The sequence below is a fragment of the Toxotes jaculatrix genome, chromosome 15, assembly GCF_017976425.1.
Source record: "Toxotes jaculatrix isolate fToxJac2 chromosome 15, fToxJac2.pri, whole genome shotgun sequence".
Taxonomy (NCBI): domain Eukaryota; kingdom Metazoa; phylum Chordata; class Actinopteri; family Toxotidae; genus Toxotes; species Toxotes jaculatrix.
The window spans coordinates 10205880-10350058 of NC_054408.1; the positions used below are offsets into that span (position 1 = coordinate 10205880).

General features: G+C 40.3%; 5 protein-coding genes and 2 long non-coding RNA genes across 10 annotated transcripts; 4 read left to right on the forward strand and 3 right to left on the reverse strand.

Moving 5' to 3' along the window:
• Positions 1 to 19005: 19005 nt before the first annotated feature.
• Positions 19006 to 84639, reverse strand: LOC121194763 (immunoglobulin superfamily member 3-like). The gene is made up of 9 exons (XM_041057777.1): positions 83612 to 84639; positions 66590 to 66970; positions 46322 to 46741; positions 42684 to 43070; positions 39667 to 40074; positions 36609 to 37034; positions 25909 to 26319; positions 23858 to 24304; positions 19006 to 23168 (listed from the first exon to the last, which is right to left on the reverse strand). The coding sequence occupies exons 1-9, from the start codon at positions 83649 to 83651 to the stop codon at positions 22918 to 22920; spliced, it is 3171 nt and encodes a 1056-aa protein (XP_040913711.1). The 5' UTR covers positions 83652 to 84639; the 3' UTR covers positions 19006 to 22917.
• An 18306-nt stretch (positions 84640 to 102945) lies between these two features.
• On the reverse strand, positions 102946 to 109051 carry LOC121194870 (immunoglobulin superfamily member 3-like). Of its 2 annotated transcripts, XM_041057991.1 has the most exons (9): positions 109033 to 109051; positions 108851 to 108927; positions 107806 to 108180; positions 107261 to 107677; positions 106731 to 107135; positions 106189 to 106554; positions 105406 to 105777; positions 104897 to 105280; positions 102946 to 103255 (listed from the first exon to the last, which is right to left on the reverse strand). In XM_041057991.1, the coding sequence occupies exons 2-9, from the start codon at positions 108918 to 108920 to the stop codon at positions 103056 to 103058; spliced, it is 2589 nt and encodes an 862-aa protein (XP_040913925.1). In that variant the 5' UTR covers positions 108921 to 108927; positions 109033 to 109051; the 3' UTR covers positions 102946 to 103055. The 2 variants fall into 2 exon arrangements, with proteins under 2 accessions (XP_040913925.1, XP_040913926.1); XM_041057992.1 differs by lacking the exon at positions 109033 to 109051 and having other exon boundaries at positions 107806 to 108177; positions 108851 to 109001.
• A 1385-nt stretch (positions 109052 to 110436) lies between these two features.
• On the forward strand, positions 110437 to 123293 carry LOC121194090. The gene is made up of 3 exons (XR_005895355.1): positions 110437 to 110556; positions 122791 to 123080; positions 123162 to 123293. It is a non-coding gene; the product is annotated as an uncharacterized LOC121194090 (long non-coding RNA).
• Positions 110546 to 116678, forward strand: klhl6 (kelch-like family member 6). Its single transcript, XM_041056682.1, has 7 exons — positions 110546 to 110843; positions 110931 to 111096; positions 112215 to 112664; positions 112924 to 113161; positions 113737 to 113939; positions 114415 to 114628; positions 116096 to 116678. Exons 1-7 carry the CDS (start codon positions 110587 to 110589, stop codon positions 116392 to 116394), a joined length of 1827 nt encoding a protein of 608 aa, XP_040912616.1. The 5' UTR covers positions 110546 to 110586; the 3' UTR covers positions 116395 to 116678.
• LOC121194089 (CD48 antigen-like) lies at positions 117057 to 120555 on the forward strand. The gene is made up of 4 exons (XM_041056684.1): positions 117057 to 117261; positions 118478 to 118768; positions 120013 to 120276; positions 120460 to 120555. Exons 1-4 carry the CDS (start codon positions 117147 to 117149, stop codon positions 120543 to 120545), a joined length of 756 nt encoding a protein of 251 aa, XP_040912618.1. The 5' UTR covers positions 117057 to 117146; the 3' UTR covers positions 120546 to 120555.
• On the reverse strand, positions 120864 to 124031 carry LOC121194091. The gene is made up of 2 exons (XR_005895356.1): positions 123784 to 124031; positions 120864 to 123504 (listed from the first exon to the last, which is right to left on the reverse strand). It is a non-coding gene; the product is annotated as an uncharacterized LOC121194091 (long non-coding RNA).
• A 256-nt stretch (positions 124032 to 124287) lies between these two features.
• Positions 124288 to 134767, forward strand: cd58 (CD58 molecule). Of its 3 annotated transcripts, none has more exons than XM_041056681.1 (11): positions 124288 to 124307; positions 124871 to 124977; positions 125458 to 125636; positions 127874 to 128164; positions 129766 to 130029; positions 130472 to 130576; positions 130782 to 130844; positions 131189 to 131359; positions 131867 to 131941; positions 132182 to 132787; positions 133400 to 134767. In XM_041056681.1, the coding sequence occupies exons 1-11, from the start codon at positions 124290 to 124292 to the stop codon at positions 134086 to 134088; spliced, it is 2568 nt and encodes an 855-aa protein (XP_040912615.1). In that variant the 5' UTR covers positions 124288 to 124289; the 3' UTR covers positions 134089 to 134767. The 3 variants fall into 3 exon arrangements, with proteins under 3 accessions (XP_040912615.1, XP_040912613.1, XP_040912614.1); XM_041056679.1 differs by lacking the exon at positions 124288 to 124307 and having other exon boundaries at positions 133400 to 133907; positions 133992 to 134767; XM_041056680.1 differs by lacking the exons at positions 124288 to 124307; positions 124871 to 124977; positions 125458 to 125636 and adding an exon at positions 126930 to 127182.
• The last annotated feature ends 9412 nt before the right edge of the window (positions 134768 to 144179 follow it).

Here is a 144179-nt window from a genome sequence, read left to right on the forward strand (position 1 = left end):
ACCTCAAAATGTCATAAAAAACGTCATACGGCCGTAAGGCGTCAAAAAATGACAAAAAAAGTCAAATTTTTGTAAGACCTCAAAATGTCATAAAAAACGTCATACTATAGTAAGGCGTCAAAAAATGACAAAAAAAGTCAAATTTTTGTAAGACCTCAAAATGTCATAAAAAACGTCATACTATAGTAAGGCGTCAAAAAATGACAAAAAAAGTCAAATTTTTGTAAGACCTCAAAATGTCATAAAAAACGTCATACTATAGTAAGGCGTCAAAAAATGACAAAAAATGACAAAAAAAGTCAAATTTTTGTAAGACCTCAAAATGTCATAAAAAACGTCATACTATAGTAAGGCGTCAAAAAATGACAAAAAAAGTCAAATTTTTGTAAGACCTCAAAATGTCATAAAAAACGTCATACTATAGTAAGGCGTCAAAAAATGACAAAAAAAGTCAAATTTTTGTAAGACCTCAAAATGTCATAAAAAACGTCATACTAAAGTAAGGCGTCAAAAAATGACAAAAAAAGTCAAATTTTTGTAAGACCTCAAAATGTCATAAAAAACGTCATACTATAGTAAGGCGTCAAAAAATGACAAAAAAAGTCGAATTTTTGTAAGACCTCAAAATGTCATAAAAAACGTCATACTATAGTAAGACGTCAAAAAATGACAAAAAAAGTCAAATTTTTGTAAGACCTCAAAATGTCATAAAAAACGTCATACTATAGTAAGGCGTCAAAAAATGACAAAAAAAGTCAAATTTTTGTAAGACCTCAAAATGTCATAAAAAACGTCATACTATAGTAAGGCGTCAAAAAATGACAAAAAATGACAAAAAAAGTCAAATTTTTGTAAGACCTCAAAATGTCATAAAAAACGTCATACTATAGTAAGGCGTCAAAAAATGACAAAAAAAGTCGAATTATTGTAAGACCTCAATATGTCATAAAAAACGTCATACTATAGTAAGGCGTCAAAAAATGACAAAAAAAGTCAAATTTTTTTAAGACCTCAAAATGTCATAAAAAACTTCATACTATAGTAAGGCGTCAAAAAATGACAAAAAAAGTCAAATTTTTGTAAGACCTCAAAATGTCATAAAAATCGTCATACTATAGTAAGGCGTCAAAAAATGACAAAAAAAGTCAAATTTTTGTAAGACCTCAAAATGTCACAAAAAACGTCATACTATAGTAAGGCGTCAAAAAATGACAAAAAAAGTCAAATTTTTGTAAGACCTCAAAATGTCATAAAAAACGTCATACTATAGTAAGGCGTCAAAAAATGACAAAAAAAGTCAAATTTTTGTAAGACCTCAAAATGTCATAAAAAAAACGTCATACGGCCATAAGGCGTCAAAAAATGACAAAAAAAGTCGAATTTTTGTAAGACCTCAAAATGTCACAAAAAACGTCATACTATAGTAAGGCGTCAAAAAATGACAAAAAAAGTCAAATTTTTGTAAGACCTCAAAATGTCACAAAAAATGTCATACGGCCGTAAGGCGTCAAAAAATGACAAAAAAAGTCAAATTTTTGTAAGACCTCAAAATGTCATAAAAAACGTCATACTATAGTAAGGCGTCAAAAAATGACAAAAAAAGTCAAAGTTTTGTAAGACCTCAAAATGTCATAAAAAACGTCATACTATAGTAAGGCGTCAAAAAATGACAAAAAATGACAAAAAAAGTCAAATTTTTGTAAGACCTCAAAATGTCATAAAAAACGTCATACTATAGTAAGGCGTCAAAAAATGACAAAAAAAGTCGAATTATTGTAAGACCTCAATATGTCATAAAAAACGTCATACTATAGTAAGGCGTCAAAAAATGACAAAAAAAGTCAAATTTTTTTAAGACCTCAAAATGTCATAAAAAACGTCATACTATAGTAAGGCGTCAAAAAATGACAAAAAAAGTCAAATTTTTGTAAGACCTCAAAATGTCACAAAAAACGTCATACTATAGTAAGGCGTCAAAAAATGACAAAAAAAGTCAAATTTTTGTAAGACCTCAAAATGTCACAAAAAACGTCATACTATAGTAAGGCGTCAAAAAATGACAAAAAAAGTCAAATTTTTTTAAGACCTCAAAATGTCATAAAAAACGTCATACTATAGTAAGGCGTCAAAAAATGACAAAAAAAGTCAAATTTTTGTTAGACCTCAAAATGTCATAAAAAACGTCATACGGCCGTAAGGCGTCAAAAAATGACAAAAAAAGTCAAATTTTTGTAAGACCTCAAAATGTCATAAAAAACGTCATACTATAGTAAGGCGTCAAAAAATGACAAAAAAAGTCTAATTTTTGTAAGACCTCAAAATGTCATAAAAAACGTCATACTATAGTAAGGCGTCAAAAAATGACAAAAAAAGTCAAATTTTTGTAAGACCTCAAAATGTCATAAAAAACGTCATACTATAGTAAGGCGTCAAAAAATGACAAAAAAAGTCAAATTTTTGTAAGACCTCAAAATGTCATAAAAAAGGTCATACTATAGTAAGGGGTCAAAAAATGAAAAAAAAGTTAAATTTTTGTAAGACCTCAAAATGTCATAAAAAACGTCATACGGCCGTAAGGCGTCAAAAAATGACAAAAAATGACAAAAAAAGTCAAATTTTTGTAAGACCTCAAAATGTCATAAAAAACGTCATACGGCCGTAAGGCGTCAAAAAATGACAAAAAAAGTCAAATTTTTGTAAGACCTCAAAATGTCATAAAAAACGTCATACTATAGTAAGGCGTCAAAAAATGACAAAAAAAGTCGAATTATTGTAAGACCTCAAAATGTCATAAAAAACGTCATACTAAGTAAGGCGTCAAAAAATGACAAAAAAAGTCACATTTTTGTAAGACCTCAAAATGTCATAAAAAAACGTCATACGGCCGTAAGGCGTCAAAAAATGACAAAAAAAGTCAAATTTTTGTAAGACCTCAAAATGTCATAAAAAACGTCATACTATAGTAAGGTGTCAAAAAATGACAAAAAAAGTCAAATTTTTGTAAGACCTCAAAATGTCATAAAAAACGTCATACGGCCGTAAGGCGTCAAAAAATGACAAAAAAAGTCAAATTTTTGTAAGACCTCAAAATGTCATAAAAAATGTCATACGGCCGTAAGGCGTCAAAAAATGACAAAAAAAAGTCAAATTTTTGTAAGACCTCAAAATGTCATAAAAAACGTCATACTATAGTAAGGCGTCAAAAAATGACAAAAAAAGTCGAATTTTTATAAGACCTCAAAATGTTATAAAAAAATGTCATACGGCCGTAAGGCGTCAAAAAATGACAAAAAAAGTCAAATTTTTGTAAGACCTCAAAATGTCATAAAAAACGTCATACGGCCGTAAGGCGTCAAAAAATGACAAAAAAAGTCAAATTTTTTTAAGACCTCAAAATGTCATAAAAAACATCATACTATAGTAAGGCGTCAAAAAATGACAAAAAAAGTCAAATTTTTGTAAGACCTCAAAATGTCATAAAAAACGTCATACTATAGTCAGGCATCAAAAAATGACAAAAAAAGTCAAATTTTTGTAAGACCTCAAAATGTCATAAAAAACGTCATACGGCCGTAAGGCGTCAAAAAATGACAAAAAAAGTCAAATTTTTGTAAGACCTCAAAATGTCATAAAAAACGTCATACTATAGTAAGGCGTCAAAAAATGACAAAAAATGACAAAAAAAGTCAAATTTTTGTAAGACCTCAAAATGTCATAAAAAACATCATACTATAGTAAGGCGTCAAAAAATGACAAAAAAAAGTCAAATTTTTGTAAGACCTCAAAATGTCATAAAAAACGTCATACTATAGTAAGGCGTCAAAAAATGACAAAAAAGTCGAATTATTGTAAGACCTCAAAATGTCATAAAAAACGTCATACTATAGTAAGGCGTCAAAAAATGACAAAAAAAGTCAAATTTTTGTAAGACCTCAAAATGTCATAAAAAACGTCATACTATAGTAAGGCGTCAAAAAATGACATAAAAAAGTCAAAATTTTGTAAGACCTCAAAATGTCATAAAAAACGTCATACTATAGTAAGGCGTCAAAAAATGACAAAAAAAGTCGAATTTTTGTAAGACCTCAAAATGTCATAAAAAAATGGCATACGGCCGTAAGGCGTCAAAAAATGACAAAAAAAGTCAAATTTTTGTAAGACCTCAAAATGTCACAAAAAACGTCATACTATAGTAAGGCGTCAAAAAATGACAAAAAAGTCGAATTTTTGTAAGACCTCAAAATGTCATAAAAAGTCAAATTTTTGTAAGACCTCAAAATGTCACAAAAAACGTCATACTATAGTAAGGCGTCAAAAAATGACAAAAAAAGTCAAATTTTTGTAAGACCTCAAAATGTCATAAAAAACGTCATACTATAGTAAGGGGTCAAAAAATGAAAAAGAAGTTAAATTTTTGTAAGACCTCAAAATGTCATAAAAAACGTCATACTATAGTAAGGCGTCAAAAAATGACAAAAAAAGTCAAATTTTTGTAAGACCTCAAAATGTCATAAAAAACGTCATACTATAGTAAGACGTCAAAAAATGACAAAAAAAGTCGAATTTTTGTAAGACCTCAAAATGTCATAAAAAACGTCATACTATAGTAAGGCGTCAAAAAATGACAAAAAAAGTCGAATTTTTGTAAGACCTCAAAATGTCATAAAAAAATGTCATACGGCCGTAAGGCGTCAAAAAATGACAAAAAAAGTCAAATTTTTGTAAGACCTCAAAATGTCACAAAAAACGTCATACTATAGTAAGGCGTCAAAAAATGACAAAAAAAGTCAAATTTTTGTAAGACCTCAAAATGTCATAAAAAACGTCATACTATAGTAAGGCGTCAAAAAATGAAAAAAAAAGTCAAATTTTTGTAAGACCTCAAAATGTCATAAAAAACGTCATACTATAGTAAGGCGTCAAAAAATGACAAAAAATGACAAAAAAAGTCAAATTTTTGTAAGACCTCAAAATGTCATAAAAAACGTCATACTATAGTAAGACGTCAAAAAATGACAAAAAAAGTCAAATTTTTTTAAGACCTCAAAATGTCATAAAAAACGTCATACTATAGTAAGGCGTCAAAAAATGACAAAAAAAGTCAAATTTTTGTAAGACCTCAAAATGTCATAAAAAACGTCATACTATAGTAAGGCGTCAAAAAATGACAAAAAAAGTCAAATTTTTGTAAGACCTCAAAATGTCATAAAAAACGTCATACTATAGTAAGGCGTCAAAAAATGACAAAAAAAGTCGAATTATTGTAAGACCTCAAAATGTCATAAAAAACGTCATACTATAGTAAGGCGTCAAAAAATGACAAAAAAAGTCAAATTTTTGTAAGACCTCAAAATGTCACAAAAAACGTCATACGGCCGTAAGGCGTCAAAAAATGACAAAAAAAGTCAAATTTTTGTAAGACCTCAAAATGTCATAAAAAACGTCATACGGCCGTAAGGCGTCAAAAAATGACAAAAAAAGTCAAATTTTTGTAAGACCTCAAAATGTCATAAAAAACGTCATACGGCCGTAAGGCGTCAAAAAATGACAAAAAAAGTCAAATTTTTGTAAGACCTCAAAATGTCACAAAAAACGTCATACTATAGTAAGGCGTCAAAAAATGACAAAAAAAGTCAAATTTTTGTAAGACCTCAAAATGTCATAAAAAACGTCATACTATAGTAAGGCGTCAAAAAATGACAAAAAAAGTCAAATTTTTGTAAGACCTCAAAATGTCACAAAAAACGTCATACGGCCGTAAGGCGTCAAAAAATGACAAAAAAAGTCAAATTTTTGTAAGACCTCAAAATGTCATAAAAAACGTCATACTATAGTAAGGCGTCAAAAAATGACAAAAAAAAGTCAAATTTTTGTAAGACCTCAAAATGTCATAAAAAACGTCATACTATAGTAAGGCGTCAAAAAATGACAAAAAAAGTCGAATTTTTGTAAGACCTCAAAATGTCATAAAAAAATGGCATACGGCCGTAAGGCGTCAAAAAATGACAAAAAAAGTCAAATTTTTGTAAGACCTCAAAATGTCATAAAAAACGTCATACTATAGTAAGGCGTCAAAAAATGACAAAAAAAGTCAAATTTTTGTAAGACCTCAAAATGTCATAAAAAACGTCATACTATAGTAAGACGTCAAAAAATGACAAAAAAAGTCAAATTTTTGTAAGACCTCAAAATGTCATAAAAAACCTCATACTATAGTAAGGCGTCAAAAAATGACAAAAAAAGTCAAATTTTTGTAAGACCTCAAAATGTCATAAAAAAGACATACGGCCGTAAGGCGTCAAAAAATGACAAAAAAAGTCGAATTATTGTAAGACCTCAAAATGTCATAAAAAACGTCATACTATAGTAAGGCGTCAAAAAATGACAAAAAAAGTCGAATTATTGTAAGACCTCAAAATGTCATAAAAAACGTCATACGGCCGTAAGGCGTCAAAAAATGACAAAAAAAGTCAAATTTTTGTAAGACCTCAAAATGTCATAAAAAACGTCATACTATAGTAAGGCGTCAAAAAATGAAAAAGAAGTTAAATTTTTGTAAGACCTCAAAATGTCATAAAAAACGTCATACTATAGTAAGGCGTCAAAAAATGACAAAAAAAGTCAAATTTTTGTAAGACCTCAAAATGTCATAAAAAACGTCATACTATAGTAAGGCGTCAAAAAATGACAAAAAAAGTCAAATTTTTGTAAGACCTCAAAATGTCATAAAAAACGTCATACTATAGTAAGGGGTCAAAAAATGAAAAAGAAGTTAAATTTTTGTAAGACCTCAAAATGTCATAAAAAACGTCATACTATAGTAAGGCGTCAAAAAATGACAAAAAAAGTCAAATTTTTGTAAGACCTCAAAATGTCATAAAAAACGTCATACTATAGTAAGGCGTCAAAAAATGACAAAAAATGACAAAAAAAGTCAAATTTTTGTAAGACCTCAAAATGTCATAAAAAACATCATACTATAGTAAGGCGTCAAAAAATGACAAAAAAAAGTCAAATTTTTGTAAGACCTCAAAATGTCATAAAAAACGTCATACTATAGTAAGGCGTCAAAAAATGACAAAAAAAGTCGAATTATTGTAAGACCTCAAAATGTCATAAAAAACGTCATACTATAGTAAGGCGTCAAAAAATGACAAAAAAAGTCAAATTTTTGTAAGACCTCAAAATGTCACAAAAAACATCATACGGCCGTAAGGCGTCAAAAAATGACAAAAAAAGTCAAATTTTTGTAAGACCTCAAAATGTCATAAAAAACGTCATACTATAGTAAGGGGTCAAAAAATGAAAAAGAAGTTAAATTTTTGTAAGACCTCAAAATGTCATAAAAAACGTCATACTATAGTAAGGCGTCAAAAAATGACAAAAAAAGTCAAATTTTTGTAAGACCTCAAAATGTCATAAAAAACGTCATACTATAGTAAGACGTCAAAAAATGACAAAAAAAGTCGAATTTTTGTAAGACCTCAAAATGTCATAAAAAACGTCATACTATAGTAAGGCGTCAAAAAATGACAAAAAAAGTCGAATTTTTGTAAGACCTCAAAATGTCATAAAAAAATGTCATACGGCCGTAAGGCGTCAAAAAATGACAAAAAAAGTCAAATTTTTGTAAGACCTCAAAATGTCACAAAAAACGTCATACTATAGTAAGGCGTCAAAAAATGACAAAAAAAGTCAAATTTTTGTAAGACCTCAAAATGTCATAAAAAACGTCATACTATAGTAAGGCGTCAAAAAATGAAAAAAAAAGTCAAATTTTTGTAAGACCTCAAAATGTCATAAAAAACGTCATACTATAGTAAGGCGTCAAAAAATGACAAAAAATGACAAAAAAAGTCAAATTTTTGTAAGACCTCAAAATGTCATAAAAAACGTCATACTATAGTAAGGCGTCAAAAAATGACAAAAAAAGTCAAATTTTTTTAAGACCTCAAAATGTCATAAAAAACGTCATACTATAGTAAGGCGTCAAAAAATGACAAAAAAAGTCAAATTTTTGTAAGACCTCAAAATGTCATAAAAAACGTCATACTATAGTAAGGCGTCAAAAAATGACAAAAAAAGTCAAATTTTTGTAAGACCTCAAAATGTCATAAAAAACGTCATACTATAGTAAGGCGTCAAAAAATGACAAAAAAAGTCGAATTATTGTAAGACCTCAAAATGTCATAAAAAACGTCATACTATAGTAAGGCGTCAAAAAATGACAAAAAAAGTCAAATTTTTGTAAGACCTCAAAATGTCACAAAAAACGTCATACGGCCGTAAGGCGTCAAAAAATGACAAAAAAAGTCAAATTTTTGTAAGACCTCAAAATGTCATAAAAAACGTCATACGGCCGTAAGGCGTCAAAAAATGACAAAAAAAGTCAAATTTTTGTAAGACCTCAAAATGTCATAAAAAACGTCATACGGCCGTAAGGCGTCAAAAAATGACAAAAAAAGTCAAATTTTTGTAAGACCTCAAAATGTCACAAAAAACGTCATACTATAGTAAGGCGTCAAAAAATGACAAAAAAAGTCAAATTTTTGTAAGACCTCAAAATGTCATAAAAAACGTCATACTATAGTAAGGCGTCAAAAAATGACAAAAAAAGTCAAATTTTTGTAAGACCTCAAAATGTCACAAAAAACGTCATACGGCCGTAAGGCGTCAAAAAATGACAAAAAAAGTCAAATTTTTGTAAGACCTCAAAATGTCATAAAAAACGTCATACTATAGTAAGGCGTCAAAAAATGACAAAAAAAAGTCAAATTTTTGTAAGACCTCAAAATGTCATAAAAAACGTCATACTATAGTAAGGCGTCAAAAAATGACAAAAAAAGTCGAATTTTTGTAAGACCTCAAAATGTCATAAAAAAATGGCATACGGCCGTAAGGCGTCAAAAAATGACAAAAAAAGTCAAATTTTTGTAAGACCTCAAAATGTCATAAAAAACGTCATACTATAGTAAGGCGTCAAAAAATGACAAAAAAAGTCAAATTTTTGTAAGACCTCAAAATGTCATAAAAAACGTCATACTATAGTAAGACGTCAAAAAATGACAAAAAAAGTCAAATTTTTGTAAGACCTCAAAATGTCATAAAAAACCTCATACTATAGTAAGGCGTCAAAAAATGACAAAAAAAGTCAAATTTTTGTAAGACCTCAAAATGTCATAAAAAAGACATACGGCCGTAAGGCGTCAAAAAATGACAAAAAAAGTCGAATTATTGTAAGACCTCAAAATGTCATAAAAAACGTCATACTATAGTAAGGCGTCAAAAAATGACAAAAAAAGTCGAATTATTGTAAGACCTCAAAATGTCATAAAAAACGTCATACGGCCGTAAGGCGTCAAAAAATGACAAAAAAAGTCAAATTTTTGTAAGACCTCAAAATGTCATAAAAAACGTCATACTATAGTAAGGCGTCAAAAAATGAAAAAGAAGTTAAATTTTTGTAAGACCTCAAAATGTCATAAAAAACGTCATACTATAGTAAGGCGTCAAAAAATGACAAAAAAAGTCAAATTTTTGTAAGACCTCAAAATGTCATAAAAAACGTCATACTATAGTAAGGGGTCAAAAAATGAAAAAGAAGTTAAATTTTTGTAAGACCTCAAAATGTCATAAAAAACGTCATACTATAGTAAGGCGTCAAAAAATGACAAAAAAAGTCAAATTTTTGTAAGACCTCAAAATGTCATAAAAAACGTCATACTATAGTAAGGCGTCAAAAAATGACAAAAAATGACAAAAAAAGTCAAATTTTTGTAAGACCTCAAAATGTCATAAAAAACATCATACTATAGTAAGGCGTCAAAAAATGACAAAAAAAAGTCAAATTTTTGTAAGACCTCAAAATGTCATAAAAAACGTCATACTATAGTAAGGCGTCAAAAAATGACAAAAAAAGTCGAATTATTGTAAGACCTCAAAATGTCATAAAAAACGTCATACTATAGTAAGGCGTCAAAAAATGACAAAAAAAGTCAAATTTTTGTAAGACCTCAAAATGTCACAAAAAACATCATACGGCCGTAAGGCGTCAAAAAATGACAAAAAAAGTCAAATTTTTGTAAGACCTCAAAATGTCATAAAAAACGTCATACTATAGTAAGGCGTCAAAAAATGACAAAAAAAGTCAAATTTTTGTAAGACCTCAAAATGTCATAAAAAACGTCATACTATAGTAAGGCGTCAAAAAATGACAAAAAAAGTCGAATTATTGTAAGACCTCAAAATGTCATAAAAAACGTCATACTATAGTAAGGCGTCAAAAAATGACAAAAAAAGTCAAATTTTTGTAAGACCTCAAAATGTCACAAAAAACGTCATACGGCCGTAAGGCGTCAAAAAATGACAAAAAAAGTCAAATTTTTGTAAGACCTCAAAATGTCATAAAAAACGTCATACGGCCGTAAGGCGTCAAAAAATGACAAAAAAAGTCAAATTTTTGTAAGACCTCAAAATGTCATAAAAAACGTCATACGGCCGTAAGGCGTCAAAAAATGACAAAAAAAGTCAAATTTTTGTAAGACCTCAAAATGTCACAAAAAACGTCATACTATAGTAAGGCGTCAAAAAATGACAAAAAAAGTCAAATTTTTGTAAGACCTCAAAATGTCATAAAAAACGTCATACTATAGTAAGGCGTCAAAAAATGACAAAAAAAGTCAAATTTTTGTAAGACCTCAAAATGTCACAAAAAACGTCATACGGCCGTAAGGCGTCAAAAAATGACAAAAAAAGTCAAATTTTTGTAAGACCTCAAAATGTCATAAAAAACGTCATACTATAGTAAGGCGTCAAAAAATGACAAAAAAAAGTCAAATTTTTGTAAGACCTCAAAATGTCATAAAAAACGTCATACTATAGTAAGGCGTCAAAAAATGACAAAAAAAGTCAAATTTTTGTAAGACCTCAAAATGTCATAAAAAACGTCATACTATAGTAAGGGGTCAAAAAATGAAAAAGAAGTTAAATTTTTGTAAGACCTCAAAATGTCATAAAAAACGTCATACTATAGTAAGGCGTCAAAAAATGACAAAAAAAGTCAAATTTTTGTAAGACCTCAAAATGTCATAAAAAACGTCATACTATAGTAAGGCGTCAAAAAATGACAAAAAATGACAAAAAAAGTCAAATTTTTGTAAGACCTCAAAATGTCATAAAAAACATCATACTATAGTAAGGCGTCAAAAAATGACAAAAAAAAGTCAAATTTTTGTAAGACCTCAAAATGTCATAAAAAACGTCATACTATAGTAAGGCGTCAAAAAATGACAAAAAAAGTCGAATTATTGTAAGACCTCAAAATGTCATAAAAAACGTCATACTATAGTAAGGCGTCAAAAAATGACAAAAAAAGTCAAATTTTTGTAAGACCTCAAAATGTCACAAAAAACATCATACGGCCGTAAGGCGTCAAAAAATGACAAAAAAAGTCAAATTTTTGTAAGACCTCAAAATGTCATAAAAAACGTCATACTATAGTAAGGCGTCAAAAAATGACAAAAAAAGTCAAATTTTTGTAAGACCTCAAAATGTCATAAAAAACGTCATACTATAGTAAGGCGTCAAAAAATGACAAAAAAAGTCGAATTATTGTAAGACCTCAAAATGTCATAAAAAACGTCATACTATAGTAAGGCGTCAAAAAATGACAAAAAAAGTCAAATTTTTGTAAGACCTCAAAATGTCACAAAAAACGTCATACGGCCGTAAGGCGTCAAAAAATGACAAAAAAAGTCAAATTTTTGTAAGACCTCAAAATGTCATAAAAAACGTCATACGGCCGTAAGGCGTCAAAAAATGACAAAAAAAGTCAAATTTTTGTAAGACCTCAAAATGTCATAAAAAACGTCATACGGCCGTAAGGCGTCAAAAAATGACAAAAAAAGTCAAATTTTTGTAAGACCTCAAAATGTCACAAAAAACGTCATACTATAGTAAGGCGTCAAAAAATGACAAAAAAAGTCAAATTTTTGTAAGACCTCAAAATGTCATAAAAAACGTCATACTATAGTAAGGCGTCAAAAAATGACAAAAAAAGTCAAATTTTTGTAAGACCTCAAAATGTCACAAAAAACGTCATACGGCCGTAAGGCGTCAAAAAATGACAAAAAAAGTCAAATTTTTGTAAGACCTCAAAATGTCATAAAAAACGTCATACTATAGTAAGGCGTCAAAAAATGACAAAAAAAAGTCAAATTTTTGTAAGACCTCAAAATGTCATAAAAAACGTCATACTATAGTAAGGCGTCAAAAAATGACAAAAAAAGTCGAATTTTTGTAAGACCTCAAAATGTCATAAAAAAATGGCATACGGCCGTAAGGCGTCAAAAAATGACAAAAAAAGTCAAATTTTTGTAAGACCTCAAAATGTCATAAAAAACGTCATACTATAGTAAGGCGTCAAAAAATGACAAAAAAAGTCAAATTATTGTAAGACCTCAAAATGTCATAAAAAACGTCATACTATAGTAAGGCGTCAAAAAATGACAAAAAAAGTCGAATTATTGTAAGACCTCAAAATGTCATAAAAAACATCATACTATAGTAAGGCGTCAAAAAATGACAAAAAAAGTCAAATTTTTGTAAGACCTCAAAATGTCATAAAAAACGTCATACTATAGTAAGGCGTCAAAAAATGAAAAAGAAGTTAAATTTTTGTAAGACCTCAAAATGTCATAAAAAACGTCATACTATAGTAAGGCGTCAAAAAATGACAAAAAAAGTCAAATTTTTGTAAGACCTCAAAATGTCATAAAAAACGTCATACTATAGTAAGGCGTCAAAAAATGACAAAAAAAGTCAAATTTTTGTAAGACCTCAAAATGTCACAAAAAACGTCATACGGCCGTAAGGCGTCAAAAAATGACAAAAAAAGTCAAATTTTTGTAAGACCTCAAAATGTCATAAAAAACGTCATACTATAGTAAGGCGTCAAAAAATGACAAAAAAAAGTCAAATTTTTGTAAGACCTCAAAATGTCATAAAAAACGTCATACTATAGTAAGGCGTCAAAAAATGACAAAAAAAGTCGAATTTTTGTAAGACCTCAAAATGTCATAAAAAAATGGCATACGGCCGTAAGGCGTCAAAAAATGACAAAAAAAGTCAAATTTTTGTAAGACCTCAAAATGTCATAAAAAACGTCATACTATAGTAAGGCGTCAAAAAATGACAAAAAAAGTCAAATTATTGTAAGACCTCAAAATGTCATAAAAAACGTCATACTATAGTAAGGCGTCAAAAAATGACAAAAAAAGTCGAATTATTGTAAGACCTCAAAATGTCATAAAAAACATCATACTATAGTAAGGCGTCAAAAAATGACAAAAAAAGTCAAATTTTTGTAAGACCTCAAAATGTCATAAAAAACGTCATACTATAGTAAGGCGTCAAAAAATGAAAAAGAAGTTAAATTTTTGTAAGACCTCAAAATGTCATAAAAAACGTCATACTATAGTAAGGCGTCAAAAAATGACAAAAAAAGTCAAATTTTTGTAAGACCTCAAAATGTCACAAAAAACGTCATACTATAGTAAGGCGTCAAAAAATGAAAAAGAAGTTAAATTTTTGTAAGACCTCAAAATGTCATAAAAAACGTCATACTATAGTAAGGCGTCAAAAAATGACAAAAAAAGTCAAATTTTTGTAAGACCTCAAAATGTCATAAAAAACGTCATACTATAGTAAGGCGTCAAAAAATGACAAAAAAAAGTCAAATTTTTGTAAGACCTCAAAATGTCATAAAAAACGTCATACTATAGTAAGGCGTCAGAAAATGACAAAAAAAGTCAAATTTTTGTAAGACCTCAATATGTCATAAAAAACGTCATACTATAGTAAGACGTCAAAAAATGACAAAAAAAGTCAAATTTTTGTAAGACCTCAAAATGATATAAAAAATGTCATATGGCCGTAAGGCGTCAAAAAATGACAAAAAAAGTCGAATTTTTGTAAGACCTCAAAATGTCATAAAAAACGTCATACTAAAGTAAGGCGTCAAAAAATGACAAAAAAAGTCAAATTTTTGTAAGACCTCAAAATGTCATAAAAAATGTCATACGGCCGTAAGGCGTCAAAAAATGACAAAAAAAGTCAAATTTTTGTAAGACCTCAAAATGTCATAAAAAACGTCATACTATAGTAAGGCGTCAAAAAATGACAAAAAAAGTCAAATTATTGTAAGACCTCAAAATGTCATAAAAAACGTCATACTAAAGTAAGGCGGCAAAAAATGACAAAAAAAGTCAAATTTTTGTAAGACCTCAAAATGTCATAAAAAACGTCATACTATAGTAAGGCGTCAAAAAATGACAAAAAAAGTCATATTTTTGTAAGACCTCAAAATGTCATAAAAAACGTCATACTATAGTAAGGCGTCAAAAAATGACAAAAAAAGTCAAATTTTTGTAAGACCTCAAAATGTCATAAAAAACGTCATACGGCCGTAAGGCATCAAAAAATGACAAAAAAAGTCAAATTTTTGTAAGACCTCAGAATGTCATAAAAAACATCATACTATAGTAAGGCGTCAAAAAATGACAAAAAAGTCAAATTTTTGTAAGACCTCGAAATGTCATAAAAAACGTCATAGTATAGTATGACGTAAAATATGCCCAAAAAAGTGACACTTTAGTAAGGCCTCTAAATGTCATAAAAAACGTCATAGTATATTATGACGTCAAAAAATGCCAAAAAAAAAGCCATACTTTAGTAAGGCATCAAAATGTCATAAAAAACGTCATAGTATAGTATGACGTAAAATATGCCCAAAAAAGTGATACTTTAGTAAGGCCTCAAAATGTCATAAAAAACGTCATAGTATAGTATGACGTCAAAATATGCTAAAAAAAATCATACTTTAGTAAGGCCTCAAAATGTCATAAAAAACGTCATAGTATAGTGTGACGTCAAAATATGCCAAAAAAAGTCATACTTTAGTAAGGCCTCAAAATGTCAAAAAAAAAAACAAAACGTCATAGTATAGTAAGGCTTCAAAATATGTCAAAAAAATCTTTCTTTAGTAAGGCATAAAAATGTCCTAAAAAAACGTCATACCGCGGTATGACGTTTTATCTTACGTTTTTATGAGAGAGCTAAGTGAGGCAGAGAGGATTTTGCTAATAATTGTGGAGGGAGATTGTGTTGAAAGGGAATTGAAAGCAGCTTTCACAGTGTGAACAGTTCACTGTTCACACTGTTGATAAAACACACAAACACACACACAGAGGCACAGTACACAATCCTTTAAAAGCTTGATTTGGCAAGCCTGTGACTGAGGGGCATCGTGCCTTTGTTGAATTATTATATTGGTGTATAAAGCAAGCCCATGACCGAGGGGCATCTTGCCTTTGTTGAAGCTTCGACACCTGATTTAAAAAAATGGTTCATTACCCAAGGCTTCAATGACACAATGCTTGAGTAGGATATCTAGTGGTCAATAAAATGAACTGAACCAATCAGGCGATTCATATGACATTTGAAGCACTCACCTGCTTTGAACGTCACTCAAGTGCTTCAAATGTCAGTATTCAGTAACCAAACCACACCTTGGCACAGTGGTTCGAGACAACTGCTTCATGAGCTACCGCGCATGTGTCGGAGCTTCGGGTGTCAGAGGACCATCACTACCGATGTCCACTGCAAGGGACAGTTGAAAAATCACAAAGGCAAAACCTTTTTTTCCTCTGGGTCTCAGGAGAATCTTCACAATCATAACAGATGAATCACTGGATAAGGAACCCTCATATATGCTGTCAAATATTCAACAGGCTCATTCAAAGATATTGTTTGAAGTAGCTGTTCTAGGGGAACATGGTTTTTAACGTTTTCTCTCCTTTTTTTCTTCTTTTGCACTTTCTGCTGCCATTTATTTTGTTCCACCTATTCCCTGCTGCATTCTTTTTGCCGCTATGATTCACCCTTCCCCCTCTCTGGAATCATTATATAGTAGAATTATATCTTTCTGTTTCTCTCCTCATCTTCAGCACTGAAGACACATTAGTGAACTCGCTTTGCCTGCTCTTGCTCATTCATAATTACTTGGCATCCCACAGGAGGACAACATGCACATCGCTGATTAGCTCACTGTTGTTACCACTTTTACTTATGCATAAAGGCCTCATCTGACTGAGTGTGTATAGTCTTATTAACAATTAAAAACAACTTACTTAGAATAACATTACAAAAGGTCTCGTTGCTCTTCCCTGCAGCAAGGTGGTTGACTGTACAGTGTATAGATTGGCAGGAAATTTTGCACATATGTCCACAATGTCCAAAGAATGAATCCCAGAGACTTGAGTGTAGCCCCTGCTATGGGATTCACATTTGGGGCTTTAAATCAATCTACTGATTTGAACTGGCAAGTTTCAATACTTAGATACACAGTAAACATACCGTACCTGCTAAACATCAGCATATCATTGAGCGTGAGCGTGTTAGCTTGCTCACATTAGCACAAAAGCAACACTGTGCCTAAATAAAACCTTACAGAGCTGCTAACTTGGCGTCAGACTAGTTATTGTACTTTAAAAATACCTCAGGACTAGTGTGTTCCCTTCATCTGCTCTTTTTCATAGAAGCTACATGTTAAAATGCCTCTACTGCCATTGAGAGTTAAAAGTCCTATGTACTTTGACCAAACTTGAAATGAGCTTTAATAGGAAAGGTCAAGAAGAAATGGCCTTGGCAAAACATATCCAAGGACTGATAAATCTTGCAAGGTCAATCCACCTATCAGGTACTAAATGCTCATTTAAATTCTCAATAAAACAAATAAAACCACAAATGCCTGGAACAGTTAATTAGCTCTAAATCGGAATCTTCAGGCTTTCCCAGGGCCCCAGAGACTAGAGAGACTAAATGCAAAGCTCCCCGGGGGAATGCTGCCTTTGTAGCAACCTTAACATCAGTTTATTCCATCTTAGACAGAGCCAGTGGAAGTATACCCACGATTTTAGTGTTAATCAATTATGGATGAGATGAGAATATTCCAGTGTGTGTGTTTGTAAATTTGTGCATGTTTTTAATTCATAATGAATGATGTGGGACCATCAGTGTTTTTGTTGTTTGGATGTCAGTATGTGTCTTGTGTGTTTTGAGCTTGATGCGAATCATGTGATTTGCCTGGAGTTTTCATGATAATCATCAGCAAACTCTTGTCTTTTTTTTCTTTCTTTGCAGTAAACAGCTTTAACTAACAGGCCCTTAATACAACTATTGATTCTTTTTTTCCAGCAGAATTTTCACAGATAACACTGTCCAAGAGATTACTGACTGCTTCTGATCCATCAATAGTAAATTGTAGTGCAGCGAATGTGCAGCGAACATCTGCTCTCCTCCTACTTTTATTGCTCACTTACATTGCCCCTATACTTAGACCATCGAGAGGAAAACAAGCACATCACTTTGAGACGTGAATGTCTGTATTAGCAGGATTGTTCACTGTTCATATTGACTCTGACTCACACTTAGATCACTAAGAGAGTTGAACCACACAAAGGTGAGTACAACAAGCTGTGCACAGGCCTCAGCAGACCAGTCACACTCTACAAGCTGTTCATTTTGTAGCTCTGCCTCCCTCACGTCTTCACTTCTAAGAACACAACAACCTGTCTGTCCAGCTTATATATAGTGTTTGCTGAGCATTGTGTGTTAAGTCAACATGTGCTTGTAAGCGAGCAAATATTTCCTTTTGCTATTCACACTCGTATTCTGTTTATCTGTACTGGGTTTCATGGATTTTTCTCTCTGTCCTTGTTTACAATTCATCCAAGCTCACCACAGTGAAAGCTGGAGGAGACATGTCCTGTCTTTGCATTCTCTTCACTGCTACCTCTCTCACTGGTAATAAATCATAATATATTTGCCTCACTGCTGCCCCTGCTGCTCCGGATCGTTAAGTACTGTCTGCCCATGTGTGCCCTCTGGTGTCTGCATCCTCAGCGAGGACTATGGACTTGTGAGTGTTGCTTACTTTTATGCAAAACAGATCTTTCCTCATCGGGTGTGTGCTTGACAAAATGGAGACAGAACAAAAATCAGGGAGAAAGTGGGACAGGGAGATAGTGCTTAAAGGGGGAGGATATGGTGTCTTTGCATCCTGTGAAGTTGTGACGCGCTGGCTGACAATAACACCAGCAGTATCAGGGTGCCTGCTATCAGTGCTTGCAGCATCAATAGATCTTTGAGTGTGGGGGCGCTTTCAGTCAAGGCAGATTGTTTTGTCAAGAGTTGACCAAAAGGTCTTGCAGGGGAACCTGAATGCATCACAGAATCCAGAAAAGGATCTAGTAACTCTGCATGCAAACACCAAACTATGATTTTTCTTGTAGTGAATGCTGTTTTCCCTTACTGTCAGCATGATTTATGGAATGGATGGAAGCATTCATTCTTGGTTTCATTGGGTATGTGTGCATCAATATGAGTTAATATGAATTCATGGGAAAAGGAGTCAGAGAGAAGTTTATGAATGGCATGGACTGGTGGAGGACTGCAGTTTACTGCTTTGGAGGTATGTGTGTAGGTGAGAGGGAGAGGGGGAGGAAGAGTGAGAGAGTCCATCTGCATTGGTTATGAGTTATGAATGGTGAGACGTGATTTGCTGAGGCTGTCAAAAAAGTGCCTGGTTAACTTGCAGGAGGCCCTCTAAGCATCATTTATCCTCTGACTTGCTGACCCAATCCTTCTCTCTCCTCTACTCAAAAAGACACATACACACAGAGACCGAACGGAACCTGCAGTGTAAGTAAACCCTCACGTTGTTGAGGGGCTCAGAGGTTAAAATCCCACGCCGACTCGACAAGACCCCGCAGCCTGCAGGGCATTAACCTTGTGTTTATGGTTAAAGCCGAACTAGATTGCTGGGAAGGGTGCTGGTAGTATTTTAGTGCATCACGGTTGTTGTGAGAAAACTCAGTTAATATGTTGTTTTAACAACCCGTCTTCAAATACTGCAACCTTCATGTGGTTGAAAAGAAAACAGGAAGATACACTGAATGTATTTTATTGCAATAAACTGACAATAGCAAAGTGCCTTTTTCATGGTCACGATGGCAACTATTAGACAGAATAATAAAAGAAAAAAACAAACCATGGTCATATAAAAATACATCACTGAAAATAAAGCATCACTGGCTGAAATGAAAACATCACCACAAACTATTTTACACCTAAATCTGGAGCCAGCACACAGCCAATACATGCAGCCCTCAAAATGCAGCTACAACACTGTCAGAACGTCTGGAGGAATCTTGGGAGGCAGCAATGGATGGTATTAATATTATTACTACTACAAAAAAAAAAAAATTACAAAAAAAATAAAAATCACTCACCACTCAGAGTTTGTGTACAGCTCCAATGATGGCAGCAGCACTGTGACATCACACACCACGACCATACCCTACACACTTCCTGGCTCAAGTCTAGAAAGATGAGTTGAATTAAATATAGGATTATGCGATATACACAGTGAAGCTGAAGCAGCTCAGCTGTTCAGTGGCACCATTTACCCAACCTGCAACTCTATGAATGTTCCAAGATTTATAAATACAATTATTCAACCAAAAAACAAACTCCTCTAGTTTTTATTACTTATGAAAAACCAAAATCAGCTTCATGTTAGCATTTACTGCCAATGCAAATGCAAGTCAGTAAGATATGCAACCACTGCTGTCAAATCACACAAGAACACAAGACCTTTCCAACAGCTCCATCAGTTATTCCTGGTGATACGGCCTGAAAATGCACAGAATGGCTTCCCTGATGTTTTGATATATATACACACCTTTGACTTGCACTAGCATTGCATCAAATAGCAGCAGGAGGCTAAAGACTGTGTGTGATGGAAAGAGAGAGGTAGTTCCCATGCTGAATATTGCAACTTAATGAGGCAACATTTTGACCACCAAGGTCTTTACTAACTTCCTGTGAGAGAAAAACTGGATATACATGCACAGAAAATCAGGAGGTCACATGATGCAAAAAACCCCAAACTTGACTATTTACAAATGTTTTTCATGCACAATCACAACATTGTACATATTTTTATCATTGTGCCTTTTCAGAAATGTGTATGAATATAGACGGTAATGTTTTTGCATATATGATTTTGTTTCATGTGCTCTCCTAATTGTAATTACACAATTTTTTTCTTCTCACACGGGTGTGAGTAAGACCTTTATAAAAATGAAATGTTGCCTCATTAATTACTTGAGAACTTGGAATATTCAGAGCGAGGACTACTTATCTTTATTCACTGTGTGGCGCTTTTGTCTGGCACCTAACTGTGGTTGAGTGTGCACTCTAACCATTTTCTTAGCTAAAGATTATTAATTCACATCAATATCTATTTTATAAAAACACTTGCAAACACATAATGAGCAGACAGGCAGCTAATCGATGGGCCTTTTCCTTGAAGACATCGATCAGTTTAGTTGTAGCTGAATTTGCTGCACATGCATTACATTTCTAATAGCACCAGCTCTTCTCCACCTGAAATGGTGTGGTCTACTTGAAATGGATTGATTAACTTGAAAAACAGTGAAGGAAGCTGAAATCTCAGAACTCTGTGCCTTGTGTCAGTATCAGCTACGTACGTTTTTGCTTTTTATGACATAAATCTGTTTAACGAAGTGCTGCATAAAAGCAAAGCATTAAAAGGACAAATATGAGCAATAATATCAAACACAATCTCCACAACACCCATTCTTGAAATAGATTACTTCACAGGTTCAAAGGGTATCATTGGCAGTCAAATATTGTAAATGACAAGGGGCTGGGCTTTGTGTTGACTCTTGGCTCAGGAAGTCGGGAGGGGTTGGGCACTGCTCTGTCACACAAACACAATGCTCAAAGAGTTCAAAGTTTACAAAACATCAAAATTCCTCCTGCAATATTGTCATGCAATATACATGTTGACACGATTGAGACAACAATGTCAAGTTTTTCAAGAGTTTTCATGTCCAGTCTGGCAGTGAAAGGGTTAGGCCCAGGTCGGGTAAAGGATTTCTCACCTCTCCTGGCTGTTGCATTCCAGGGAAGGCGACACAGATTTTCAACCCTTCTGCCTTGCGTCAGGGGAGCTGAGGAGATACGCCTTCAGCTAGAATCCATGATTAGAAGACGTTTTAGCAGTTCAGTTTCAGTTGTTTTTAATCAAACGTCCTACCTAGGTGTTACATCACATTTCACTAAATAAATGCGACTCAAGCAAAAAAGCAGTAAGTGAATCCATTTTTGTGACTTGTCTGTTCAACTACTGTACATGTAAAGCCACAGTAAATTCCATTATAGATATAGATATACAGTGTTTTGACACTGACCAAACTTGACAATCTGGTATGAAATGCTACAGACTGCAATGCGCAGGACAAATCTAGCATTTCTACATCTACCACATTGCCAACACACAGGCTATTGACATAATCTGCTTGGTGCAGTTGCCTGGCAACACAAGCAGCACAGTTTTTAGAGAATTTCAAAGCAAAAAAAAAAACTTACAAAGCTATGCAAAGTAGTATAAAACAATAAATAGAAAAATCTTTAAAATAAACACAAAAGTCAAACATTTGCCCCCACCCATCAATTTGTTTTCTTATAATGTGCAGATTACATTTTAGAGTGTTAAACTACACATCTACACATTAGCAATCTTCCGTGTTGCTCTTAAGAAATCAAAAGTCTTTTTTAAACTACTATGCATCTTTTAAGCTTCTGATATCTTTTAAAGACAGGACGACAAAGTGGTCACACTGGGCAACTTAAAGAAATGTGCAAGAATTTAATTTCAGTCTGTGACCCCCACTGTGCGATCTAAGAAGGATAATTCATCAGATTTAACATGAGTGTAAAAATGACCCTTTTGCCCATGAGGCCCATAAACCCACAGCAGGAAGTAAGCAGACATATTTACAATCTGCCTCAGAATCAATCAGCACCCCCCCCCCCCCCCCCCCCCCCCCCACCCAAAAACTTCAGATATTGGCTGATGTCAGCATGGAAATTAGGAGGACTTGGCACTGAAAAAAATTCCTTGTGTTAAAGTACGTATATCCTCGGCAGGAGAAAGCTGTTCATTTATTCTCCATCATTTATGACCTCCCTCCCTCCCACTTTTTCTCTCTTTTCAGAGAGGAAGAGGATAGAAGAGAAGAGCGGAGCAGTCTCTCACTAAGGCCAGAGTGTCTGGCAGTGTTTAAGTGGCGCACCAGGACCTGTTTCTGTCTGCCAAGGCAAATTCATTGTGGAGGCAGGTGGGCCAACACACATACACACATCCTCACTCAGGACACAGACTTGTGTGTCCTTGCCTTTGTCTCTATGCAGGCTGGAAACCAAGTCATCAGCTACGGAGTCAGTGGGCGCAGAGCATCACTATGGCAACCAACATAGTGGGCCAGGCTGTGGCTGCTCTTGGATCAGTGCGGAGACTTTTTTTTGGCATCCGCTCAGTGCCAGAGTCGATTATAGAGTTCCTTCTCTTAAATGTTCTTCCCGGATTGGCCAATGATCTCATGTGCGCAGTTTTTTTTTCTCTTTTGAAAAATAGACAAATATTCAGAGTAATAAAAATCAAAATGCAGCTATGAGATTAAGTTTCACAGAAAACAAAAAAATGAGAGAGGCTCATGATAGTCTCTTGCCCTTCATTTTACACTCACACAATTGTTAACATCGCACGCTCATTCTAGTCCACACACCCACACACACCCAAACACACACAGCTGTTAACATGAAACAGGCAGCCACCAGGGTAGGAATTTTTAAACTGATCAACTGATTGACTAAATCGACACAGCAGTGAACGACAGTAAGGTCTGAAGGTGGAGTCCAGATCTGCTCCCTGGCATCGTGTTGGCTGGATCCACAATGCGTGCGAGACAGGAGGAGAAGGACCCTTGCTTAGTCAACCGAGCCTGGGTGCAGGCTGAGCGCAGGTGGGTCCAAACAGGTGGGAGAGTAACTAAGGTGAGGTTCTTTAATCCACAGGAGGGGGGCGCCGTTCTTGCCTTCTTGGCTCTTGCTGTTGTTGCGGCTCTTGTAGCGCACTAGCAGCACGGCGATGAGGAGGATGCCGAAGATGGGGAAGGGGTAAAAGAAGACAAAGTAGAAGAGGGAGTCATTGGAGCACACCACTGACTGGAGGGTGGACACTGTGGAGAGAGAATTAACAAATCAAAAGCTTTTCACAGATACAGAAACATTTGTTTTGTAAAAGCCATCCCTGGTATGGTCCCGAAGAAAATGGTCACTGACAAGTTGATTATGACAGAAGTGAAATGGGCTTTTTGATTTAATTCAGATTTGGATTTTATGCCTCTTCTAGCATGTAAAATGCACTGCTTAAAGCTATAAATGACCTTCATCTAGTTGTTGACATTGGTGAATGAATCTAGTTGAATTCTTTAGATCCCAAAACTACTTTTGACACTATTAATTTACTCTAATGCTAAACAGTGGGTGGCCATCTTTAACTGGGGTTGCTCCCGTCTTAAAAATAAATGTTGTGACTGGTGGAGCCAGATCATCCAAAGCAAGGATGACATACAGAATTTCTGAGAGCCCCTTAACTGGACTAATAATATTCTCTTGTTACATATTCTATTCTTACAAGAGGACATGTTAGGATTGGGCAATATAATAGAACATAGTGTGAGACAAAACATTCAAAGGAGAAGCAGTAAAATTAAATCCTATTCTGCTATCTGAAGAACCTCTACGGTCTTAAATTGCCAGTATAATGTAAGAGGACAGCCATTGATACAAGTGTTGCTTTGTCACAGTGTTCATTTTCATCTACATTCAGGGAAGCTCAAAGGATTTAGTTTAATTAAGGACTAACCTTGCTGCAGTACATTGACGATAGTGAACCCAGAGTTGTTGGTGGCCAGGCGGTACCATGCATTGCGGGGGTTAAGAAGCCACTCCTCTACATGGCAGTAGTACCGGCCTGCGTCTGTGGGGCGGGCTCCTTGAATGGTCAGGCTGTACTGGTCAGAGGCCATCCTCTCAAACTGCAGACGGGAATTAGGCCCCGCCTCCTCTCTGGGGCTGCAGTTTCCATTTCCAAAAACAGCATCATGGCCGATGGAGAACACACACTCCCGCTCCCTGTCTTCCTCACCTGGCTGGTCTTCATTGTCCTCGTCATCGGTGTGCTCCACATACCAGGACACAGAGAAGCGGGAGTCTCTGGACGACTGGGAAGGAATGCTACAGCCCAGTCGGATTGAACTGGACTCTTCAACTGTCACATTTGACTCCATCTCCTCTACCTGCAGTCGCACCTCTGCAGAGGCCCAAGAAGATAATAGAGAGAGAAAAAAGATGGGGGAAAAAATGTGGATAAGTATTGAAAGACATTTCACAGATAAAACAATTAGTCAAGAAAATAATCACTTGATTAATTGATAATTCAAATAACTGTTAGTTGCTGTTGTAATGAACTCAAAATAACACCATAAAAACAGTGTGCGATTATGCATACCCGGGACACAAAACTTCTAAACTGTGCAAACAAAAGACAAAAATGAATAAATCCCACAGTGGTCCCCATGGCTATCACCAGACTTCGAGCTTTTCATCAAGGTTAGATCCTAGCCCAAGGCTAGTGTGTCTGTCTGTACAGGTATGTGACAGCCCTTCACGGGTGGTACAATGACCCAGTTCCACTGCAGTTAAAAAAAAAAATGGAAGTAAAAGTCCTGGCTTGCATGGGCTCCTCTCACACAGTTTGGAACAGGCTTCTTGTTAAGGCAAAACGAGAAGCAGAAAGGACAGCAGGAGAGCAGGAAAAAAAAAATGTGCTGGCACACATCTCCCCTCATCTTTCCTCTCGACAAGCAGATTTCTGGATGACTTTCTAGGTGAATGCAATTTTTAGCACCTTTATGAATATCCATAATATTTACACCGCATTTTCTATTTATCTTATGGACTTTTTCCATATATCATTAGAAGTTAAAATCTACATGGTTATGAAAAATATACTTTACCTTCCTGATTGCTTAATAATAACCCAGGCCCCTGGTAAGCTTGCACAACCATGTCTTGACTTTTCGAATCAAAGTTGAAACTAAATCACAGAATGACAGGTAAGTCTCATACAAAAAAGCATGCTATAAATCTCCATATTTGTATGCGTGCTGTAGCTTCATTAATTGTAGGGCAGTGCCAGCTTCACTATCTACATAAAATACAGGCGTTTTCCTTGCCTTTCTGGCCTATGACCAGACATTTTAGGTCCTCACGTTTTAGTTGGACAGGTGCCATATCAAGGATTTCAGTCTGGATTATAAAAAGGACACCTGGCAGAAGAGCACGGCTCTTGGAGATGTCTGAAAAAAAAGTCACCTTCAGCTGGCGTGTGGAATAGAGTCATTATTTATTTATTATTACTAATATTATTTATTTGCATTTGGGGGTATGGAGTTTCATTGTACAGGAATGGAGGGAAAGTCGTGGTTAGAGTAATGAAAAATTCAGTCAGGGAGAGAAGAAGATATGTGGAGTGTATTCGAGATAACAGTCATAAGGTGGGATGTCAGGGTCTGGGCGGCAGTAACTACATCATGGCTTTGAGCACTCTGGAAGTTTTTGAGTACTGGACATGAGGATTAGGTTCTTCGTCTGAGCCAGGCTTTGCCCTCTGGCTTTTTTTTTGCCACCTGAGCTCTGGCCCAGGGCAGGTGTAAGGTCATCAGAGCGAGACGGCCTTGAGCAGACCACAGTGTGGGGGACAAGGTGATGGGAATGCAATTTGGAGGCTTAAAAATGTTTAGCTGACCTAAAACAGGACAATATGCAGGTCTAAAGTGGCAGCTGATGCTTCTCTGTAGTGTGAATAAATAAGTGTTTTGTTAAAGTGAATATTCATTTTGACCCCTTGCTCACCTGGCTGTCTGACCAGAACCTGCGTGAACCCTGATGACTCCCGGGAGAGTCGATACCAGGCTCCATCTGGGTCACTCAGCCACTCTTCCACCAGGCAGTAGTACGTCCCAGAATCGCTGCTCTCTGCCCTGTTCAGTGTCAGCACATAGGAACGGGGTGACAGCCTCTCGGCCTGCACACGACGTCGAAGTCTCTCCTCATCTGCGTAGGCGCCATACTCAAAGGCCCCCGAGCGCTCAATTCTCAGCAGGAGCTCATCAGCTTCTGACCCCGTTGCGCGCCTCACATACCACAGCACAGCGTGCTGGGAGTCCTGGCTGGTCTGGGAAGTGATAGTGCAATTGATCCTGACACGACTGTCCTCTGGGTACACCTGAGACTGGTTGATCTTTTGCACTCGCAGCTTACTCTCTGTAAAAAATTAAGGGAGAGGGGGTTCAGGAGGGAAAGAGAAAGAGCAGACAGTCATTCCTTTGGGTGCAGGAAAATGTGAACATTGGTGACAGGTACACAATGCAATTTCTGTTGTGTGACAGACGACCTGTAGCTGGATTTATTTCTGGTGGCAGCAGGGCAGGAAAAGATAGTGGTGCGTGGGTGGGTGCAGCAGGTGACAAAGAAATAGAAAGAAATACGCGGGAAAGGAGGTGGAAATGTCAGGCAAATGAAAGCTGAGGGGATGGGAGGTTTGTTTGTATCAAGGTAGAAATGTAAGATAAGATGCAGAACAGCAGAAGAGACAAGGGTGAAGGAGAAGGAGTATGTTATTAGGTAAGATACAAGACAAAAGCAGAGCAGGGGGTCTGTCAGCCTGCCAGAAAGAGAAGGAAGGAGACGGAAGAAGGAATGCATTTATAAAGTCAAGCAAAGACGGGAAGAGAGCACATAGGAAAGGGAGGAGACGATAGAGAGGTGTGACTGAGATGTCAGGAAGGAGCTGAGGCTGCCCTGAGTGCTGTGACAGGATTGGTTACAGTGACATCGGTTGGGATAGGATTAGCTGCAGGTACATCAGGTGTGACCGCGACCAGAGCCCTGCTGTCAAATGCTTGGGGGGAGGATTATTACAGCACAGAGCATGTGGAAAACACACACACACACACACACACACACACACACACACACACATCCCTTACACAAGATGTATTAAAAAAAAACATTAAGACACACAGCAAAAAAGAATTTGACCTCAGACTTCTCAAACAAAACACTTGCAATATAGTTTTCATGCCTTCTGTAAATAACATTTGACATTACATGACATAAATTAGGCCACTACTTTATCTTGAGATCTTAAAATAATTGAGATAATTATTAGATACTGGAAATTTGTCAGACCATCTTAATCACCAGTTATAACCGCATTTAACGTAAACCATGACAATCTGATTGGTAGCACTTTCTAGTGCTGGCAAACAGACAAGCAATCCAAGAGTTGTTTGCTGGCTGAGAATAATTTGGGGAAACAAATTCCCTTAATTGATCTCAGCAGCAGACATGCAAGTGCATGGTATGTCATGTTTCCACCTCTTCCCACCAGGATGAAAAAGGAATACCTATTTCTGGATCAGTGGACCGGATGCCTGCCAGAACTGTCTAAATAACTCACCAGGCAATTTGTTAATACATAAATGACAACCAGTTTACACATGGGAAAATTTTTTAAAAACGTTAATATGCTCCAAGAAACCCTTCAAATGCAGTTTTTATTTATATTTATATTATAGAAAAACAAACTTTCGGTTTGAAAATACGTAAGTCAAACTGTTTGACCCTTATTTAAATCAGTCAGATATTTTTATAAGTCAGGTATTTTTCATTTGTGACTAGGAATAAGGATGGGTATTAAATTTCCATACTTTTTGAAATGTGCCCATAGATTGAAATGTATCCGCAGAACAGTATCAAAAACTGTCAACAGAAAAAAAGGTAGAAAACATATTTATATTCCTCACTGCTATAAAAAAGTATAATGTTTGTATTGGTGCTAAAACTCTGGTGTTTCAAGCAGCATAAAAACAATAAGCAAATCTAATCAGAAACATGGTGACCCCATACAAAATGCTCTATCTACCATGTTTCTCTTGCATTCTTAAACAGCTCCTCTGCATCTCCGATTTTACCCTCCAAGCTCAGGCTAAGCTCTGCTATGACTGACTGACTGATTGACTGCCTAGGGTCACAGCCATCTGCCCAGAAAACCTCACCCTTATCCACAGACTGGAGAGTATGCTCAAATGGTCGCCATTTGCAACTCTGCACATTTGCATTATACATACAGTATATACACATTTGGTTGCATCCAAAAGATGCATTGCTACGAGGCATCGACAGACCACCCTGTTGTGCAACGGCATTTCAAGCTAGCATCTCAAATTAGTTATCATCATTGCCTCTGTACTCACTAGAGACTTGGTAGGAAGCCTGACAATCTTCCCATCCGGAATTACTGCCGAGCCCTGCGGAATCCTGGCAATCATTTTTTTTGCAGGAGAATTACCTCCGAACCTCCTGAAGTGGAACCATGCAGGATTGGATTGGCACAGGACAAAGCAATTCTCTGCCGTTCCCATTTGAAGTTTGAATCCGCAGCTAGGAGAAAAACTGAGGGCTGAAAGCCTGTTGCCGAACATCAGGGTTTACAGAAATGTTTTTTCAAATCTAAAACAGGCTAATTATTCAAGCCTTATTAGGTAGCATCACGCGCTATTACAAATTATTATAACTAAGCACTCGCTCAAGCAGAGGAAGAGGGAGAAATAAAATGGAAGAGCAATGAGCAGAAAGGCAGAAGAGAAACAGATGTAAGTGAAACACTGTCTTTTTTTGTCCCAAAACAACCTTAAAGTCTCCACTCCCTCCACTGTTCTCATGCTGAGAAATGTCTCAGTGCGAGAACAGTGACTACACAGACAGCCAGTCACATCCTCTGACACGTGTCCATTCCCACAGAGTGAGCTTCAGCTACAGCTGCCCTATGACAGTTACATCAATGCATCTGCTGACACAAGTAAAAAAAAAAAAAAAAAAAAAGGCCAAAAATTCATTCAATGATGTATGTACAGTGTGCTGTGTTTTTGTGTATGTGGTATTGATGAGGGCAGATTCATTATGTAGTGGGAGGAGACCCAACCTCAGGAGCCAGATTAATCATACATCTCCAACATGTATGTGCTCATCATGTGCTCATCATGTATGTGCAGTCCCTTCACAGCAACAGTAGCTCTGTGTTCTTGTGTGTAAGCCAAGTGGTCAATACCTATTTTTAGTTGTGATCACATGTTCTTTGCTACTGTGTTTCTTTAATGAGTCTCAAGGGTGCATCTACAAAGTAAGAAAAACCTGTAATTGGAAACACATGTTCTCACTGCTCTGCATTAGTTCATGTGCCAGTCAAACCTGGTCTCAGCCGAAATAAAAGTGCATGTTCTTATTTTAAGTGCACATTTCTATACTTCCTCTTTTCTCCTCTTTTTTTGGTTTTGGTCAGCTGCAGGATAATGGGCAAAATATATAAATAAATACATGATTTATAATAATATAATAATAATATAGTGGTAGACTATATTCATAATAATTTTGAAGTTAACCCATATGTTGATGTCATCTCATACTCTTTACCTGCTTCTGCTGTGGTTTCCAAGGCAACCCTGTCTACTTAAACAACATGGCATGGCTAAGACACCCATAAGGACCTCACTGATTATCTGATTATCTTGTAATCAGAATCTTCCTTTAGTTTACAACAACAGGCATGATTAAAAAAATGTAATCAAAAAGGTCTGATTGTTGCTCTTCAAAAATGTGCAAGAAATATTTTATTGTGCAGAATGGAAATGAAATGATATCCAGACAGGGTGCCTCTTACCCAACAACTATCTCAGCTCCACTAGAGCCACTTGTGTTTCAGCAGTTTCCTGGGCATATACCCTTCATTACAGTACACACAAACACACACAAATGCACAGTACAGTCACTAATTGGCTCATTGAACTCTTGTCTCACCCCTTTCCCATGTGTGCCCAATTTGTCTGTTTAATAGCTACAGGAAACTGCAGAGTTGAGACAAAGCTGTCTTTATTCCTTTTATTTATCAGTGAAGGTGAGTACACAAAGGCTAGAAACAGCTCAGTTTTGATAAGGAAGAAAGATAGCAAAGTGCACCCCAAACCCCAAAAGCTACACCACACAACTGTTGTTTATGAAGCAGAGCAGATGAAAACAAGTTTGAGTCCAGGGGGAGGAGAAGTGTGCAACTAAGGATGATACTGTGGCATGTCAACGCACACTTACCACAGCTTGTAACAAAATTTTAGGATAACTTCAAAGGAGCTAGGAAACTGCCTGGCTCGAGTGTTCAGAGGAGGAGAATACAGCCCAAGATTGTAAATGAAAGAATGTTATCCTTTATTCTTTGGCTACAGAGGAAATTCATTTCATTTTCCATCTCTGTTTCATGTTGCCGCTCCAGGTGAAGTCTTTTAATACAAGACAGGATCTAAACGTAAGGGTTGAAATGTTATTTCCTTTTCATCACAGACATTGTTTTGACCACTCATCACCTCTTTCCTCTTTTCTGTGTTTCCATGATCTATGTCTCTCCTGATCACATTCTGTCTAATCACCTGACACTAACATGAATATTCAGCAGCTTCACCTGTGGGTTAATGAATATTAATGAGACATAAATGAAGTGTGAGAACCAGAGGTGCCGATGGGGTTTCTGCCTAACATTTTTGCTCTTTTTTATATATATTCAAATATGCCCTTAATGACCACTGAGCTGACAACCACTGGGGCCGCAGATGTAATGCTACCACTTAGCTGAAGGAGGGCAGAGTGGAGAAGAGACAGGGAGAAAGAGACATAAAGAGAAAAGAGCGATGAATAAAAGCGGAAAGGCAGGTGCAGAGAGAAGGATGAGATTTTTTTTTAAAGAAGACAGGGTGAGAGAAAAATAGGAGAGTTAAGGGATGTATCACCAAACTGAACAGATATTCACAAGCACCTACCAACAGAGAGTGGAGGAGTGAGACTGAGTGTGCAGAGGGAGGGAGAGAGCCTGGAAAAGATGAGAGAGATGTAAAAGATAGAAAGTGAGAACATGCTCCTGGGGGGATTTTGGAAAGCAGCAGGCAGTCTCTCCAGCTCCACTCCAGAGGACTTACAGTAATGGCTGCCTGCTCCGCCTTAAGCATTAGCATTAGCACAGCCTTGGGCTAATCCACGGCCAGGACCCCAAGCATGTCAAGGACTGAGGACTTTAGACATGCCCTGATCCCCTGCAGAATAGCTCACTTTGGCTTGCTGCTCCTCGCCAGCCTCTGCAACACTACACGCTCAAACACACAACCCTGGGTGCTGCTGCACACCCCCTGCCCGTCTGGACCTCTGCCCCAAGGGGCAAAGATCAGAGCGAGCTGCTGGTGTAAAGCAACGGGGTTTTCCTGACGGAAAAGTGGTTCCTCTGCCAAACTGGGAGCCTAATTTCTATGCTAATGACTGCGATGTATCTATGATCCCATTGTGTCAGAGGGATATTACCACTCCTCATCCCTCCCCTTTCCAACTCCCCTTACAATATCATTAAGACTGGGCTAATTATGGGGATCTGTGCACATTAACAGCAGCCCCGCACACACAGACGCTACCTCCACCCATATAATTTTTATTCTCCTCCAACGGTACAAACACACTGATGCACTGACGGCACTTTCCTTCTTCCTTCCTGTCTGTCTGGGAGATTGATTGCTGGTCACAGGCTGCCCCGACAGGAAAAAGGATGCACAAGAGGGGAGTAAGACAGGGGGTCAGGGCAGGGGAATGCTGGGAAATTAATAGTCCAAAGAAGCTGGCATGGTGGCGAGAGCATAAAGACATATGTTGAGCTGCGTGCCTTCCTGGATGTGTGTGTGTGTTTGAAAGTGGTCTGCCAATAAGCATAAAACACATTATGCTCATTATACCACAGAGAACAGTGGTTATTCAGTTAGTTCAGGCTGGAGAATAACTAGTCCATATGTGTGTGTATTCAGGAGGCGGCACTGCTGAGCTTCTCTTGCTCTGCTCCTACTATTAGCCACTGATTTACATGGGGAGCAGCAGCACTGTAGCTAGCTCTGAGTTACGACTTCAATTACATCAGCAGCAGGACACACAAGCACTCATATGCACATGTGCGCACACACACACACACACACACACAAAAGGTGCTTAAGAGAGATGGAGAGACACAACACAGAGAATCTCATTGTGTCTGCAGATTGGGCCGAACAAGGAAATGAGGCCTAGATTGGATTGGATTTGACAGAAAAATGTGCCTGTGTTCTTGTGTGAGAGAGAATGTAAGGGTTTGCTCTTGTAAGGAAGAACACATGCAGGGAAGGAGCCTGACCTTGAGTGTCTGAAACAGACGTGATTAATCAAAAACCTTTTATGAAATTATTTTCTGTTTCAGTGCACCCCTTAAAGGCTCCTCATTTATCACCCACTATGACCCAGTGTGTTCATGTGCGTGTGCAACAGATAGACAGACCGTAAGTGCATTCTGATTACTTGTAAAAGCAACATATAATCTATATGCAGGTGAAGCAGGTGGTGTTTTGCAGACATACATATGCAAGGTTCTGCCCCAGGTGAGCTTGTGGGCAAACCCAAACTATATCCAATGCAGCTGAGCAGGGCACACAATAGATTTACAACCTTGTCACCAGCAATAACACTGTGATAAAGCCGCACTGTGATAAAGCCGCTATTGTGAGCAAACAAGCGCGGTTGCCATATCCTTATTATTCATGAAATACTGACAACGGTGAAAAAGCTATTTGAAGAAAAATGTAAACATAACAGAGAGAATTATGAGGAGGAGGAGGGAAGCAGGGAATTATAAAATATTGAAAAATCACAAGAGTGAGAAAGAAGCTGGGGGCGTGCATGGTGGGAAACATGCGGCTAAGTGAGAGTGAAGGGGAAAGAAGACATTAAAAGAGACTTATGGGGAGAGTGCGAACAAAATGTTGAAAGACAGAGATGAAGCGGCAGGGCGACAGGCCGGGCCTTAATGAAGACAGACAGCTTCTATCCAAGCCCCGATAAACAGGAATCTCCAATCACCGCAGTGATGACCGCACTATCAATAACAGCTGGGTGGCAAGTACTTCATTGGCATGAAACAAGAGCACGTGCGGCATCTGCTTGTGCCAACCCATATTAAATGTGAAGATACCCTAAAGTACAATCTCAGAGAGAGAGAGAGAGGACAAGATAAAGCAAGAGAAAGTAGGAGGCATATATTCTCTAACTCAAAGTGCAACCACAAAAGAGCAAAACAAGAGAAGAGGATAAGAATAAGCAAAACAAAACCAAAAAAAAAAGAGAGGCATCCATTCCTGCATCGTGATGTTTGATCATGTGAGTGCAAGGTAGCCAGGCGAGCGTAGGTGTGCGAGGAGAGATGAGATGAGGAGAAACTCTAAGTGGGACAACACCCCCCCCCCCCCTCCTCCATCATCACCATCATCATTCTAGCTCAGCCAATAACCAGACGGTCTTAATATCCCACTCCTCATGCCAGACACACGCACACAAATGTGCACATACACACACTGAAATGATGAGAAAAATGTATTGAACTCCCAAAACCATCATTAATCTAAACTCCGGTTCCATTAGGGAAGATTCAGCATAATTAGTTTTTGCGTTTTCAGTCTGTGTGTATGTGTGTGTGTCAGAGAGATGAAGAGTGTGTTTTTGTGCGTGTGTAGTTTGAGTTATGAGTAGATGATATTAGATTGTGTCATAGAGACTGAGGCTTCACTGGCGATCTGCCATGCTGAACATGTGTTTGCCATTATTGCTTTTCAGAAAGAGACAAAGAGAAAACTCAATCAGGTGAAATCTAATATTACTGCCACTGCATGTGCAACTGTATACCATGTGTTTATGTTATTTGTGTGTGTGTGTGTGTAGATCCTCTACTGTGAGGGATAATATTGAATCGTGTTCTACTGTAAGATAATTATACTTTTGCCCTGGGGAGGTAACCCCCACAGTGTGTATCCATGTGCTGCATGTTAGTGTGTAGACATGAGCCTGATGTAGTTTGTGCTCCTGTGTGTGCAATAGGTCTTTGCATGAAGCCTATGCTGGACAGTTCAAGCACAACTACTGCGCAGGGATGCCCTTATTAATATACTGTGTGTGTGTGTGTGCACGCAGATATATCGGTGAACTCCTCTCATATGACCCAGGGGACTTGGACACAGGCAGTGTGCTGCTAATGCAATCTGGAACAGGAAGTAGGACTGGGCTGGGCTACAGGCACCTCACTCATTTGACACAACATCACGTTGACCGGCCGACTGTTTCTGTTCTGTCCAGCTTTTATCTACATCCAACTTTTCTCTTCTGCTAATCTAAGATGCATGGAAGCTGGATCAAGGGTGCTATTTCTGATGTTAGTTTTCACTCTCCGCTTTTGATGTTCTACTATAATTTAATGAGGAGTGTCATTCTGCATTTGCAAACCTTCTCAGGCACACACACGCAAGATGGTGGTGTAATGGACCATCAGGAAGCTGAGAGAAACAGTTTAGCTGTTGTGTTGCTGGGTATCAGGGGTGTTGTAAGCTTCTATATGTGTATTATGCATAGTAAGCATATGAAAGCTCTCAGAGGCGCTTCACAAGAAACACAGTTGCAGGGGCATTCATGCAAGAACTTAGACATGCCCACACATACATGTGTGCACACACAATGCTGGTGAGGCAGTGTTACATACATACTAAGCAGGTACCTCTGGAAGCATGATTTAAAGTCTCTCAATTATGTATCTGGTCAGATGCTGTGCTTGCTCACACCTCATTACACACACTCCTCTTTATCCCACTTCTTTGAGAAAGGAACTGAAAATGCCAGCCGCGCATTTAGCCAGGAGTGGTTAACATTTAGGAAAATAGAGAGGAAAAAGCAGATGGGGAGGAGAGGCGTAAGGCAAAGAGAGACGTCCTACATTCTGACAAATGAATCATCAGTCTAAATGAAGGTCTGACAAAAAAAAAAAAAAAAAACCCCACAGGAGGTGGGGAGATGAACACGGCATGACCAGGGCTGAACTGGGCCTCGGCCGCCCATGAGATAAAGGAATAACTCACTCGTCCTCCCTTGTGAGCTACTGCCCTTACACACAGAATGATTGCACCGTTACGGTTACTGACTGGCTCTCAGTCTGCAACTGATCACATCGTCACGATTACTGATGGCATTACCAAGGTAACTGATCACTTTGTCATGGAGACGCTGCTGGAGAAGAGAGTGGGAGGAGGACCCAGTATTTATTCCCCTGTAAAATGTCTCTCAGTGTGCGGGTTTGTGTTTGTCCTCAGATTTTTTTTGGTTAAAGATAAACAAAGTAAACTGCACACGGGGGAGGGAGGTAAATGAGCATTCAAGATGATGAGTCGATTTCCAAATAACTTCTGAAGGGCCTGGGGACACCGTTTGTTCAGCGTGAATGGTTAAGGTCAGAGCACAGTCAGTCAAGCAAGTAAAGCACTGTCTCTGCGCTGTGGTGCTTCTGCATGCTGTGTGTGTGTCTGTGTGTGTTTGTTTACATCAGTTTGCATTCGTGTGTGTCTGAATCGATAGCAGCAGGGTATGGCAGACTACGCTGTCGATAGTGCACATATGACAGAATTCAACTGGCTCACTTTTGTGCTATTGACCTGTACAGTTTGCCTCTGAACTCAATATAGCAGCTTACTTTTCCCCACATGAACGTGGAGAGGGTCTGCAGGTAGGCAAAAAGTCTGCACCAAAAATATAAAATTGCATACAAACGCCTTTCAGAAGATGCTGCATGATTGCTGATCTCATTACAAGAGGTTTAAAACCCATACTTCTCATTGCACCCACACACCTTGCTCATATTACTCCTGCCAAATCCAACAAATCTGGACCCCACTGGTACTTCAAGTACTAAAATGCTTTGCTGGACAGCTTTGAAAGCCAGACTACAGGGTTTTTTTTATCAGCAGGATAAGTATTTGCCTCAAGCACATTCACCTGAATAAATGAAGTATCATACTGATGAGACACACCACACTAGGGTAAATTGGGCCAGTGTGTGTTCATGTGTCTTTGTGTGTTTGTTGTTTGTGTTCAGCCACTAATTGGGCTGTGTCTGAATGGGTTTTTGTGTGTGTGTGTGTGTGTGTGTGTGTGTGTGTGTGTGGAGCACAGAGGGCCAATGAGGGTGGTGTAGACAGTTTAATGCCTCCGCTGAGGAATAAGGTTCAAGGACAGATCGCTCACTCTCTTTATCACACTTTCTCACTCTCTCTGTCTCCGTCCTTTGCTTCCCTCACTCCTACCTCTTTCGCTCAATTTTGTCTTCCTGTGGGATATTTAGCAATCCTTTCACTGCTCTCCATTAGGAGACTCCACCCTGCCCTGCATACACACAGACACACACGTGCACACACACCCAAGTCCACACACACACTCCAATTAGTGGCTAAACCAGAGACTAAGAGCAATTAGAGCAGGCTGAAATCCTCTAAGCTCTGCTGAGTTCACTCTATGTGTATCTGTGTGAGTGTGTGTGACTGTGTGTCTGAATCTGTGTTTATCCCTGTTTATGTGCTGGTCTGTGTCTGTTCCAATTAGGTGTGTCTGTCTGGCAAGCAGCCATGCAGCTTTACCTGGCTGTAGGACACTGATGCCAAGCAGGTTGGAAGTGCGGTTGGCCACTCTGCTCCAGCTGTTGTCATAGTTTCTCCTCCAAAGGATGGCGGTGCACTGGTACTTGCCCGCCTCACGCCGCCCTGCCCGGGTCACTGACAGCCGGAAGTTGGTGTTGGAGTGGGAGCGGTCCACTGTGGTGCGGGTTCCCAGCCCCAGCAACTGCTCCCCCCACTGCAGCGTGCCCTCACGGGTGAAAGTCACCAGGTCTTTGAACTCTCCCTGTTCCTCGTCATCAGCTTCTGTGCCAGCTGGCATGAAGCGCCAGGTGACGGAAGTGGGGACACGAGGGTTGTGGCGGGGCTTGACCAGGCACAGGAGGTCAAATGAGTCTCCAAAGGTTACAGATGGTGTCCGTGATGAGGCTGACACCATGAAGGAGGACTCTAGATGGTAGAAGAAGAGGAGAGAGGTTGTTAGGATGACACACGCAGTGATAAAGCCCTCAAAAGTAGAGTCCTGCTGAATGCATAATAATGGCATACCACAGCTTGGGTGTGATTGTGTCTGTTCTCTAAAAGCTTAAAGTTCAGCAAATGATGGGGGGGCTCATAATTGTATACAGGAAGGAACTTTCCTCTTAAGCAGGGCCACCAAGAGGAACAAAGCCCACTGCTGGAACAAATACAGTCTGTACTTAAAGTGCACTGACGTATTTATTGGTAAAGCAGTTCTCAGATGTCGCAAGCATTTTCTACCATCATTATGGCAAAAGAGCCTAAACACAGCCATTTTGCTTATGTATGTGCATGTGGATGTATGTACGACCCTGCGCTTGTGTGTAAGTATGAGGTTGTGTGCCTGACTGTGAGAGTGCTCCTCAAAATTAATGGTGATGCAACAAAGAAAACCCAGGGGAGAGATTTCCTCTAAGCGCCGATGTTCGATCTATGCCCAGCTCCTTGCCAAGTCTAAACTATCCTCATTAAGCTAAAAACATTCACCCAACTCCATATATTATTGCCAAGATACACCTACACTGGAATGCAAGGGAGACCGAGAGAGAGAGAGAGAGATAGAGTGAGATAGAATAGATAAAGAAAAATCCCTTTTATCCATGGCCCCTCTAATAACCTGGCCCTGCTGTGCCTATTCCGAGACATTTCAATGAATGTGAATGATTGAGCTTGAATATGAGAAAGACATACACGTCATACACAGATATTAAAAAAAAGAAAGTGGGAGGTGGAATGGAGAGATGTTCATGAAGTCTGATTTTTCCCAGATCAGATAATTCATTTCCTTGAGACTTAGCAGATTTCTCCATTATGTTCTTGTCATCAGCCCCGTCGCTTTCTCTCTGTCCCTCACCCTCTGTCTTCCTCTGACAGCCGTCATCCCCTGTGTCCTTCAGGGTGTGTAATCAATGGCTTTCCGTCCAGACTTGGCTACTGCTGGGACAGCCGCCTGGGGCCATAATTCTCTAATAGACAATAACTCTCCCTTCTCACTCTATCTCTCATCTCCCTGTGTCCCTCTTCCATCCATCCATCCATCCATTTCCCTCACTGTCTGCCTGCCTCTGTGACAGAAAAGAGGATTTCACGCCGATCCATTTTCCCATACAACTCAGTGCTTTTGTTTGTGTAAGAAAACATGAATGCATTTGTTTCCTTCACTATGCAAAGTGTGTGTGGTGAAGTATGTGTGTATCTGCTATACATTGGAGTGCGTAGACTTCTCACTTGTGCACACTTTGCCACCCCAGACATCCCGAGGGCCCGTTAAGCCAATCAGCTTGAAAGAGGACTCTACCGAGCACCTTTGTCTTCACCGTGGCAAAAAGAACACAAGATTCCAAGAGGAAATCCCTCTCCCACCCCCTCCAGGTCTTGTCAGCAAGCAGAGAGAATCCATAAAAGAGGAAGCTATGAACTACATTAAGGTACATTGATCGTATATTATATATTTAGCTGCAGCCTGTTGGGTTGTCCTCTGGTTCACTCAGAGGACAGGTCAGTATGAAGCCCAATCAGAGCCCAGAAAGAAACTTCAGCTCCATTTTCTCCATTTTTTATGTAAGTGAAAGTACTAAAGAAGCAAGGCAAGAGTTGTAGAAGAAAAGAAAGTAGAAATACAGAGAAAAAAAATGAACAAGTGCTCTGTCTGCATAGTAGGTTTAGGTCCAATAATACAGCATTTGGAAGCTAAAGTGAGAAAAATGAGGACAAAAACAAATCTGAGACAAAGTAAAACACGCACATTGACCGTCACACACCAGCGCACAGCTAGAAAATCCTTTGATCAACAAGCTCGGAGGAGAGAGAGAGAGGAGATGTCGAGGAGTGTAAGTGAAGAGAGACGAGCAGCTTGGACATCTTTTCCCTGATTTGCATAATACGTCCCTTGTTCCTCAAACTAATGTTTCTGTTGTTGCCCGAATTTAACAAATGGCCACTTAAAAACTGACATCTTTTCTCTGCAGCACCGCTGTGTGTTGCTGCAGGGAGCTAATCCATTGGTTGTGTGTGTGTGTGTGTATGTATGTGTATTGAGCCTAGTGCTCTTGGCCTGCCAGCTCCTCACTGCTCCGCTCCAGTGGCTTCCTCAGCCTGTACCGAGGATGTTAAGCTTAACTCAGCTCTGACAGAGGAGACCCACAGACTGTGAAACACATTGCCGCTGCATTTCCATTCTAATAATTCTGGCTAATCCATATGGGTGTGTGTGAGTGTGTGCGTGCGTCTGTGATGGGTGTCATGAAAGCACTGCTCTTGACGCGTGGCAGGTGGTTTGAGAGAGAATGTGTGTGTGTGTGTGTGTGTGTGTGTGTGTGTGTGTGTTTGTGTCATAATAGCTCTTTCCCCTGGGCGGTGCATGAATAAACCATGGTGTATTCCAATATGTGGACTGCATGTTCTGCCTGAGCCATTCATCAGTCTTAAGTAAATCACAAACCATATGCCTCTCTCTCATTTTGTGTGCATGTGCAGACGCACTAGAGTTTACATGCTTTGCTGACTTGGAGGTATTAGAATATACACAATTTTGGGGTTAAATTAGGCTGAAATAACTTACCAACAGTCTTAACGGTGACTGTTTTGGTGGCTGACTTCTCTCCTATCTTCTCCCAGTTTAGCTCTGGTTCAGTGCTGGTCTGAAGCCACTCGGTGGCTGTGCAGCGGTACTGGCCCTCATCCCCAGGTAAGGCATTGTACAGGGACAGAGAGAATGTGTCTGCTCGCACCTTCTCCACACGTATCTCCCCATAGCTGGAGCGCTCTCTGTAGGTGGGGCTGTGCCAAACCATGCCATCCCGATCCAAAGAGGCCACCTCCTGGGCCGGTCCAGTTGCTTGCTTGTCTGCCCACTGCCAGACAACGGACAGGGGCCCTGTAGTGGACTGGACCGAGCAGATCAACTGGATCACGTCGCCCTCTAGGACCTCTGAGGAGTTACTGGTCAATGACACTGTGATGTTGCTCTCTGAGAGGGAAGAGAAAAGAGAGAGACAGAGAGAAAAAGAGTGAGACGATGAGTTGAGCATGAGAAGTATGAATCTGAGACAGGACGTATAAAGACAGGTGGGGAAGGAGTTAGACAAAGCTCCTCAAAATCTCAACTCCTTCTCACACTGAATCCCTCAGACAACAAAAATCACACTCAGTGTTAAAACATTCACAGAGTACAGGAGGCCAGGGGCAATAAAACAAATTGTTGAGCCAATTCCCAGGAGTATAACACAATCCTGTGCAAGTGCTGTGCAGGTAAGTTTGCATGCTTATGTGTGCGTAAGAGCGTGTGTGTGTGGGAGGACGATAGTGCAGTTTCGAACTGGCCTCGGGCACATTAGAGTGACATCCATGGAAGAGGCCCTGGTGAGTTTGTGTGTGTGGGTTGAGATTCTCTTTCTGAACCCTGTATAGCTTGTTGACCAAGTCCACACAGGCACAGGAAAGAAGACTGAGATCACAGGGCTCATCGGCACTTTAGAAGTAGAGGAGGATAAAAGTCTTTACTGGCTTTTCTGCTCTGTTTTTCTGCTTTATCTTGACTTTCACCACTTCAGCGTCCATCAAACATTATGGAGCTGTGCTTGACCCAGAAGCTCTATTAGCCCTATGGGGGTTCACACTGCTGTCTCTTGGGGGTGTGGCTCAGGGTTTCTCTCTTTTTTTTTCTCCCCTCAGGCCAAGCTCTGCTGCTTCCCTGTCAGCTCGCTGGCCCTCCTAATAAGCATGAGCTCTCTGTGAATATGGAGTAAACTAGCTTTTTACTTCTATCACACTCAAATGAACAAAAGGAAAACCCTTCATCCTTTTCTTGTTCCTTTCTGTATTTCATATTAACAACTTTATAGTTTTCCACAGCTATAAACATAGCGTATTCTATCATTTTTTGACACTGAGACAGTTATAAATGTAGATTCATACATCCTGCCTCCCTTAAAATAGTTTCTGGACAGCTTTTGCTTCTCTAACGTTCCTATTTCCTTCTCTTTGAACTTGAATTATTTTCATTTTTCCCCACTAGCTGCTCCATCTGTTTTTTTTTTAAACTACTGAGAGCATTTTCTCCCCATTACAGTATTTTTTCCCTACTCTGTCTTTTGTCATTTCTATCTGCATGATAGAGATTCAGTGTGGCATGTAAGCAATCTCTCCCTTTCTCATTGCAAAGGTAAACTCATCCATCAATGCTGATTTGTCAGAAGTGTTTACCTCTGTTTTTCCTTTGCTGTCACCTTTGCCTGCCGCTGACTCATCAACTTTAACCCCTGTCACACCCTATTACCAACTCTCACCCAATTCCCAATTAAAGTGATGAAGAACATCTTGAAACTGTGCATACTCCCGTGTGTGTGTGAGTGTGCGGGCACAGGTAAGCAAAAGCAGACATGGGAGGACAGTTTGTGCATGAAATAAATACCGCCTGACCGCTGCTGTGTTTCCTGGAAGTTCTCCTCCAATAACCATGGCTATTATCCTGTGTAAACACTATAAACATCTTTTATAGGGAATTAAGGTCTTTTGTTGGAAAAACAAAACCTCCCATACAGAGAGGTTCCCAGGAGACCGCTGCAGGCTTGGGGCCATTGTTTTTGGGCTGATTTAGCAGGGGGTGCGGAGCGGTCAGGATAACGTAGCGCTGACTGCTTGAGAGGAGATTCTAGTCTGTGGTTATCAGGCTTTATTATAGTGGTAGCAGCTGGCTCCACACACTATTCCAGTCCTAAGAGACATGGAGGCACAAAGAGAAGAGGGGATGGAGCATATGACCCAAGCTGATGGAAGGGCGTTTTCCTGCTGCCGCTGACAGCAATCTCAGTGACAGATGAGAGGACTGTCAGCAGGGTTTTGAAGGTTTGACTGTAAATTTGCATCAGTCAGCTGCAAGCCGAACACAACCCAAGCAGCCAGCCCTGCTTAACCCAGCTGAAGAGCACTGCCCCAGCAGAGCACATTAATTTAGCCTGGGGAACCACTTAGAGGGCCCTGGAGATATAGGCCCCTTTCTCTGCTTCTTTTCTTTTTCCACGGCTTCATTTCATGGCTGTTAGCTCAGCCTCCTTGAGTCTGGACTCCTCTGCTCTCCATTATCTCCATTATCCTACTATAGTGCCGTGCCCCCCCCCCCCCCCCCCCCACACACACACCCACCCACCCACCCTCCAAGCTAAGCCAAGGAAATGGAAAGGACCATAATGCTGCATTACCAATCCTTAGCAATCCACTCAAACAGAAAATACATCAGGAATAAGAGCACCATTATCCTTTCCCCTCTTACTCACAGCTAACAATAGAGGCTGTGCAGCTATCTGTTATAGGCCACCTTGTAGAGTGAGCGAGGGAGGGAGAGAGGAGAGAGAGAGAGAGAGAGAGAGAGAGAGAGAGAGAGAGAGAGAGAGAGAGAGAGAGAGAGAGAGAGAGAGAGAGAGAGGGAGAAAGGCCAGAGAGGAACACAGTCTGACATTCTCCATGGCCTATATGAAGATAAAACTCAACTTATTATGAAAAGCTCATCATTCTTAGTGTAATTGACAACTAAGGACAGGACAAGTAAGCCAGTGGCCTCATGAACAAATGACTACTCACTGAGTGCCTGGACTGTGATCTGGACATTGCGCGACCTCTTGCTGCGGTCGATGAAGTCTCCCGTGGGTGTCTTCTCCCGCTCAGTAACGCGGCAGATGTATTTCCCAGAATCTTCGGGGCGTAGGTGCTGCAGCTTGAGAAGGTGCACGTTGGGGCTCTCTTTACGTACGGTCATGTGACCGGCTGCCTCACGGGCGACATAATCGGGGCCCAGGACAGGCACGGCACTGGGGCCCACCACGGCCACCGGTGAGCTGCTGAAGACCCACGACACCGAGAAGAAACGCTCGGGAACATTCTGGGCCTCAATGGTGCAGCGAAGCTCCAGCGGCTCACCGGCCGTGAAGGACCGTCGCTCCGTGCTCACCTGGATGCTGAAGTCCCGATCTGAGGGAATATTAGAGGGATATTTAGTAGAACAAAAAAAAAAACCAACAAAGTTATGTACTATATGGGAAACACTCAGTGATACAACTCTATGATATATGAATATGAAACAAAAAAGCAAATCTCTTTTTGAGTGTTTCACATAACTGTAGCTTAGTAAGATAAGACATTTTCATCAAATACCAGTAAATGCGCAAAACCCTTGAACACAGCACTAGATTTTAAATGAAACAGCAGAATCGAAGGAGCGTAGGTGTGGAGGAGACATTTGTTATGTTCTCGAACAACTTGCTCCTGATTTCTAAAACAAGACTGATGTCTAAATATGGGCTACGAATGAAATACATAACACTGCTGTGTTTCTTTAACATCCACAACCTGGGAAGCTGAACCTGCATGCTAAGAGAGACAGAGAGAGAGAGAGAGAGAGAGAGAGAGAGAGAGAGAGAGAGAGAGAGATGGGGGGCGAGGGGGGTAAAGGTGGGGGTTAAGTTGGTCAAGGATAGGAGGGGGGCAATAAACTAGCATAAGTTGCATCAGTGCAGAACAGGGACAGCACAGAAACCAGAGAAGGTTGAGGTCACACGGTGCATCACGCTGGTAAAACGCTGATCTTTCAGAGAGCACCCCCTCCCCCCCGCCTTGGTTTCACCTCTGCAATAAAAAACACATCTAATTAAAATTCTCTTCAGCAGTCTGAAACAGAGTCAGGCGCTCACTCTTCCTCCTCCTGCACGGTCTAAGACAGAACAGGCAGAGTAAACACTGCTGGTGCTGGTTCCTCTACTTGGCGAAATTATACTTGTTGTCTGCGCATGTGCTGTTCTGTTTGCATGTGTGTATGGCTGTGTGTTCAGCTTTATTTGCTGTATTAATTTCCAGATGATGAACACGTTATGTATCAGAGATGGAGGCTTTGCCTCCCAGGGAGGTGATAGCTCTGAGCTGTAATTACAAAGACTTTAAACAGACTTCCTGAGAAACACACTCGTGGAGAAGTTCAAAGCCTGCCGCTGGTATGGAGCTCGTTATGCAGGGGAACATTATGATGGAAAGGAGGTGGATACTGTTTTGACATACACAAACACCTGAATGCTCACATACACACACAAGATATTGACATACAAACACAAAGTGTGTTTACTTGTGCGGAAACAATCATCGCGTACCAATGAATACAAGATTAATTTTTGACAATTGTGATAACAAATTTATAGTTTATGCCATTAATTAAAAAAAGCACCAAACATTCTCTAGTACCAGCTCTTCAAATATGAGGATCTGCTGTTTTTCTCAGTTTTTATATCACTGTAAATTTAATTTTTACACAAATACATGCACATAATGGCATTGGCTTGAAGAGAACTCATAAATGCCAAAACAAAGAACAGCCTAGCTACAACAAGAGCAAGACACTGTATTATAACATTTGAATGTCGTAATACAATGACCTACTTTGAATGGAACCGGTCAGCACTCAGTCTGCAGCTCTGTTAGGACCCTGTTTTACAGGAAGAGTTCAACTGAGAGGATGCAGAGACTCAGGATAGAAAACAATGGTCAGTACAAGTAGCAGACGGACTAAGGAGGAAGTGGGTGATGGAGAAAAACTGAGGGAGCAGGAAAAAAACATGCAGTGATGAGACATGACTGCAGAAAATGAGCGGTGATGTGAGAGTGGGGAACAAAGGAGGAGGTGAGAGAAAAGAGAAAGAAAGAGAGAGATAGTAAAAAACAGAGAGTGAAGGGTGCATTAGGATTCTGTCCGTTGCTCCTCTCTCTGATGCCGGCTGTGGGTGATTAGTTAGTGATGGGGCTGTCTTGAGATCCACTCCATCTTTTATAATAGGCGTATAATGGAGGAGCTGCTGCCTCTCTCTAAATTCCTCTGTCTTTCTGTCAAACATGCACTTGGACAGGTGCACACATCAAATACACAACAAGTTTAGCCTAAAGATATGCAAGTTGGGCCCTCATCATGCAATAGAAGAAAATCTAAATAAATTATCTCTGTCACACACATACACACACACTTTAGTTTGAGCACTCTCACCCACAGCCGTGCACTGTACCACAAGGCTGCTGTATTCTCTTTGTCACACAACAACACCTCCATCCATTATAGATCACAGAGAAGACAAAGAGTGACGAAGGGTGCTGAGAAGGGAGCTCTTTGTGCCTTTTGTCTCCTCTCTGAAGTAGCAGGAAGTCATCTGGCAAACCTGCTTTACATCTGAGTTACCACTCTCCTTCTCATCTACCCAGCACTATCTGGGGCACCATCAAGTTGTATTGGTCCAGAGCGGATCTGATGCTTAATGGAGAAAGGCGAAACGATTCCACTTTGAAGTGATTTACTGGCATGAGACACTTGCCACTGTGTGCTGCCTTGGTAAATGAGCTAATGTCAAAACAGTTTATCACCCATCTCCGTGGCCCTTCCTCGGAGGCATACAAGGAGATTCTTTATGTATGTGGAATACAGCACAGCTGGTGTGATGGGGTCAAGTTGGGTGGGAGGTTATGAGGACGTGTGAGGAGTCGTAAAGCCGTCTTTGTTTCTGGACCATCAAGTCTGGATGTTGACAGCTTAATAGATCATTATCATATGAGGCATATTCATCAGTCATCCACCTCAACACACTCTTTGTTTCTACCACATTATTCCATCATGCACCCCTTATTACTTACTCAACCCCAAGTCTCTCTGCCATCCTTCCCTCCTCCCTCCTCTTCCTCCCTCAGTTGGTAACTCCCTTCCTCCCTTCCGTTAGACAAGGGAGATCTCCTACTTCAGAGCTTGCAACCTCCCTACACTAGCACAGATTCTCCCACTAATGCTCTCAAGCACAAACTACACTGGTGTAATTGTTGGAGAGGAGTGATTGAAAAACCCGTTCTTGGCTTCTGATCTCTGGGCCACTCATTGCCTGGAGTGATTGTGCATGTAGAAGCCATAGGTCTCCTGTGTCAAACACCCACGCTGTTCGGAGCTGGTTAAATTATTCTTGGATGCGCTTGTAATGTTACCCATCAAACAGACACAAATACAAAAGTGGGGAGTCTGTGGAGGTTTGGTTAAGCCCTTTTTAGTAAGCTAATGAGCTTAGTGTGAGATACTGATCAGCAATCAGAGGAAGCCAGCCCACATGCAAGCGTGTGTGCTTGTCAAAAGGACAGGGATCTAAGAGTAGACCAGCCTTTACCCTCTCTCCCTCCTCTTTTTCACAGAATCTCTTCCCTTTACTCACCAGTAGGCTGAATGCGGAGCTGAGTTTTGTCGCTCTGCTTGCGGGTCATGGCAAACCAGCTGCCGTCTGGGTCCTGAATCCACTCAGCAGCCTGGCAGTAGAGCAGGCCCTGGTCCACCGGCTGCAGCTTGTGAATGGTCAGCCTGTAGGCCGTGGCACTGGTTTTATCCAGCCTGAGGTCCCCTGCTGCCATCCTCTGCCGGTATGGTCCCCCAGAGCGGAGAACAAAGTCCCTTGACAAGGTGACTAGCTCCTGAGGTGGGGCAGCTGCATCCTCTGGAGATCGAAGGTACCAACCCACTGACAAGTGAGTGTGCTGCATGGTGGTCCGAGACACCTCGCACGCAAGCTGTAGAGTGTCGCCTTCCACCTTGGACAGAGTCTGGGCTGGAGCTGTTATTGTCAACGAATCAGCGATGACTACAAAAATAAAGAAAAGAAGAAGACAGAAAATTAGCAAGTGTCGTTCCAAGTGTTGGAATATGTGGAGCCTGGGGGGATGTAAGTGCACATTAGAACCCCCTACCAGTATATACATAAAAAAAAATCCTCAAATGCCATGCAATTCTGTTCAAGATGGAGGACTCGCCATAATAAAACAGCCTATTTTGATTTACACAATTATGGAAGTGAAAATAAACAGGGATTCTGCTGTAACTGCTTCAAAATCTGATTTACTCCCCATTGTGAGGAAAAGGTGTTAATGCAACCAAGCCTTTGTTCTGAGGTGACTGCTCTCTATTTCCTTTTTCATATGTGACTTTCACATGTCACCATGCGTTGATGGCATTTTCTCTATCTCACACAGTCAGATGCCTCCAGAGACCCCTCTGGCACTTCTTTCAGACTGATTATATCCCACATGGTTTGCTGTGGCAAAGATAAGAGCTCCACACTGGAAACTTAGTCATGCTCCCTCTCACTAAACTTTTCAAACATTTTTTTGATCACACATACTAAATATACAAACTGCCAGTAAAAATTGCTGTAATAAATTCAGCCCAGCCCTTCTATCTACAATACAACTGTGAACAGAGCACGGACTTCAAGCCAGATGTTGCCAACAGGGGAGATGAGAGAGGGGGGCAGTCAAGAGCAAGGAAGCAACAGAGACATCAAGATGTGATCATTTCAGGAAGAAGGCTGGAAACATTCCAAGCATTGACAGAAATAAACACGTATAGCTTTAAAAGAAGAGCCTTTATTAGCTAAAGAGGTATTTTTGGATGTGTACCAGGGCACTGCTGTATATACAATGTGTGTGTGTGTGTGTGTGTGTGTGTGTGTGCGTGCGTGTGTGTGTGTGGAATAGAGATAGTACTGGACCTAAGATTCCAAAACATCATGTATTAGTGACGACCAAAAAGAAGAGAGGTCTTCAGGTTATAATTTAAAAAAAAAAAAAGCAGTGCCAGTGTTCTCAGTGTGAGCTCTAACAACTGTGTTTGGATGTGAGTGACTTCCCAAGACTCACACACACACACACACACACACACACACACACACACACACACACACGTATGCTCATGATGCCTAAAAAGTGGTTGTGTTCACAATGGACAGCAGTCAACCATTTAAGCTAGGCTAGGATAAAATGAATTCAGTGAATAATACCAAGAGAAGCTTTCTTGTATTGCCATGTGGTGACTGGGAGCCTTTCTTAGAAGCCGGAAAATGGAATTGCTTTGTGTGTGTATATGCTAGTGGAGTGCTTTGTGAAGATGTTTGGCTATTCAGGCTCTTAAGGGATTGTGATTGTGAAGACTACAAATCAGCACGTTTGAGGTCTGTACTTCTCCTCCGCTCACCTGCTATGACTAAACACAGATGCATGAAAAGGGTTTCTTCCTGCATTCTTGGGAATGTATGCAGGTGCATACTACATGCATGCACACACAGTAAACGTCCATCTGTGTGTGTGTGTGTTCACGTAACTGAGTGGAAGAACGAGGAAAATTGAGAGATGGGTATTGCAAGAACAGAGAAGACGACACTGGTAATGAAACGAATAGGTGGAGGGGGACAAAGGCAGAGAGATCAGAGAAAAAAAGATGGAGTGGGAGGAGAGAAGAGGCTTGACATCTGGTTACTGGAGTTTAACAAGACACTCAAAGAAAGAAACAACGATAAAACAGGAGTGACAGGAAAATAAAGTGAGTAATCAGGTGGGTCAGACACAGTGGCACTTTAATGAGATGCTACATTCTGGAGATATTTACAGTAAGCCCAGACAAGAATAAACAGTTTCCTGCGACGGTTTGAAGTAGTCTTGAAAATACTGATGAGGTCGGACTGAATATATCATCTAATCCACTGCTAAATTACCTTCAGTGCTTGATAAACAGTCTAGCAGCAAGGGAGGCTAATGGTAGTCATGGGCAGCAATAAAACTACTCTGCTGATATATTTGTTTGTTGGTTGTATGATAAAATGGCAAACATGGGAATCTTACTGGGTCTGTATCAGAGTTTATATTCAGATCCTTTATTTATAAGAGGTTAAGGCTGAGCATTCTGCCTCTCCTAATGGCTGTAACTTCAATATTAATATTTACTAATTTTCACTGGAATCATATTGGGATAATATGGTGTCTGGTGTTATTGTTCTACAAATCTGTGTTGTCTAAATGAATGAATGATTCTAAGTGATTAAATATAAACTAAATAAATTAAGATTGATAATTAAACAACTTCAAGTAAATGACCATTTTCACTACGGAAGTATCACTAACGTCTGACTCTGCTCTTGAAGGACCTGGCCTTGCCAAGTCCTCTCACTCTGATTCTCCAGTCAACACTGAGTGAACGGCAGCCTCACACAGCAGACATACTGTTACCACAACAACACATCTATGTCACAACCTGCCATTGCCATAGCAACCCTCCCACAATGATGCTGTGGGCGTCTGAGAACACCCTGGAGTTACTATAACAACCCCCCCACAACACCTACCCAATTTCGAACCCGACCGTCGTCCCACCTTTGGAACAGAGCATGAAAACAGCCAGCTTATTCTTCATGTCCCTTGTCCCACTTCTTATAGAGATATTTGACACATAAAATCCTCTGGGCCAATCAGATCCCTACACACAGATATATCTGGAAGACAGCGCCAATCAGATAGCACCAGCCAATCTCAGTATTTCCAAGGGTCGCGCCGAGGTTGTAAACACACCAAGATCCTCCAATAGCCCAACTGACCTCAATCTGGGAAGGATTAAGAACAGCGTGAGATGGCATTCTCTGGCTCACACTCAAAAGTGAGTGTGTGTGTATTTATACTCGTGTTTGTCACTTGTGAGGACACTGTATTGACTTACTTTACCTTAACCATATCTACTGTATGCCTAATTACAACAATTATAATAGCCAGAAAAGACAAATCTGGGAATAGTCTATGTTTTGCCATTAAGTGTAGCCAAAACCTGATATAGAATTGCTATATAGCTAAAGACACAACATATATTTTGTTATCCAAAAACTATTAAATTGTACTATTATATACTATTTAAATATACTAATATATACTGTACTATACTATTACTAACACATTAATGAGCCACACCATGTCATTGTATGTTTCTTTAGTATGATGAACATGGGCATGATAGTTTAAGTTAATTTTCCATTCAGCATCCTGCAGCACACTAAATGTGCATCAACCCCCAGCTGAAAACAGTCCCTATCTAACTTAATTTAATATCCCTCACTAACACCGACAAAGCTGCCAGAGAAAGTGCACTAAAGTTGATGGAAATGGCGATGGGAAAGCATAAGTTATTCAAAACATTTAGCATCACATTTGGTAATTTCACCACCACCAAAAACTGTGCGCGTGTTCACAGCAACTCAATGAGCCAATCACTATTACTTAAGGATTCTATGAAGGATTTAAGCTTCCTTATGTGTATCACATTCTCAAAGACTGGAATCTCAAAGTGCTAGCGATTAAAACATTTTTTCCACATAAATCAGGTAATCTTTCACTTTTTGAGACGGAGGTTCTCGTGTGGATGTGAAGAAAAACATGTCTGTGTTATTCTGCTTTTTTTTTTTGACTGACACAGAAGCTGTCAATCCTTTATAAATCTTTAAAACTACTCTCTTCCTGCTCTACCTCATCTGCAATTTTTACTTTCATCTCTCTGCATTCCCGATCTTCCCCTACTCTCTCAGCCCTCTGAAGTGAGCGATGGTTGTCATCCCTCAAGCTGGCCTTTTAAGTCCAGTCACACAGGGATAGAAGTGTGGGGGACACGAGGACACAAAAATAGAGGAAAAGAGATTTGGCAAAGACGACACAAGAAGAAAAAAAAAAAAAAGAAGATCATTTATGAAGTCTGATCTGTACATTTTGCATGCGCCCAAACTTTAAATATCTCTCTACAGTGTGTGAAATGGCTAGTGAAGTTGCAGAAGCAGAAAAGATTCCTTACAGGAAAAAAAAGAAGTTACAGGAAATCAAACAGCAGTATGTTTTTGTGTGTTCAGTGTTTTCGCATATGAGTGTTTGTGGGAACGTGGTTTTTAAAGATGGAACAAAAAGAGCAGATAGTGAAGATCCAACCACCTGACACCTTGCGCTCTCTGTTGCGGTCTTGTCATGGAAGAAGATGATTACATGAGGAACTGGAGAGATTCACAGAGCCCTATATATCTTACCACGGCTACAAATGCTCACATAAGCATGCGCTCTCTCCTTTCAGCAACACAAATAACACATGTATGCACCCACACAGATGTCATTTCATTGTGTTTCTCAGCATTTGCTGGCACATCTGAGTGTGTTGTAAGTGTAAAGGCAGCAACTTTCTGGCTCAGTTGTTTATTTCACTGAGAGTCTGGTGGTAGCTTAGCCTCAGTTTGGAAGTGCCAAACTTTTGCCATTGGCTGCTGGCCAATCAAAATGAAGGAGTAGATAGGAAGGTGTGTAACAATGGCAATATTCACGAGGGAGCTTTTCTTTCACATATATTTGAATTCATTTATGCCTGCTGGCCAACACTGCAAAAAAAAAAAAAAAATATGTGGTGAGGCAATTAGCAGAAACTCCTATGAGAGCCGATGAGTTGACCCTACTGACTACACCATGTGACCAAAAGTATGTGGACACAAGAACAAATTATCTGGGTATCTACTTTACCCCAAAACCATGGGTTTTATTCTACCCTGTGCTTTCCTGGGAAGGTGTTGCACAAGATTTTGAAAACTGGCTGCAGGGGTTTGCGCCCATTCAGCCACAGAAGCAATAGGGAGGCTGGGCACAGAGACTAAGTGATAAAGCCTGACTCACAGCCAGCAAAACAATTTATCCCAAAAGTGCTTCATGGGTTTGGGTTAGGGCTCTATGCAAGCCAAGTCAAGTTCTTCCAAACCAAACCCAGAAACCCTTTTTTTGGGCTGTGCTTTCTGCTCGGGCAGTGCTGTTAAAGGACGTCATCAAACTGTTGCTGTAAAACGCTGTAAGACTAAGATTTCACTAAGGGCCCAAACCCAACGCATGGAAAAAACCTCAATCTAAAAGCACACAAAAGTATATGGACCAGGGTGAGTCCACACACTTTTGCCCTACAGTGTATGACATACACAATCCTACTGCCAAGCACTGCAGATGTTCAGCCACAGCTGAAGTGGTTACCGCTTTCCAGTGTGTAACGGCCTTAAGTGTCTGTTTGTGTGTGTGCTACTGCAAAGCAAATGACCATTTGGCAAAGCCAGTAGGGTAATTATTGTTAATTACTCTGTGAAACTGAGAGTACTGCTGAGAGGAAAACAGAGCGAGTGGGCGACCCTCTGCTCCACTTCATGTGAGTCCAGCCTCATCGCTAAGCAGACGTCACGCACTGACCCAGGATGTTTGCAACACATGCAGGCACATTAGGTCAGGAAGTAATAGAAAGAGAGATAAATAGAAACTGTGCCTACACCTGTCTTTCTCATACTTATTAACCATTATCCTGCCCATTCACATCCTCCACTCCTTTGTTCTTCTCTGTGAGGGCTGTTGTTGAGTCAGAATGAGGGCTGAAGAGGTTCAACTGGGAAACTGGAAGAGAGGAGGATAAAGTGGGAGGAAGAGGAAAGAAGGTGAGGATGAAGACATAGGAAACGGAAGAAAGGAGAAAAGATGAATAACAAAAGAGGCAGTGCTCTTTTGCTCGATACATCCCACAAACCACCACGCACGTACACACCAACTCTACATGATTCCTGTGCAGGAAGTCGAAAATCTACTTCAGTTAGATTATTATCATGTTTGTAGCTTATATAAATATATAGTGTACTTTTCCAGTCTGACAGGAAAATCGGCCAGAGTAAGGATCATGCGTTGGGGCCAAGAACCAGACATGTGGGAACCATCTTTAACAGAGAAGAAAGGGGTGATGGCCAAAAAAAAAAAACACAGAAGTCGGGAGTTGAAGGCTCCAGTGTGGGATCTAGGTCCACAGCAGACCTAGATCCCACACTAATACAACCCACGCACATGATTAGATGAGTCCCGCACCTAATTGACTCTAAGATACAGAACACCACTTCTTCATGTGTATACGTCTGTGTTTTCACATACAGTATTTATGTGTTGTGCATTGCATGGACCCAGGTAAACAATTACGTGTTCATTAAGTTCTCATGTCAAAATATTGTGTTTCTTAATATGACATTCTCCTGTAAATTTATGGCAGTTTGTTGCTAAGGTGCCGCTATTAGTAAGGCATGTGTTTTTTTTTTTATCTTTTTAATCCACAATTTTCAGTACCAAATTTTATATTTCCATTTACTCAACCATTGTGCTCCCTGTTGAAAGAAGCTGTTCTCTGTGTAGGTCACCATAAACTAGATGCTATGATGAGCACACCTTAGAAAAACTGACGAAAAACAAAATCTGTAGAGTTAAATTGGGGGAAAATTGCAAAAGCGTTAAAGAATTTGTTGATGTTGTGACTTGCAGATGATGCCTTGGAACACGACGAGAAACAAGAAACACGACAGCACATTCATTAGTCTGTATGTGGATCGTACTGTGGACTCACTTGCAATTATCTGTAACTAGCTAACAGCACTCAGTTTGAAAAGCTGTCAAACATTTGACGTTGACACAGCTAAGGCCTTGGTCAGAGGCATGAATGAGATTCGTATTGCTGAATTCATTTGGACATGGGGAGTAAATGCTTACACAACACACTGATCACATCACATTCATCCATGTCCAACACAAGCAACAAAACCTTAGACTTTTTCACTATTGCATAATTACTATATCTGCAAAATGTAGGACCTTGAGTGCATACATTCATTACCCATCAGCAGTCATAGATTTTAATTTTTTTGAATATTCAAGTAAGTTATCTTAAAAATATGCCAGTCTTTTTCTCAAATGTTACTTTCCCTCTGCAGATCAATGCAGCCATGTAGTTGAAGCAGTTTTCATTTTGGCTCTGTGTTGCATGTCAACCCTTGTCTGTCTTTCTGTTGATATTTAAGGAACGATAAACTAGAGTTTTCTACATTTACTGAAATCTCTAAGCAGATATGATCGGGTCAAAAAGAAGCAACATGCTAAGTATTCCTTTCCAAAATAAGTGAGTACAGAATAAAGTGGTCCTTGCTTATTGCTTATTATCAGGATCATGGACCAATATATTGAGAATAAACCCCTATCATATTAACCCATAGTGTAAACTGCTTGATTTTGAGATTTTATAAAACAAACTGGTACAAATTAATAAATTTGTCTATAATTTGCTTTTTAAATGAGGCACTATGAATTTGAATGTCTTACATTATCCTATCTGATCAAAGAGGCTTCCATGCGGCCCTATCATAACACGCCACTTCCAATCTTCTAAAAAATGTGGAGAGATGAAATAGAAATAAAGAGGGGATAAAAGAAAAGGATGAGAGGATATGAGAGATCTTACAGATGCTGTTATGAGATTTTCAGTTAGGAGCTGTGAGGTCCCCTGCTAATGAAACATCACTCTTGGTGGGTGAGTGTAGGGTGTGTGTCCTGTGCTATAACACAGAGGTCACAGTGACTGAAAGGAAGAGGCCTCTTCATTTAATAAAGGGGTCTCTGAAGCAATCTTTTCTGTCTCCTTACACCGTCATTCTTCTTCAGGCTCTGCCCCATTTTTCTGCTCACAATTTTCTCCTCGCTTGAGATTTATTCCATCTATGTAACCCCCCATCCCACCCCCCTTTCGTTAGACAACTTGCTTGTCAGCACCCAATTATCACTTATTCTGTTTTTCTAAGCCTCCTTCCTCCCCCAGCTCGCCCTCCACATGACTGTCTTAGAACACAGGCAGGCACATTTTATTGAGTGCTGATCCCTCTTTAACCAGCTTATACCCTACATGTCAGTCAGACAAAGACCATATTGAAAGTTTTTTTTTGTTTTTATCCTAGGGGGGTTATAAAAACCAGTAAAGGAAGTAACATCTGCTCTGTGTGTGTTAGTGTGTGTGAGAAGGACACAGAAACAGAGCTAGGCCCCTGTGGCTAATACTGCTCATTATACCTACAGGTAGAAGAAGAGGCACATCAAAAATCAGGCAGTCTCACCCTCTCCCTTACACACCCACGCTGAAACACACACGCATAGGCAATCCCGAGGGGATAGCTGCTCTCTGACACACACAGCGTAATATCACTGACTGAGGTACTCCCGTCTACTCACCCAAACATTTCCTCCGGAGCTATGACTCAGCCATACTGGGTCACTGAATTATCAGCAGTCCTAAGGGGAGTGCTGTTAATTAATATTATTTTTCAGAAGAACATGTAGTAAGTTCATGACAAAACTTACTGGCATGGCATGTTTTTACTAGCATGTGCTGAGTAGCAAAGTGCATGAATTTAGAAGGCCACTAACTCTATCATAGATCATTTCAGTTATATTTGTATAAACTGAAATAGAGGTTGATGTTGTGAACAGTTGGGGAATTAGCAGGTTAACATGCTAACATGTAGTATGCAACATCTATATATATATATATGTATCTATATAGATAGAAAGATATAGATATATAACAAAAGAAAACAGATCAATTCATGCTAGTTTAAAAACTCTAACAATTGTATTCTTTCTCTGCTTCCCTCATAATTTCATAACAAAATAATATAACCTTTTTCAGGATAGGCCCTATGAATTAATAGGTACATACCAGATCTTTTCCTGAAAACCATTGGGTAAAAAAGAAAACTAAGGGACACCTTAAATAAAGCATTACCCATATAATATATGATAATGAATGGAATACATCTAAAGCACTTTTTAATCACCCTTCAAGATTCACCAGTTTGTTTTTATTGGACTTATGCACATTTCCCCATGTTTTCTCACTGGACAGCACAAACAGAAATGGAGAGGTGTAACAAAAGAAGATAGTGGGAGAAGAAAAGAAAAGAAAGATGGGCAGCGAGTGAAGGAGTGGGCTTTGTTATTGTAGCAGGAGAATGGTGACGTGGAGTTAAAAGGCTGAATGTTGCGATAAGAAAGGCATCCATGGTGAGAAGAAGCTTTCAGATATGAGACGCTGTTTACACAAAGGCAGAAGAGGAGGATTTAACTCTAAGACGCCCGTAAACACATATGGGAACATACACACACATTTACACAATATGACACTACCTCTCACTGAGGCCCAGCCTGGAAATGAGCCTGACTCAGTGTGTTGGGAAGATGGAGAGTAAGCGGCAGATTAAAAGGCAAGGCGTGAGAGGAGGGGTAGTCTGAAGAGAGGTGGGAGTATGAAAGACAAATCTTCCTAAGAGCGTTTGAGAAGAGCTGTGTGCAAAGCTATCGTTGACTGAAATCCTTTAGAGCATCAAAGATTTACCCATCATGCCTAAACACATGAAATATTCCCTCCACCCTGCAGCCCCCATCACACTCCTCTTTCTGTCCCTACATTTCTCTTTTCTTCTTCACCAGCTTCAGACCCACGTTCTCCATTGTTTTATCTGTCATACACTTTCTATAGCATTTTCCGCCCTCCGTCTGCTCATGTATCCAAATAACGTAAATTACAGCAAACACAGTGCTCAGGAGGAGGGAAATACACACAGGCGCCAACTTTGTGTGTGTCTGTTTGTCTTCTCCTTCACTGCTGTCCTGGAGGTTGTTAGCACATGTGCAGGGTTTTGCTCCGTCTGCCAACATCAGCACAAACACACACCCCAGAGCCATTACCACTTCTACACACACAAACACACAGACGCTGCCATGCAATAACCCGTCTACCTACCGGCACACGAGCACACCATTTGCAATCACTCGCATTCATGCACCTTCCCACTTGTACACTATAAACAGCATTTATCAACAATATTATGATTCCAATATTACTGGAGGAGCAAGTATTAAAACTAATAAGCTTCATCCCTGTGCTACACTTACTGTCTCTCCACCTCTTTCTCCCTCTCTCTATAACCCTTACAGGAGCTCCCACCATCTCCCTTCATCCCTCCCTCCATCCATCGCTCCAGCCCCAGATGGTAAAGCACTGTGACCAATTAAAGACTTCCCTGAGGATAGGACCAGTTATAGCCCCAACCATATGACCATTTCTCTGTGTGTGTTTGTGTGTATATATATATATATATATATATATATATCTGTGTGTGTGTGTGTTTGGTGAAAACATACTGTGTTTTCATCAGTCTACAAAGCCTTATTTTTTGGCCAGTTCCACATGCCTCCTTCCCTAAAAAGGTACATTGGCATATGAGTCCAAAAATACAGTCATATCTAAAAGCCTTTTGTATTGTGCATAAACACACAATAACAGGCTCTAGAGTATCACATCATTAGAGCACAGTGCAAGTGAAGGGTTGAGTGGAGCAGTATTTGGAGGCTGGCCAGAGGTGAAAAGTATTATCAGGTGTGCGTGCGTTGTGTTGGTGTATGAGAAACCATGTCATTGAGGGACAGAGGGAAAAAAAAAACAAGTAGAGTGCAGCGAAGGGAGGTGGGCAGCGCTCAGTCACCAGGCACCCATCCAGCAGGGCAGCAGATGAGGGAGCAACTGTCTGTCTGAGTTGCCAGCACTGAGGGGAATGAGGCATGTGCCAAACCCACCCTTCTCCTCTCATACACATTTACACACACAAATCCATCTCTCTACCCACATCCCAAGGTGGCCGCCCTGGCACAGGGGCACAGGTGGCAGCATATGTCTGCTGTCTACCCCCTCAGTCAACTGAGAGGAAGGGACTGGTCATGCCTCTGTCTGTTTGTGTGTGAACATTTGTGGTTGTGTGTGTGTGTGTGTGTGTGTGTGTGTGCATGCAGTATGTCTTTACACAGTCAGAAGCCCTTGCTAAAGCTTTTAGGTATTTGTGAGTGTGCAGTGCATTATTAGATTCTGTCCTACAGATTTTAGATAGCGGTTTGTCCCTGACACGAAGCTTGAGGGTCATCAGCTTGCTTGCCGTAGTGCTGCTTCACCAAAATGAGTTTAGCCTCCCAGGCTTCTCCCACTTTTACTTTTCATTTCTACTACAGAATCAACGGCCTGAGGCCGGCTCTACAGCCCACACTCAAATCCATTACATAAGATGTTTTAACTAATACTCTGTTTCCCATTGCAAATAATGAGGCTGTGATTAGCATGCTAATGAGGTGGGTGCAATGCTAATCTTTAAACTGGTATCAGCAGTCCTTACTGACAGGCCCATGCCAAGAAGGGGAAGAGGAGGTGGTGACTTCTCTAAGAACTTGCATGGATAAAAGGTTGATCTGCTGAATCTCTGACCACACCCATGTGCACAGCTGGATAGCACAGGTTTGGTTTGAGACAGGTGGGCATGATTTTCATTCCATTTCAATTTGGCACACAAAACCTGTGCATCAGGTAAACAAAATACCATGTGTACCAACAATGTTTAGACAAATATTTCTCCACGGCTTGCTGTGGCTAAATCTAAATTATAAAAGGTACTGCACTGTTGTTTGCAGTGAAAAGAAGCTGGAAATAATGTTAGAGTTTAGCAGCAGTTTAATATTTCACATCATACCTGCTGTCCCATATGACACCTTGTCTTCATTTAACAGGGTTTCCCCACCCTTGCTGCTATGTAACAATCAGCATGCTGGCACAGCCAAATCGAGTGCAGCTTATGTGATTGTGACCATAGCCAGCTGTGTTGCACAAACAGCTACATCACTGCCACCCACTAGTTGGTACTGCAGGAAAAATAATTTCCCTGGCTGCAGTTACTCTTTAATAATGTCAGTTGTCTGCCTCTACGCACAGGATACATCACGGAAAAGTGACTGAGTAACCTGCCTGAGGACAGGAGTGCCAATATCTGTGCATGTTCTAGCACACATGAATGTGTATAAATGGATTCTGATGCCTGTGTGTGTATTTGTGTCTGTGTCAAAAGGGGTTATCAGATGTATAGCTTGAAACAGGACAAACTTCCTGCCACCTTGTGCTCAGATAAGGCTTCAAAGCAGCTGCCAGCATCAAACAATGCAGCAGCAGCCTGAGAGTCCTGGACCACACTCACAACAACCACATGAGTCCTGGAGGCTATTATACTGCAAGTTCCACTTTTTACTAAGACACATTTTAACGACATGAACACAAACACTCATTAGCGCATCCATTCACATCCATATTCATGCTGAATTCATATTCAAACTGTGGCTGTGCTCTGTTAATCTCCTAGAAAAGACGCAGCAGGCCCCTGAGGTTTAGCGCTTAGCTAAGCTAATCAAATCAACTAGAGGAACACCGGTGCATCTTTAGCCCATTATATAAACACTGATAAACATATACACTCAATGCGTGCACACACACATATGTGTATTTGTTAACATATTAAATCCTTTCTCATTAGCCTAGCTTAGTAGCGTGGGCGACAAGCTAAATGCAGAGCATCTCTGAGATCATTTATATTTTCATATGGGTAACAGCCAAAATTTGCAAAGCAGTGGATGCTTGAAAGTGTGTCTGTAGGCTACGAGAGCATTTCGATTCATGTTTGATGGCAAGAGCTTCTTAATTGGCCAACCATATTCCTCATATTTGGAGTAAGAGGCAGGGCTAAAACACTATGCAGCCTCCTCCAGAGATCTACTGGGTTCCTAGTGTCTGAGACCAGATCTGTGACCTGAGTTGTGCTGGGTGCCATTGTGTTGCCATGGGTCATGCGTCTCTGTGTCTAATAGCCTACCTGAATAAACGTAAGCAAATCCTGGCTATCTTCAAAAAATGTTTTTTGGGGTTAAGGAGAGTGTGAACTGTGAATTAAACATACTGCTTCTGTTTTTGACCAAGGATGCTCATTAATTGGTGCCGCGTCATGCTGCTGTCAGCACTGGCTTTCTCTCTCTCTCTCCGTTTGTTTGTTTCATTTCTCTATTTGGAAGCACAGTATTTGGATCAGGTCTAATTTTCCTCAGGTCTATTTAGTGTCTTGTGTCTCTATGACTGTGCTCAGACCCCTTTTTAAAAAATGTGTTCATGGATGTCAGATTTTTGACAGGTCCATTCCAGATCATGTCAAAAACTTGTGTGCAGCTGTGAAGACCTGCAGCCTCATCACTGTGGTCCACTGTGACTTTGGTTATGCACACAGCTAATTTGTGCAATTTATCATAGTATCCTCTACCTGAATGTGTCTGTTCAGTGTGTCCAAGTCACTGCAAGTGACAAGCAGTTGGCAACTCAGACTATCAGAATATAGTGTCAGGGAGCCAGATTTAATTTAGACCCTTTAGTGATAAGCTTACACATCTGAAGACAAATTTAAAATGTAGTTGCTTCTCCAAACACATCCCTTCTAATTTGATTACAGCCTCTTATTTGATTCACTACCCCAACTTTGATTGCAGCCTTTATGAGGCCCTAGGATTGGTGTAACAATTTCAAACTAGAAATGCACTTAAATTTTACCATTCCTCTAACACTGTCCCCAGACTACACATGTACAGTACTGTTCTAAAGTGACGTAAACACTCAAATCAATATCCAGTGTGACCACCCTTTGCTTTTAAAAAAGCACCATGTCTCCCTGGTGATACTGTGTAATGGATAGGAATTGAAAAATCTAAAGGGACTACAAATCTTTGCACAGCACAGTGCATGTGGTATAGAACAGCTTGCCCTACAGGACTACAGGGTATCAAGGTGTCTGGTTTGCCCCGTTCAGCAGCGCTGTTTTATTCACAGTGCAACAATGTTCTATTCAGCAGTTGTATTGTCTCCCACAGTGATCCGCTGGGTTGTTAAAGCCCTCTTCAGTGATGTTCAGTAGAAAGCATGTGTTCCGGGAGCACTACAGCACCGTCCTTCTCAGACTCAATTATCGGTGTAACATCTGTCCTGACTGACAGTTCGCTACAGACTGTGTCTGGGTTTTCTGTGTGTGTATGTGCATGTGTCTGTGTATTGTGGGTCAGAGTGGCAGTAATGTTATTGTGCAGGAAGCCCTGTCCGCTAAAGTAGATGAGATGTGCAAGAAAATGGCAAGCCAGACATAGTGATAAAATCTCTTTCCATTTGGAGTCCTGCCTGGTCCGCAGCTTAGAGCCGGTGTGTGCATACACACATACATACACACACGCACCAAAGGCAGAGTAGGGAATGTAATTGTAAATGAAACTGAGAGGTGATGGTGAGGCTAGAGAGAGCGGGAGCAGAAAAAGCTAGGAGTGTCACTGCAAGGAGAGACGAGGGAGATGAAATGCTCCAGTCATACACAGGCCCCTGCTCCCAATCAATACCAAAAGACGCAGGCTCCCTTTTCTATTTATCTACACTTTCTCTCCTCTACTCACCTTTTCCACCGGTTCATCTTATTATCTCTTTCTTTGTCAACACCATTCAACTGTTTGTCTTTCCTAAAAAAGTTTCCTATCTTCATATTTTTTCCTTTCCATTTTCCTCCTCTGCCTTTATTCAATCACTGCTTCCCTCCACAATTTTATGCTATGTACGTCAATCACCCTCATGGCTTTCTCCTGTGATGAAGCTCAAGGAACAGCTGTATTGACAAAACCATATACCTGCATGACCAACACCAGCTGGGGGCAGAGGCGGGGACCAGAGTAAATAGAATCTGGAGCTGTGGATTGATGGGGACAGAGAGTATGGAAAACAGGGGAATGCGGGGGGGGGGGGTCTCAGTGTCACCCAATGTAAAAGACAGAATATGAGATGACATCTCCCCATTTGGCCTATCTCATTAAGTGCAGTAGAGGAGTGCAGCTTGGCAGTGCTGACTCTCTTGTGAAAAGGAAGTGAGGGGAGACATACAAATCAGACACACACACTTGCAACGCTGAGCTCAGCAGAAGCATGATCCAGCCACTTTTACTCTGTAGGTATGTTTAAGAGTGCACAGTCTCAACCAAGCAAAGAAAAATCAACACCCCTGTTCTTTGCCCACTTCACTCACACTTGGTACATGTGCACAAGGTTGCACATGTACAAAAACACACAAACAAAAAAGATAACTGCATTTTGACCTTGGGTAGGCACTGCTTCCCAGATTACTAGCTTACTGTAGAGTCACAGATTTAGTAGGTGAAAGGATACTTTTTCTCCACTGAAAATGGAAGGAAAAAAATGTGGGCCATAAATATAATGAAAGTGAAAAGTGTGACTGGAGAAATGTGGTATTTTACCGCCGCTTGTTCTGAAAATGATTCAGCCAACAGTTTTCTTCTTCCTTAATTGAAATTCCTGGTTCTCATATCTAACCTTTTCCTTCTTTCTCTTTCTTTCCCGGCTTCCACAATTTGTGCTGGCTAATTGCGTTTAGAACTTGTATGGCGCTTAGTAACTGCATTAACCTTAGGAGTCGCATCAGGCAGAGACTATTTAAAGTGCACCCCTATAGCGCCAGTTGTATTGTGGGTAATGCCTTGGGGAGGTGTAACCAATCACATTGGAGTCGAGAGGAAGAGCTCATCATTTATTGGTCACACACTCTATTCAGCATCACTCTACTACCCATTTCCAATAATGCCGCTTCTGTCCCCATGCCTCTCTTTTTCAATTTCCTCATCTCAGCCTTTCTGCACCATCCATCTCACTTTCTTTTCTTCAAAACCACTTGCTGCCAAACTTTAATTTTTTCTAGTCACACATCTGAAGATGGACATTTTCTTCCTGTCTCTCGTCCGGTGGCAGTGAAAGAAGCAGGAATGCTTCTTTTTAAAAATGTATCAAGGCTTTGGGTCTTCAGCTCCAGTACTACATTACTACAGGACTGGGAATGGATGATGACTGCCAAATGCGGAGGCTAGAATCTGTATATCCTCCAGCATGGTGACTTCTATGGTGCTTTCTATGACAGTGAGGCTATATGGCAGCTTCATAAGTAAGAGCAGTGTGATACTTGTCTCAGCGAGGGCTTGTTGTTCTGCTAACTGTTGGACTTGCTCACACACAGGCTGGTGCGTAGGATAAGGACAGTCATGATGGCCATGTCAGGCTGTTGTCCTTTTCTTCTGCAATCTGATGTGTAGGAGGAAACCCAAATACACACACATACATACATGCACAAACAGGCACACAGAAACACACTCAAATGCAACAGACTAAGCATAGTCAATCTCCAAGATCAGAGAATGGAGGTGTACATAGAGAAACTACAGGTGACCCGCGACCTCAAAGAGCTTCACAACAACCAAGTTGAATGCATGCCTTGTTTAACACTTAACCATCAACAGTGCAGCACAAATTGCAACTACTATAAAAAGACACACCAAATAAGACTGTGAGAAATGATGGATTTAGAGAAATCCCAAAACACAATTTATCCAAGTGTTGCCAGTAACCACTGCACAGCTTTAGACCTTAAGTTGATTTTTCTGGACACATGGGGGCAACAGAAACAAGCCGTAAAACACTGAAATGTCATCACTCTATAAAGCTGATATGACATATTTTAGCATAAACTTTCCCATTTACACACTCAGCAGATATACTTTTAACTCTGTTTTTGGCCTCCACCAACTCCTGAAGGGAATATGTCACTCTTTAGCAGCTTAAGGCTTCGGTATGTTCACCAGGCGGTTGTTCACCATCTGTCCGCTATTTGGTGCGGGACGAGTAGGTAACAGTGGATTTCCAGAGCTTTTAAACTGAACAAATTGGGTGATAATTCTCTGTGGGTTTGTCACTATGAGATTTCACATACACAGAGATTCATCCTTACTATAAATATTTGTAATTGGCATTTTAAGCATGTAGGCCAATATTTCATTAGTACTGAAGACCTCTGATTGGACCTAACTAACCAGTAAGCCATGCTGACTACCCATTCAAAATTTTGGGAGAAAAATTACACAGGAAATGTCAAATCTTGCCTTTCTCTGTTATACAGAACAATGATTTTTCTGCATATCTGTGTCACTCCATTATTTAGTGCACGTAATCCAGTATATGTCCCACAATGGCCAAGTATTCTTTACACATGTGTAACATTACCACATTGTCTGAGGCGGTATTGGTACTTGGGGGCTGAAAAGAGCTACAGTTTAATTTGGTAAGTCTAAGTTTAGTATCCGAGGGTATAAAAGACACAATTTCTGACTGCTCACTCCCTTCAAAGGAAAAAAAAAAAAGCGTCTCAGACATACAAAGAGAAGTAGGGATCATTTTTCCAGGCAATCAACCACACACACAGCTGGGGTGTCTGATTCTGTCAGACAATACAGCACATGACAACAATGCGTCATAGTATCAGGGAGAACGGTGTCCAGGTGCACTGCTGAAAATGTGTTCCTCCTCCAGCAGCAGGTATTAAGTTCCATGTTAAAACCCTCACCTGCTCTTTGCACTGAAAGGTGACAGTGGATGAAACGCATCCCTGTGAGTAAGCCTTAGTGCAGCACTCAGGGCACAGATTACAGCATGGCCTTCAACCCCTACAATTCACTCAACCACCCCACTGCCAGACACCCACCCTTATACAGAAACATCCCTTGTGCCTGCCCTCTTATTGCCTTCTCTTCCTCCCCATATTTCCTCTGTAACACTCTCCTGCTTGTGGTTGTCCTTTAACATAACCCTAGAAACACATATCCTCAAGGGCGGTATCTGCAAAGGACGATTTTTTAATACAACAGAGATTAAAGAAAGAGGCCAGTGCTGATGAATTGAGACAGACAGATGACAGTCTGAAAGACAGGAGAATGAGGAAGAGAAGGGGGGGGGGGTGGGGGGGGGGGGCAAGGTATTGTTTGCCCACAACGGTCCAACGAGTTGCGCAGCTGCCAGGGGATCACAGAGGGAGAAGGGGAAGCACATCAGAGAAGAAGATGGTGACCCTGCTGCATACCCACGACCTCCAAAACTGGGTTAAGAGGTTAGAGACACAGAAAGAGGCTCAGATAACAACGTCCCTCAACACCTCCGCTTGCATACTCTGTCTAGCTCCCCCTCTCATCAAAATCTATAAATACTATGTGCTATCAGCAGCGCCGTTTCACTGTGCCATGTGGATGAGTCGTGCCCCACATGCAGATCATACCGCTCATACTAGTAAATCCAATTGCTGAAGTCCAAATAATAAGAATTATGTGAATGGAAAACCAAGCCCATTGATCTGTTAAGTGCACAATATCTTTTGTTTCTGCGAGCTGACCTGATGCTCACCAAGTAGAAAAGATATAAATATTGATATTTCTCACTTCACAGTTCCACAGTGACTTGGATACACTGGAAGAGAAATAAGTGAAACTCAAATGTTCAGCCAATAAGCATTTGGTTTACACTTTGACCCTAAGAGGAAGGTCAGCCACATCGGGGATAAAGGCATGAAGTTATGAAGGGAATGGAATTCCCATCTATGGCAGCTGCGTCCTCAGTGCCGTGGGCCTTTTGGCTGGATTTATATAAGTCTCCGGGAAACAAAGAGAGAGATTGGGAAAGAGAAGAAGAGGGAGACTCCTGCTACTGTTTGAAACACTCACACGTCATGCCAACACACTGCGCGTGTTATTGAAACAGCTTAGGTCAAGGAAAGGTGTGGGAAGGACGTATGTGAGTGTGTACGTGTGTGGGTGTGTGAGTGCGATTGAGAGAGAGAGAGAGAGGGAGAGGGAGAGAGAGAGAGAGGGCAGAGCTTGGTTTTCCCCGGTCAGAACAGGTGGGACTCTGTGTGACTCTGGAGTGCAACACTTCCTCTCACACTCCTTCCAACGGGTGCACAGATCATGACTAGTTTTTGGAAGGGATGTGGTTATTAATTTTTTATTTGTGATCAGCCTGGAAGATCTGATTTTTTTAAAAAATGAAGCCTGGATTTCACTTCGACTTTCAAACGACATCAAATTTCAAATTCAGAGCATACATACTGTAAAGGCATTTGGAAGACGCGACAATAAGGCACAATACAACTCAAGCTGGGTTCTACATTTTAACTTAATTACGAGGTCCTGTTTTGATACCCTGCTAATTGATATTGTGCTTATATGGTGCATATACCTAAATAAATGTATGTTTAGTAAGATTACCACAAACTAATGCACATGAGTGTGAGAAACTAGGGAATCAATAGGGGCTCACAGCTCCAGTTTGCCATGGGCCCCCTAGCGGGTTAATCCAGCCTTGAAACTAATGCAACACTTGATGCAACACAACTTAATTTCTGAAGTAGTATCATCACAGTGAAACTACTGCAAAAGAGGGTCACATTAGATTAGCATTACATTAGCATGGTAAATTGCATCAGTTTTTTTTCTTTTAAAAAGATGCTAAAGCAATAAACCTGCCTTGCCAAAACTGTATGCAAATTCAATATATAAAATTCCAATAATGTTTGCACATGTGTATCACATCACCTGCATACCTGGGTGGGATGTGTGTGTCTTTGTGTTTATTAGTAGATTACAATATACAAACAAGATGGGAATCTTCTAATTGAAACACTGCTCCAAAGCACCGCTAGTAGTCAAAAACACCACAGGGTACCTTTAAAGAACAACCAGTAGGTTGTCTGTTATTAAAGTAGGAGGATTATATGGAGGACTGTATTCATTTAAGCTATCAAGGAGTACATAAGCATGAACAAGAAATATACCCAAAGGATGTATTTAGGTAGTTGGAGAGGTAATGAGTTTATTGGCTGATTAGAATTAGGTGGTGACTGATTGATAAAGTCTCACTGTTGAAGTCATCCAGACAACAAAGTCAGACAAACTGTGACACATGAACATACAGGTGGTTCATTTGTACACGCAGGTGTTTTATGTGTAGATTGACAGTTTGTTCGTGTGTGTGTGTGTGCTTAGAGACTCACCAGTGAGGTTGGTACGTGCACTGTAGGATCCAAGGTACCGCCCATCTGTGTTAGGTGTGTAACATTCAAACAGACCCTGGTCCTTGGCCTGCACTTTGGTGATGTGGAGCACAGCTGAGTCGCGGCTTAGCCTCTCCACAAAGATCTCTTTACTATTCACCCTCTGAGCATACACGGCGTAGGCATAGTTTGGCTGAGCCGTGCTCACGATCCGGATCTCCCGGTCCGGTGCTGATGCCAGGTACATGGACCACTCAAAGTCCTGCTCCACCCCCTCTTTGTAGCCTGTCACGTTGCACCAGATGGTCACATGGGAGCCCTCGGTCCGTATCAGTGGTCCACTCTGCACCGTTACCACTCTCTGAGCCACGGCAACACCGGCTACGACGGAGGTGGGAAAAGAGAGATGGAGAGAAAAAAAGAGAGAGAGGATGGGGTGAAGGCAGGGAGAGAGAAAAAAGAGAACGTGGGTTACAAAGCTGCACTTTAAATATAAAAGCATGGGCAGAGTTTATGCAGCCAACATCAGTACAATGCAGACAACAATACAGAAACAGCATGATGTGCAGCTAAGCATTCAGCTTACTGACGCTGAGGTATGCACACACACACACACACACAATCTCACACAAAACACACACACACATGGTTTATGAACACAACTAACAACTTGAAACAGTCACTCTTTTTAACAGCCATCATCCAACCGTGCTCACTGCTATTACACGCTAACCCTTCACCGCAAGGACAGCACTGCAGCTGTACTACACTGAGGTGAGAGGCAGCCATCTGGGAGTTAGGAGAGAGGTCAGTGTGAGCTAGGTAAAACACAAGTCAGTAGGGCGCGCTAAGTGTGTCAAGCTGCACAGAGTACAGGTGTTTCTGAAATGGATAATAAATACTGTCTTGTCAGAGGCATATGTAATTTTTGGTCCTCATCATGATTCCTGAGCAAGGATGTGCACAGACTACTCATTAGAGTTCAGCTGATAAATCAGTTAGCCAGATATACCGGCTAATGTTGCTTAATGCTGACATATCGATGTTGGCAAATATGGTGACAGGAAATATCAGCACAGAAATGCCAAACATACTGTGTGTTTGAGGTCATTAAGAAAGGGTGTTGCCATTACATTCAACAGTTTGTTCACTGATAAGCACTGACAAGTTCTTTTTTTTCCACTGTAATTTTGCCCCACTCAATGCATATCTTGCTCACAACTCTTAAGGGGATCGTAATCAAACATGTTTATGTTCCACTTTTATGTAGAAAAATGAATATCAGCCAACATATGGGTGGAAAAGAAAAGTACCAACTGCCATTTTCATTTATATTGCAGCAATTATATGTCAGAATGGAAAAGTTTGACTTCACATGAATGAAATGCCAGAATTAAGGTAAAAAAAAAACAAAAAAAAATACCCTGCTACCTGAAAACGGCATTTATCAAACACTTCCACTTCCATGTCCTATGCCAGAAATACAATTTTCATTTGCTTACTCATAGTTTCATGAACATGTTTGTACCAGGGCTGCTTTATTTTTCATTTAAGAGAGTCTATCATTTGCATTTTGCAAATAAAAACTAGAACTCTCTAAGGACAATCTGTGAATCTTTGTTTTACCAGATTTTGTGTCTAAGAGGAATAAACCATAAATCTATTTGTCCTCATTTAAACAAAACAAGTAGTCAGCAGAAAGAAGTATGAACCATGTGTTGAGTTTTGTAACAAAGCTGATTGTAGTGTTAAACCCATCTTAAAGACTGATTATAACTATTCTGTATGTTGCTTTGTAGCCTATATTTAGGGCAACTAACATATGTGAATCTTACCTCAACCCCTTGCATGCAAACACACACACACCCAGACACCAAACACACACAGAGCATTCACCATTCAGGGAACAACTACAAACATCCCTCTCATTGGGGCCGGAGACAACAGAGCACTTACACATACCCCCCAAATCCAGACAGAGCGACAAGTACACTGTTTCCTGTCTGCACAAGCAACTGGGGATTGCAGCTGGGTTTGTGTGTGTGCGCATGTGTATGTGTGTGAGAGATAGAGAGAAAGAAAGTCTGTAAGAGGCTGTGTCTGTGGGCACAATGCTTGGCATTAATAATTCACCAGAACAGCTTTTTAACTTCAACATCCTCTTTCCCCTCATAGTAACTTTCTCGCACACATCAACTACACCCCCAGTTTTCATTCATTGTTTTTAGATTGAATCCATTTATGTCCTTGTATATGTGTGTCCACACACAAACATACATGAGTCTTTGTGTTTGTGACCATAAAAAGTTATCTGAAAAATGAAGTCACCTTCGCTGATCGTGCTCGGCAAAATGGAGGATAACTAAGGGGGAAGGAACATTTGTTTTGCGGTATGTACATACATTTGCGAGTGTGTGTGTGTGTTTGCAAATGTGCATATCCGTCTGTGCTGATATTATGTCTTATTTCCTTCCTGAGCTTGGAGGTTCAGATCTTTTGTCTTTTTAAAACACATCCCTCTGAGGAGCTCATAAAATCTTTACAAATATCTGATTTGGAGTCCTTCATTTGAATGAGGTTTGAATTCAGTCACATAACAAAGTGAAAACTGATTAAACTAATTATTCCTTATGTCTTGATTTCTTCTAAAGGACCCCCACAGGACTAATCAAGATGTGAATTCTTAAACGTTTAGTTAATGTTAAAAATGAAACTTGTAAAGTATGTTTAGCTCACTGTAATGTCACTGAATCCTACCAGCTATGTACAGGAATATTTTATAATGCTTGAAATGATAAACTGATCTGACTAATGAAGCAAATGTAATAATTATGTATTTGATAATGTAATTTTTCCATATGCACACTGCTTACATTTTTAATGCAGTGCCCCTGAATCATACAACACATCTCCCTGTGCTTCCTTCACACAAATATAAGACATGATCAAAAACAAACTAACAGGCTAGGTTTTTTTTGTTAATTTGTATGTGGAAATAAAGCTAAATAAATAAATAATCCACGTAAGAAAAAATATATATTTCCAATATTTAAAAAGAAAAAAAGATTTGTTTTGTTTTGTTGAACTGTGATGAGGTTCATGATATCAGGAGCTATTTTGCACATCTCCTCCCAGTTAAATATTTGGCAACACAGACATTTAAAAACTCAGTTAACAAAGGACATCACTTCCACAGTGGGCAAACACCAAACACTGCGGACTTAAGAAAAAACTGACATTGGCAGAGACTCTGTAGAGAAGGGTGCTGACTGAATCTGGCTGATCATGTTATTGGATGTCTTAGGTAAGAGAAGCAGCCATCTATTCTGACTCAGACCCTGGTTCCCTGCTTTTCTTCACTGTGATGTCAGTGCGCTAATCTGGCGGCGCCCAGTCTACCCACAACCAGCTCAGATCAGCTCAGAGCTGTACCGCTGCATCACTGCTTCTCATGTTGCAGTTACTCATCTAGAACTGCTGGAAACATATTACTCATACACCCCTCCAAAAAAACCCATACTAGTCATATGTTGATGCACTAAGAGCTTTCCTCCACTCGCCTGTCTCCTGTCATTCCCCTGAAACAACCTGCGTCCTTACTTCTGATTACTCTCATTCCTTTCCTCTATGTTTCACCCATCATCGGTCCTTCCCTTCGTCCTGCCCCTCCAGTCTCTCTCGCTCTCTGTATATTCCTGTCTGTTCTCACTGCCTCGCGGTTCTCTGCGTCTTTTCAGGCAGGATTTAAGCAGCTCTGTGAAACTTCAAAGTGCCCATCTCTCTGCAGGCTGTTTAGAAAGGCTGACAATGACATACCAAACCCTGCAGACCTTCAACCGATCGCTCTGTTCCACCACCCTTGCACAATAATCCTGCGCCCGCAACCTCCCCCATTTCTTAACCTCTGGCTGCACGGCCTGGATCGCAGAGTGCCCATTTTTTCTCAACAAGGCCTCAGATTTTCTATTATTAACACTCATCTCCATCTCTGATGACGTGCTACACCTCTCTTCCTCCCGCCCTCACTCTCTCTGGCTTCCCTCTCCAGGGGTCTCATCTCTCATCTTTGCTGCCAGTTGCTTCCCACACAGCCTGTTGACTGGACACAGGAAACATACATACTCATGTCAGATGATGGTGAATGACCACGGTCAAGCTCTCTAACTCTCCTTGCTGTTCATCAGCTGGAGCATAGAGAGCAATGGGAGCAGATAACTAAAATCGCACACACACACAGGGAGAGAGAGAGAAAAAGCTGCAAAGAGGATTATGCTAAGTGGAAGGGGGGTTAAACACTAATCCAATCATTTGTGGCCAGTGTCTTATTCTCAGCGGAAACAGCAGCAAGGCCACAAGCATTCATGCCTACTACTCTCATCATCACTCTTCTATGACACATGATAATTATACACCTAGAAAGGTGTATAATAAAAACACTGCTGGGTCTAAGTAATTGGGGCATTCACAGCGCTGAAGAGATGTGCTAATATGGAGATTTGAGCTGTTCAACACCTCTTCTCACTTTGCATTCCTAATTACATGCACACACGCATTATATATATCCTATACATACATCATACATACATACATAAATTTTGGTAGTAAGTATTAGTATTACCAAAACTAGGCCTTGTTTTGAGCATGGATAAGAGCAACAACAGGATGGATATAAAATAAAATGGATCTTTCTCTCTCCGCTATGTTGTAGCCACTTTTATTTAGAATATAAAAACTGTCTCTAAAAATAATGCTTTGTAGTCATCTTCTAACAAGAGTAACATTATATCACGAACACACTCACTCAAGCGTGCATACTCTGTCTTTCTGCTGCCGTTCTGTGCATGCACGCAGTGATCCTGTGTTTTTGGGTCAGAGAGGACAAACACACACACACACAGAATAAATGAAAGACAAATGTTGTCTGGAGTTATTTCTCATGCATGTAAGTAATTCAAAGAGAACAGTCAAAGAAATGCTTAAGGTTTGGCATTCTATTTGGTGATGTATTCAGAAGTGGACAATTCACAATGCATTCACGACACTTCTCTCCACTATATGTGACAGTCCATAAGCCACTTTCCAAGGCACCGAAAACCCATTTTCTCAATCATTTTCTTGCTATGGGCAATTGCGTCGTACATAAACGCAAACATTTTAGATAAAGTTACAAATGCTTTAGATTTTTCACGAGACATTTCTGCATTTCTGTTTTTCTCTGAGGTCTGCTCACTAGTTTGAAGTGGGAAAGCCTCAGCTGGAAAAAGGTGATTGTCAACGTCTCATGTCCTGCACCGACTGAAGACTGAGCCTTCCTCCGCCCATCCTCACCGTGTTCTACAGACACACCATTGTGGAGCATCTTGACCACTTGTACCACTGTCTGGTATGGGAACTGCAAGGCCTCCAACCATGAGACCTTACAGTGAGCACAGTGGAGAGGATCATCAGTGCTTCTCTACCCTCCACAAAAAAAAAAAAACAAGTCCAAGAAGTATGGTGCACCAACAAGGCCCTCAGTGGTAACTGCATCATTGCCACTTTAGATCTGTGAGAAATCTACTACTATTACTACTACCACTTACAATAATATAATATTTTCTGAAGTTTAATTTGTAACTTATTTAGTCACTAATACTTAAAGATCTGAAACAAGACACAGGGTCTTTACTATATCAGTATTATTGATTCCGGTCAGCTATTGGTATATATTGGTACATAATGGTGTGAATGAGCAGCAACCCCTCACCACCAAACTTTTCCACAAAAACTTTCAGGGAATGTTGAGGAGCAGGGGAACTGAAGTAACTACAGCCAGTGAAAGATGAATTAATCATGAACATGCTTGGACCCAGTCAATGTCCTATCTCCCCAAGGGAGGTTCAGACTCATCCCACATATCTGAAATCCTGTGAAGATTCTCAGACAGGGAGGTAGCGATGAGGCGAGAAAAGGATCGCATGGTGAGAGAAGAGGAAAAAGAGAAAAAGGGAGGAAGCGAAAGAAAAAAAACGACAGCTGCCTCTGGGGTGCTGAACACCACAAAAACGCACAGGGCTAAGTGAATATACGTGCTACTGACTTAAGTGCTGCACATATATGTTTTACAGTGAGAATAAAATGCTGGAGAGAGATAAAGAACATGAGAGTATTTTCCTCTCCACACTTCTCAATGCTGGTTAACCATTCTCCAAAAAAAAAAAAATCACTCCGTGTCTCCCTCTAGGCCCCCAAAAGCATTTGACCCTGTTAACATCATTACCAGAGAGAGCAAGAGTGTGAGAGAGACAGAGAGATTCCAAGATGAGGGAAAACTGGAGGGAGAAAGATGAAAGCGGTAGAAAGGGGAGGCATTTTCATGTGATGGAAACGTTAACATTTAGAGGGGATATGGCCATGTACAATTTGAATTGTGCCTGCCTAAACCGTGCTACAAAATAAACCTCTATGTTCTTTATTATATTGTGGTTTACAAGATCATAATTGCCTTTTTTTTTACTGACACTAATGCGCTTCATCTAAATTTGACATAAGAAATGAATTTGTGCCTGTGCTGATGCAGTGATGGAGTAATATTGTGGTACGAGAAAGTGTAAAAATTCTCACATTGAGCAGGAAAGGGAGTATTTGCTGGCCTCTCGCTTTTTGCACATGGCATTGGATAATCATGTCATCCTAATGTCAGCCATCTAATGGACTGATGAGAATCCCCACTCTTCCGTCCTCATAGCTTTCACAGAATCTTGAAAGGTTGATGGGATCCAGGCAGCATCAAGCCTTGTCCTCTCACTCTTTTTCCACTCCCTGTCCTTCCCGCGGTGATAATCATCATCTATGCCAGAATGTAAAAATCAGTGTAAAACGGTTGTCATTAACGACCTCTGACCCTTCTGACAGAACCTTCAACAAATCCCATATCCACAGTCTGATTTATTAACAAGAATTTTTAAAGAGAGATAAGACAGACTGCATATCTCTTCTGTACTGAATAGAAAGTAAATGATTTTCAGAGCAAGCCGGTCAGCTGGGAAACAGGTGTGACACTGTGTACGAGTGTCTGTCATGGGGAAATACAGCAAGAAAGAGAGGGCCATTAGAAGGCCAGTTAGAAAGGCCAGCAGGCCGCTCTAACAGCTGACAAACACTTGCAACAACTGCCCATTACACCCACGCAGCTTTGATCAGAGGAAGAACAAGGGAGTACAGGAGCATTGACAGAGTGGGATGATGAAAAACAGCTAACCTGGCTCTGTCCAGCGGTAGAAAAATCCACCTACAAGCACCTCTAAAGCTCACCAATTAAAACATGATATCTGGTTTGTATAATATGTCCCAAGATATCAGGAGTTTTTACGGAGGGTTATGTGTTGGACCATTTCTTGTGGTCACAGCAAGACTTCAGGAAGTCACTACTTGCAAACCAGCTGACAGCTGTGGCCTTGTGTTCAGACCCAGATGATAAAGACTATGATTTTAAAACACAGAACGTGAATGTTTGTGCTTTCAAGTCTCAGGAAAGTCAAGTCTCTCAGAAGTCAAGTCCATGTCAAGCCATAAGTCTCCATTTTTGTGACTCAAATCCAAGTCTCAAGTCTGCACACTCCTGCTCTGTGTCACACCTGGGTCATGTTGTCCTCTGCTCTCACCATGCTAACTAGTTCGAATTTATGGACCCCCTGGGCTACAACAGTCATGACCCCACCTGTGCTGTTGCTCATAACAGCTGGTTAGACCAGGATGGAAACAATAGGGGGTTTCAAGGCTAATTCATTCTTCTGTGCCAGCGTGTAACTGTACACAGCAGGAGTCTGTGGCCACTACGCTATAAATGTAACTAAGTGTCGGGGTTATACATGCTGAGCAGAACAGTGATTGGTCTGAGTAGGCTGATTCATAATTTCTCTCTTTCCATTTCCGGTGCCTGTAGTATTTGTCGATAGTGTCAACAACACAGAGCACATCATCATCTATCCTTCTCTTCTGAACAGCTGCCTCCTCATCCTCCCTCCTACACCCTCAGCTGCTTCGCCTTCCTGCTGGACCACGATGTAAAACAGCTTTTGAATTTTATTGTTTCATCCTGAGTGATTATTTCAAACAGATAATCAGCACGGCAGCGACTCCTTCTCAGCCTTTTAAATAACATTTTCATCAGACATTTTCGATCAAAATTCTCATCAGCGATGCCAGACAAATTGTTCTCCTCCTCCTCAACCTGCAAAGCTACGGTTTCTCAAATGCTATGTTGCTTTATCGCTCCATCCCTCAACATGAAGGTAAACGTAATTACTTTAAAGCTTTGTTAGAGAATGATTACATGTCCCCTGCTACTTTGCAGCTTTGCAGCAGTGCAGCAGTAACAAGTAGAGCTTGGGCAGAGCTATAACATTACTACACCATCATCACATGTGGCACAGCTACAGCAATATGTTGATGTATAAATGTAATTAAAGCTTAAATATTGCAGCTGGGTATCAATGTCTCTCTTGCCTCCGTCAAAAAGGCCACAGAAAAAATGTAGCGTTTCACACCCAGCCCATATATCATTTATTCAAAATAAAAGGCTACGATATTATGCTTTATTATACTGTACAGGAATACAAGAATTTTACTCAACCCAGTAGTTACATTGTGAGCAATCAATCAACAGATTCACATAAAGAAACCCAAGTGCTGTGTATAGGAAGTAATTAAACTCTCCATCATTTTCTTCATGAATGCTGCTGTCAGCTTGCTTTTAAACTCTGCCTCATAGATCACTGCAATGACAAAAGTGCAGTTTTCAAACCTACACTGCACAACTCTGCGCTTCTCACCATCACCTGGACAATATCAAGATATATCATGACAAGGTCAATATCAAAATAATAATAATATAAAATGCATATGATATGATGGTTTGCATGTTGCGAAGAGTAAATGCAGTCTTGCCAAGTCTATATTGGTAAACATTTCCTATATGACACATGGTTACAGTTAGTTTGCATGTTAAGAACAGAACTTGAAGCAGAACTATCTGTGCACATGGAAGTGTTTAGGTTAGTAGTTAAAAGCGAATATAAACCTGTCATTGAAAATATGGCCACTATCCCATCTGTTGTTTATGGCAGTGGGGGAAACAGAAAGGTTAAAATAGAGGACAGAGACAACTTGTCAAACTGGTTCTTTAAAATCAGCCCACGCACACGCACGTACACACACACGGTACTGGTACTTATATCTTTGTCAGGACACTCACTGACATAATGCATTCCCTAGCCCCTTACCCTAACCTTAACCAAAACCCAATTCTAAACTGAATCCTAAAACCAAGTCTTAACCTTAACCAAACAGCCCTTTAAAGCTGTGAGGACAGACCAATATGTCCTCACTTTCCTAAAATGTCATCACTCAGAATGGTCTATGCTTTTTTTGGCCCTCACAAAGATAGAAGTACAAGTACACACACACACCTCTAGTACATTAAGCGCCTCCATCTACTCCCTCTGCCAGATCCATTAACTCTATATGAACACCTGCTACCCCACTAACCTCATCTCCCCAGCTCCCAACCCCCAACCCTAACCAGTCTGACCCCATCCCTCCCCCCAAACACACACATCCCCCACTCTGTCTGTCTGAATGACAAAGGACTGTGGTCTCAAGTCTACCCCAAACAAAACTTTCATGCAGAAAACAAATAGGTAAAAAAACTCAACACATTATTTCCTGTCATAAGCAACTGTTACAGCAGAGTCAACTGAACTTTGCATTATCGGTTGTAAAAGAAATAGAGGTTATAAAAACACTCCTCTATCTTCGGTCATTATCCATCTTATGCCTGTGCACAATTAAGCCTGACAGCTGTATCTACTTTGTATACAGTGGTTAGCTTTTATATGACTGGCAGCTTGCTATCACTTCCCACGTTTGCGCATTAAGCTGTAGTTTGGAAAGGAAACTAATTAACTATTAATTAGTCTACTTCAAACAGACTTTTTCTTCCATTGTCAGTCATTTTGCCTTTCAGGCAGTAAAAGAAATGTGCTTGTAAATTCATACATTTATGCATAAGCACTCACACAGACAAACACACACATGCATCTCTTTGGTTTTAGGTGAAAAGCGGAAAACAAGCACATTAACAGGACATAGTGGCAAAGTGAGTGAAGTGCTCTTCGTCATTACGGAAGGGAATTTTTAAAAGGGAAAAACAATTTAACATGCATGTAGACATTTATTCATGGGTACACATGCATCTTTAAACGTGCACACCACGACTGAATATGGATCAGCGGTGCGCAGGTGGGGAACGGTCGCCATAGTTACGGCGCCTGGTGTGTATCCCACCAGCGTGGGATCCGCTCGGGTGGAGGATCAAGCAGGGAGCAGGGGAGTGTGGCTGAAGTGAAGGACAGCAGCTCTGAGCATTGTGGACTGTGGGTACTTCTGTGTGTCTGTGTGTAGGAGTAAAGTGGAATCCTCTCGCCGGCCAGTCATCGTCACTCCCAACTCAGAACAGAACAACAGAGGTGGGAGGGGCAGACAAAATCCCAAGGAGAAGGGGGCTTGGTTGGTCTTTTATTTGGTCAAGGAAGTTGCTCATAAACAGTCCAAGGCAGACGTGGATGTTAAACGCAGATTCTTCCTCTGACTGTAAGGGAGATGAAAATATCTGGTTTGACTCACTTAAGGGCAGTGTCTAATTAGTGCTCTTTGAAGAGGAGGTGGGTTGGGCATAGTATTGTTTAGAAAAAAGTGGGGGAGGGAGGTCAGGGGCTATTCACTGGAGGAGGAGGAGGAGGCAGCTGGAGTACCTTTTAAGTGTGTGAGCGAGATGAGGCAGAGATCCATGCAAATCAGCCTCAAAGAACACTTAAACTGTTTACAAATTGAATAGCTAAAGGGTTGTTGTTGCGTTGTTATCACAGAACATGAGAGTTTCAGGTGTAAAGAGGTGCGCAGGCACAGTCATGCGATCCTGGCAAAGAGCTGTGATGTGGGACGGTCCTGACAGTTAAGCAGAGGTGCTGCTGCAGAGTCAAAATCAAACACAAAGCAGACGCTGCCTCTGCTTTGTCTCCAGCCACAGCCACTTTCCTAGTTCAGCAGGGCAGGCAGGAAGTCTCCCTCAAGAACTTTGTTTCACTTCACACAGTCACTCATCTCCCCATGTGAACAGGAGAGAGACTACAGCTCAGATCTGGGTCATGGGGGAGGATCATCATTAAAAAAAAAAGGACACTGCATGATAGGACTAGCTGTGATTATTCACAACTAACTTTAGGTTTTGATTTTCTGCTCAGCTAGAAATAAAGTTAAGTCAGTTCAATCTCAAATATTTTCAGACTTTTCCTTGATTTGTTCTGAAAGCTCCACTGGAGAAAAAGCAGTTTTATTCCTTCGCACTAACTTTTTACCTTTGAGAGGACAGAGAAAGGAGGGAACCGGATAACAGAAGACAGCGGGGTTGGAGTAAAACTGCAGTGATAGTTGGGTGTGAGTTTCTGTAGCTGACTGTGAAGTCTGTTTTACAGGGCAATTACTTGCCCTGTTGGTGGTACACAGTTGTAACCAGCATCTGACTTGTCCAGAAGCACAATCACCCACCCTTCATCCAGCTCTATTGATCCATGACTAACAAGACATCTCATCCTCACCAAAAGCAGAACTCTGACCTACAAATGGCCTGTGTTTTCATTATGTATCCAAACTTTAATGAATATTAACTGGAACCTTACCACACAGTTGGTGATTGATAGCCAAGCTGACAGTCTTCTTTCTGCTTTTCTATTGTTTGTTTTTCATCAGTCAAGTCAACGATGTTATGATATGAAAAAACAGTAGCACAAAAGGCGTCTTGTCATGGGTGTATACAAAGATGCGGGTCTAATGCTTATCATGCAAACAAGCCTGCGTGCAACTACAGAATATAGCAGGCACAGAAAATAAAAAGGGGAGCAAACAGCATCGCAGTCAGACAGCTGAACAAGCCCATATTTCCCCTAACAGAGAGAATTAGGTCCTCTGTTTCTGGTGACAACAACAGACGAAAATAATGAGAAACAAATTTTGAGACAATCACATGCACACAAGCCAAACTTTTCCATAGCATAGACAAAGAACAACTATACAAACAGCTAGACAGTGAGTTATTGCGTTTTTCTTCACTGTCTAGACAGCACTCTCTCTTGTGTCAGCTGAGGCTTACAAACACATGGAAAACATTCCCAGTGTGGAAACAGCTGACTCAAGATGCACAGAAAGAGGACGCATGGCTTGACCACACACAGCTTTAAATCCCTGCCCTTTTTTGGGGTGGGGGGGTTTCAGCTGTCATTCTTGTTCGGGAAAAGAGGAGAGGCTGGGGTGGGCATCAGGGAGTGGCACCGCAAACTTTGAATCCCAACAAAGTTTGAAATGCCTCTGAGTTGACCTCAACATCCCCATGACCATTAAAGGACGAAAAGCCAACAGAAGTAATTCTGACCTCACATCACCTCTTTTCTTATCTTTTCAACCTCCATTCAGTTAAATGTTTTCCGCAATATCTTGTATGATGTGATGAAACAAGGAGGCATCCTAGTTTTCTATAAGCTCATAATATTGAAAACCTAGATGGCAATTAGTGAAGTTCTATACATTTGTCAAGATGAGTCAGTTCCATACACCAGATTTCTAATTTCTTTCACCATTAATCATAATCTTGTTTCATATTATGGAATGCACAAATTTTAATGAGTTTGTCTGAAATGGAAAATGAGATGATTCAAATCATAACCGCTCTCAAGCATTTGTAACAATTGTCACAGCACCACAATCAAATCTATACTTAAGTGGCTATAAGTGCTGCCCATCCTACATTGTGCTAAAGTTTAAAAACTTAAAAAAAAAAAAAAACAGGCATAGTAATTATGCCTAAAATGGAAATGAGCTCTGGCTCTGGGCTGGCTTTCTACTCCGTCTGCTGATGAGCCCAAAGTTTGATGGTGCCACTACAACTACTTAAAACTTTTCTCTTTTCAATCAATAGCACTGTAATGAGCCAAGATAACAGGTTATTGTTTCACCTTCGCCTCTCAGCTGAAACAACTGATCAAAAATAGCATCAGAAATCTCACTAAAAGATAAAGAAAACATCTGCCCACACAGGGAGAGAGCAAAGAAATGGAGGTGGATGAAGGAGAAATAAGATGCTAAAGGATCATACCAATGCTTTTGCAAGCTTTGCTTGCTTGACTAAGAAGCACATAGATTTTAAATTACTGCTGACCCTTTTGTATTGTTTCAACTTTTTGAATGTAGTTTTCTTACTTGTCAGGGCTCTTCAGGTAGTTCCTGGTTTTCAACCATTTCTTTTCACTTGTGTATTCCATCACAGTGAACATCAAGTCTGTATTTGTATATAATGTATTTTTTTCATTCAAGTTTCATTGAGGTTCCATTGTTGTTGTGTGTGGTAATGCAATTTAACTGCAGATTGATTTGAAATAATAATATATAATAAAAATGATGAATGCAGACACAGGGCATGTTTAAAGTCTGCCAATATATATTCATGCCCCGGAGATATAAATGAAAACCAGTGGATGAAAGTATTTTAAAAAAGAAATGCTACAGCAGGGTTTAGAAAATTGTAGGCACTGATGTATGGTGTTCATGGTTTGTAGCAAATTAACAAAACAGGCTGAATCACTGGTCTTAAACATCTGACTTCTGCAGAATATCTAAATAAGAAGACGCAGCTGTCAGTGTGACTGTGTTATGTCGGTGCATTGGTTATGCCATGTTCCTTTTGAATAACAGGCTCCACCCACGGCCACATACCACTTTTAGTCAGTGCATATGAAAGATGTATCACTTCCCTCCTTTCCCCACGGCCAACCCTCTCATGTACGCTTGTGCAAATTCATTCATAACATGTTCACATATTGTATCAACAGGGTGAAAACAGCTCCTGTCCTACTGAGCTGGCAGAGCTAATCAAGATATATATAAAATATCACATGATGACGGACGCATGAGTAACTGCAAGTGGCAGAATGTGCATCTTGTCAGACATAAGCTTTAAGATTTTCCTCTGTACAATAAGAAGCTGTTCTGAGACCAGTGGCAGCTCATCTTAACCTGGGCGACTGCAGGCTGTTCTCCTGTCAGCCCAGTAAATGGAAAACACTCAGGCATTTCACAGTTAAACCAGCCAGCCTTGCACATATTACACTTCCAATTTAGTTATATAAACTGGGATGTCTTGAGTACTTTACTTTGGCTCCTCATTTCAAACACCCTCTTACACAAACTGAAGCATAACCCAAAAAAAGCACACAATGGTGTGCCACACCAAAAGCATGACATCTTTCTCACTCTCTGTGGGAGAGAAGGATGACATCCTGTTTGGAAAGCTAATAAACATTCGTTCCTTCAGGCAACTCCTTCTATATGCCTTATATCACATACCCACGTGCCACAAATACGCATGCAATCACACCTGTTTGCAAACTCAGCAGCATAAATAACCCAGATATAAGATTTTGCCTGCCAAAAAATTGTAAGTTGCACCTCTGGGTTTAACAATGACTGATACACTCACAATCTAACACAGCTGTCATCCACCGCCTTTTTTATTGTTATGTTTTTGTTTTTGTTGCAAATAAATCCAAGTGCAAACACGTGTGCCGGCTAACACATGTGGCAAAATCAGACAGCTGATCACATACAAGAGACAGACACAAGCACATATCACTTAACACAGATGTTTGTGTTTGTACATGCCTCTAGGAGAGGGATAAATCATTGATATGGCAAGATACTGCCATGCATCCTGCTGTGATGTGTTATTAATACACGAGCACAAATACTGCAACACTGGAGCATGGTTGTCTCCTTCCTTGAGACATATCAGCCTTTTGCCAAGGTGATATTATGGTTTTAGAATATATTAGGATGGGACATTTTGCTTTAAGTGTTAAACACAGATTGAGATTCATGCCATGTTGCACACAGCTTGAATGGGCAATGCACAACAAATGCACTCTTTGGTCCCTGCTCCCCCCTCCCTTTCCCCTGTGCCATTGTCAAACTGGCCACTGGGCAACCCAGAACAAATTCTGGTGAGCCACTGCATCGGTGGACAGTCAAAAAAAATCCTTTAAGTTTTTACCAGCCCTCCCTGTGTACATGTCACTTGGGCTGTGAATGAGAGCGTGCTGAGTGCGTGTTGTGAGACTGAGGTCACTGGCCACTTACAACAAGATATCAACCCTCACACTGAGCTAACACTGGCTTAAATAAATCTAACCTCAGCACGGGGAAGTTGTTGACATGTTGCCTGCATAGATTGGGGAATAATGTTTTCCACACAGGTTTACCTTGAAATCTGATTACGTAACTGGTAGGCAGTTTTCTTGTTAGACCAGGTTATTGTTGGACCGACAACAGCGATTTCACTCCCAGTCTGCCCGGTCAGAGAGACAGGGAAGACGTGAGAAAGAGGGAGATTTTTGAGGGGATTTTATGGCTGCAACTAATGATTATTTCCATCATCAGTAAATCTACCAAGTCACTGTTTGATCTGTTAAATTTAAGTAAATACAAATTTCTGAAGCCCCAAAGACATTCAGCTTACTGTCAGAAAAGATTCAAAACCAGAAAATATTTGAGGGGATAGAGCCAGAGAAGAGCCATTTTTGCTTAAAACCAACTTAGAAATGATCGGGATTGGTGCAGATTAATTTTCTGTCAAAAATACAGATTTTTAAGTTCAAGGGGATGCAACATATCTCATATTGCAGAACTGTCAGCTTCATATCAGCAATAATGCTGGCAACATATCATAATAGCATTAGAAAATATCAGGAGTCCCCGTGAGCCACACAGACACACACCTCATAAAAAACCCTTCTCTTTCCTAACACCTGAAATGTTCTTCACCACCTCAAACTGCCTCCCATTTAACCGGAAAGCATATGATTCATGATTATTATGTAATATAAAAAACCTTCGGTTATCCAGCCTACACTGTAGAATAGATAAAATCTCTATTGTGAGAGTGTACAGCTTTTGCAACTGTACAGTGAACAATGCATGTCACGTTTTCATTTGGAAAACTAATTTACAGCTCCAGTCCCGGTGAAAGTGACTTTTCATGCACTGAAAGGGGACGTGAAGTAAGGCGCAGGCTGGTAATCCTCTTGGCCAAGTGGGGGCCTCCAGTGGGCTGACTTCCACCACCACCACCATCACCGCCACTCCCACGCCCCCCCCTCCTCTGACCCCCAGCAGCACTGACAGGCCTCCCAATCCAGGAACAGAAAAGCCATCTGGTGTTTGTTTGGGAGAGTTTGCAGGCAGGATGTACCGTATGTATGTACGTGTCAGCAATCATGCCTGTATGAATGTTTGTATGTGTCACCGAGTGTCATCGGGTTTGCGTGTCTGAGCTCATATTTGTCTGTGAAATCCAATAAACTGCAGGTTAAATGACAAATGTGTGAGAAGTGAACACAGTAGCTTCACCTGGAGGGATGACTTACTGTACAACTCTACAACAAAGCTGGTACTGGGTGTTCTCACACCCACTGGATGACTTCACACCCTGAGGTGTTGGTAATTTGGGATCCAGGTGTGTCTATGATGTGTGTACCTATACACTGTATCTCTGTGTGCATTTATACTACTGCTTATACGTGTGTGGGTTAATTACAGACAATATCAGGTTGTCAATAACAGCCTTTCAACGCAGGTCAGACTGCACGGGGTTAATCTGTGACTATAGTCCAAATATCACATTAACCTAGATCACACACACAGACACACACACACAGCTGTTCACAGGCATCTGTTATTATTGCAACGATTATCAATGTAGCCTACTTCCACCTGACTCATGATGACTAATAGTTGCTCTCCTAACTAACCCGTTAAATTTCACACGTCTCATACAGGTGTGCCGTGAGTAGGACCCAGAGGGATGCTGCTTCACCTCGTTAATCTAAACAGACAGAAGGAAAAAGAAATTTAGGCTGACAGCTTCTTCGGATGACTTACCGAGCAGCGAACAAGCAAGAAGGAGCGCACCGGCTGCCATTGTGTGTTGCCCCGAAGATTCACTTCCAATATTCCCTTTGGATGAGGAGGCGATGTCTGGCCGGGTTTGATAGTGTGGATAACCGCTGGTCCCGAATCAGAAAGAAGAAGAAGAAGGTCTACGAATCCTGGGCGATAAAAGCAGTCCTGAGAGTCAAAAATCCACAGCCGGTGAGACCGGCGGTTTGCCAGTGTCCGACTCACCTCTCCGGCGTCCTTCTCCTTACAAATAAATAAATAAATATATAAAAAAGATAAAAAAGCAAACCTCGGGTGGAGCTTCCCCCCCCTCCTCGCTTTCACCCTCACCTATCTGCTTTTATCGCTGACGACTTGTGCGTATGCCAGGCGCCTAGGCGACCCAACCCACTCCCCGTTTACGCATCCGAGACTGCGGAGGCGATTCACCCTCACAGCCTCCTCGGTAAAAGACAAAAGTCCAGCGTGACTTACGCGTATTCGGGTAGGCTACCTGCTTTAAGACAGGAGGCTGGATGTATACAGGGGATCTGAAAGTCCTGGCGGTATGAAGTCAGACAGGAACAAGTCCTTGATAATCTTCCTCCCCTCCACTGAAGGGAGTGCAAATCGCAGTCCACGCAGGCTCTGGCTTTCTCCACGGCAAATCCCGAAGACTATAATCAGTCTCCCACTATCGCTCCGCAGAAAGCCCAGTGGGCGGGCGCTCTAGATGAAGCAGACAAGGCTTTGTGCGCTGACACAATAAATCAGATTAATCAATGAACAGATCGGATCCAAACACTAGGTTCTCTATTTTACTATCAATACACCTGTGCCAGCGTGTCCTAATTCATAGCACGAAAATAGACACAAAATTCTACGACAAGACGGCTTAAACAGCCAAAAAAAAAAATGCTTCTTTACTCGTGAGTTCAAACACTACTGGTTAATTATAATCTGTCTAATGCCCAATGACTAATGCTTTGATCTGGTCTCAAAAAGAATCAGTCCAACGCGGTTCCCCTTCCAACGTTACTTCCTTGTTTTCCTGCCCGGCAAATCACTGCTGTTTGTCCTGTAGTTTGAAAACTTGTCAGCGTGCTGCCTGCACCCACCCCCTTATCAAAGACCACGCCCCGGCAGTGTGGGACACCATCCAGTATGGGAGAGGCCAAATCTGCATTGAATTTGAATTCTAGGCCAGGACGTTGATGGTCTGAATAGGTTAAGTGAAGTGGAGGACAATTAAGCCTCTAAAGCTACCAATTTTCTCAGCTTTTTATTTGCAGGGTGAAGTTGAATAGCCATTTGAGGCTGACACAAATAATTACAGCACAGAATGGTATTATCCCGCATATTAATAGCATAATGATCAGGTTTTTTTAAAGGGAAAAGAAGTAATTCTTTTTTTAAATATCAGGTTGTTCATTAATGGTGTTTACTTGTCTTGTGCTGATCACAAACGCCATGGTCTCATGCATAATTTACTCAGCATTCTGTGTGCCATAGACAGAAGTTTTATATCTCTCCCACCTCCTATTTTCCCTTACCCCACACTGCCATACGCACTTCTGGCAGTCAACATAATGAGGTGCCACTCTGCTTGGAAACTGTAGGAAATATCAGAACAAACACTGCCCCTCCCGCCCCCACCCCCCAACACATTAGGGTTCACCTTTCAGAGGTTGCAAGTTGCAAATTTCATCCTTCTTTGATTCAGATCGTACGCATCGCTTTGACACATGCACAGATTTATTGATTTGCACAACTTAGCTGCATTATTAGTAGGTTCTCAAAATAGACAGGGTGAATGGGAGTTTGCTGGGAAACAGAAAATAGCACAATGAGATAACACTCCTTTGGTGTGAAGCTGTGAAAAGAGCGCTGCTTTTGGGAAGGGACAGAAATATAGAATCCAAAAAGCTCCAACTTAGTGAAACTCAAAGCTCTCTCCTGTGTAATACATAAATAAATGAACAGGCCTTTGCATGCGCATACAAAAAGTAATTGCAATAGACCCATCTGGTATTCTTTTTTATCAACTGGGAATTGCAAGTTCCGAGCACTGCCTGAATGCAACATGAATACCTTTTCTTTTTTTTTTTTCTTTTTTTTTTTTTTTGGATGCAGTAAAAATGATTTTTCTCCCTTTGCTGTGTTCATGGATTTCAGCTCAGATAAAACTTCCTGAACAAACGGCGAAATGAGTCTGGGCCCTGAGGCACCAAGAGAGATGTTTACAGAATACTGTACGTTGATAAACCGTAACCTCGCATCTGAGTAACAGTTAACCAAACAGTTTAATGGGGGGGAAAAAAGATATGTTTGTCCCTCTTTTTGTCTAAAATGGTGTCATGGCATTAACAGAAAAGAGAGACAGCTTTAAACATGTTTATATATAGATAGATATAGATAGATATAGATATAGATATAGATATAGATATAGATATAGATATAGATATACACACACAAGCTTTAGCTGACATTGCTGCCAGAATGGGATTAAACACTGCTTTGAAATGTGAGCAATTGATTCAGTTTCTCCAAAGGTCTGTCCAAGTCCAACCCTGCTGAATTAATACACAGCTAAACAGAGCTGGCTAGGTAGGCCATGTGCATTACACCTGGTCCACATATTGCTGCACCTAAAATTAGCTCAGTTCTCCACTGACTCCTCACTGCATGGTGGAGTGATGGCACAGTTTGCACAGGCAGGCAGGCAGCTACAAAGGCAGCTGTAACATTGTTTGAGCCCTGCACCATGTTAGCACTGAAGATGATTTCACCTTTGACCCCTCACACCAATTTTGGCAACTATCCACAAGTATGTTTGCTTAGAGAGGGGGGAAATTTTTTTTCAGAGGAATGTTTGCAAGTATAGAGGATGCTGGGGATCACAATAGGTCTCCATGGAAACAGAGGAGTCTGTATTGTGTGCTCTTCATAACAGGGTCCATCACCTAGATAAGTCTTGATCGCCACAGCCTTCTTAGGAGTGTCCTTCAAAACTGTTGAGCACTATATGAGCCTGCTCATTTTTTATTTCAAAATCTGATCCCACATAGGGTTATCTGTTGAGATGGGGTCAGCAAGGTTACATAGGATAACTGAGAGAGACTCGATGTGGAGACAGAGAGAGATTTATTTCATCATGCACACATTTTTTATAGTATGTCCTAAAAGTATCTAAACGATGTATTGGATTTCTCTATGTATTTTGTCTCTGGTCTCACGTGAATATGTCAGTACGACACAGAAGGTTGCATAAAGGCAATTCAATACAAACACATCCACATGCACAAATGGATGGGCACCTAAGCACAAATGTGCACACAGAGATGTGTCACTTTAAATTACTAACGTGTGTGAAAACATGTAGTGTGCCCCACACAAACATGGAATCACGTGTGCACTCACTTTGTTGATAAATCGCAACTTTAAACTTGGGTGCACATAAGATACTATGTTACATAAACGATGTTTGAAACAAAGGATGAAATTATAAATAAGTAAACAAAAGCTCTTTGTTTTGATGGAGTCAAAAAGCAAGTGAAAGCTAACGTCTGAAACTACTTCTGGCCATATTTATTCTAAAGGGCTTTTCTAAGGGGAGTGAGACGTAACAGAGACAGAGAGCAAGGCAGAAAGGGATAGGAAATCATCCAGATGGGTAAAGATGGAGGGGAGATAAACAGAGAACAGAGAAAGTGTAACATTTCATTGTCAAACAAAAGTTATGTTGCAATATGTGGACCCTCTGAAATAAACATGAGTGCAAGTGAGGTCATGACGTAAAAAAAGGGATTGGGCATTGCTTGTGGGGAGCTATTGTGCAAAGCTACTTCACAATCCACAAACAAATATAGAAACAGTCACAATCAAAACTAGCAGTACTCCTACTAAAACGTGTGAAATAACCTGATCGTATATAGCCTTTCCTGGAGGGCTATAAATGCATGTAGAATGTATAGTGACAGGCACCAAGCAGACATATTGTAAATACTGTGGGTTTAGGCAGTCATCAGACTGACAGACGGCAAGCAGAAGACAACACTCCAGCTGGGACCAACCAGATTCAAGAGTGTCACTCTTCCATCTAGGATTAAATGTGAGCTGAGTCACCACACAGTCAAAGTAATACAGTCTAATTTCTCACGCCACACTTCACATTGGCTCAGACGATTACACACTGCATTGTCAGATAATCTGTGATTATATACAGCTGAGGCTGGTGCAGTCAAAGATGTACTTTTGCCTTTATGCTATAAAGGTAGTGCCATACAACAAGCTGGTTTTGTTTTAAGTTAAAGATCAAGCACAGTTAGCCAAACTTACAATACTACACATTGAACACATGCTGTATACATTCATAGAAACATTCATAAGGCTTTACTTTACAATGCATTAGCCTGCCAAGAGCATAAGTCACTACATTTTCCAGCAGATTAATTATTCATCACAGGAGCTCTTAATGTAGAGTATTAATATGAAATGACTGTCAAGCTACCAATTTTTTTTTGCCTCCTATCTGTCTGTGTCTCCTTCTCTATCCCTGAGCTCTGATGGTCTTTTTCTCTCCCTTACTTGATCATTTCTGTGCTACACGCAACTCAGACTTGATGTCTTTTTTTCTTTTCACTTGAAAGCTCTGATTACCATGATTAGCTGATAATTCTAAGTACCGGTACTTATGTGTGTGTCTGAATGCGTGTTCGTTTTTGTAAGTGCATGCATGTGTTTGCACTGTAATTTTTTTTCAATGTTTCAGTGTGAAGAAATGTAAAATATGCCACCTTGCATTAGATATCTGTTCACATGCATGTCAGCATGAACGAAGGGTTCAAGTTAAACGTAGGTTTTGCAGTAATTACAAGACTAGAGTGAAAGTGTCCACTCTTTTCCTTCTACCTTTGCAGGTGGTTATCACGACATTAATATATGTTTATTTAAATCCTCTTTGTTTTCAAATTACGGAAGAGCTCATGCTGGAATAAGGTCCAAACACCACATGTAATTTTCCTAATTATCATCTGACAGGTGGTTGCAAGAAATATCCTCTACTTATTTTATTGCTAATGATTAGTCTAAGTGAATGTGGCAATTAAAGGCTTTTGAATGAAGTGAACAAATACTTGAACATCTGAGTAACAATAGATCCTTTATCCCAGCCAGGATAGGCCTCCTATAGGTATCATTACTTGGTGTTACACCAGGTGTTCATATACGCACACTGTAAGCAGCAAAGCCGTATGGCCACACTGAACAGAACACAAAATGCACACAGAAAGTGTCAAAAATACAATTATGACAGTTTCTGGCAGCAGTGTGGATAAAAAATCCTCCTGTGTCATGAAGAAGGACAGCTGTGTACACTTGTTCTTTCATTCCGTGCAGCAGAACTAATTTTTTGGAACAGTAATTAAAAATAATTTTAGTGAGGTTCATGCAGTGGCGGTTCTACATTGAATTACTCCCTGGGCGACTCCCACTCCAAGCGCCCCCCCAGTTATCAGAAATTAAATAAATACACTCTATATACATAAAAGTGGCAAAAATATACACAATCACAGAGAATAACAATAATATAAAATAAAAACAATATAATTTTATTATTTTAGAATAATAAAGAGGGCGGCACGGTGGTGCAGTGGTTAGCACTGTCACCTCACAGCAAGAGGGTTCCAGGTTGGCTCTTGTGTGTGTGTGTTAAAGTACTGTGGAGTACTTGCTTTTAAACATACTTAAGTATTCAAATGTACAAATTACAAAGTACATTTGTACTTTGAGGGGCCGCTCGTATCCCCCCTTAATGTGCAAAATATTTTTTGACCCAGTCCAGCGGTGCGGAATCATCCCAGTCTAACGTTACGTTCCACTCTGTGCCACCTGCGGCTGCACGGACAGGCTGCTGCGGTACACTGATGTTGCATTTTATGGGGTAAAAAAACATTCCAACCACTGGCCGGGAACGGACCGGCTGTTCAGGAAACCTCCCGAACCTCCCGATGGCCAGCCCACCCCTGTTCATAGCTGTTTGTCACCTACAAAACCATGCCACCAGGCTACCAGGCCACCATGCCCCCTGGGTCACGGTGCCGCTCAGACTTATCTCTGAACACACTCGATCCCGCCACGTGATTCACATTACAAACCGAACCAATCAGGTGCTTCAGACGTCTGTGACCAAACCACACCTCGGCACAGTGGTTCAATACAACTGCCTCATGAGCTACCACTCATGTGTCGGAGCCTCGAGAATTGGAGGACCATCGTTAGGGACGACTCCCACACTCTTCCAAACTAGCCATCACCCTGAGTCAGGGTGCCGTTTCTACATGCATATGCTGGTGGTGCATGCTGGGAGATGGGGACGGCGCCAATTTGCCAGTTGCCCACACAGTAATATGATAGATAATAGATAATAATATGATAGATAATAGTAAACAACTTAGCGGCGCAGATGATTTTTTTTTCACGTGGTTGTGCCGCCCCCCGTGTGATGCTTGCCCCGGGAGGCTGTCCGGTTCGCCCGTGCCAAAAACCGCCACTGGGTTCATGTATCTCTGTTGCATTCATCTCTTGTCTGTGTCTGTCTGTCTTTGTCTTTCTTTCTCATCTTGATTATGTGGGTGTTGCCCAACGTGCAAACACAGCTGAATGTCATACATTATTCATTTGTAGCTTGCTGGACACACAAGTGACACACACACACACACACACACACACACACACACACACACACACACACACACACACACACACACACACACACACACACACACACACACACACACACACACACACACACACACACACACACTTTATTCTTAGGGAATGAAAGCAAGGGTATCAAGGTGTACTTAGACACCTTGTGCCTTGTGAAGATTGTTCGACTTTACGCCCCAAAACACCAACCACATTACACAGCACACACACATTTCATCATCATCCCTCACAGGTACAGGCTTGTCCTTTTTGCTGTTGGGTAACAACAACAAAGCAGATGCTATCTATCAACTCCAGGCTGTAAAACAACATTTGCTTTTCACGGTTACACTTAACTGGAGCTTTTGCTTTGTGTATACAGAACAAGGTAACCCTTTCTCAGCACACACTCATGTAAAACTGATGTGACTCATGGCTGGAAGAGGAAGTATGTGGGCAAAAAAGGCTTTTGGAGGCACAGTTAATACACCACCAGATTACTGAATCACAGCATTATCCAAGCTCATAACAAAAGAGGAGCACCACATGCGAAATGTTATTAATTTTAATAGATACCTGATAGTATGTGTCACGCTGAGCGCTGATATTTATGTTTGAGTGTTGTTTACACCATTTCTATCTTTGACTTTTACACTGTATGTTTCATTGCATCATTTAATTAATTTAACTAAACAAACTGAGGGATGTGTGGCTGGTTGTGCAGTACAAATTCAGCTCACTGAGGTGGTAGTGAAGTCTGGAGAAATTACAGGGTAGTTGTGACTGTAATTGTAGCAGCTGAAGGGATTTCTGCAACCAGAGGGTCAGGACCAGGAACATGTCTGTTACTCCCTCTTCAGAACAACATTACACTACCACACAACATATATTATCCAACATGGGTTCCCTGCTCCTGACGAGTGTTGAAAACAGGTTTTGCATGAAAAGGCATTAAAGAATCATCATAGGATTACTGTATGCTGATATTATTGGATTACCTTAACCTCAAGCGCTGAATTTGATGCTGCTGCTCTCTTAAACATCACTATAGGTTGTTACATTAGCATAGGATGATCAAAAGAGAACTGCACAAGAAAATCAAAATGAATAAGTAAATAAAAATTAAAATCCTATCATATTACACCACAGCCCACAAGTCAACAATAATGGGAGCAAAGGATAGTTAGACCGACAAAACACAGGACTTTGATACAGGAGACCACAGTTCATTTCCCTTTTGAAACCAATAGTTGTTGTTTCTTTTATCCATGACTTTTTCACAACCTTGACTGCATGTTTTTTTTTGTTGTTACCATGAAGACAAATGTCCTTTAGGTATGTTTTTCTAAACCTAAACAAACAGTTTTTGTGTGTAAACCTAACCAAACCATGGCCCTGCCTCTAGCTGTTATGCTAAGCTAAATAAATGGCTCTGCTGGCTTAATACTTAGCGTAATGTCATGACAGTGGAGCTTATTTTCTCCTCTACCTCTTGGAGAGAAAGTGTATAAACACATTTCCCGAAATGTTTAACTGTTCCTTTAAGATGACTGAGCCACTGTTGCTCATTCAGTCTAGTCAAATCATATTCAGTTATTTTAAAAAAAATGCAAACAATATGCTATATAAATTAAACGACAAACCAACATTCATTGAAGTACATATAATCTAGACACTGGGAATTATCTTAAGATGCATTCAAACACCACAGTGCAGTATGTAATCTCATGGTTGCCAGCAAGAAGTAATTGTTTCTGTACTTGACCGTGTCCAAGTCCGTAAGCAAGTTTCTCAGCCTTTGAAAATCAGAGAAAATGCAAGGCCATGAACTTGTGCACTTGTGTGTGTGACAGCACGGAGAAAACAATGTGACATCATCTTTGACGGTGAAATCTGAGAGTGCCACAGTCTCCAGGACACGAGTATTAAATCCTGTTAAAGGTCACATTGAAGTATTGATGGCGCTAACGCACAATAAGTGACACAGTAAATTTGGTGTAGAACAAGTGACTCAGATGAAGGCTTTGTAATGTCAAAGCCTATAGTTACCGCCAATGCCATTCTCTTTGACTTTTCACTTGTAATTTCACTGCAATGTAGTAAAAATAGTCCAGCTATCTATCTATCCTCTATTTAATGCTTGTGTTATATAAAATTGACTGTAGAATATCATCTTATTTGGCAATGTGTACTTTGATACTTTATCAAACTAGATGAGAGTTGAGAGTTAACAGGTAAAGATTTCTGAGCTGGTTGTGTGTGTGGTTTTGGCAGAGGCAAAGCTCAGGGCTTCTTAAATGATCGGGTTTGTCCGATCTCATCTCTGCCGCCTGCCAGGCAGGGGAAACATGAGCCGCCTGCCTACCTGAGTCATGCACTTCATTCTCTCAAACAAACACACTTGCATATTCATTTGCGCGGGGACACACAAAGAGAAAAGCGCACGCACACAATTTAGGAAACACGTACACCAGCTATGAAAAACACCATCTCTGATGCAAACACTATCTCATGCTAGGACTCCCATGCAAAACACTTCCTCTAACATGCCTTTGAGCCTGCTGTCCTTTTACATCTCACCTGCATTCACTCTGCCTACATTCATATGTGCTTTTCATGTGCTTCAAAGTTCATGAACAGTGATACACAGAGCTGTATCTTTCCTCCTGGTGACTGACTGTCATGCTGGAAAAACACTGTTCTGAAGAGGGAGAGAAGCTGCAAAATATCAACATGTAACCAACAGGTGTGGACATGCAGACAGTCATGCATGCTCACGTACAGGTTCATGCAAGCATGTGTTGACTGTGCAAAAAATCTGATCTTGCCAAAACAAACGTCGACATACCCCAGTTTAAAAAATGTCAGAGCCCTCCATCCTGTAAGCGCTTGTGCAACATAGAACTCTCGAACCTATCAATCATAACATACAAGAGTTTGTAAGACCTGACATTCTCATTTTACAGTGTGAGGCCAGAAATAATTCTTGTGGGTTCGTATTGATTTTCGGGCTTAACCTTTGGCACCGAAAGCTGTTGAAGAAAATAATTACAGTTTGTAATGTTGTTTTACTGGAATGAGGGTACGCGTTTTATTGGCAAGGAAGATATTCATTCATATATCATTTTAAATTGATAGGATATTTGGATCCAAGAGCATCAAATCATGTGATATTAGTTCAAGCATATTAAATGTTGCAGGGGATATTAGTTCAAGGACTTGTAAATATGACAGGAAATTCAAGGAATTAATAAATCAGATTGCTGTTGACAGATTTGACTTGGATTGCATGGCTGATGAACATTAGCTTCACCAAGATTCAGAACAATCAAAAGTGGATTAAGAATTATTTATAGAAATCACTTTTCCCTTTTGGTTTTTGTTGGAGATTAATACTACATTATCCCACTGATAACAAGCTGTACATGCCATCATCCATTTCATTCTCAACATTGCAAATACGCTGTATTAAATACATATATCAGGAAAAGATATAGGCCCAGCTGCCCATGTCCTATGCATACATACTTTGCTGTAAGCATGCTGTGGGCAGCACACATGCTGCAAAGATAATGTTGCAGTCAAGCTATCTGAATCCAGGACTTACTCTCAGTCCCTCAGGACTCCATATATCTGCTCTTCTCGGTCCACATTCTTCACATGACTGTAAGTCTATGTTTGAGGGAGAGAGCGTGAGTAAATTAGTTTTCCTCCGTCTGAACCAGGCAGGGCTGTTAGCAAAAAGGTTTTAATTGATTTTGAAGTAGTGGCTGTTGGGAATGCCTCTCACCGTTAAAACATGCTTGACACACAGAAATCAAAACAGCTTATTACCACATCAAAGGGGCAACCATTTTTTGCCGTTTGTATAAACTGAGCCGCCAATTTTGATGACACAGGGCATTTTTAAAAATGTTAATTTGTGAACTTCCCTTTAGCCTTCCCTTTTTGCATATGATCAGGGTATGCAACAGCTATTATACTTTTGGGGGAGCGATTGTTGCTTAGGAATAATTTATACACCATAGCTGTATGGAGCAAAAACCAAACAAACCAAATCCCTCCCAATCTGTAAAGTCTTGGAGTTTGTTCATCCTTGGAGGTATATATCTGACTGATATGTACAGGTTCTGTCATGTGTTGTCTGCAGCTCTGATATCTGACAGTCTCCAGCACAGTGTGAGGCTCAGCTCTGGGATAAAGAAGCTGCTTACCAACAGAAATACCAATTACTGCACACTGCATCATGAAGCCTAATGGGCCTGCTGTGGCAGAGAGATGCTGAGGATGAAAGACCTGTAAGTTCTCTTACAGTAAAACCTGTATCTCAGTCTTCAGCAGCTTGTCTTAAGACCATAACCAGTACAGTTTGAAGGACCTGATGCTGACACTAGGTATTGATAAAGTTATATCATTGTATAGCTTTCCTTATTCAGCTTGCATAAGGTGCAAAATATGGTTCATTGAAAGGACAGCGTCTGCTGTTAAATGACCGTAAATCAGCATCTAAACTCACATAAGCTTCATTGCTAGTACACTTTTGCATAGAAGAGCGAGGCTAAGCATGACAAACATGCTATCGGGGTATACACTTGTCTCCTGCTTGAGGCTTGCCAGGGGGTCGCCTTTCATGTTAGCTGTGTCGGCAACCGATTTGGCTATCTCTGTTGTAAAGAGATTATTAAATGCGAAGAATATGTTAGCGTTATTAAAGTATTTAAAAAAACATGATTCTCCCATAAGTTGTAACCTGTAAATACCTTTACTGCTTCTACTGGATCACCATATTCAGCTCACATTAGTCTGAAAAAAATGAATTTAAAAGATGACAGAATTTATTCCAGTGAGGGGAAATTGTTTAGAGCATATTTCCTGGGAGATCTGGTACTCTAGAGAATAAAACTTCACAAGTAAATCAACACTAAATTACACAGAGTAGAAAACTGCTGCTGAAAAGCTCTCTACGGGTGAAACTGTCAAGTATGCTGCACTCTTGACCACACCCCAATCAGTGATGTTTTCAATCAGCTGCCAAAAAAAAAGAAAGAAAAAAAAGGAAATCACATGCTTTTATATCTGTGATTGCAGTGTGGCTGGAGGTGCAAAGTGATTCAAACTTTCCACGCACCATCAATTTTCTGGCCTATTTGAATCAGTGTGGATTTTACCTTTGAGTCGAAAGCAAGAGAAAGAGAGGAAAAGATTGATTTATAATAGTGTTCGCAGTAAAGTATTACCCCTTCAGCAGTGCATCAGTAGCTCAAATACTGTAAACGGCACCAAATATATTGTGCACATCATGCTCGAGCCTGCAGCATCATTTTCTAATTCAAGGTTGTATAAATAAAATAAAATGAGCAGCTTCTGTGATGGCTACATCTGTACTGCATGTAATTAGGCAGAGACTGGCAGATGATGAATAAAAGAAAATATGGCATAAAAGTATCATGGGACTTCTCATTACCTCCGTTATGACTTTGAGTCTGGTTATGCTCTAGACTCGAAAAAAAAAATGATATACCTACACGTGGACATGGACCAGACCATCTCTCTGCCCTAAAGGCCTACTGTGTCACACTGTAAGACCCTGATGATGTGTGACAGCCCTGCCTGCCTCAGTGTCACATCAAGCAGCTGCTCTGAAAGACAGTAAGAGAGAAGATGCAGACAGACAGACACAGAGAGAGAGAGAGAGAGAGAGAGAGAGAGAGAGAGAGAGAGAGAGAGAGAGAGAGAGAGTGTCATATATTTCTCCATATAGTTTCCTGATTTGACCAACAAATGGAACAGATACAGGTCTCACAGAAAATGTACTAATAAGGATCATAAATTTGATGCAATGTAAAGTCACGTGGTTTGTTTACATTATAAAAACATATTTTTTCACTTTTAATGTTAGTACTCTCAAGGAGTTGGTTACCATGGTAGCCACATTATTATGTATGATTTGAAAGGGGGATGGTAATCAGATCCTCTGCTTTAGTTGATATCAGTATGTACACATTCAATATCAGTACAGTACCATGCGTACTGCGTTGTATTTTTGCTTAGAAATATGAGGAAAGATCATAAATTATTATAAAATTAATAGAGTATTTCTTGTTAGAAGTGTAGATTAAGAAATGTAAAATGATGTACTAACTTAACATGTGCCTGGTATGTAAAGGAAATTGCACACTAAAGGAAAAATGTGTGTTACTATAAAAGTATGTAGCTTTTATGGCCATGCGAACGCAACTGTACATATGTATCAATGGGAAGTGCATGTTTGTGTGTGTGTGTGTCTGTGCGTGTGTGAGTGGTTGGAGATGTGGTATATAAACATGAGTGCTGTAAATGTGCCAGGTCCTTGGTCGATCTGTACAGTGTTTGTCAGCTAATTAGCAACATGAATTAGTGTAACAGCAGTTGGGGGAGCGCCTCACACGCAGAGAAAGGCTGATGGGAGCTGATGGGCGCAGCAGAGCGTCGTTGCTGGTGAGTGAAGAAGAGGAGGTGGGGGGGCGAGTGACAGCATCTAAACCACTGCTAATGAAGACGTCAGCTCACTAGCATAGAGTAGCTATCTTAGTCACAGGCGAGGCAGCCGTCAAAACTGGCATTATGGCGTGAATAAATTGCTCAGACAGCACAGAAGAATTGTCTGACATTCACATGCCAGTGCCGAGAACAAAAACATTTGTGCCTGTGAACACACAATTATCTCACTCCAGTAGGGATGGTGGTGTCCTGGTGGCATTGCACAGCTAGTCAAATGTGCAGAACTAAACTAAAGAAAACAGCAAATACTATCAGATTGGCTCTGTTTGTTTGATGGATATGTCTGATTTGAGCTGCACTTCATCTTAGTAGTTCCTGTGTGATTTGGGAAAGCAGGCAAATACAGTAATCCACAACAGCTGCAATATACTGGCTCAAAGCGACAAAAGCAACTGGAAATTCTTTATTAATTTACTGTTCAGGTTGTTCTAATGGTGCCAATGGTGTTATCATAACAATTTAAAGGCTACAGTAGGGAACATTTAATGTGCACCAGAGTTTCAAAGTGGAGTACATAATGGCAGAGAATGAGCATATATTGCTTGAGAAAAAAACTGTTCTAGTTCCCTTAAAGAGAAAAATGAAAATGGCTGCAACACATAAAGGGAGAAATGTATAAGGTAAAGTAAGGTAAAAAGAAAAAATAATAAGTGGCAGAGATGATAACTGTGTGAAAGTAAAATCACACAGACGTGTTGGAGTGTGGAGAAAGATTCAAAGACAGGCACTACCCAGTCTTATGCCAGACAGAAAAGCAAAACTCTCAGCAATCTCTTTCTTGGGCTCAAGCACTGCTCACACAGTTTGTACAAACAAGGTGCAGAGTGGTTAAAGTCAAACTCACCATGGTAATTTTCCCCTTACGACCCGTTGGGATTGTGGAGGCAAAACCCTGATGGGCGCTGGGTGTGAGGAAAGCCTCAAGTGCCAGAGGCTGATGTATTGGCTGATTAGCAGCTTGCGTGGCCTCTGCTGATAGAGTTCCCTGATAACTGCATAGCTGTATTTGTTGCCCTGCTGTGAGATACCAGTGAATGAATGCTGTGGAAGCAGCTGACATTTTCCTCTGCTCTCGTCCCTCAGCTAAGAGGACTCTTCTCTGCACAGGCTCTGTCACTATCAAGATCCGATCACGTCAAGCTGTACACAGATAGTGTTAAACCCGCTTAACTGTTGTTTTCTCATTTTCTCACCCAGGAAAGTTCACAACGACAACTTCAGCCACAAATCACAGCTGTGCTAAATTAAAAAGTCCTTCTCTTGCTGACATGTGAGACTTTATGCTACTTCTGTTTCCTTGGTGATACTTGATGCAAGCTGCCAAACAGACTCATGGTAACCCTCACTGTATTAGTTGCATAATCATCAGTTATTCACACTGGGCACATGTTGCTGTCACTGATGTTTCTTTGATATAAATACCAAATGATTTATTAAAGAGAATTTCTGGATGATTCTGGTATGAATGGTGACAGTTGTGATTATGACCAGAAGTAGCTGCAAGGCACCACAGGAAAGCAGCAGTCTCATAGCGAATGCCCTTGCAGTTCTATAAGGCAGCAGGCAGCACCAACGGTGCATTTGTTATCATTTTATCAGCTCTGAAAAGTATGTGGCATTTAATCCCCAAATTTCAAACTATTTCTCGTTTGTCAGTTGGATGGAAATGTCTTTGCTGTCTTGTTAAATAACTGCTGTCTCTCCAATTCTCTGTGGAGAATTGGAGAGACGGATGGACAGAGGGGAAATATGTTCAGTGAAGAGTCAGTTAAGATTCCTTATTTTAATCATGTGTCTACCAGTGGAATACAAAATAAATTAACAAAAAATAAATAAATGGAACAAAAATGCTAGTTTGCTTTCAGTTTGACACATGAATCAGTACATGCTCCATGGTGCTGTTATAATGAAATCTAAACTTGTCATCACTGTCACTATTTTTTGTCTGTCAGGGGAGGCACAGCATGCTGCAAATATGATTAAAGGTAGCGAGAGACAGCGTATGCACATACGCATGTAGACCGTCAGGCACACAAACATGAAAGACAAATGCATTCTGTACATATCGATAAAGCAGCTTTGGCGTGTTCATCTGTGCAGTTCCAGTATGTGAGAGTACAGCTGTGAAAGAAAAAAAAAAGGGAGCTCTGAGTTTGTTGAGAGCTCCCTTGACAGGGAGCAGAACAGGCTATTACTTCATATTGCACCATTTAAGCTGTTTTTATTTTGGACTCTCCAGCTCTTTCTACCAACCGGCTCCATCTCTGGGGATGACAATCAGGCCTCAACAAGAAAAGGCAGACAGCTCCTAACAGTTTAGAGAGTTGTATACAGTTTGTGTGTCTATATATTTGTGTGTTGAAGTGGGGTTGGATAAATGAGGTAATTCTCTCTCTCTCTCTCTCTCTCTCTCTGTTTGCGTGAAGAGGCCATGGCTGTCGCTCACACTGGGTTTGCTTCAACTTTTCTCAAATGTTCAAGGCAACAATGTGCAGTCTGAGGTGTCACTATCACACCTGACTTCTGGCCTCACCACCTGTATGTCTCTTTCCAAGTTTGTAGGGCATTTTTTTCATTTTTTTTTTTTTACTTGCTCACTAGGACCAAGAGACCCTATTTCAACAAATCAAAGCAGAGAAAGATTCTCAGATTGGGCGCTGCAATAACAAGCTCTGAAGCACTCTGACTCACACGTCTGTCTGTGAACCTGGCGACTTTTGCATTGTCTCTTTACTTCTGGGTAACAACAGCTCCCTCTAGTGCTGACAGATTATAAGACTGATGTGGAGAGACAGAAGACAGGGAGAGAGAGAGAGATAGAGAGAGTAAAACCATGTACCTCTTGGTTCGGCTGAGGACCAGAAGGCAGTTCTGTCAGGCCCGTGTCCTCTCCTTGTAAGAAAAGGAAATATCAAAGGCAAGACAGTGCCATGAGGGAACAGACAGGAGTTGAGGGTATAAGCAAAGAGATTCAGTGAGCTGAGGTGAGAGGAGGCAAAAAGTGCTTCAGAGAAGACTTTCAGATTTCAGGAGAGGTATTACATAATTTGTGTAGATGGTAGTTTGAGTGTCTCTTGCCCCTCGTGTCATCCCTTCCTCTGCCAGCACACATTATTCTCTTGTGCAGCAGAGGGTGTTTTAGGGCTAACTTTGATCACTTGTATGGTTTCCTGTGTTTTTATTTGTTTGTTTGTTTTTGAATGTGTGTGTGTGTGCGCGCGCGCGTGTGTGTGTGTGTGCTGATGTTGTTTGCCATATTCACTATCTCAGTTTAGTGTGTTACCACGCTGACATTTGCTGTTTTTCACTGATGGGAAGGTCTTGTCTTGCAGATATTTGGTCACAAAACTGAAAAATTTGACCTGATGATGGCGCTAAACAAGAAGACAAGGGATCACCAAAGTTATTGCAATTCAGTTTCTCCCAAATTCATGTCTCCCCCAAAGTAAATTTTCAAACAATCCAGCAGTTGAAACATTTTAGTGTGTACCACCATTGTGAACCTCAAGGTGGCACCCAAGGAAAAGTCAGGGGGATCGTACAAATTGGTGGATTCAACTCCTAGAAAAAAATTATTTTCTCTACATTATGTTAAGCCAACCTAATCTATTAAGTCTTGAGATAGTTCAGTTGATAAGTGGAAATTATTGACCTTCTGGTGGCATTTGATGAGGAGTCAGGAGATCTTTAAGGAAGAAATGGAATTGTAACATTAATGATGGCAAGGTGCCATTTAGGTGTGTCTGTAAACCAGACAGACAGCATGAACAGTGTCAGGGTCCTGGAGATGCAATTGCTTTCAGATAAGAAAACATTCTTTCACTTTCATTGCCCATAAACAGGTAGCTGTGGCATTAACCACAGACCTACAGAGTTTTGTTATCAGTGTGGTATATGTGTGTGTACTTACAACCTTGTTCTTGCTCCTGTAGTTCAATGAGCTGTAGTTCAAGATATTATAGGACAATGGTCGTAAAGTTTTCATAAATTTAGTCCATTCATGGCACATGAAGGACAGAGCGTCAAGTTAATGCCAAATCGGATCTGGAATGAGATCATAGCATTAGAGATAACCAGCTTAAAGCATCAAGCTACATGCTGGGAAACTGGGCACCAGAATGTCATCTGACACATATGAGTTTTTGAAAGAGAAGGATTATAGATGTAGTCTTATAAATCCCACTTTTCACTATGCACTGCATGCAACAGTATCATTTTTAAAACAAGGACCCATTTAATATGTTAATGCTAAGACTTTATCATGGTAAAGAGCATGGCAAGAGAGTTCTAGCGTGGCTGCTGCTGTACACGCTTGTCTATCCCCGCTACGTCTAGTCATTGTTGCATAGACACAAGCATTGATTTGCCTCCGAAATTCACAGTTTCTTTGTTTGCTCTGACAAGCATTGCCATGGAAACACAAGGGAGTGGAATTACAGTAAAGTTAAGGGGGTGGGGTGGGGGGGGGTGCTGGTCCACCAGACTGTGAAGGGCTGGTTTAATTCAAGACCAAAGACAGCGCTACATCATCTCTCTGGGGCAAACAGAACTGCAGCCTGCCTGAAAGTTCCTGCGTGTACTTTTAGTTTCTCACATCTTTCAGAAAACCACTGTCAGTTTTACCTTAAGTTGTACATATCTGGTATACACTCATCAGACAAAAGTCTTTCTCTGTATGCAAGTGTTCTGGTGTCTAGGCCTGTTTCCTCAAAAGTGGAAGCAAGAAATGGATTCTATTCTTGCTTCTTACACAGATGGGGTGTTAAACATTGATAGGGCTGATGCAGGGAGAAATGGAGAGACAGGGGAGAAAGAGGGAGAGAGAGACTACTTTGTTCTTCTTTAGTTTTGGTTTGATTACTCCAGTATCCAATTTTGTTGAGCAGGAACATCTTTTATAAGGCCGATGCTGCAATGTGGCAGAGATTCAAAACACCTCACATTCACATGCAAACAGACTATACAAGTGCTGTGCAGGTAGTGAGTGTTTGGACAGTGACACGTTCTGTTGTTTTGGCACAGTGGATTTTGTACGCAATGGCACCAGCAGACATTTAGTGTCTTACTGAGGGATGGTTGTTTATTTAGGACCACTGTCCTAAAACAGGGGGACTATGTCTGAAAAAGGCCATAATACCTAAAGTGTGCACTATGTCAATATGGATGTGAAAACCTTGAAAATCAGGAATTAAATTTCATAGTTACTGTTCAATTCCAAGCCCACTGTGATGGAACAGAGACAAAAAAAATTACAGTAAATGCAAAAACTCACATTCAGTTAAGCACACTAATGCACACACAGCCACCATGTCTGATTAGTGAAACTGTGCATCCAGAATCACATGTAAATAAAATGTGCTCATCATCCAAATCAACATGCAACCTTCAGCAAGACAAGAATCTAATGACAGAAAAAACACATTTTTTCTGTCATTAGAAGAAACTGAAACACAGTTTTTTTTTCTAATGACAGAAAAAACTGTGTTTCAAATCAACACTTCTCCTTCATGAATGTGACCTCTTTAAAAATTGTGTGTGTGTCTGCACAAATGCTGGCCATGCTCACATCAGCAGACTTTCAAAACCACAGTCACACAGTCATGTTCTTGCAGAACCACAGAGCACTTCCTGGTTGATTCATAGCTGCCTTACTTACAGAATAATATTTCAAATCTTGCCGCATTTCATGCATAAGTCCTCTCTCAGACACGCAAAGCTTTGACGTCTTCTCACCAAAGCTATAGAATCAAGCCGTCAAGTATGTTGCTACATAAAAAGGAAGCTGTCAGTCAGAGTATGTTGGTTTGTGGGTGTAAAGCCACAAAGTTGATCTGCTGCCTAGCTGAACTGTCCATCTCAAGGAAGATATAAGAGGCTGGTGATTATGCAAATACGTTTTAGCTGTAAAATGAAAAGTGCCTGTTTAATTTTAATGGTTTAATGAAATTCGTTATTTCACAAAGGCAAAATTATCCCAGCTGCACTGAGTAAAACATTTAAACTATTTTTTATGGAATATTATCAACAGATTTATTTAAACAAGAATGATTAAACTTTGAATAAAAAATATGTGAAGTGCATTTTTTAAAAAATTATAAAACATTATTGCATAAATTATGTGGCGCATAAAAAATAAGAGTGCATTTTTCCTCCTTAGCTCCTCTCTTCTGCTCTCCTCTCCTCTTCTGGCCAATGAGGTTTAATCATCTGCACTGGGTTTGGTGTTCAGAGGGTGGTCCTCTGCCCACAGAGATGGGCCTGACTTCTGTCCTCCAGAGCCTTTCCTCCTGCATATCTTCAGCACCAGCAGGAATATTACCAACAGTAAGAAGACAACAAAAGGTAGAAGAATTCCTATCCAGGTACCTGTCTTGCATTGTGCCTCAAAGACAGCTTCTCCTGCAAAAAGGGCAAAGAAATACATTACTTGTGTCCACACATGCACATAATTTCACATCATTTTCATCATTTGCTATTCATATTAATTTGTGAGGACCTTATGTATGGACATTAACAGTCAAATGTCCTGACTTTTCTGCTGTAATCTCCCTCCACCCATGAGGCAGAGATGGGAGCCACTATTCTACTTCACAGAAATACAGCCCAGTGTTTTCAGGGCCTGGCTTCAATACTGTAAGGCTGAACTGGTCGGGCAGGGGGTGGCCAAATCTTAGCTGATCATGCTTCCCAAACCTGTCTTGTAGGGTAGTGTTTTGGTAAGCTGTAAATATGGGGCGTTGTTTCTGTTTCCTTCTTCCAAAACCATGTGACCTGGAACTGAGATTCACTGCTGGATTGTTTGGTGATATAAGTGATATAACAGGGTAGTGAAGTCCTGGGATCTTCTCACGTTCATCTCCACTTCATTGATTTCAATGGACAGGTTGTTTTCTGTGAAAAAGCACACAGGTAGAAAGACACATTTTGTTCAACTTTAGTTTAATAATCAATGAGACTCTAAATTAAATTTGTAGGTACACAGATAGACAAGGAAAAAGTGAGGGAAAGGAGACAAAATGGAGATTAAATGGCTTTACAAAGGGCAGAGACAGAAAATGCATCTGTATCTGCTCTAAATGAGGCAGTAAAAGAAGAGCAAGTGGAGCTGCATTTAACAAAGAACAGAAACCATGAGGCACAAAACCACCAAGAGGACAAAAAGAAGTTTGAAAATAGAAGTACAACTTGATGAGAAGATTGATACCTCTCTCATCACTGTACAATTAAAATGAAGCTGCATCTGAGTTAGCCTAGGGGTTGTGCTCAGATAAGCTAATCAGCTTTACAATTACTGTACAGACAAGAAAGTGGTATCAATCTTCTCATCTAAGTCTTGGTAAGAAAATGAATGTTTCCAGAAAATATTCCTTTACGCACCCGTGCAAACAGTTGTCGTGATCGGGCCAGTGCTGTCTGATGCCTTTTGCTGCCAGTGATCTTCATGATCCAGCTCATATTGCTCCACCTGGCACTGGTAGGTCACACTATCCCCCTATATATTGTGAGGATGAAGCTGATCTGAGTGGGTCTAGAGAGACAAAGTCGCCTCTGCAGGCCTCTGAGGGCCTGGTTCTCTAGGTGCCTCAGCAGGCCCATGTGATCAAGGTCTATTAAAGGGACATTCACGACGGAAGAATTGTGTCCAGTGTAGAGCCAAGTGACTTTGTGAAAGAGATGATGCTACACTTGAGCTTGAGCTTGAGGGGGGGAGTCATGATGTGGGGGGTGGCCCTGGCGCAACAAGAGTGAGGCTTTGGACTTTGGACAGCCCAGAGATCGGTGGGTCACCGGTTTGATTCCTTGACCAAATGGATATGGATGAAGGAGACGTGCCCCCCCTGCCTCTGTGACCATGGCTGTGGTACCCCTGAGTGCCCCTGACCAATCCACCCCAGCATCTCTACATAACACAGTTCACTACATTCTATATGTTGTCTATCGCTTACACTTAAATATTTTTTTTGGACAAATGTTGCTAATTAGCCATATGGTTAATGAAATACGGAGAATTTTCTGGGAGCTACCTGAAGAGAAACTTACCAGACTCAATGACTGTTAGATTTGTGATTTTGGACACTTGCGAGAGCTGATACCAAGTACCACGAGGATCTTGTAGCCACTCCACCACCTCGCATATGTATAAGCCGCTGTCTGAGAGCTGAGCTTGCCGAATAGTCAACTCAAAACTAGGGCCCTTAGTGCGTCTCATGCTGATTCGTTGTCTGTTGCTCAGAGTCCCATATGTTTCTAGGGCGTCGCGGTCTGAGCTTACGATGGTCTTATTTTCTGCCGATTGCTGGTGAAACCAGGTGACAGCATAGCGAGTGGATGCAAAGTGTTTTGAAGTGACTGAGCAGTTTATTTGTACATCGGTGTTGATATTTCTTGTCAAGTTTGGGAAAGAAGTCAGAATGAGGTTGCTCTCTAGGAAAGACAGACAAAAGGTATATCACATGTGGTGAAAAACAAAGAGAAACAGAATGCACAGTGCAGCTTTCATCCAACATTTCTCCAAAGATGGCATGTAGCCATACAAATCTCAGTAGTACCTGGGTTCTGTACCATCACAGCCAGGTCGTTGGATGGATGCAGCTTCTTGTGCACATTCTCCAGGAAGACAGACGCCCTACACTGGTAAGTTCCTGCCTCTCTGTGGCTTGCACCATTTATAACCAGAGAGTAAATGACCTCGTTCTCTTTGTTTTGTACTTTCACCTGGTAGGCCTGCTGGTCTCCAGACCAGCTGATGTCACCATCAGAGTTCAGTGTCAGGATATTATCTATGATTTGGGCATCCCGCTGCAGGGTCCAAATCACTGTTGTTGGCACAAGAGATCCTCTGACCCGACACAATATCTCCACGTCGTCTCCAACAGTCACTCTGCTGTTGCGACTGATTAGATTCACTTTCACAAATGACTCTGTGTTGAGTCAGAGAGGAGAAGTTGGTGGTCAAACAAACATCATGCATTGATGAGTGTTCAAAAAAAAAAAAAAAAGAAAGGATGTGAGCAAAGGAAGTCTCTGAGTCTTCTCTCATATACTGATCACACATACTGTCTTACACACCATTTCTCAAAATAATTTCTTTCTTTGACACAGGAAAAGTCCACAGTCATCAAGATGTAAAATGACCTTTCATCCATTAAGTACAATATAAAGTACTTCTGTGTCACTTGTCTTTAAACTTTTAAACTTTAAGCGGTCTGAACACTTTTGAGAAGATCTGTTTTTCCATGCAAAATGCAAATTTATGCTGTGAGGTACTCCAAGTCTATACTGTGTCATGCTGCACAATTTATTCTACACAGACAGACAGAGACATATCTTACCTGTAGCAGCCACTGTCACAGTGGCACTTCCTGACTGGCTGTTGGTCTTGCTGTAGGCTTTCCATTCAGACACATCACACTGGTAGACACCTGAATCAGAGGTGGTGACCTCATCAAGCTCTAGGATAAAGGTGTCAGTTGCTGGACGTGTTGCCCGTACTTTGCGACTCATGAACTCCATCTCTATCTCCATAACACCCTTCTGACTTAGACTGATGATACTGGTAAACGCAGCTGTTGATGTGGATTTGTGTTGCCAGGTGATGGATACATCACCGTTAACCTCACCCACTTTACAGGTGAGTTTCAGCCTGTCACCTTCCTTAACATTCACATTGCGTTGCATTTCCACTGAGAGCCCACTTTCTGTCATAAGAAAAGAAAACATGCAGATGACATGAGTGTGTTAGAGAGGATAATAGAATAAAACATAATTTTATTAATATTAATAATAACCTTAAAGTCTGGGGTAAATGGAAATTGAACACACAATTTATGCTTCTATATTGTCTCAATCACCGTGGGCTTATCTGCTGACTGACCTGTGGCTGAGATGTTGATCAGCAGGGGGCTGGAATCCTTGGCTTCTCCCTGTGTAAAGGCGTCGTCCTGTCCTCTGTCCTGAGGCCATACCCTACATAAATATTCTCCCTGGTCCTCAGTTCTGACAGGTTGCAATATGAGACGGTAATCTCTGTCACTGATCCGGGCGGCCCTGAGCTCTCCTTCTTTTACTCGAGTACTGTACTCGGGGCCCACAGACAGAACGCCTGTAGGGCCAATGCGGGCCAGCTCAACATTTCCCCAGAGCCAAGCCACGGAAAAGAACCTTCCCGCCAGATTCTGTGTGTCTACATTGCAGGACAGTGACAGTTCCTGCCCCTCCTTTAGAGTTGTCTTCTCTGTTGAGATTCTCACCACCAATGACGAAGTGTCTGGCACTACCTCTACTCAAGGCAAAAAAACAGACAGTGAGAGAAGCCACAACAACTGCAAATAGGAATAGTGAAGATTAACATGTGAAGCTGTGCTCTTAAAACATATTATCAAATAAATGATAGCTGATTCTAACCTCTGGCTCTGACATTTAGGATAGTTTCCGTTGTATTCATCCTTGCGATAGAGTACCAGGAGCGGTCAGGATCTAGGATCCACTCCTGAGCCTGGCAGTAGATCCTACCTTGGTCCGACAGGTCCAGCTGAGCCATGTTTAGCCTGTATGTGGCCTCTCCCATTTTATCTAACCTTATGAGCCCAGCTTGGTAACGCCCTTCAAAGCCCCGGCCTGGCCCCAATGTGAAATCTCTGTCCAGAGAAATGATAGGCTGAGCATCTTGCTCACCGTCTCTATGTAGATACCAGGCAAAGGACAAATGGGTGTGCTGGATGGTGTTGCTGGAGGCTTGGCATGTTAAAGTGAGAGCATCACCCTCATTATAGCTCAGTGATGTGGAGACAGGTGACGAAACACTTAGGGAGTTCTCAAGCACTAAAGCACCATATCAGAGACAAAGACAAAGACATGACAGTCATACATTTTTACCATCTTACAATACAACAATGCAGTTAAATTGAAAAGTGGCTCTTAAACTGAAAAGCAGAATTGCGATTGATTACCTTTAACTATTGTCTTGGCAGTGTAGGTTCCAGCATAAGAACCTTCTGAGTTGATTACACTACACTCATATTCCCCTTCATCATCTTTCTGCAGACTCTGTATCTCAAAGAGGACTGAGTTTGAAGACACATGTGTCAGAGTAATTTCATTTCTCCTCACACGGTCTGCATACATAGCATAGCCAAAGCTCTGGTCTCCAGTGCTGATGATGTTGACCTCAAATGTTGGTTTTGCAGGCTTCGCAATACGGAATTCAAATTCTTTTCGAGTGCTGGAACTGGCAAAGCCGCTCACATTGCAGGAGATGGAGAGTGGATAGCCCAACACGCGATACAGTGGCCCAGCCTGTACTTCAGTGTGCACAATGGCTTCTCCTGAGTGAAACACAGACAAAACACAGATGCTGAAGTCAGTTGAACACTGCAACTTTAAGTGTCAATCATGTTTTATAAGGGTGCTACAGTTTCATTCAGCCAGAGTGTGGATATGTGAAACATAACTATATAGCTTACAAGCTGTACTATACAATACAAGAAATGTAAACCTTTTACAGCATATAGTATGAAGTATATATTCATTGTATGACTCCATGAGAACAGGTGCCTGCAAACAGTGGAAAAGGTCTGTTCCATGGCATTGATTTTCATCCAACATAAAGAAAACAATTATTGCAGCTTTTTCAGTTTCATGAAAATAATTGGCGAGTAATTTGTCTGTCTGTATCGGTAAAATTGTTATCACTGAGTTTAATCACATAAGTTTTTGCTAAATGCAGTTTTTTGAAATCATAACAAAAACAAATGAGAATTTTAGATGTGTCAGATACAGTGTTTCCTAATATACACAAATATGTCTTCTTGACCAAGGTACTTGGCTCTGCTTAGTACCTCTTTATTTCAAAATGGCTTTCACAAAATCTTTTGCTCTTTTGTAACAATAGCTTATATTTTACAAATAAAGTTCATTTATGTATATTCTACCCTCTTTGCAGTCAGTTACAGCTCAGCAGAATCCAATTCAGGAGGAATTCAGTGAACAACTTACCACAGTGCAGAAGCAGACCCAGACAGAAAAGCAAACTGGCACTCCAAAATGACCACAGGGAACACCTCATCTTGAACCTGCTGCAGAAGTAGCACAGTGTTCACACAGTAGAAGTTGTGACCAAGCCCTCAGTCAGTCTGTGTGAAAATCAGTGTATTTACAGAAGTATTAAAGTGGCTTACGTTTCACGTAGGTACACAAAGAGGAAGTCTGAAACATTTCCTGAATAGTTTTAATGCACATACAGTTTCAGCATGGTGTACTTGTAAAAATGTGCGCATACATGCAAGTGGCTTGTGGTGGACATGTGGTTAAAAAAAGAAAAAAGAAAAAAAAAAGACCCTAAAAACAGTTTTATTCCGCTAGCGATCTCCACTAGATGGGATTTGGATTAACTGTATGGTCTAAAAATAACAGCGCAGACATACATATGACACCATCGTCTCATGTCTGACGAAACCAGTTGGGCAAAATCACACCCTCAACAAACTGAGAAACGCTAATTTTACCTCAGCCACACCTAAAATAATGGGTAGTTAAATGAAACAGTGCGATGTGCGCTGTTGCAGGGATGATGGTGATCACGGTGATGTTCTCTATTGGCATCTTCGGCCCCCCGCTCCCTTCGGAAAGTTTTTGCCCTAAAACAACCTACACCAAACGTCTTCCCCCTCCTCCCGGTTTAATTTCAGTATAAAATACGTGTAATATTGTGGTTTCAAATATTTATTCAGTTGATTAACAACATAGGCCCTCCATAATCCAATAACACAGTAACGAGCATTGGGAGATAAAGGGTCTGAGGCTGAATTGCGTTGCTAGGAGACCGCTTGGGTACAAGTTTGACCTATTTCGGCAAACACAGACACAGGAGTGAATTTGAACTCACAGAGATTGTGTTTGAAATTGTGCTGTAGATATATGAAGCAATAGTGCCACTTGGTGGAGAAAACAGAAACATCCATTTCTGCTGCTGCTGTCTTTCATTTCTCAGCTTCTAGCCTGAGCTGTGGCTCTGACCAAGTAAATGCTGGATTTTATGTATCATTTTATGATCATTATATAGCAATATAAGCACTGCAAAGCAATGTAATATATATTGCTAGATAGTTATTGTTGTAACATATTGTGCTAACGTAAGTACCTCAGTGGTGATAATAAGGAAGGGGCTGCTCTTACACTTGCCCATCCACATTCGTCTTGCCAGAAGGCTGCAGATTGTGACCAGCAACCTTCTGGTGAAAGGCTGCTGCTCATAGTTACAGTCCATTCTACCCCACTTAGGTGCCAGAATGATGGAGTCAACAGTCAAAAAAGAAGTGAGATCTTGTTGATAGCAATTCATTGGAACAGGAACACAGAACACTTCTGTCCTAACCACATGAAGATCCTGAGCGTTATTTGTCGTTAGTGCTGTTTGGTGAGGCCTGCTGAGGGAAACTTACATCTGCAGGCCTGAAAAAAACAAAAAGGAAAATTTGGTAACATAGGGGAAATTTACTCTTCACAAGAAGAGGAAGTGTCTAGAAACAAGCATTGCTACATACGTAAGCTCCTCACAGAACAGGAATAGGAAGTATGAAGAGGACAGGAAAAAACAAATCCACATCTCAGAGACACAAATGTTGCAAGCGCAAACCACAGGGGGTTATTTTCTGTCTTTTTACCAGTGCAGGTGCACCTAAAGAAGCTGCGTGCTGTTCTGAGTTTCTGAAGAGATTCTGTTAAAAAAAAAAATGAGTGACTCACTGGAGAGGACTACAGACTGTCCCTTGCCGCTTGTTGGAAATGACTCCAGCTCAGACGAGGAGAGAGAGACCCCGACAGGACCAAGTGAGCTATGCTGGGAAGATGGAGGTCTACCCATTGAGCTGCAGAGAGGGATGGAGACTCTGCGGGTGAACAGAGAGCTGACCGATGTGATACTGAGTGTTCAAGGACATGACTTCCCTTGCCATAGGGCCATACTTGCTGCTGCCAGTCAGTACTTCAGGTAAGAATGATCTGACATTGTCTTTGTTTTTTGTTTTTTATTGTGATGAGATGACTACTTTTACTAACTGAATGTTTTTCTGTGTAGGGCAATGTTTTGCAGTGGTCTGAAGGAGAGTCACGAGGAGTGCGTGCAAATAAAGGGGCTGGACAGTGGGACAATGCAATCTCTCTTGGAGTATACCTACACCAGCCGAGCCCTCCTCACACACTCAAATGTCCAGAGAATACTAGAGGCTGCCAGTCAATTTCAGGTAAAATGACAGCTACTTACAGTAAAATGTTGATTATTTTATTAGTTTACTTAGCACAAACATCATCTGCCACACAAACAGTTCCTTATAAAAAACTGAGCACATTATTAGCAGCAATCACAAACTTTTAGCATTACAATTTGATTGTCAATGAAGAGAAGAAGTTCTAAACAATTTGGAAATAATCATTTGAACTGTAATTACCAGTGGAACATATTTAATTTGATGTTACCAGAAATTTCACGTAAAGCCACTGACTTCAAAAACCTAATCCTAAACCTAATATTAAACCAAAAATTGTGTAAAATCCTAATAGCCTCAAAACATTAATAAACTTTTTTTTATCCATTCGAGTCCAAAAAGGATAACATTTGTAACATTTTCTCATTCTATGCAAGTGTGATCATGTAATTTTTCACTCAATGTGAAAACACTAACTACCAAAATTAGCCACAATGCCAACAACAACAGCTTGTCCAGTATAGTTGATATTCACTGCATTTTAATACAGTGTAATGCAGATATAACAGGTTGGAACACACACTGCATCAAAGGTATGATAGAATCCACTATGGTACTGAATTAGCAGCACAAAATAATCAAAAGAAAAACAAATGAAAACATTTATTTATTTTGAGAAAGAAAGATTCAAGTAGTAAAATTTTCCAATTGTTCTGATCTTCTCATTGTAGACAGTATTTCCCCCATTCAGTGAGACAAACATCTTGCTGCGTAAGACATGTGTCGCACTAAGAGGGAAGTGAAAGTTGCCCAGTTGTTTACACTCAGGATAAGTTTTCCATATAGGCTTAAATTAACTACACAGCTGTGCCACACAACAAGTGAGACAGGTGGTCCCATACTTCTATTTGTGTTACAAGCAGTTTGAATTTTAGATTCTAAAAAAAAAAAAAAAAAAATTCAAGTATTCTGATTGGTCCCCATCTTCAACAAGCTGTTTTATTGTTAGGAGTTGGTTTAGGATTAAGATGTAGGATATAGTTTGTAGGATACACATAAATGTGACTATTGGGTTGTTAAGGAAAGGCTTTTTATCTTTTTATGACCAGTGACATTTTTGGGGGTTTCCACAACAATTTTCATGTTTCATCTTTTAGTTCCTGCGTGTTGTGGATGCGTGTGCTGGCTTTCTGAGCAAGTCTCTGCACCTAGAGAACTGCATTGGGATCCTGAATCTAGCTGAAAGTCATGCCCTGTCGGCCCTGAAGACCAGGGCTCAGGACTACATCACTGCTCACTTCTCCCAGGTGGTCCAGCAGCAGGACTTCCTAGAGCTCCCAGCGGAGTCGCTGGAGACTGTCCTGCAGAAGGACGACCTTGATGTGAAGTGTGAGGAGTGTGTTTTTGAGGCACTCATGTGCTGGGTGAGAGCCCAGCAGGAGGAACGCTATCCTTTACTTGCCAGGTTGCTCTCACATGTGCGACTTCCATTGCTGGAGCCAGCATATTTTGTAGAAAAAGTGGAGTCAGACGAACTTATACGCTGCTGCAGTGAAGCTTTTCCTTTGTTGCAAGAGGCCCGCAAATATCACCTCTCAGGCACTGAGGTTAGTATACAGTAGAAAATCAATCATAGCTAACATAAGCTAACATAATTTATTTTGCTAAATACTAGAAAACAGTTTTTAAACATTTTTATCTTCAATGTATCTGAAACACTGAGGTATCACTGTCTAAAGATGTATCATCACCAGGGGTAAAAGCTACTTACTATCTGTGAAAATGCTCTATATTTACTGCACTAGCAGCCATTATTTAAATGTTTAACAGTTTCATGTGCTTTGTACGTGTATAACATGTTTGTAGGTGGTTTCTGAACGAACCAAACCCCGTGTGAGGCACTTTCTATCAGAGGTATTCTTGATCATCGGAGGCTGCACTAAAGATGAACGCTTCATTTCCACTGTCACATGTTTGGACCCCCTTAGACGCAGCAGGCTAGAGGTTGCCAGGTTACCAATCACAGATCTGGAGGATGAATCTCAAAACAGAAAATGGGTGGAGTTTGCTTGCATCACCTTCCGCAATGAATTGTACATATCTGGTGAGAAAAGTCACGTATTCCTATTTTCATAGAAAGGCTTAGTTCCTGTAAAATGTGTGTCCCTCTACAGTGCAGATGAAAGTGAAATTGTTGACTGGCAGTCGATTATGCATCTGCCAGGTTATGGTTTCTATTTGTCCTCTCATCATGGATTTTTCTTGCATCTCCACCATGTAAACAAGGCGCTGTAAATATTTCTAGGCCTCTTTTATTGAAATGTAATGTCTTTGCAATCGGAAATGTAATGTCTTTGCAGAGTGTATTGCTGAACAAAACAATGGAAGAGATGGCATCAACTGCAGTAACAGTTGTGGTTTTTCGGTGTTTCCTAACTCAGGAACCGACTTGTCACCTGTGGTTACAGTGTGTGTTACTGTTCAGCAACACATACACTGTGAAAGTTCATGCTCGGTCATTGTCTTTTACATCTGGGCCCCCCATCTTCAGCTCTATGCCCTGATGTAAAGCAAAGATACAATCATTACTAAAGATTCAGTGACACATTGATGTATTGGGATAAAAGCTACTGTGTGGCCTGTGAGTGACAATTTTCTGTAATGCTTCTGTTGTTGCAGGAGGTAAGGAGACGCAACATGATGTCTGGAAATACAACGGGGCCCTGGACAAGTGGATCCAAATCGAGCCCTTAACAATTGGCCGCTGGAGACACAAGATGGCAGTTCACAGGGGAAAGGTGTACGCACTGGGTGGATTTGATGGAGTTCAGAGACTTGCTAGCGTCGAGGCCTATGATCCCTTTCACAATCGCTGGACACAGGTAAACATACAAACGTTTGGCATAATACTGGTGCTTTAGTGTAACTTTACAGAAAATGTTCTTTAAAGCAGCAAATTAATATGAATAATGACTACAAGTACATGAAAATGGTTGTGATGATAAATAATTATTACCAACTGTGCAGTTCCCCTCAGCTCTACAGTATTTTAGCATTTTTCAGTGGATTGTTTCATTATTATGGCTTTCATTAGTATTGTCTCCAGACACAGGAGACCGCTATTTACCTGTCACATAGCCAGCCTATTTTGTTCACTCTCACTGCAGCAGCAGCAGCAAATATGCTCTGATAAACCATGTTATGTTTTTAAATTATTATTATAATTATTGCATAGATTAGGTGTCGAATACTGATGCTCCATTTTAAACAATATACTTAAAATATTTTCTTCGGTGTCAGGCTTAACTTCATGACACATTCTTACTCAGAGGTGCTTTTTGGTTGTACTTACTGCAGGTGACACCTCTTGCAGTAGGAGTGAGCTCCTTTGCTGCTGCAAGCTTTGACCGATGGATCTATGTGATTGGCGGCGGGCCGAATGGAAAGCTGGCAACTGATAAGGTTCAGTGCTGGGAACCTGGGACAGACAGCTGGGAAATGCGGGCACCCATTCCCATCGAAACCAAATGCACAAATGCCGTTACATTCAAGAACTGCATCTATGTGGTTGGTAAGTTGTAGTGCAACTAAATAATCTTGCTCTTTTTACGCCACTACAGTCATTTGAAAACTTGTAGACACCGACTTCAAACTACCCAGCAGAATATTAAATAGTTAAAATTAGCTCTACCTTGACCAACTTAACAAGTAACTCCTGCTTAATCCTTCTGTGATAATAACCCAACAGTATAAAATTCACATGCATTATTGCATTTGAAGTAGGTTTTGCTATTAACATTTTTGTTCTGTTACATAACTGATATTTTCAACGCAGGACTTGTGATAAGCACTTAAGCTGGTGGTTTTAAATTTGGTGTTTGTGTGTGTAGTTGTATGGCTACAGTGAGTACAGTTGAATTTTAAACCACTGAAGTCAGGACATTTTGGGAAAGTGGGGACATTTTGCCTGGTCCTCACTTTCTGATAGGGCTGTGTATTGGCAAGGATCTGGTGATATGATACATAACCCGACAGAAGGGCAGAAATATGATATATTGCGATTTACTGGGATACTATCAGCAAGGCGATGCATTCAGATTATTTTTTCTCAAAAAATAGTTAAAGGTTTACATGCACTGTCTGTAATAACGACGGGATCTTTTGCATCCAATCCTCATTCCCTTACAGCTTCCCTCAGTAACGCACCCTTGCTTTAATGTATGTGTACAGCTTGGACACAGCGATGACGTGCTGTCGGGAAATTATGGTGTATCGGGGCTCCACTGTCTTTATCTCAATACAAAACTCGACATTATCCACAACACTAAGAGGGCGCGGGTCTTTGCAAATAAAGTGAAGTGCTGACTGCGTTATTTTGGCTGCACAAGTTGAGCTTGGTGTTAAGTGAATGAACTTGTTCCAGAGTTGGCTGAGAGACGCCTGCTCGTTCCATGTTAGCCCAGCTGTGCATCGGTGTGCTGTCTGACCGTGTGTGCGCCCAGATTCCTAGTACTGCCTCAGTATAATTTAACTCTGGCGCTGCATATCTTCCTTTGTCTCTTTGTCTAGTGAGAGGAGTGGAGGCAGGGGGAAGAGTTGAATGGCTGAATACCTGCTGCCATCTAGGGTTCGGAGGCTTAAATACAACACAAAACCACAGTCACTGTGTAAACTATTCAGAAATTAACAAATATCGATACAGCCCTTCAAAGAATCGATTCAATATCATGTCACAAAATATTGCGATATTTTAGTATATAAATATTTTCTTACACTCCTACTTTATGACACATCTTAATGGCGGTTTAGGGGTAAGACTTGGTTTTAGGCTTAGCGTTAGATATTCAATTTTCATCATGCATTAAGTCAAGGAAGGAGTGTCCTCACAAAGATAGATGTACAAACCTGTGTGTGTGTGTTTGCCTTCAGTAATACTATAATATATACTGAGTTATTCCAAATTCAGTGGATCTGTTCATCCATCTATATATATTTATAGACCTTAATGTGGTTACCGTTCACTTCTGTCTGCTCCCAGGTGGTGCTATGCATGCCATGTACTGCTACTCCCCTCTGAACGACTCATGGTCCCTAGTTACTCGTCTGGGGGAGAGGGCAAGCTGTGCCATCGCTGCCTGTAACAACAAACTCTTCATCACCGGGGGCCGGGATAACAAAAACCAAGTTATCTCCACAGTGATGTGCTGGGATGTTGCCCGAGGAGTGCTTACAGAGGAGTGTGTTTTACCTATGGGAGTGTCGCACCACGGCAGTGTGACACTCATGAAGTCCTACACACACATACACAGACTGACACCTGCTTCAGAGTGCCAATGACACAGACTTCTGCAAACAGGACTTGTTGAGATTGATAGTGAAATAACACCTAAGAAGTGAACAGAAAAAATATTAAAAAAGAAACATTTCTAAATTCATTACAATGCATTTCATATAAATATACGGACACAATTTTTCCCCCCCAGTTTCTTTCCTTTAAAAAAATGATATTGTCATTTGTTCTTTCCATTCTACCATAAAGAAAAATAAACTAACTGAACATTGTTAACAACTAAATCACAATCTAGGAATCGTTGTGCAATAAATAAATACGTTTTGAAAGACATGAAACTAGTATGATGACTGCACAAATAAATGCTGTTTTTATCGCGAGAGACAAGCACTAGCTTCTAATTAGTCCTTTAACTCCTGCCAGATTTCTTACATCCTGAACTGTCGACTTCCGGGTAGATTTTCACATAAAAGGTATTAAAATCAAAGTAAGCTTAGGGGGAAATGTTTTGAGACTGAATGTGATACTGAATGTGATTGTCTTTCAGTACAGAGCCTATAAGCTGTGGATTTGCTCCCAAGCTCATTGTTACTTAGCGTTATGTTGATGAGTAGAAAGAAATGGACAGATTTCGAGCTTATTGCGAAGGTCAAGAAAGACCGGAAACTAGTCATCTGCTCAAAAATTATTTATTTTTATTGTGAAAGACACACCTATCAGTTCAGCCTCGCAGTTACAATCAAGCGTTTAGTTTTAAGTCTGTCCAAACTTGATTGATGGACAAATATTGTTTATCCCGATGACAAAGGTAAAACTAAAGGTAAAAAGACAGCTGTTAGGTGTGATGTTTCTGCCGTTTTTCCTAATGTCTCGTCGATTTTCCCTGGTCTTTTCTATTTTAACGTCTTTTCCAGGTAAGTTATTGATAATTGTGCTAGCGTACTGGCTCTTCTTAGCGTAATATTTGCAATAATGCATGAAACTGTAGAAGAGACGAGGACAGAAGTAAAATTTACGGAGTTTATTAGCCTAACATTGAACACCATCAAAACGAAAACAAAATCAAAACGTCATCCCCTCTTCATTCATTTCGCTCATGGTGCCTACGGTGACTATAACACACAAGGGCAACAATTGTGTAATTATTACAAACACAAATGAACAAAAATTAACAGAACAGAATAACCGGCAGAATAACCGGCAACACAACACATAACAGGTACACCACATTCAGTCCATGGGCTCCAGGGAGATGACACTCCCTTTGCGCTCCCATCCTCTGCATCAGCAGCATCAGCATCATCATCAACAACAACAACAAAAGCAGCGTATGTGCAGCGTGTTACAATTAAAGAATTTCCTTCCGGGGACTAAAGTTACTCTGACTCTGATTCTGATATTACACTGAAACAGAGTTCAGACATTAACCTCATTCTGACTTCTCATCATTACGAACAACACTTCCTGTCAATAAGCAGGCTCCGATATTTTTAATGACTAACTGTCTCTCAGCTGGAACTGAGGTTGCAGCTATTCTAAGATATTTTTTGGCCACTTTAATGAGCAATGGAAACAGTGCGTCATTACTTTTCCGCCACAACAAAGGGTCCTCACTCCTTGAGATTACTTTTTCCTCCATGAATCTGCGCATCTCAATGTACGCGTTTGTTTCGATTTCCCTGAGAAGCCATCACACACCTATCATAGTCATGCCATAACCGTGTCTTTGATGCTGAACAGTCCACAACCATTAGCTTAGCAGTAAGACCAACCATTGTGAGGGAAGTGCGATGGGAAATGCTATTTAAAGGGAAAACAGATTTTGAAACAACTGTCTTTGCAGTCAAACACTGTAGAAGCTCTGGAAAAATCTAGCAAGAGGACCATGAGTCAATCTATACATTTACCTATACACAGGTCAAGACTGAACTTCTGTGTTTACATTGAAAATTTCTAATATTAAATATATAATAATATTAAATTGTGAAGGGGTACCTCAGAAATTGGTTTATATTGTTTCTATTGCAGAGGTCCTCTGTTGTTACCATGCCCTTCAGTGTTTAAAATGTACTGGGCTCTTTCACACATTATTCCTGCATGTTTCTACACATCTCCATTCTCTGTGTCTAGTTTCTGGACAGTCTCCAACATATGGCCTCCTTGGGCAAATGTTCTACCTGAAGCCAGGCATCGCTGAACATCCTGATGATATTCTGTGGAAACATAATGGCAGCAAAGTGGTAGAGTTTAATGGCAAAGAGGAAACGGTGTATGGCTTCTATAAAGGCCGGGTCGCTCTTGGCCGGACCACAGCAGAGCTGAATATGACAGACCTCAGATATGAAGACAGCGGACACTATGAATTGGAAACGTACAAGAACAAACAGTTGCGTACTCGACAATATAAATTAGAGGTCATAGGTAAGTTTTTCTTTCAACAAAGTGTCTATATACCTATATACAAGGGGGATTGATAAGTTTGACCCCTGAAGTAGCAGGAGTCAGTTTTAGAAAATCCAGCAAATTTATTTTTCAACATAGCCCTCTCCTACATTCATACGCTTAGTACAGCGGTTGTGGAGCATACAGATCCCCTCTTTGTAGAAGTCAGTGTCTTGGTGATAATGTCATCATCACTGTCAAAATCATCACTGATCTCCTTTTTCATCCTGGGGAAGAGGTAGTAGTCTGAGGGGGCCAAATCAGGTTAAATCAGGCCTCAGTCCTTGAGAACGAGGGAGCGGACGACTGCACAAAGACCAGTGTTATCCTTTTTCTCAGACATACCCAAATTACCCAAAACAGAAATGCCACACAAGTTTAACTTTAGGCTTTCTACATAATCACTCAAAGAGGTGCATGTAACGAGAGCTGTATAACTCATCTCCTTCTACCTTGAGTCAAGAACTTATCAGTCTCCCATATACAGTTAATTGGTGAGTTTTTTTGAACATTGTTTACTGTATTCTATAGCTAGGAGTTGCTGTGTTGTTATAGCAACTTAGTAAGTAACTTTAAATACCGGTAAACATTTTTTTTCAGTCAAGACAATGGGCCACATTTGCTCTTAAGATGCATGTACGACCACTTCAAGAGAACTTGTGACTGTTTATATAATATTCTCTGGCAACACATGGTAAGTTTGTCCAGTTAAGAAAGTTTGTTTGATAACTAACTAGACTTAATATTGACCTGACTGGTGTCCAATACACCAGGATTTTGAATGCAACTTTTACATTGTTGTATTAATGATCAGTGTACATCATCCACCAGTGCCCACACTCAGTCTAGTTATCTCTTAATATGAAAAGGCATTTCATAGTTAGGATTTGTAAGGATTTGCTTTGCTTTTTATGATGGCCTTGGTATCAACTGAGGGACTGTTCTGAACACAACATACTATTACCTTCAGAGCTGACACAGGAATCAGTGACTTTCTTATATTGCAGTAAAAACTTAGGGTTTTGACATTAATGTCATGTAGTGTTTGTTTCTTTAAAAGGGGAAACATATTGGAATTGGCCAACTGTCAAATTCATATTCCAAACAATTAGAGGGCAGCTTGTTGCCAGAAAGTTGAATGCAATATATGTTACACTATAATATCATTTATTTACTCTTTTAGGTGCATTGATGTATTTATTTTCATTTATATATTTATATAGACAAGGTTACCAAACCCACCATATCCTGTGACGTGACTGATGGCAAATCTGATGTACATGGAACCAAGGCAACGCTGATGTGCTCTGCAAATCCCACACGCCCTCAGTCCTTAATGAAGTTAGAGTGGGTTGGAAACGTGCAGTCTGGCCCAAATTTAACAATAACTCTGGAGGGTGAAGATGATGATAAAAAATACACTTGTAGGGTGAGCAACCCTCTGACTTCTGCAACAGCAACATTCACTGCAAAGGATTGCTACTCTGGTAAGTGTCAGCTTAAGTATGTTTAAAATTTATGTTGTGGAATTTGTCATTTCAAGCAAACGTTCTTTCAGAAACTAACTTACATGAATATTTAATAACTGCAGTGTGGCACTGAGGATAACACTGATTTTAATTTTACGCAATATGTCACTTTGAATCTTTGACTTTTGTTTTTCTGTGCAGGTGGAAGTTCACCTGTTGCACTGGATGCCAGCCTATCCATCATCACCATCTTAATTGCACTAGCCCTTGGAGTTTGGGGAATATAGTTCTGCAAAACAGAAGAGAAACTGATCCCAGAATTATTTAGAGATCAAAATTTCTTCCAGGTTTACTACAAGTGTGTGACAAAAGCTACTTATGAGCAGTAGCATTGAACACAAGCCACCGCGAGTATGGACTTTGATTTTCACTCTGTATTAATCAAGAACTGTCTTCTTCTTCTATCCAGCATCTTTTGCAAAAAGAAATGGAGATGATGTGGAAAAACCATTGTCAGGTGATGAAATAGGAGGTATGAAACTGAATGTCTAATGTGTAGGGCTGCAAGTAACAAGTCAGCATCAATTAATCTGACAATTATTTTGACAAATAAATGTTGGTTTTTTTTTTTTTTTTTTTTTACAAAATGTCAGAAAATCAGAAGTTCCATCAGAAGTTTATAAAACAATCAATAATCAAATTGCTGTAGATTACATTTCTGACACTAGACCAATCCTACTAATTGAGCAATAGACTCAAATGAGAAAACAAGTAAACACAAACACACCGGATACTCAGGACAATAATTAAGGCTAATCAGACAGGTGCACTTTTTTACACTAATTTCATTACTGTTTTTAACTTTCTGTTTCAGAGTCAGAAAAGAACGAGAAAGAACAGTCTCCCCCTGCAAATGACATGTCTGAGATTGCTTGAACCTGAAATGACACTACAGAAATGGCAGTTTGTAGGAACTGACTGCAGGAGTACACTAATTGAAATTCAGAGAGAACTGAAAAAGTGTTCCTTTCATTTACACTTCTCAATGACTCTCTGTCAAGATATCTCTTGTCCTGTTACTTTTAGTTACTGACCTATTTTAATACTGTTCCTGTCATGTGTTAATGACACTAATGACTAATATATTTAGTTTTCTGTTTATAAACTCTAATCTTTTGAATCTCATGCCATGACCTTTTGTCTTACATATAATGAAGACACTAAAAAATCTTCAGTTGGATATGCTGTGACTGTGACAAGAGAAATTCTCCCCATTAAGACTTAAATTCACTCATTAAAGGTGGTTTATGGAGAATTATCAGGATCAAAAATCCCTCAGGATTCATAAAGGACAATCTGTATTCAAACATATTGTAACCTTGTAGCATTTTATCTGTAATTAATCATTTTGTGTGCCTTTCTCTTGCCATAGCTTTTGCTGATGTTTTGGAAAACCTTCATTGTATTCACCAGTAAAGACAATGTATAGCATGTTGTGTATTAAGCGCTCGGATTCCTGTTTCTCTGAATTGTGAAATGCAGATTGTTTACATGAAATTCAGTGCACTTCCAATGAAATAAGAGAAAAATAAGGTAATACACTGATGTTATGTTTACAAATAAAGTATTGACTGTATTATTTTAGTTGCACAAGTTGAGGTCAGTGTTAATTTCAATGTATGAACTTGTTCCAGATTTGGCTGAGAGGCATCTACTCATTTCATGTTAGCTGTTAGCTGTACATCAGTATGGTGTCTGCCCATGTGTGCTCGCAGAATTGTTGTACTGCCTGAGTATTTGACTCTGGCGCTGCATTGAGTTATTTCAAACTGAGTGGATCTGTTTAAGAAAAGATAAGACAAGACTATTGATTATGATTATTGGGGGGAAATTCACATTACAGATGTAAAGACACAGACTGAGCGGCAAGAAAAACATGTAAACTGTAATTACAATGTTAATGAAATAAATGGACACAACATATTAAATGTTCCTAAAAATAATATCTTACTAATATCATATTATATCACATATCATATCACATATTATGTTTTGTAACACTGTGTCTATGTTTAGTACTGATCATTATCATTATCATCTACATTCATCTTAAAGCTTGTGACCAGCAACCTACTGTTCACAGGCTGTTTCTCATAGTTACAGTCCTAAGTGGGATCACTTAGGTGCCAGAATGATGGAGTTACCAGTCAAAAAAGAAGTGAGATCTTGTTTATAGCAATTCATTGGAACACAGGAACAATGTATTTTAGAAAAAACACTTCTGTCCTAACCACATGAAGATCCTGAGCGTTATTTGTCGTTATTGCTGTTTGGTGAGGCCTGTTGAGGAAAACTTACATCTGCAGGCCTGAAAAAAGGGGAAAACCTGGTAACAGGGGAAATTTACTCTTCACAAGAAGAGGAAGTGTCTAGAAACAAGCATTGCTACATACACAAGCTCCTCACAGAACAGGAATAGGAAGTATGAAGAGGACAGGAAAAAAAAACTCACATCTCTGTTGCTGTTCTGAGTTTCTGAAGAGATTCTGCTGTTAAAAAACCAGAAAAAGCAACTCACTGGAGAGGACTACAAACTGTCTCTTGCTGCTTCTTGGAAATAACTCCAGCCCAGATGAGGAGAGAGAGACCCCGACAGGACCAAGTGAGCTATGCTGGGAAGATGGAGGTCTACCCATTGAGCTGCAGAGAGGGATGGAGACTCTGCAGGTGAAGAGAGAGCTGACCGATGTGATACTGAGTGTTCAAGGACATGACTTCCCTTGTCATAGGGCCATACTTGCAACTGCCAGTCAGTACTTCAGGTAAGAATGATCTGACATTGTCTTTGTTTTTTTATTGTGATGAGATGACTACTTTTACTAACTGAATGTTTTTCTGTGTAGGGCAATGTTTTGCAGTGGTCTGAAGGAGAGTCATGAGGAGTGAGAGCAAATAAAGGGGCTGGACAGTGGGACAATGCAATCTCTCTTAGAGTAAAAAAGTGGAGTCAGATGAACTGATATGCTGCTGCAGTGAGGTTTTTCCTTTGATGTAAGAGGCCCGCAAATATGACCTCTCAGGAATGGCTAACATGATTTATTTCACAAAATACTAGAAAACAGTTTATTCTCCCCTTGTAAGAATGCAGCTGACTTCAAACTTGGTAGATAGCTAAACAGTTTCTCAATAAAACATCGCAGAGTCTTCAAATAAGTTTTGATGCTTTACTTAAGAAGATCTGTGAAACTGGAATACAAAAAACAATAAAGATAGGGTATGTCAGACTTCGTTATGTCTGTTTCTTGTACATTCATAGATACAACACACATAAATCTAAACCGAAATTATTATTTACGCCACACAACGTGGTAAGTAGCGATTAGCTCGATGCTAACATAATATGGAGAATTCCATTGACGGGCTAGCGCATTAGCATCGGTCGCGCTATTAACTTTTACAAACAAACGATAAACCAAAGCGTGACACCGTGACACAGGCAATTCACACAACAACAACATTACTCACAGACTTATGTCCCATCGAGGTACAGCAGGAAGAAAATGAGCCGTGAGTGGACACAACAACTTTCACGAACGCCGAAAAGTCTGAACTACAGAAAGCCCGCAGGGACAAACAGTGCAGCAGCCTAAACAATCCCCCGACACAAAGTTTTAAAACATTTTTACTTTGAATATATCCGAAACACTGAGGTATCACTGTCTAAAGATGTATCACCACCAGGGGTAAAAGCTACTTACTATCTGTAAAAATGTTCTTTCATGTGCTTTGTACGTGTATAACATGTTTGTAGGTGGTCTCTGAACGAACCAAACCCCGTGTGAGGCACTTTCTATCAGAGGTATTCTTGATCATCGGAGGCTGCACTAAAGATGAACGCTTCATTTCCACTGTCACATGTTTGGACCCCCTTAGACGCAGCAGGCTAGAGGTTGCCAGGTTGCCAATCACAGATCTGGAAGATGAATCTCAAAACAGAAAATGGGTGGAGTTTGCTTGCATCACCTTCCGCAATGAATTGTACATATCTGGTGAGAAAAGTCACGTATTCCTATTTTCATAGAAAGGCTTAGTTCCTGTAAAATGTGTGTCCCTCTACAGTGCAGATGAAAGTGAAATTGTTGACTGGCAGTTGATTATGCATCTACCAGGTTAGGGTTTCTATTTGTCCTCTTATCATTTTTCTTTCATCTCCACCATGTAAACAAGGTACTGTAAATATTTCTAGGCCTCTTTTATTGAAATGTAATGTCGTTGTAATCAGTGCATGCAGAGTGTACTGCTGAACAAAACAATGGAAGAGATGCCATCAACTGCAGTAACAGTTGTGGTTTTTCAGTGTTTCCTAACTCAGGAACCGACTTGTCACCTGTGGTTATAGTGTGTGTGTTACTGTTCAGCAACACATACACTGTGAAAGTTCAGGCTCGGTCATTGTCTTTTACATCTGGACCACCCATCTTCAGCTCTGTGCCCTGATGTAAAGCAAAGATACAATCATTACTAAAGATTCAGTGACACATTGATGTATTGGGATAAAAGCTACTGTGTGGCCTGTGAGTGACAATTTTCTGTAATGCCTCTGTTGTTGCAGGAGGTAAGGAGACACAACATGATGTCTGGAAATACAACGGGGTCCTGGACGAGTGGATCCAATTCCAAACCCTGGCCTATGATCCCTTTCACAATCGCTGGACACAGGTAAACAAACAAATGTCTGGCATAATACTGGTGCTTTAGTGTAACTTTACAGAAAATTTTACTTAAAGCAGCAAATTAATATTTATCTATGAATAATGACTACAAGTACGTGAAAATGGTTGCTCATAGTCATGATAAAGAATTATTACCATCTCTATCAAGGTGGTAGAAATAGGCAACTTTTTGCTAGCACATTTGCAACAACAACTTCATAATTTTATGTCAGTGTCACTTGGTTCTGTTGCACCCAAGACACAAAAAAATCAGCTGGCACACAAAATAATGCAGTTAAAAGATATTATTCCCTGTACTGCGGCCATTTAAAACAAATATTATTATTGCATAGATTAAGTGTTGATTACTGTGTATCTGATGCTCCATATTAAACAATATACTTCAAATATTTCCTTCTATGTCAGTTAAGCTAAACTTCATCACACACTCTTACTCTGAGGCGCTTTTTGGTTGTGTCACCTGCAGTAAGTACAGTAAGTACCGATGGATCTATGTGATTGGTGGCGTTCCGAATGGAAAGCTGGCAACCGATAAGGTTCAGTGCTGGGAACCTGGGATAGACAGCTGGGAAATGCGGGCACCCATTCCCATCGAAACCAAATGCACAAATGCTGTTACATTCAAGAACTGCATCTATGTGGCTGGTAAGTTGCAGTGTAACTGTAACTAAATAATATTGCTCTTTTTACTCCACCACATCCAACTGAAAACTTGTAGACACAGACTTTAAACTACCCAGCAGAATATAAAATAGTTAACATTAGCTCTACCTTGACCAGCTTAACAAGTAACTCCTGCTTAGACATTAATGTGATATGTGATAATAACCCAATAGTATAACATTCACAGGGGCATTTTTTCAGCATTATTAGTGCTTTTGCATTTGAAGTAAGTTCAGCGCAGGACTTGTGATAGAGTATTTTTTAATTGCCTCCTCCACAATTGCCTATTTGATACTTCCTCCACCACTTCCGCTGGTGGAAGAAGTATCAAATTGTGAAATATCTTGATATTTTAGTGTGTCAGTATTCTCTTACACCCCTACTTCCTGATACACCCTAAAATGGCTGTTTGAGGGGCAAGACTTGGTTTTAGGGTTAGGGTTAGAATTGGGTTTAAGTCAGGGTAAGGGTGAGGGTTAGGCATTCAATTCTGATTAGGGTATGGGGCTGGGGAATGCATTATGTCAAGCAGTGTCCTCACAAAGATTAGATGTTCAAACGTGTGTGTTCCAGTTTTTGCCTTCAGTAGAATAGAATAGAATAGAGTTTTATTTGCCATTTGCACAGATACACTGCAGTACATGTGCATTGGAATTCTTGTGCATCCCTCCCCTGAGTCAAGCTTGTTAAAAGCACTTAAATACTTTATATATATACAGTATACAGTAATACTTTATATATTAGGAGTTATTCTTAAACTTCATTTTTTCCACAACATTTCTTTTCTTTCTTCTTCTTCTTTTTTTTTTTTTTAAAGAAAAATAGTCATTTGTCATTTGTTCTTTCCATTCTGGCAGAGAGAAAAAAAATAACGGAACATTGTTAACTACTAAGTCACAATCAAGCAATTATTGTGTAATAAATAAATACGTTTTGAAAGACATGACACTACAGTGAGGATTCTACACAAATAAATGCTGTTCTACTTTTCTAAAGACACAGCCACTTGTTTCCAAGAAGTCCTCGAATTCCTGGCACATTTCTAACAAGCAGGATGCAGGATCCCATCTGTCGACTTCCGGATAGATTTTCACATAAAAGGTTTTAAACTCAAAGTAAACTTAGGCTGAAAATGTTTTGAGTCCGAATGTGATACTGAATATGAATGTCTTTCCCTACAAAGGTAGGCAGATTTGATCCAAAGCTCACTGATACTCCGTTATGTTGAAGAAACAGAAACAGTTGGACAGGTTTCGAGCTTATTCCCGAAGAGTCCGGAAACGAACCGTTTGTAGAAAGCATACTTTCGATTTTGTGAAAGGCACACCTATGATTTCACCCTCAGACTTTACTTACTTTTAAGCGCTTAGTTTTAAGTCTGTCCAAACTCGTTCGAGGGACAAAAACTTCGTATCCCGATGACAGGTTAAAATTAAATTAAAACGACAGCCGTCCATTTGTGACAGTTCTGCCTTTGTCCAAATGTCTCGTTTCTTCCTGGTCTGTTGTGTCTTAACCTTCTGCCCAGGTGAGTTGTTAATAGGTGTGCTGCTTTTTTTTTTTAAGCGTAATGGCTCTTTTTTTATTCGTAATACCTGCAATGATATATGATACTATGCAATAGCTGCACGCTTCTACTCGCTTTCCTGATACAACACGTTAATGATTTATCTAATATTGAACGAACGACTATTGAACGACTGAACGTACTCTCCAAATATGGCCAGTTTATACCCATTTTTTCTGGAGCTGCACCACCTGGTGTTCATCAATGGGAGGAGTTTGTTTTTGTTCCTTAAATCAATTCTTCAACAATTATTTGATTATCAAAATAGTTGCACATCTGTTGATCAACTAATTCACTAATCTACTTGGAAGAAGAAAAGATTGCTATTTACTATTACTGCAATTTATCAGTTAGCAAAAAAGTTGAGTAATAAATTCATTGACACATCGTTTAAGTTCTAAACTTAGTGTCAGCGATGTCTGAACATTATAAGCTTTGCACGAATTGGAGTCGTTGAAGATTTATTTTTGTTAGATTATAGTAAGTTGTGAAGGTGTACCTCAGAAATTGGTTTATATTGTTTCTATTGCAGAGGTGCTCAGTTGTTACCATGTCCTTCAATGTTTAAAACTGAAGGGCATGGTAATTTATGTATGGTAATTTCACACATTATTCCTGCATGTTTCTTAACATCTCCATTCTCTGTGTCTAGTTTCTGGACAGTCTCCAACATATGGCCTCCTGGGGAAAAATTTCTACCTGAAGCCAGACATTGCTGAATATCCTGATGATATTCTGTGGAAACATAATGGCAGCAAAGTGGTAGAGTTTAATGGCAAAGAGGAAACAGTGTATGGCTTCTATCAAGGGCGGGTCACTCTTGACTGGATCAACGCAGAACTAAATATGACAGACCTCAGATATGAAGACAGTGGAGAATATGAATTGGAAACATACAAGAACAAAGAGTTGCGTACTCGATATTATAAATTAGAGGTCATAGGTAAGTTTTTCTTTCAACAAAGTGTCTATATACCTATATACGAAAAATCCAGCATATTTATTTTTCAACATAGCCCGCTCCTACATTCATACACTTAGTACAGTGGTTGTGGAGCATACAGATCCTCTCTTTGTAGAAGCCAGTCAGTGACCCCCCAGAAAGGGGTCCACAGTGGCGAAAATGTCATCATCGCTGTCAAAATGGCGACCACTGATCTCCTTATTCATCTTGGGAAAGAGGTAGTAATCTGAGGGGGCCAGATGAGATCAGATCTTCGGGTGATGAGCCCTTGAGACTGAGGGAGTTGACGACTGCACGAAGACTGATGTTATCCTTTTTCTCATTCATCTTCTATATCCCTTGATCCGTCAGGGTCGTGGAGGGGGCTGGAGCCTATCATAGCTGACTACAGGGCTGACACACAAAGACACTCACACACACACACACACTCACTTCTAGGTCAGTCACACCATACAGAGTAGCATTACCCAAATTACCCAAAACAGAAATGCCACAACCGTTTTTAACTTCAAACTTTCTACATAATCACTCAAAGAGGTGCATGTAATAAGAGCTGTATAACTCATCTCCTTCTACCTTGAGCCAACAACTTATCAGTCACCCTTTCACAGTTAATTGATCAGTTTTTTTAACATTGGTTCCTGTATTCTATAGCTAGAAGTTGATGTGTTGCTATAGCAACTTAGTAAAACATAAGTAACCAGCCAGATAAACCACTTCAAGAAAAGTTGTGGCTTTCAACAGTTTTCTCATATTTGCAATTTTTTATTTGGTATGAACAAAATTCCCAAGTCTCTCTCCAGTATCATCCTCTATTACACCGGTAATGACGGTGTAATTTCACCTGCTGTTGTCTACAATATTCTCTTTGCCAGGATTTGTTTTCACTTTCAGATGCCAATCCTGCTTGTGACTCACTAATATAAAATATAAGCCCTCAATATAATAGTGGGAGATAGTTCTCGTGGAATGGCACAGTACCTTTGGCAGGGTTTGTTCGTCAAGTTGCTAATTTCATCACGGTCAAGGGTTTATTGTAGATTTTGGAACTTTTTCAAATTCTATTTATAGTTTTTGAATTGGATTTTCATTTGAAATTCTCAATTAAAAATATTACTGTTTATAGTATAAATTATCATGTAAAGAGAGGAGCAGTATTAGATTTAGGACTTTTTGATGCTATATGCACAGCTGGTCTTTGGTCTCTCAAAACACTGGTTTTTTGTTCTGAACACAATAATTCATTATTAGGAATCAGTGTGACTTTCTTATATTGCAGTAAGAACTTTTGTTTGTTTCTACAAAAGGTAAAAAAAAAAAAACGTATAGGAATTGGCCAACTGTCAAATTCATATTCCAAACAATTAGAGGACAGCTTGTTGCCAGAAGGTTGGGTTATCCAGCCTTATTATAAGAAATCCTCTCATGTTGGACTGAGGGCAGACTGGCCACAACACTGAATCACTGTCTTTCATCTATAAGCATTGATGCATGAATGCAAAATATGTTATTGTATAATATCATTTATTTACTCTTTTAGGTGTATTGATGTATTTATTTTCATTTATATATTTATATAGACAAGGTTACCAATCCCACCATATCCTGTGACATGACTGATGGCAAATCTGATGAACATGGAACCAAGGCAACGCTGATGTGCTCTGCAAATCCCACACGCCCTCAGTCCTTAATGAAGTTAGAGTGGGTTGGAAACGTGCAGTCTGGCCCAAATTTAACAATAACTCTGGAGGGTGAAGATGATGATAAAAAATACACTTGTAGGGTGAGCAACCCTCTGACTTCTGCAACAGCAACATTCATTGCAAAGGATTGCTACTCTGGTAAGTGTCAGCTTAAGTATGTTTAAAATTTATGTTGTGGAATTTTTCATATCAAGCAAATGTTCTTTCAGAAGATAACTTACATGAATATTTATAGAATTTATGCACCAAATGTCGTGTTTCATTAAGAAACAATAACTGCAGTGTGACACTGAGGATAACACTGATTTTAGTTATTTCTTCCCAACATTGACAGAAAATGAAACAGACAAATTATGTATACATCATGTATCTATACTTATTAACAATGATGATGGAATAAATGTATTTGCAAAAGCAGTTTCACTGTAACTTGCAAAACTTTGGAGTATAAAGAAAACTGTGGACTTCATGTCTAAAAGTCTAGATTGAAATGTTCAGAGTTATATTACTACATGATTATTGTTTTAGTAATTACTTCAATGCAATATGTCACTTTGAAACCTTTTGTTTTTCTGTGCAGGCGGAAGTTCAACTGCTGCACTGGCTGTTAGCCTATCCATCATCATCTTAATTGCACTAGCCCTTGTGGTTGGGGGCATATTGTTCTGCAAAAAAACCAGAAAAGGTACAGTTAAAAAATTACAACTTAAGCAGAGAGACTGATCCCAGAATTATTTAGAGATCATAATTTCTTCCAGATTTACCAACAGTGTGTATAGAAAGTTATTTATGAGCAGTAGCATTGAACACAAGCCACCACTATTACTGGCTTTCATTTTTCACATGTATTAAATAAGAACATACTGTTTCTTTCTTCTTCTTCTATCCAGCATGTTTCGGGGAAAAAAATGGAGATGATGTGGAAACACCACTGCCAGGTGGTGAAAAAGGAGGTATGAAACTGAATGTCAGTCTAATGTGTAGGGCTGCAAGTAAATGCAATCAGCATCAATTAATCTGACAATTATTTTGACAGTTTTTGTTTAAATGACTGTTTTTTGCATGCTCGCTTTTCATAATGGAAGAAGTTGTGGAAAAGGAATTTCACTATATTAGAAATCTGACCTGTCACTGTGTAGTTTTTTTTCTCTATTACTTTTTTATTTTTACAGAAAATGTAACACACACACACATACACACACACGCACATTTATTGATGATGGTAATTTTGTCTAATATATGTTTTATCATTAATTTATTATTGGTGAGATATATTTTGTATTTCAATCACTTTCAGAGTCAGATAAGGAGACCACTCCTGAGAACGAATCTAGGCCTCTTCTGTCCAGAGAAGCCACACTCCCCTCTTCTCAGCAACTTCGCCATCTGGGCCAAAATAATGAGAACTTGAAGCCTGATGTCCCTCTTAGTGATCCCAAAGAAGACACAGACGCACACTTGGTCAAAGGTAACAGCTACTTATTTCGCTCTCTGGCTCGAGGTGGTTTATGTACCTGTTTTAAGCTGTAAGCAGGTTTAGAAATAAGAAATAAGTTTGTGTGCTACAACAGTAGTAAAAACTGTGTTTAAAGCAAATTGATAGAAAACATTATCAGTGCTATTTTCTCTCCAAGTGTTATTTTTCTGCCACTATAATTCACAAAAGAAGAGCGTGCTTCAGTCAGACAACTGAATGGTACAAGCACTGTAAAGGAGAGGAAAATAAACAGTTGTGCTGAAATAATTTAAAACACCCAAGTTAATTTTTTTCTATTATCTTCTCATTTTGACTTTCAGGGCTCACATGCATTTGCTTATGTTTTTTATTTTAGTGGGCAGACAATAGAGGGATGAAATTGTCTTTAATTATTTAATTCTTTCTTCAAGAGCAACAAAATGTGATTATTATCACTGGCACATTTTAAAGGTGTGTTACAAATGAATTTTACTGGTTGTGACTGTTCACTCTTTGAAGGGCGTGTCCAAGAACTTAAGAGGAAATTTGAACCAGGTGAAGGTGAACAGACTTTGCCTCCAGATACACACACAGGTGATTTTTTTTTTTGTTTTTCATTCTTGATGATTAATCAGTCCTGTGAACTACATTGACGGTAGACAATAGTCCTCAAATACTTTTAACTTTGCTCATTGCGAAAATGTCCATTGAATAAGGCTGATTCTGACTGATTTTATACCAAGACTGCCTTGATTTAACCCCTTTGCATAGGCTAAGCAGACAGGTGCAGTTTTTTTGTGCTAATTTCATTACTCTTTTTACTTTCTCTTTCAGAGTCCAAAGAGAGTGAGGAAGAACACTCTCCCCCTGCAAATGGCATGTCTCCCCCCACTGCTCAGCCACACTTGTCTTTGACCCAGAACTCTCCCGATAAGGAAACTAAGGACACTGCTGATGAACACAAGGAAGATGCCCAGTCAGATCAGGTTAATGAAGAAACGTCAGGGAAAAATGTCAGAGAATCCGACTCAGCAGGCTCAGAGCAAAGAAATGAATCAGACGAGACTAGTGAGGAGAAACAGTCGCCCACTGTTTCTGAACAGAATAGTTCAGAAACGGCTTTACATGAGCAAAAGTCAAAGTTGTCAGGGGAAGAAAAACACACAAGAGAAGATGATCAGCAACAAGTGTACACAGCAGGTTCTGAAGGTAAAAGTGACGCAGGTAGTGAAGGTGAAAGCCCCACACCCCATGCAGATCAAAAAACAGGAATCAAGACCAGGCATGACTTAGATGAGCCAGGCAGCAGCACAGCAGATGCAGGACAGGTTGAGCATGAAGTTGGAATTGCTGAAAAAAGTGAAGGGCGTGTCCAAGAACCTAAGAGGAAATTTGAACCAGGTGAAGGTGAACAGACTTTGCCTCCAGATGCACAAACAGGTGATTTTTTTTTGTTTGTTTTGTTTTTCATTCTTGATGATTAATCAGTCCTGTGAAATACATGGACAATAGACAATAGTCCTCAAATACTTTTTGCTAAATTATTGCGTACTCAGTTGTTGTATTGTTGGCACCTTATTAAGGTCAGTGTGGTGAACTGAAATTGGTGAAAGCCAAAAGTTGGCATCTTCAGATTGTTTGTTGTAGTTGACCAACAGTTATTTTACTTAAAATATCAATCAATAATTGAAATTAGTGTCATGGTGTAGTGTGTGTTCATATTTTCCTGTCTAGACTAGTCTAGTCTGACTTTTCAATTGAAGTAAGTTTTTTAACCTGTCAGTTAATTGTCCTCATTGATGAAACATGTTCGGTACAGTAGTGGGATGGAAGTGAGAGATTGGCGAAAATTTGAAAACCCTAAAATAAAATTTTCTGCAGTACTGTACCATGGAATGGGACAAGAAGCTCTGTTTCATTCACTCTTGTGTTCATTTTAATGCTGTCCATTGCTTACATATGAAATGGTTTCTTAACTCTGCTCATTGAAAAACGTCCATTGAATAAGACTTTTTTCGCTAATTTCATTACTCTTTTTAATTTCTCTTTCAGTGTCTGATAAGAATAAGGAAGAACACTCTCCCCCTGCAAATGGCATGTCTCCTCCTACTGCTCAGCCACGCTCGACTTTGACCCAGAACTCTCCCGATAAGGGAACTAAGGACACTGCTGATGAACACAAGGAAGATGCCCAGTCAGATCAGGTTAATGAAGAAACGTCAGAGAAAAATGTCACAGAATCCGACTCAGCAGGCTCAGAGCAAAGAAATGAATCAGACAACTCTAGTGTGGAGAAAGAGTCGTCCACTGTTCCTGAACAGAATAGTTCAGAAACGGCTTTACATGAGCAAAAGTCAAAGTCGTCAATGGAAGAAACACAAACAATGACAAAAGATGATCAGCTAAAAATGAACAGAGAAGGTTCTGAAGATAAAAGTGAAGCAGGTAGTGAAGGTGAAAGCCCCACACAGACAGAACCAGACAACACTAAAACCAAAACTTTTCAAGAGTCTGTAAACACACCCCATGCACATCAAGAAACAGGAATCAAGACCAGGCATGACTTAGATGAGCCAGGCAGCAGCACAGCAGATGCAGATCAGGTTGAGCATGAAGTTGGAACTGCTGAAAAAATTGAAGGGCGTGTCCAAGAACTTAAGAAGAAATTTGAACAAGGTGAAGGCGAAAAGACTTTGCCTCCAGATGCACAAACAGGTGTTGGAACTAGTAAAAAAAACTGAGGACCACTATGACCAAAAACAAGAAAAACCAGGCAACAAGAACCTTTAATACCAGTATGCTAACTAAACAGGTAATGCAAGTAAAACAGAGCAATCTTTATACACAGTGAATGTCAGATGTGAGATTGGTTGAACCTGAAATGACACTACGGAAATGACAGTTTATAGGAAGTGGCGGCAGGAGCACACTAATTCTTAAAAGGTTTTAATGACTTGGCTTCACTAATGACACTAATGACTAATATATTTAGCTTTCAGTTTATAAACTCTAATCTTTTGAATCCCATGCCATGACCTTTGGTTTTATTCATAATGAAGGTGCTACTACAGCTAATTTGTAATATAAATATTATAATATAAAAAAGTGACTGTGACAAGAGAAATGCTCCCCTTTAAGACTCAAATTACCTCATATAACCCCTATGTATGCTTTTAAAGATCAATCATTATCATATATCTGTTGTTCTATATTTTGTATCTGAAAAATTTCAGAGCTCTTTGCTTAGCAGGGATTGTTTTGTGCTTTGTTTTTCTTCTGCTGTAGTTTTTGCTGATGTTTTGGAAAACTACGTTTTGATGTTTTACTGTTAAAGTGTATAGTATGTGGGTTTTGTATTAAGAGCTCAGATTCCTGTGTCTGTGAAGTGTGAAACAAATATATATTTGGAGCCAAAATGTTTATGGAAAGTTGCAGAGTTTGCTTTTTGATTCCTTTAAAAGATACATACTGGAGCCAGAAAAGTGAAAAAGGATTGATTTACAGGAGAAGCCCATGTATCGGGATGAAGGATTGTTTATGCGAATTTCAGTACACTTCTAATGAAATAAGAGAAAAATAAAGTAATACACTGATATTATGTTTGACAGCTTAAGGCTGCATGTCTAAAACTTACACACAGAAACTACATGAGATGATTTTTCAAAGACACTTTGATAATATTTTAGTGTCAGTAGGGGGCAGTGTTTAGCAGGCTTTACATCTAGTCATGGGCTGATTTTTAAGCTGGGATGTGAGAAACTAGTTCTTTTTTAAGACCTTAGCACAGAGATAGTTGAAGGACACTCTTGGCTGTAAAGGCAGGCTTAACAAATACACAGTAGAAAAATATAAGGATGAAATGTGGCTTCACATGAAATTACTGCAGAACATTCATCTAAAGTCTAAAACGCTGTTTTGTGATGCTGCCTTGTGCTCAGGACGGAGTGTTGATGAATAGTTGTATAGATGCATTATGTAGGAATGTGTGGGTCTGAACTGGTTCAAGGATATAATTCAGAAAGGTTGTTCAAACACACTTGCTTCATATTTTTTAATCAGTAACCAAGGACATGCACAATTCAGGGCAAGTCTACAGTGAATTCAGTGAGGAGCCACACAGCTGGCACATTAAACTAGCAGTTAAGTCAAGCCAAACGGCAAATGCATATAAAGCAGGTTCACCCACGGCTGGAAGACAAGCTGTTGTAGATTTCTAAGGGCACTAGTTGGGCCATGTGAGAAAGTCGTGCACGATTAGTTTAACCTCTGAGTCACAGAGAAGTCTGTGATCTGCTACCACCTGACCTGTGGGTTCAGGGCACAAGCAGAGAATGAAGACTATCATATTTCTGTGGTCGCAACAAATACTGAGGGGATATTAGAGTATTGAATTATTTGTGGAGATTGGGGCTCTGCCTCTTCAGATGAGGGTCACAATGTGGTTCCACTGAGACGCTGTTGATGTGTTGATGGCAGCAGGGAAGCTCACATCCTGCCTCAGAGTCCTCCAGTGGAGCAACGCTTTGTCTTTCCATGACAACATATTTTATATGGGCACATTTTCTCTGAGATGATTGTTATAGCTAAAGGATTTTTTTTTTCCTAAATAATGAAAAATAAGACAATAGCAGGTCCGTCCATATTGTACAACTGGCCAGGGCATGCCCTTTAATAGATGTTTACTTTTCCATATCATATAATAACATTGCACTGGAGTGTAATGCTCTCTCAGATACAGGCCCAATTACACTTTTCCCTCAGATTGTTTAGGTCCTTCTTGGCCTTGTTGCAGTAGGAGAGAGGGAAGAAAAGAAGAATGGGCCACCCTCCAGAACTGCCTTTTATACCATGTTGATTAGCATGCTGGGTTGTTTAAATTGCCTCCTGGAGGGCTGACGTGAAATCGAACAATATCCTCTGACTTTAGAGACAAGCCCCATAGCTTCTCATTTATTTTTATGCAGAGTTAGGACAGAGCCTTGGCACTGCTCCACTGCTCTGAGGAAGCAGAGCCCAGGGAGCCCAGGTCTGGGTAGGTCAGGACAAATCAATTAATATCAGCTCAATAAAAGTTCTTGGCTCTCTCTGGCCTGTACTTTATTGTGACAGTGCATCCTGGGCGCCCACCATAATTATGTGGATAAATTGTTAAGAGCGGTTGAGACAATGTAATGAAATAATATCCTTTTCCTATCTCTATAACAGACTTCTATTAAATCCTGATTGTCTTTGCACCCTGCTTTTACCGTATGAGGAGCGATTGCAGACCATTGTTTGTCATAGTTATTATCGTAGTATATTTAAAGGGATTTCTCTCTTGGGCAGTGATGTTTATGACTGTTTATTTGGGTCCAGCTCAATCTCTATGCTTTCATTTTTCTGCTAACATTTGGTCATCATGTAAAATTCAAGTGTGCCCAAGGCAGAAAGATTATTATGCCCACGGCAGTAACCAACACAGTGGAAACACTTATTAATATACTACTTATATACCTATAAATTCTACAAATGGGACTGATAAAATAGGTATATGATAAAAGATTGAATGTTCTCAATGAACATTCAGTCTCACTGAAGCAAATCTTAGTAGTCAGAAGTAATCTCAGCTCCTTTGTGATCATAATAATGGAGGCCTTGCTCTGCAGGGAGGGGGTTGGGGGAGGTCTTACCAGATCATTGTCGGGATGTATACAGCTATAATGTTGTCATTACTCCACTAATAAGGAACTTAATTTGAGGATGTTATCTACTGTTTGGTTGTGTTTGAACAACACAGGGTCTACCAGACACATCACCGTTGCCATGTTCATATTTGGCAACCACAGCATAAACACTGGTTATTAGACCTCCTCCTGGGTGAATGAAGGTGTGCACAGTGGCAGCCGTGTTTGCGTGAGTCGCATGGTAGATTCCTTCACATCAGGACAGCTTAAAGCTAATTACAGAGTCTCAGACATCTCCTTGTGGCCTGGCAAGGGTTTGCAGATTGGTCACATATCTGCGCCTGCACACTTTCTCTGTCACACAATGTCTTGGCAATAATTTCCATCTGAAACATCGACAGCAAAGTCAGAAAGTAAATATTTTCTTTTGACTGGTCTGAGAAAATCTTGGACTATGTACATGTTTTCATTATGGCTTCTCTTGGGCATTTGCTGTAGAGACGGCTTTCATCTTTGTGGTGGGAACACAGAACCTGGCCTAATTTGTACATTTTATCTAAACAGCATTGGCACACATCTAAGTATGAAACAGAGCCAAACACTACATGGCATAAAAGAAAAGGAAAACTTCTTTAATAAAGCCTTGGAAAGCATTAGTTTGACATTAGTGTAACATGGTATGTTGTTTTTAGCCACACTAGTAGCTCCAGGGATGGTATGGTCAGTTGGTCATCCTACACTTTGGTCCAGACTGTTGGATTGATTGCCATGTAATTTCCTCAGATAGTTATGATCCTCAGAGGATGAATCCTTCTGACTTTGGCTATCCCCCAATGTTTCCTCCAGCATCACCAGCAAGTAATTTTCCATTATCCCTTGAAGTATCTCAACACCTACTAAATGGATTGGTGCAAAATTTTTTACAGACATTTGTGGTTCCCAGATGATGTAAGTTACTAACTCTGAGGGTCCCCTGACTTTTGTGGTTTTGAGTGAAACAACCACTGGATGGATGCTTAAATTTGTGCACTTGCAGAACCTGACACAATTCTCCTGTGGCAAAATGGAAAACACTTGCAGCATACCGCCTGCCTCATATTGTCTGATGGAAAGATTAAAGCCAATCCAAACAAAATTCACTCTCTTCAGCTCTGAGTTGGTCGATTGTGAGACCACCAGAGGGGAACAGCTCGCTCAACTATGTCATCAGACCACATTATCATTGATCTCTCCCGCTCTCCGCCTCTGTCTGTCTTTGCCTTCCTGACTCTGCCCTGTGCTTTCAGTAACATTTCTCACGGCTCACTGTTGCCTCTCATCTCATGAGTGTGATGTGAAATCGTGATGACTTAACATACTGAACTTGAGTGCACAGAGATGCACTTTTAGCTGTTTTGGTCCAGGGCTTTGAGTAAAACCACCTTTTCTTCACCCTAATACTTAACAACCTCTGTTAACAATGGAAGGAAATAATGTGGGACCACAACTCTAGGTAATTGTTGCCAGTCTGGTACTGTATTTAATGGCTGTTTTTTGTCTTCACACCCTAAACATGGCATGCATTTCTGCCACAGTCATATAGATAAATTCAAAAGCCTGTAAACATGACATAACAGTCGCTTTGAGTATTTAACTAAACAGTTGGGAAAAGGCAAGGTCAGCCACATGGAGGTCACCCACATTTAAACTGTGTCTTTGTTAATTGAGTCCTCACTAACTGAATAAAATCCTTACTGAACAATGAAGATTTGACCCAAAAAAACGAAATTCCATTCTGAATCGCTATTATCCTACAGGCAATTGTCAGAGTGATATGCTTTTCAGTTAAAGCACGTGTCCAAATGACAATAAACTATTGGAATGAATTTCAGCCTTCAGTGAAAAAACACAGAAAATGGGAAACTGATTATGTGTTTCTTTTAGTAAAATAGATCCAGAATTTAAGGGACAATTGTGGCTGTTTTAAGATTTTTATAAAAATGAGATGTTACCAAAACAAGATGTACAACACTCTGTCTGTCTCTTTTGTGGTCGGTGTGGAGTTTGAATATCTCCAAATGTTCTCCATATGTCTGGCAACTCCACTGACCCCTCTTGCTTAAACATGCCTGGGTGGATGTGTTCCACACTTGGCCAGTAGTGCAGTGATGTTGTTGTTTTACTTCACATGAGTATCACAGCAGTAAAAATTCCAGCGAAACCTAACAAGGAGAGATAGATCTACTACTGTGGGTAAGTCTAAATTTGGAGCAGAGAAAGCTTACCACTCATTCAAACATTATTGCCAGCAGAGGACTTTTACGTACTCTATAATGATGTGTAGGTGCATGGAAAAAAAACTCCTGCTGTTAAAGCTCACTCTGTGAGACAGAGAGTCACTGTATGTGAAAGCGAGCATTACAGCCAAATGTTATAATTGTTTATTTGTGTCTGTTCAGCTCGATGGCAGCGTGTCACTTCTGTTTCCCAGATCTGTGCGTGAGGGAATGATTCATGTGGACAGCACCACAGATTGTGCTGGTGATTATCCAAAATAGCCCTGGCATGCAGCATTGTACAAGTTCATATGTGCGCACATGCATAGAGGAGTGCATGTATGTTACTGTATATGCACAAATGTTTGTTCATATATCTATGTGCATGTGAAACATGTCTGCTTGTGTGTGTGTGTGCACATTCCTGCCTGCCTGTGCATGTAGTCTGGGATCTGGCGAGTTTCTCTCCACCCATGGTGGGCCTCTCTCAGCCAGATGGATGGTCTCAGCCAGTGTCAGAGAGGTGACAGCTGGCTGGCCCAGCCTCTCCTGGCCATGGGTCTGGATCCTGTCCTCTGACAGCTCCTGACAGCTCCTGATGGGTGACGCGTCTACCGCTCCCCCCACCCATGAGCTTGCATCATGGAAACTCCTGGTTTACTGAGAAATCAATGATGTCTCACAGCGTGCCTTAATGAAATGTAAATGATATGAGCCCCACCCCGGTGAGATGACGCCTGAACTCATAAGTGCTTTAAAGGAAGTAGCCACCCTACTGATGATTGAATAATTAGGTCTTTTCAATGGCTGTGAAACATGTTTTACAGAGTAAAAGTGTAATAGCTGCTCTTTTTAAATCTGAAATAAGAAGACAGGTCTTGCTTCAGTCTAAAAAGCTATAAGAACTCATGTACCATGTCAAAAACCTCATTAGGTAAGATACACACACTGTCACAAAATCTCTCATGAAAGTCATAAATTAAACTAAGCTAGTGCTACTTCTTTCACTTAACGTGACACCCAGCTCTCCCTCCTGGCTCTCTTGTTCTTTCGCTCTCAGTCTTAAGTGGCCCCTGCATTACAGTCAACTCGTTAGAGAGGCTGCAGGTCTAAACTGCAGCGACCTGGGGAGTGGTGCTGGAACTGGGGACTGTGTACTGGGATTTTGTAATGTGTGTGAGTCATTATTTTCAGCTTCCTTGCAGCAGGCTGCAGGCTTCAGTGGGACAGAGATGGGGCTATGCTAAACCATGCCGGCTGGGTTCTGTGTTAATGAGACAGCTCTGCAGGGATGAGAAGAACACACACAGAGCAACTCAGGAGACGTCTGCTGGTCTCCCAAAGGTAATTCCCTTAAATGAAAAGCAGACTGCATGCTAGTCATTGTTGCATCAAGGGGGTAAGGATGAATAGTGATGGGGTTGTATTTCAACACACCTCCCCATGCTCTTATTACGGGGCTAAGATGAGTGGAGGTAGGGTACCTTGTTCAGACACTCCCTGCCGATGCTCTTTCTTAACCAATTATCCTTGGCTAGAATGACTTGTGTAACACTGGCTGTGTCACGCAGCTTTGGAAATGGATGCTTTATCCTATCAAGGCCTTTTCATTTTTCAGATTAGGAGTTTTGCTTGCTTCCAACCAAGGACGCCAGCAGAACTGAAGTACTCTACATCTGGGAGACATTAAGGACACATGGAAGAGGCTCATTTAAGGCTCTTGTTAGCTCACCTGGCGCTTTAAGTAGGACCATTAATATCGATCTACTTAAAATATGAACAACCTCGGTTCACACATGTCTGTCCGATGAGAAAGACTCCGTGTCCCTCAGTGTGCACCAGAATGTCAATTTCAGGCTTGCATCAGCCATCGCTATCAAACTGGCTCAAGCTGTGATTCAAACCTAATAGGCTTTCCAGATGTTCTTCCTTGTATTTCATTGAATCCAACACCTCTGCAGGGCCACTGTCCAGCCATAAATCACAGTCTGCGTGCTGCATGAGGAGAATGAGGGGATGTGGCTTGATGCATAAGTCACATGCTTGATTCATGAGCTCACTGCGAATAGCTTCAGGACACAAGTGAAACAATTAGCTGTTACCTTAACCTCAAGGCCACAAAGTCTCTTAAAGGGGTTTAGCATCCCCTTTATAAGCTCTGAAGCCCCAGCTCAAAGCCGTGGGGACAGCAGAGCTTTATAAGAGTGATTTGGTTTTATGTGGTATTCTTGGATGACAGTCCACCACGAGTCACTGTGCAGTGTTAGAAACAGTTCACGGCTTTATTTGGGTCTGCAAGCGAGCTTCAGTTCGTTCCAACTGTCTGAGATTAGTCAGGTTGAACAGATGTCTGATAAAATGTTCCGCTCTCATCCATCTAATGTAAATGTACTGTGTGACCAAGGTTGCTATTAATCTCTGTAAAGCATCAGGCAGTGTTTTCCTTCCAATAGCTGAGCCAGACTAAGGTCCTTGTAGGAATTACATCTGTATCAATATTCAGCATGTGAGCTGAACATTTAATCATAAACACATATGAATCCCTTTTTTTTTTTGCACCTAATGAAATTCCCCAGTGTGTAATTTGTTGATCCTCCTTAGCCATGCTATCTAATGAGCATCTTAACCTTGTGATGAATTGACTTTTTATTGTAAAGACCCTTCATTTATCTGAAATGTTATGAATCCATATACAGACCAAATCACACAAACTCAAGATGGTTATATTTCACTCTAAGTCTTTTCTCCAACTGCCTTTTTGGTTACTGAGGCCTTTGGGAAATCATGCCATTTTAAATCTTTCTCCTTCCTGAAAGGATGTCGCCTCTATTCCACTTTTTTAGCTTTTATAAATGGCCACTGGCGCGTCTTAAGTCTTCTAATGTGCAATCCATCTGCTCTTTGGCTCATATAGAGGAAATGAGCAGATCCATAATCTGTACCTGCACTGGCAAAGGGGATCTGACACTGTGACGAGAATGATCGATCTGGTGTTAAGGTTTATCTTTCTAGGAGATTTTTGCTTGGCTTAGACATCCTGGTGGAATGATTGGGTTAAAAAAAAAAAAAAAAAAGCGTAAAGCTGCTTGCTTCCACTATCTTCAGCTCTCCAATACCATGAATCATCAAACATCCAAAAAAAAGAGAAAAAAACTGCTACAGACGCAAAAGTTTATGATCCGTTACTCGCACGCTGTTAGACATTTCCCAAATAGTTCCCCACCCTTCACATGGGATGGTGTGAGAGTTTGAAGGGATGTGTATTTGAAGTCATGTTTAACCGTGTGAGCAATTTTCACACCCAGATTTTAACCTTGGTACAATAAAGGACCTCTGGATCACATTGTTCCACAAGTCTATTAACTATCATACATATATTAAACTTAAACTACTTATTACTTTGTTTTATTTAGACGTGGATATGTGCATAAATATGAACATTTCACAGTTAGTATGTGTATTTCAGTGTTAGTAGTAGTCATGCCAGTTAGAATGAAATGTAGGATTATAACCTAGCAGACATAGGTAATGCAAAATGCAGCTTACATCATAAACAGCGTTTTATCACGGGTCAGATCAGATATATTGATTCAATTTCACATTATTTTACCCTTCACTCTAAACAGGTTAGCAAGCTAACATTCGCTTTGTCTGTTTTTATTTACTGAGATGTAAATCTCTGTAAACACTCGCTTGAGTTATTGTGAGGCGAGGTTTGAACTTCAGCTCCAGGTCTCCACGGTGACAGCTAGAAGCCTGACACTGTTGCCTCCTGAGAGTTGTGTCTTCTAAGCCAACAACAAAGCAACCAGAGCAGCTGTACTGACTGTCAGAAGATCACCCTGTTATTTATTCTATACAAATTACTTGCATATGTTCGGTGCCGCATTGCCCTCAAGGTTAAAGCCCTCATCCGAGCCTGAGGAGAAATGTAAAGCGGACAGTTGGAGTGATATATCTGCTCTCAGCTGTAGCCACTACAATGTTGTCTCTTGTTCACCATCCACACCTTGAATCAAAGTGCAGACACTGAGAGAAATGAGTTCCAGAGATTTTCATGTGCAGTGTTCTGCCGATTCTTGGCCTGTTTGCGATCACACCTTTAGATTCAGATTAAAGTCAAATCAGAAGTAACTCGAAGGAGCACCTTCACATGGCAAACAATTACAATCAATGTCATTTGTCCGAGTAGAGCTGCCTGGTGTGATGGGAATTGGAAAAAGAGATGAATTGCGTTGTTTCCATATCAAAGGAGTGGCCCTGGTTTCAGGATCACTGTACATCAGTGGCATGTGGTGAGGGGTCTGATTGATAAATGAGGAAACTAATTAGAGGAAGGAATGATGTGGTGCTACAAGGCGGCTGGAGCCCGAGGTCCGGATGTCTTGTCACGAGGTTTGCAACACGGACCTGTCATGACGCTCTGCGGTTGGTGCGGATGCTTGACAAGCTGATTTTACGCCCTACCCAGCATTCTCCATGTGAGAAGCTGAAGGCTGCAACAGCTATCCACATTTATCACAGGCCTTGTAAATGTCAGCACAGGAACTGTTGTAGACGTGACACGCAAACGAAGGTGAAGGTAAACAAAAATAGGTCATAACCTGGATTCCATTACAGTACATACTGTGGCCTCCTGCCTCGGCTTCTATTCGGAAACTGGCCTGCGCTGTTGCTCCACTTACATAGCTCTGGCTAAAGTGGAAGATCTATTTGTAACAGCCTCTTAATATATTACACTAAGGTCATTTGTAGGAAATAAATCATAATCTTAACTTGGACTGGGTACCAATTCAAAGGTAGCAAAGCCAATGACTCCATGAACAATAGTACAGACTCGGAACCAGCAATAACAAACACTCCTTTATTTCACTTCCGAGTTGCGTTCCAGGAAAATTTTATGACATTTCAGGT

Excerpts from the sequence above, each read along its gene's own strand:
- LOC121194763 (XM_041057777.1), bottom strand. The coding sequence starts at position 83,651 with ATGGCAGCCGGTGCGCTCCTTCTTGCTTGTTCGCTGCTCG. Across the intron at positions 40,075-42,683 it reads GATCACAGTCCAGGCACTCA|AGAGCAACATCACAGTGTCA; the intron begins GTGAGTAGTCAT and ends CTTCCCTCTCAG. Across the intron at positions 23,169-23,857 it reads CGTCAATGTACTGCAGCAAG|TGTCCACCCTCCAGTCAGTG; the intron begins GTTAGTCCTTAA and ends CTCTCTCCACAG.
- LOC121194870 (XM_041057991.1), bottom strand. The coding sequence starts at position 108,920 with ATGAGGTGTTCCCTGTGGTCATTTTGGAGTGCCAGTTTGCTTTTCTGT. Across the intron at positions 107,678-107,805 it reads TGCCAAGACAATAGTTAAAG|TGCTTGAGAACTCCCTAAGT; the intron begins GTAATCAATCGC and ends ATGGTGCTTTAG. Across the intron at positions 105,281-105,405 it reads TGTGATGGTACAGAACCCAG|AGAGCAACCTCATTCTGACT; the intron begins GTACTACTGAGA and ends TGTCTTTCCTAG.
- klhl6 (XM_041056682.1), top strand. The coding sequence starts at position 110,587 with ATGAGTGACTCACTGGAGAGGACTACAGACTGTCCCTTGCCGCTTGTT. Across the intron at positions 111,097-112,214 it reads AGGCTGCCAGTCAATTTCAG|TTCCTGCGTGTTGTGGATGC; the intron begins GTAAAATGACAG and ends TTCATCTTTTAG. Across the intron at positions 114,629-116,095 it reads GAACTGCATCTATGTGGTTG|GTGGTGCTATGCATGCCATG; the intron begins GTAAGTTGTAGT and ends GTCTGCTCCCAG.
- LOC121194089 (XM_041056684.1), top strand. The coding sequence starts at position 117,147 with ATGACAAAGGTAAAACTAAAGGTAAAAAGACAGCTGTTAGGTGTGATG. Across the intron at positions 117,262-118,477 it reads TATTTTAACGTCTTTTCCAG|TTTCTGGACAGTCTCCAACA; the intron begins GTAAGTTATTGA and ends CTCTGTGTCTAG. Across the intron at positions 118,769-120,012 it reads ATATAAATTAGAGGTCATAG|ACAAGGTTACCAAACCCACC; the intron begins GTAAGTTTTTCT and ends ATATTTATATAG.
- cd58 (XM_041056681.1), top strand. Across the intron at positions 128,165-129,765 it reads TTATAAATTAGAGGTCATAG|ACAAGGTTACCAATCCCACC; the intron begins GTAAGTTTTTCT and ends ATATTTATATAG. Across the intron at positions 130,030-130,471 it reads TGCAAAGGATTGCTACTCTG|GCGGAAGTTCAACTGCTGCA; the intron begins GTAAGTGTCAGC and ends TTTTCTGTGCAG.